The 144,179-nt window shown below is 48.9% G+C and overlaps 1 long non-coding RNA gene, 8 other non-coding genes and 1 pseudogene across 10 annotated transcripts; 7 read left to right on the top strand and 3 right to left on the bottom strand.

The window, feature by feature from the left end:
- Nucleotides 1-395: 395 nt before the first annotated feature.
- LOC139235505 (zinc finger protein 16-like) lies at nucleotides 396-62,144 on the bottom strand (annotated as a pseudogene).
- trnas-aga (transfer RNA serine (anticodon AGA)) lies at nucleotides 45,031-45,112 on the top strand. The gene has a single exon. It is a non-coding gene; the product is annotated as a tRNA-Ser (tRNA).
- trnas-aga (transfer RNA serine (anticodon AGA)) lies at nucleotides 46,980-47,061 on the top strand. Its single transcript has one exon. It is a non-coding gene; the product is annotated as a tRNA-Ser (tRNA).
- On the top strand, nucleotides 48,931-49,012 carry trnas-aga (transfer RNA serine (anticodon AGA)). Its single transcript has one exon. It is a non-coding gene; the product is annotated as a tRNA-Ser (tRNA).
- Nucleotides 50,607-50,678, top strand: trnad-guc (transfer RNA aspartic acid (anticodon GUC)). Its single transcript has one exon. It is a non-coding gene; the product is annotated as a tRNA-Asp (tRNA).
- Nucleotides 50,897-50,978, top strand: trnas-aga (transfer RNA serine (anticodon AGA)). Its single transcript has one exon. It is a non-coding gene; the product is annotated as a tRNA-Ser (tRNA).
- On the top strand, nucleotides 52,861-52,942 carry trnas-aga (transfer RNA serine (anticodon AGA)). The gene has a single exon. It is a non-coding gene; the product is annotated as a tRNA-Ser (tRNA).
- trnas-aga (transfer RNA serine (anticodon AGA)) lies at nucleotides 56,325-56,405 on the bottom strand. Its single transcript has one exon. It is a non-coding gene; the product is annotated as a tRNA-Ser (tRNA).
- trnas-aga (transfer RNA serine (anticodon AGA)) lies at nucleotides 56,637-56,717 on the top strand. The gene has a single exon. It is a non-coding gene; the product is annotated as a tRNA-Ser (tRNA).
- Nucleotides 62,145-112,966: 50,822 nt separating the features above from the next.
- LOC139235356 (uncharacterized) lies at nucleotides 112,967-140,752 on the bottom strand. Of its 2 annotated transcripts, none has more exons than XR_011588465.1 (3): nucleotides 140,515-140,752; nucleotides 137,506-138,288; nucleotides 112,967-113,240 (listed from the first exon to the last, which is right to left on the bottom strand). It is a non-coding gene; the product is annotated as an uncharacterized lncRNA (long non-coding RNA). The 2 variants fall into 2 exon arrangements; XR_011588466.1 differs by lacking the exon at nucleotides 112,967-113,240 and adding an exon at nucleotides 126,960-128,150.
- Between the last annotated feature and the right edge of the window lie 3,427 nt (nucleotides 140,753-144,179).

Raw genomic sequence — 144,179 nt, forward strand, 5'->3', positions numbered from 1 at the left:
AAAACTTTTAACCAACGTGGAAGAACTTACAAGAATTCTTTTCTTTTAAATTTTTTTTAAATTAAGGAATTGAATAGTGCACCCCAATCTAACTAGAAAATAGTTTGGTGTGTTTTATTAGCATCATTTTCAGTCATTTGAAACCGGGTTACACACGACGATACCTGGCGAGCAGGTGTGCCTCCGACCAGGTGTCCTGGACATCAACCTCCCGCCTCCTGCATCGCTCCAGAGGCGGGATTTCATCCCTTCATTTATTTATTTATTTGTCTATATCCCAAATATTAAACTCCAGTCCAGTTACAGGAGTTATCATCAGCAGAAACAAACCACAATTGTCAGAATGAACATGGTTGAGTCAGGATGTGATTAACAGCAGATTTCAACCCCTGTAGTCAGTTGTGAACTCGCTGGTGTCTCAGCAGGGTGGATGGCCGAGTGAATCCCTTCCCACACTCAGAGCAGTTGAATGGCCTCTCCCCAGTGTGAACTCGCTGGTGTCTCAGGAGGTGGGATGACCGAATGAATCCCTTCCCACACTCAGTGCAGGTGAACGGACTCTCCCCCATGTGAATTCGCTGGTGTCCCAGCAGGTCGGATGACCGAAAGAATCCCTTCCCACACTCAGAGCAGGTGAATGGTCTCTCCCCAGTGTGAACTCCCTGGTGTGTCAGCAGGTGAGATGGCTGAGTGAATCCCTTCCCACACTCAGAGCAGGTGAACGGAACCTTCCCCATGTGAACTCGCTGGTGTGCCAGCAGGTCGGATAACCGAAAGAATCCTTTGCCACACTCAGAGCAGTGAATGGCCTCTCCCCATTGTGAGCTTGCATGTGTGTCAGCAGGGTGGATGAGTGAGTGAATCCCTTCCCACAATCAGAGCAGGTGAATGGCCTCTCCCCAGTGTGAACTCGCTCGTGTGACTGCAGGAGGGATGACTGAGTGAATCCTTTCCCACACACGGAGCAGGTGAATACCCTCTCCCCAGTGTGAATGCGTCGATGAATTTCCAGTTCTGATGGCGACCTGAATCCCTTCCCACAGTCCCCACATATCCACGGTTTCTCCAATGTGCGGGTATCCTTGTGAATCACAAGGTTGGATGATCAGTTGAAGCCTCGCCCACACACACAACACGTTTACAGATTCTCCGCGCTGTGAATGGTGCGAGGTTTCTTCTAGCTGTGTAACTGATAAAAGCTCTTTCCACAGGCAGTGCCATGGAACACTCACTCGGGTGTGTGTGTCTCGGTGCCTTTCCAGTCACACTGATATTTACAATATTGTCCCACAGGCAGGACAGACAAACATTTCTCCTTCCACTTTCAAAGTCCGATGATATTCAGGTCTTGATGAATCGATTGACTCCGTCAGATCTTGACGCGGTTTGGTTTGTGCTTCCTGTCTGAAAATCTCCCCTTCTAATACGCTGTAAAAGGAGATAACAAAACTCATCACTGCCAGTACAAGACACAAATTCAGGATAGACACATCTAGGGGCCAAATTTCGACAGCAGTTGCTCCTATTGTTTTGGAGTATCCTATAAATCACAATTCTCCACGTTTAGTTTGTTCCACTTTCAGTCAGTTAGTTCAGTTTATTTTTCCACCCACCTAAACCATTTGGCCAGCTAAGCAAGTTTAGACAGCGAAACGTTACTCCAAACTAACTTAGGCCTGAGTCAGTGCCCACTTTTGTTCGCTCAGAAAAACCTTGCGGACACTTTAGAAATCAGGCGCCGGTAGCCAGAGATGGCGGGCGGGGGAGGGGTTGTGGAGGGAAGGGAAGTTAGAGGATTTTCCAAAGCATTAAACACTTCACTTTTAAAAATAAAGAACCATCACTAAGAAAGCAAAAAAGAAAGGAAAGATAGATTACGAAAGTAAACTTGCGCAAAACATAAAAACAGCTCGTAAAAGCTTTTACCGATATATAAAATGGAAGAGAGTGACTAAAGTAAATATTGGTCCCTTAGAAGATGAGAAGGGAGATTTAAGAATGGGAAATGTGGAAATGGCTGAGACCTTAAACAATTATTTTGCTTTGTGATTCACAGTGGAAGACACAAAAACCATGCCAAAAATTGCTGGTCACGGGAATGTGGAAAGGGAGGACCTTGAGACAATCACTATCACTAGGGGGGTAGTGCTGGACAGGCTAATGGGACTCAAGATAGACAAGTCCCCTGATCCTGATGAAATGCATCCCAGGGTATTAAAAGAGATGGCGGAAGTTATAGCAGATGCATTCGTTATAATCTACCAAAATTGTCTGGACTCTGGGGAGTACCAGCGGATTGGAAAGCAGCTAATGTAACGCCTGTTTAAAAAAGGGGTCAGACAAAAGGCAGGTAGCTATAGGCCGGTTAGTTTAACATCTGTAGTGGGGAAAATGGTTGAAACTATCATTAAGGAAGAAATAGCGGGACATCTAGATAGGAATAGTGCAATCAAGTAGACACAACATGGATACATGAAGGGGAAATCATGTTAAACTAATTTACTGGAATTCTTTGAGGATACAACGAGCATGGTGGATAGAGGTGTACCGATGGATGTGGTGCATTTAGATTTCCAAAAGGCATTTGATAAGGTGCCACACAAATGGTTACTGCAGAAGATAAAGGTACGCGGAGTCAGAGGAAATGTATTAGCATGGATGGAGAACTGGCTGGCTAACAGAAAGCAGAGAGTCGGGATAAATGGGTCCTTTTCGGGTTGGAAATCGGTGGTTAGTGGTGTGCCACAGGGATCGGTGCTGGGACCACAACTGTTTACAATATACATAGATGACCTAGAGAAGGGGACAGAGTGTAGTGCAACAAAATATGCAGATGACACAAAGATTAGTGGGAAAGCGGGTTGTGTCGAGGACACAGAGAGGCTGCAAAGAGATTTAGATAGGTTAAACGAATGGGCTAAGGTTTGGCAGATGGAATACAATGGCGGAAAGTGTGAGGTCATCCACTTTGGAAAAAAAAACAGTAAAAGGGAATATTATTTGAATGGGGAGAAATTACAACATGCTGCGGTGCAGAGGGACCTGGGGGTCCTTGTGCATGAAACTCTTTTTGGAGTTCACCTGCAAAAACATAAAACATTAAACGGTGCCACCCGACCTGGGTGACACTCCAGACATTTACAAGGCCCTTTTTTTTTTCCCCCTTTTTTTTTTGTGTTTTTCTTTTTTTGGTTTTTTTTTGGGCACTGAAATCACAATTTTTCCCAGTGCCCCCTATAAAAGGGAAGGGGGACACTAAAAGCACCGGCAATTAAAACAAATTAAACTTAAAAACGTAAAATCAAATTAAAATTTGGTTGCCGGGCGTGATGATGCACTCCAGTCCCTCCAGTGCCCACCTCTCGCGGAAGGCCACGAGCGTACCGGTGGACACCGCGTGTTCCATCTCCAAGGACACCCTGGACCGGATGTAAGAGCGGAAGAGAGGCAGGCAGTCAGGTTGAACGACCCCCTCGACCGCCCGCTGCCTGGACCGGCTGATGGCACCATTGTATACGAGGAGGACTTCGGACCGACCCGCTCCCCTCCGCACAGGGTGCCCAAAGATCAGGAGAGTGGGACTGAAGTGCAGCCAGAATTTCAGGAGCAGCCCCTTCAAATAATAAAACAGGGGCTGCACCCTTGTGCATTCCATAAGAACATGGAACACGGACTCTTCCAGACCGCAGAAATTGCAGGCGGCCTGGGAGTCCGTGAACCGGCTTAAAAATTTGTTGCATGGCACTGCTCCGTGCACCACCCTCCAGGCCAAGTCCCCGATGAATAGTGGGAGGACCCCTGCGTAGAGTGCCCTCCATCGGGGACCCCCGCCTCCTCCGGACGGCAAGATGGTATGCCATCGCGTGTCCGGACGGCCGGCGAGGATGGCAAAGTTGAGGGTGTGCAGGAGCAGCCCATACAGGAAACCCCTCCGCGCGGAACTGAAAGGCACGGAGGGGATTTCACCGAGGCGGCTCATCCTTGTGCATGAAACTCTTTTGAGTTTACCTGAAAATAAACATAAACATTAAACCGTGCCACCCGCCTGGGTGACACAGCAAACATTTTCAAGGCCCCTTTTTTTTTTTTCCTTTTTTTTTGGTTTTTTTTTTGGGGGCGCTAAAATCAAATTCTTTCCAGTGCCCCCTATAAAAGGGGAGGGGGACACTAAAAGCACCGGCAATTAAAACAAATTAAACTTTAAAACGTAAAATCAAATTAAAATTTGGTTGCTGGGCGTGATGATGCACTCCAGTCCCTCCGATGCCCACCTCTCGCGGAAGGCCGCGAGCGTACCGGTGGACACCGCGTGCTCCATCTCCTAGGACACCCTGGACCGGATGTAGGAGCGGAAGAGAGGCAGGCAGTCAGGTTGAACGACCCCCTCGACCGCCCACTGCCTGGACCGGCTGATGGCACCCTTGGCCGTGCCCAGGAGCAGTCCTACGAGGAGGCCTTCGGACCTACCCGCTCCGCTCCGCACAGGGTGCCCAAAGATCAGGAGAGTGGGACTGAAGTGCAGCCAGAATTTCAGGAGCAGCCCCTTCAAATAATAAAATAGGGGCTGCAACCTTGTGCATTCCATAAAAACATGGAACACGCACTCTTCCAGACCGCAGAAATTGCAGGCGGCCTGGGTGTCCGTGAACCGGCTTAAAAATTTGTTGCACGGCACTGCTCCGTGCACCACCCTCTAGGCCAAGTCCCCGATGAATAGTGGGAGGACCCCTGCGTAGAGTGCCCTCCATCGGGGAACCCCGCCTCCTCCGAACGGCAAGATGGTACGTCATGGCGTGTCCGGACGGCCGGCGAGGATGGCAAAGTTGAGGGTGTGCAGGAGCAGCCCGTACAGGAAACCCATCCGCGCAGAACTGAAAGGCACGGAGGGGATTTCCCCGAGGCGGCTCAAGTTGTGAGGCGCCGGACCCCGAGGGAGGTTCCGGGGTTTGGCGCCGATGAGAAATTCCGTCCGGACGGGGGTCAGTTCGGAAGGGATCTCCCCACGTGCTTGTGCCTCCTCGATGCACCTAACGGAGTCAGGGCCCAGAGCTGTTTTTAGCGACTCGATGGCATCGGCCGCGTGGCAGACGTTGGCAGAATTTAGGCGCCGCGGCAGCGTGTCTGGCGCCATCCAGCCCGCTCCTCCGCCATCGAGCACGTCCCTGACCCTGGTCACCTCACCAGCCACAGCCCTCTCTTCCGACCGCCACATAAAACCTCGGCCATGGAGGTACGGATTCCCGAGCAGCGGTTCCTGCAGGACGGCCGCCACTTCAGCCGGCGGAGAGCTGCGCTTGGTGGAGACTTTGTTCCAGACCCTGATGAGTTCCCTGTAAAAGACAGGCAGCTCCCGGAGGGCGGTCCTGGCACCCCCCAAGTTCACAAACAGGAGCTGCGTGTCATAATTGAGGTCGAGCTGCTGGCGGAAGAAATACCTCGCCATAGCACACCACCTAGGAGGGGGCTCGACGTAAAGGTATCTCTGCAGGGTCTGAAGATGGAAAGTCGCGAGCCGGGCGCTGACGCACACCAACGACTGACCGCCCTCATCAAGCAGGAGACTCAGGACCGCAGCAGAGACCCAGTGCTTCCTGTTGTTCCAGAAGAAGTCCACCAGCTTCTTCTGTATCTTGGCGACAAACGCAGGGGGAGGGGTCAAAGTGACCAGCCGGTACCACAGCATTGCGGCCACCAGCTGGTTTATGACTAGCGCTCGACCCCTGTAGGACAGCACTCGGAGCAGTCCTGTCCAGCGCCCTAGGCGAGCGGCGACCTTGGCCTCCAGCTCCTGCCAGTTCGCCGGCCAGGCTCCCTCGTCGGGGCTAAGGTAGACTCCCAGATAGAGGAGATGGGTCGTGCTCCAGGCAAAAGGCCTGAGCTCCTCCGGCAGGGAGTCCACCCGCCACTGACCCACCAGGAGTCCGGAACATTTCTCCCAGTTGATCCTGGCGGAGGACGCGGCCGAGTAAATCTCCTGGCACTCACGCATCCTCCGCAGGTCAGCGGGAACCTCTACCGCGAGGAGCACATCATCGGCATAAGCTGAGCGGACGACCTCCACGCCTGGCCCTTGCAGAGCCAGTCCCGTCAACCTCGTCCGCAAGAGGCGCAGGAAAGGCTCCACGCAAACGGCGTATAACTGGCCGGACATGGGGCATCCCTGGCGCACCCCTCTCCTAAAGCGAAGGGGCGCCGTCAAGGACCCGTTAACCTTAATCAGGCACTCCGCGGCGGCGTACAAAAGTCGGATCCGGGCGACGAAATGCGTCCCGAACCCGAAAGCGCGCAGAGTTCCGAGCAGATAGTCGTGATCCACCCTGTCGAACGCCTTCTCTTGGTCGAGGGATAGGAAGGCGACCGACAGACCAGCCTCCTGGGAACAATGGATGAGGTCCCGGACCAAATGGATGTTATCGTGGATTGTCCCGCCCGGGACCGTGTAGGACTGGTCGGGGTGGATCATGTGGTCCAGCATGGCACCAAGGCGAGCAGACATCGCCCTGGCGAAGATTTTGTAGTCCGTGCTGAGGAGGGAGACCGGGCGCCAGTTATTAAGGAGGCGGAGATCGCCCTTCTTAGGCAGCAGGACGATGACTGCCCTGCGCCAAGAGAGGGGCATCTCCCCGGTCGCCAGACTTTCCCCCAGGACCCGCGCTTAGTCGCTCCCCAGGACGTCCCAGAACGCCCTGTGGAACTCCACGGTCAGCCCGTCCAGCCCCGGGGATTTTCCCCTCGAGAGCTGGGCGAGGGCACCGGTCAGCTCCGCCAGGCTTAGCGGAGCTTCCAGATTTTCGGCGCCCTCCGGGCTGACCTTCGGCAGGTCCTCCCACAAAACTCTACGCGCTTCCTCGCTGGACGGATCCGGAGAGAACAGAGTCCCGTAATATTCACGGGCCCTGTTGTTGACGCCCTCCGGATGCGAGACGAGAGAGCCGTCGTCGGCCAGCAGCGTCAAGAGCTGCTTACGGACACTCTGCCTTTTTTCCAGCGAGTAGAAGAAGGGGGAGCCGCGGTCCAGATCCCGCAGGAACCGGATCCGCGACCTCACGAACGCGCCTCGGGACCCGACGAGCTGCAGGTCCTTCAGCTCGGCCTTCTTCGCTTCGTACCCCGTCCGCAGGGCCGGGTCCTGGACGACTTGACCGAGACGGGCTTCCAGGTCGAGCACCTCTTTTTCTAGGCGCCCGACCCTGGCCGGCCGCCTCTTGGTCGACCCCCTCGCGTACTCTTGACAGAAGACGCGGATGTGAGCCTTGCCCACGTCCCACCATAGCCTCAAGGAGGGGAAGCCCCCCTGCTTCCTTCTCCAGTCGGATCAGAATCGACGGAAAGAGTCCTGGAACCGCACGTCCTCCAGCAGCTGGTTGTTAAAGTGCCAGTACGCGGACCCCGTCCTCGCACGGAGCGAAGCGAGCTCAGCCCACACCAGGTGGTGGTCCGAACACGGCACCGGCCGCATGGAGGCCGCCGGGACGCAGGAAACGTACGCCCGAGACACGTAAAGGCGGTCGACTCTAGACCATCCAACTCCAGGCCTCACCCAAGTAAAGGCGCTGGAGTCGGGGTGGAGATTTCGCCAGACGTCCACCAAGTCGAAGGACCCGACCAGGTCCCTCAACTTCTCCATCGCCGTCATGCACTGCGGGGCACCGGAGTGGTCCCTCGCCTCGAGGGTGCAGTTAAAATCCCCCCCGAGGACAATGCAGTCGCCGACGTCGACGGAGCCAAGAAGAGCGGACACCTCTTCAAAGAAGCGCGTTTGCTGCGGGCCAGGCTGAGGGGCGTACACGTTCACGAGATGGAGCGGCACGTCCCCCAGGCGAACCGTTACGTGCAGCAAGCGGCCTGGCACGGGCTCCTCGACCCCCAAGATCTCCGGCTGAAAATGCGGGCCCAGCAAGATGGCCACCCCACTAGAAATGGCGGTGAGGTGGCTCATGCGGACCTCTCCTTGCCATTCCAGGAGCCACGTGGCTTCGTCTCCTGGAACGGTGTGGGTTTCTTGCAGGAAGCACACTGCATATTTCCCCTCCCGCAGGAGCGAAAAATTGTCAAATCTACGGCGTGCCCCTCTGCCGCCGTTGATGTTGATGCTGGCTATGGTTATCTTCATGGCAAAAGCATAGTGCAACCTCTACCTTAACCTATTGTGGGGGAGGGAGCTGAGTCTTTTGTTGAACTCCGCTCCCTCCGCAGCCCAGCGAGGAGTCCCTCGAGCTCGCGCAGCTCAAGGTGTTGCGCCTTTGTCAAGGGCCCGCCCGCGGCCAAGGTTCTAATGGCGGGGCGGACGGACCCCTTGATCACTCTGGCTCGGACCATTTTTCCAGGGCCAGTCGGGATTGGTTGCAGTGACCCCGGCTCTGGGCCAAAAAGTCCCGGAGTTCCTTTGCAGGAATGAGGATGGTCTCAGCGGCGGCCGCGAGCAGATCCACCGCCTCGCTGGCGGTGGTCTCTAGGTCTTCACCCGCGTCCCCCACCGAGTCCCCGTCCTCCTCCAGGAGGTGGCCGCCAGCAGCCGGCCCATCGACCGCACAAGGTACGGCAAATGAACCGGCCCTGGCTCTGCCCCGATCCCACCCCCAGGATCGTCGGCAGAGGAGTCCCCACTGGGCTCTTTTAAAAATGGTGCTGGGTCGGGAAATGACAGCGGAAGGGGTTCCCCCCCCGCCCCAGGAACCGGAGAACAAGGAGAGACCTGGCCATAGGAGATCCCCAGGCTCCCCAAGTGCACCAGCTCCAAAGTAAGGGGCGAGGGTGGGTGTTCCTCCCCCTCCCCGCTGCCACCCCCCGGCCCAGCATCTACAGTGTCATAATAAACATTTGTTTCGGTTTCTGCCGGGTCGAGCGACTCCCGGGGGAAGTTGGGTATTGTCTGGGCGGGCTCAGGTTCGGCCTTTTCGGCCCCGCCCGCCTCAGTCCCCGGGGCGCCCGGCCCGGCGGCCATGCATTCCTCCGCGGTCCCCACGCCCCCCACGACAGGCAGATCTTCCACACCATCTCCGGGAGGCAGAGGCTGGGCAGCCTCGACTGTCTCACCCTCCCCGGGGACAGACTCCTCCCGCCTACGGCGCTGCTTGGGGGCGCTGGTGGGGGACGCGGGACACGCGGCGGGCAGCGACTCCTCCGCGGAGGGGTGTTGTTCCCCCTCCGCCTCAACGGAGAGGCGCCTCCTTTTGTTGCTGGAGGTGCGCTGAGGCAGGGAGACCTCCATGTCTGCCGAGACCTCCCGCTCCGCCCCCCCTTTTTCTTTTCTTGCCCGCGCCCGGGCCCCTCTGCGGTGTTGTTCAAGGGCACGGGCTCAGGGCACCCCGCGCTCGCCGGTGGCTGGGTTGGGCCGAACGCGGTGGTCAATCTTTCTGGCGCACTGAGGGGACCCGCCTCTAGATGTTTCTCCTTGTTCCGCGCCTTCTTTCCGCTCGGACGCTCTCCCTCCCCCCCGCCGGAGGCCCCGAAAACAAAGGGCTCCGACGATGCCCGCGCACCTACGGCTCCCGGCACGCGGACGCAACTAGGGGGAGGGGTGGCGGCGGCGCCAGCCTTGGCCGCCTTCGGTGGTTTGGCGGCCTTGGAGGCGGGGCAGTTCTTGCGAACGTGCCCCACCTCCCTGCAGGCATGGCACCGCACGCCGTCCGACGTCCTAAAGACGCGGTAGGCAGTCCCCTCGTGCACCACATGAAAGTTCCCCTCCGTCGTCTCCTCCCACGTGAGCCGGACAAAGAGCTGGCGGCGGAAGGAGTACACATGGCGCAGGCTGCTCTCCCTGAGGCCGAGCGGTATGGGGTTGATCCCCGACCTTACCTCCCCCAGGTGGTGTAGGTGAGGGAGGAGGAGCTCAGAGGGAACAAAGGGCGATTTGTTTGAAACGATGACCCTCTGCGCGGTGGCCTCGAGAGGGTCCACCGGCCGAAACGTCCCGCCCACCGTGAGCCCCTTTTCGAGGGACAGGGACACCGCCCGCTCCGACCCCAGGAAGATAACAGCCTTCCCAGACATCTTGGAGGCCGCGACAATGGCCGAGGGGCCGACTACCCCAGCCATCGCCCGCACGCACTCCTCAATGCTCATTGTGGGGTGAGTGTCGCTCTTGACCCCGTGTTTTGTGGTAATTAATCTGAAAGGTGGCAGGGCAGTGGGTGGCGCAGGAGGTGCCGTGGAAGGGGTTGCCACCTGCGCATATGTCCTCGCTGGCCCTGCCACCGGCGTGGATGGGGTCGCCATCACGGGGTTCCTTTAAGGGCTACACCCACCCCAAAGTCACAGGCCTTAATGGTCTTTATTGGCCTCGTATATTAACTGAGCAGAGGAGCCCTTAACGAGGCACCTCTCCCCTAGTTGGCAATTGGGGAGGGGCCTTGCTCCCTCTGCTCAGTTGTCTCAATTGATTTTTTTAAAATTGATTTGGGAGGAATAGGGCTCTCAGAGAGAGAGGGGAGAAACAGAGCGTAACGGAGAAAGAGAGAGGGGAGTGGGGAGAGGGGGGGGAACTGCGAGGTCAGGTCTCCCCTCGCAGCTGTGCGTGGGTGCACTCCCCAGGTGGCAAAACACAAAAAACACAGTCTTTGGATTGGTCTTCAGGTGGGGGGAGAAGACGTCTTTACCTGGGGCAGCTAGAGCCACCAGGCACACACTCCTAACGATGTTAATTGGGTGATTAAGAAAAATCTTCAGCCTGGTAGCTCCACTATCCCAGGCTAGGCAAATGTGGGGGGTGGGGGGGGGGTGTTCCAATTGTGGGGGGGGCCTAGTTGTAAGCAAGGCCCCCACGCACACTTCCACACACACACACACCCCCCGCGATGTTCCGGCCCTCAGTGGTCTTCTTTCCTCCCCCCACCGATATAACAAATTCTTTTTGGGAAATGCACCCACACCCACCTGTCGAAATGTAGAGTCTCCCTCCTTCCACACTGGATATTTGTTGTTGGTTTTTCCCCCTCTCTCCAACTCTTTGCAGAATGGTAAAAAGTTGTTAAAAAGTTTTCTTTTCTCCTCCTCTCCCTCTGGGTGAAAGTTGGTGGTGAAGCCCCTTCCTTCCTTCTCTTCTTGGGCTGGTCTCAGGGCTCTCCAGGCAGGAGCACAGGTTGATAGCTGCTCCTCTCACTGCTCACAGCTCCAACTGAGCAGGACACGCCTCCACTGCTCCACGATTGGTCCTTGTGCATGAAACTCTTTTTTGGAGTTCACCTGCGAAAACAAAAAACATTAAACCGTGCCACCCGACCTGGGTGACACACCAGACATTTACAAGGCCCTTTTTTCCTTTTTTGTTTTTTTTTTTGTGTTTTTCATTTTTTTTTGGTTTTTTTTTTGGGCGCTAAAATCACATTTTTCCAGTGCCCCCTATAAAAGGGAAGGGGACACTAAAAGCACCGGCAATTAAAACAAATTAAACTTTAAAACGTAAAATCAAATTAAAATTTGGTTGCCGGGCGTGATGATGCACTCCAGTCCCTCCGGTGCCCACCTCTCACGGAAGGCCACGAGCGTACCGGTGGACACCGCGTGCTCCATCTCCAAGGACACCCTGGACCGGATGTAAGAGCGGAAGAGAGGCAGGCAGTCAGTTTGAACGACCTCCTCGACCGCCCGCTGCCTGGACCGGCTGATGGCACCCTTGGCCGTGCCCAGGAGCAGTCCTACGAGGAGGCCCTCGGACCTACCCGCTCCCCTCCGCACAGGGTGCCCAAAGATCAGGAGAGTGGGACTGAAGTGCAGCCAGAATTTCAGGAGCAGCCCCTTCAAATAATGGAACAGGGGCTGCAACCTTGTGCACTCAATAAAAACATGGAACATGGACTCCTCCAGACCGCAGAAATTGCAGGCGGCTTGGGAGTCCATGAACCGGCTTAAAAATTTGTTGCACGGCACTGCTCCGTGCACCACCCTCCAGGCCAAGTCCCCGATGAATAGTGGGAGGACCCCTGCGTAGAGTGCCGTCCATCCGGGACCCCCGCCTCCTCCGGACGGCAAGATGGTACGCCATGGCGTGTCCGGACGGCCGGCGAGGATGGCAATGTTGAGGGTGTGCAGGAGCAGCCCGTACAGGAAACCCCTCCGCGCGGAACTGAAAGGCACGGAGGGGATTTCCCCGAGGCGGCTCAAGTTGTGAGGCGCCGGCCCCCGAGGGAGGTTTGGCGCTGATGAGGAATTCCGTCCGGACGGGGGTCAGTTCGGACGGGATCTCCCTACGTGCTTGAGCCTCCTCGATGCACCTAACGGTGTCAGGGCCCAGAGCTGTTTTTAGCGACTCGATAGCATCGGCCGCGTGGCGGACTTGGCAGAGTTTAGGCGCCGCGCCAGCGTGTCTGGCGTCATCCAGACCGCTCCTGCGCCATCGAGCAGGTCCCTGACCCTGGTCACCTCACCAGCCACAGCCCTCTCTTCCGACCGCCACATGAAACCTCGGCTGTGGATGTACGGATTCCCGAGCAGCGGCTCCTGCAGGACGGCCGCCACTCCAGCCGGCGGAGAGCTGCGCTTGGTGGAGACTTTGTTCCAGACCCTGATGAGTTCCCTGTAAAAGACAGGCAGCTCCCGAGGGCGGTCCTGGCACCCCCCAAGTTCACAAACAGGAGCTGCGTGTCATAATTGAGGTCGCGCTGCTGGCGGAAGAAATACCTCGCCAGAGCGCACCACCTCGGAGGGGGCTCGACGTAAAGGTATCTCTGCAGGGTCTGAAGACGGAAAGTCGCGAGCTGGGCGCTGACGCACAACAACGACTGACCGCCCTCCTCAAGTGGGAGACTCAAGACCGCGGCAGAGACCCAGTGCTTCCTGTTGTTCCAGAAGAAGTCCACCAGTTTCTTCTGTATCTTGGCGACAAACGCAGGGGGAGGGGTCAAAGTGACCAGCTGGTACCACAACATTGCGGCCACCAGCTGGTTTATGACTAGCGCTCGACCCCTGTAGGACAGCACTCGGAGCAGTCCTGTCCAGCGCCCTAGGCGAGCGGCGACCTTGGCCTCCAGCTCCTGCCAGTTCGCCTGCCAAGCTCCCTCGTCGGGGCTAAGGTAGACTCCCAGATAGAGGAAATGGGTCGTGCTCCAGGCAAAAGGCCTGAGCTCCTCCGGCAGGGAGTCCACCCGCCACTGACCCACCAGGAGTCCGGAACATTTCTCCCAGTTGATCCTGGCGGAGGACGCGGCCGAGTAAATCTCCTGGCACTCACGCATCCTCCGCAGGTCAGCGGGATCCTCTACCGCGAGGAGCACGTCATCGGCGTAAGCCGAGAGGACGACCTCCACGCCCGGCCCTTGCAGCGCCAGTCCCGTCAACCTCGTCCGCAAGAGGCGCAGGAAAGGCTCCACGCAAACGGCGTATAACTGGCCGGACATGGGGCATCCCTGGCGCACCCCTCTCCTAAAGCGAAGGGGCGCCGTCAAGGACCCGTTAACCTTAATCAGACACTCCGCGGCGGCGTACAAAAGTCGGATCCGGGCGACGAAATGCGTCCCGAACCCGAAAGCGCGCAGAGTTCCGAGCAGATAGTCGTGATCCACCCTGTCGAACGCCTTCTCTTGGTCGAGGGATAGGAAGGCGACCGACAGACCAGCCTCCTGGGAACAATGGATGAGGTCCCGCCCAGATGGATGTTATCGTGGATTGTCCGGCCCGGGACCGTGTTGGACTGGTCGGGGTGGATCATGTGGTCCAGCACGGCACCAAGGCGAGCAGACATCGCCCTGGCGAAGATTTTGTAGTCCGTGCTGATGAGGGAGACCGGGCGCCAGTTCTTAAGGAGGCGGAGATCGCCCTTCTTAGGCAGAAGGACGATGACTGCCCTGCGCCAAGAGAGGGGCACCTCCCCGGTCGCCAGACTTTCCCCCAGGACCCGCGCGTAGTCGCTCCCCAGGACGTCCCAGAACGCCCTGTGGAACTCCACGGCCAGCCCGTCCAGCCCCGGGGATTTTCCCCTCGAGAGCCGGGCGAGGGCACCGGTCAGCTCCCCCAGGCTTAGCGGAGCTTCCAGATTTTCGGCGCCCTCCGGGCTGACCTTCGGCAGGTCCTCCCACAAAACTCTACGCGCTTCCTCGCTGGACGGATCCGGAGAGAACAGAGCCCCGTAATATTCACGGGCCCTGTTGTTGACGCCCTCCGGATCCGAGACGAGAGAGCCGTCGTCGGCCAGCAGCGTCAAGCGCTGCTTACGGACACTCTGCCTTTTTTCCAGCGAGTAGAAGAAGGGGAAGCCGCGGTCCAGATCCCGCAGGAACCGGATCCGCGACCTCACGAACGCGCCTCGGGACCCGACGAGCTGCAGATCCTTCAGCTCGGCCTTCTTCGCTTCGTACACCGTCCGAAGGGCCGGGTCCTGGACGACTTGACCGAGACGGGCTTCCAGGTCGAGCACCTCTTTTTCTCGGCGCCCGACTCTGGCCGCCCGCCTCTTGGTCGACCCCCTCGCGTACTCTTGACAGAAGACGCGGACGTGAGCCTTGCCCACGTCCCACCATAGCCTCAAGGAGGGGCAGCCCTCCTGCTTCCTTCTCCAGTCGGACCAGAATCGACGGAACGAGTCCTGGAACCGCACGTCCTCCAGCAGCCGGTTGTTAAAGTGCCAGTACGCGGACCCCGTCCTCGCGCGGAGCGAAGCGAGCTCCGCCCACACCAGGTGGTGGTCCGAACACGGTACCGGCCGGATGGAGGCCGCCGGGACGCAGGAAACGTATGCCCGAGACACGTAAAGGCGGTCGACTCTGGACCATCCTACTCCAGGCCTCACCCAAGTAAAGGCGCTGGAGTCGGGGTGGAGATTTCGCCAGACGTCCACCAATTCGAAGGACCCGACCAGGTCCCTCAACTTCTCCATCGCCGTCATGCACTGCGGGGCACCGGAGCGGTCCCTCGCCTCGAGGGTGCAGTTAAAATCCCCCCTGAGGACAATGCAGTCGCCGACGTCGACGGAGCCAAGAAGAGCGGACACCTCTTCAAAGAAGCGCGTTTGCTGCGGGCCGGGATGAGGGGCGTACACATTCACGAGATGGAGCGGCACGTCCCCCAGGCGAACCGTTACGTGCAGCAAGCGGCCTGGCACGGGCTCCTCGACCCCCAAGATCTCCGGCTGAAAATGCGGGCCCAGCAAGATGGCCACCCCACTAGAAATGGCGGTGAGGTGGCTCATGCGGACCTCTCCTTGCCATTCCAGGAGCCACGTGGCTTCGTCTCCCGGAACGGTGTGGGTTTCTTGCAGGAAGCACACCGCATATTTCCCCTCCCGCAGGAGCGAAAAATTGTCAAATCTACGGCGTGCCCCTCTGCCGCCGTTGATGTTGAGGCTGGCTATGGTTATCTTCATGGCAAAAGCATAGTGCAACCTCTACCTTAACCTATTGTGGGGGAGGGAGCGGAGTCTTTTGTTGAACTCCGCTCCTTCAGCAGCCCAGCAAGGAACTTTTTGAGCCGACGCAGCTCAAGGCCTTGAGCCTTTGATAAGGGCCCGCCCGCGGCCATGGTTTTAGCGGCGGCGCGGACGGACGCTACGAGCAGCCCCGGCTCGGACCATCTTTCCAGGGCCAGACGGGCTTGGTCACGGCGACACCGGCACTGGACCAAAAAGTCCCGGAGTTCCTGTGCGGGAATGATGAGGGTCTCAGTGGCGGCCGCGAGCAGATCCACCGCCTCACTGGCGATCGACTCGAGATCTTCACCCGCGTCCTCCCCCGAGTCCCCGTCCCCCTCCGGGAGCTCGCCGCTAGCAGCCGGCCCATCGACCGCACGAGGTACGGCAAACGGCCCGGCCGCTCCATCTGGTCCTGGCTCTGCCCCGATCCCACCCCCAGGATCGTCGGCAGAGGAGTCCCCACTGGGCTCTTTTAAAATTGGTGCTGGGTCGGGAAGCGACAGCGGAAGGGGTTCCTCCTCCGCCCCAGGAACCGGGGAACACGGAGAGACCTGGTTTAGGAAGTTCTCCAGGTCCACCAAGTCCCCCAGCTCCAAAGTAGGGGGCGAGGGTTGTTGTTCTTCCCCCTCCCCGCCGCCTCCCCCCAGCCCAGCGTGTACGGATTCATTAAAATTGTTCATATTTTCAGTTTCTACCGAGTCGAGCAAATCCCGGGGGAAGTTGGGTATTGGCTGGGCGGGCTCAGGTTCGGCCTTTTCGGACCCGCCCGCCTCGGTCCCCGGGACGCTCGACCCGGCGTCTACGCATTCCTCCGCGGTCCCCACGCCCCCCACGACAGGCAGATCTTCCACGCCATCCCCAGGAGGCAGCGGCTGGGCAGCCTCGACTGCCTCACCCTCCCCGGGGACCGGCTCCTCGCGCCTGCAGCGCAATTTGGGGGCGCTGGTGTGGGATGCGGGACATGCGGCGGGCACCGCCTCCTCCGCGGAAGGATGTTATTCCCCCTCCGCCTCATTGGGGCGGTGCCTCTTTTTGTTCCTGGGGGTGCGCGAAGACAGGGAGACCTCCATGTCTGCCGAGGCCTCCAGCTCCGCCCCCCCTTTTCCTTTTCTTGCCCGTGCCCGGGCCCCTCCGCGGTATTGGTCAAGGGCTCAGGCACGGGCTCAGGGCACCCCGCGCTCGCCGGTGAAGGGGTTGGGCTGAGCGCGGTGGTCAAATTTTCTGGCGCACCGAGGGGACCCGCCTCTTGAAGTTTTGCCTTCTTCCGCGCCTTCTTTCCGGTCGGACGCTCTCCCTCCCCCCCGCCGGAGGCCCTGAAAACAAAGGCCTCCGACGATGCCCGCGCACCTACGGCTCCCGACACGCGGACGCAACTGGGGGAGGGGTGGCGGCAGCGCCAGCCTTGGCCGCCTTCGGTGGTTTGGCGGCCTTGGAGGCGGGGCAGTTCTTACGAACATGCCCCACCTCCCTGCAGGCATGGCACCGCACGTCGTCCGACGTCCAGAAGACGCGGTAGGCAGTCCCCTCGTGCACCACATTAAAATACCCCTCTGTCGTCTCCTCCCGCGCCAGCCGGACAAAGAGCTGGCGGTGGAAGGAGAACACGTGGCGCAGGCTGTTCTCCCTTAGGCCGAGTGGTATGGGGTTGATCCCTGACCTTACCTCCCCCAGTTGGTGTAGGTGAGGGAGGAGGAGCTCAGCGGGAACAAAGGGCGGGACGTTCGATATGATGATGCTCTGCGCAGTGGCCTCGAGAGGATCCACCGGCAGGAACGTCCCGCCAACCGTGAGCCCCTTTTCGAGGGCCAGGGACACCGCCCGCTCCGACCCCAGGAAGAACACAGCCTTCCCAGACATCTTGGAGGCTGCAACAATGGCCGAGGGGCCGACTACCCCAGCCATCGCCCGCACGCACTCCTCAATGCTCATTGTGGGGTGAGTGTAGCTCTTGACCCCGTGTTTTTTGGTTATTAGTTTGAATGGTGGCAGGGCAGCAGGTGGCGCAGGAGGCACCGTGGATGTGGATGCCGCCTGCGCATATGTCCTTGCTGGCCCCGCCACCGGCGTGGATGGGGTCGCCATCACGGGGTCCCTTTAAGGGCCACACCAACCCCAAAGTCACAGGCCTTAATGATCTTAATTGGCCTCGTATATAGACTGAGCAGAGGAACTCTTAATGAGGAACACCTCTCCCCTAGTTGGCAATTGGGGAGGGGCCTTGCTCCCTCTGCTCAGTTGTCTCAATTGTTGTTTTTTTTTAAATTTGGAAGGAAGGGCTCTCAGAGAGAGAGGGGAGAAACAGAGAGTAACAGAGAAAGAGAGAGGGGGGTGGGCAGGGGGGGAGCTGAGAGGGCAGGTCTCCCCTCGCAGCTGTGGGTGGGTGCACTCCCCAGATGGCAAAACACAAAAAAAACACAGTCTTTGGATTGGTCTTCAGGTGGGGGGAGAAGACGTCTTCACCTGGGGCAGCTTGAGCCACCAGGCACTCACTCCTAACGATATTCAATTGGTGAATTAAAGAAACTTCAGCCTGGTAGCTCCAGCTATTCCAGGCTAGGCAAATGTGGGGGTGGTGGGGGGGGGTTCCAATTGTGGGGGCGGCCTAGTTGTAAGCAAGGCCCCCACGCACACTTCCACACACACACACACCCCCCGCGATGTTCCGGCCCTCAGTGGTCTTCTTTCCTCCCCCCACCGATACAACAAAGTCTGTTTGGGAAATGCACCCACACCCACCTGTAGAAATGTAGAGTCTCCCTCCTTCCACACTGGATGTTTGTTGTTGGTTTTTTCCCCCTCTCTCCAACTCCTTGCAGAAATGGTAAAAAGTTGAAATGTTTTCTGCTTCCTCCTCTCCCTCTGGGTGAAAGTTGGTGGTGAAGCCCCTTCCTTCCTTCTCTTCCTGGCTGGTCTCAGGGCTCTCCAGGCAGGAGCAAAAGTTGCTAGCTGCTCCTCTCACTGCTCACAGCTCCAACTGAGCAGGACACGCCTCCACTGCTCCACGATTGGTCCTTGTGCATGAATCCCAAAAAGTTAGTTTGCAGGTGCAGCAGGTAATCAGGAAGGTGAATGAAATGTTGGCCTTCATTGCGAGGGGGATGGAGTACAAAAGCAGGGAGGTCCTGCTGCAACTGTACAGGGTATTGGTGAGGCCGCACCTGGAGTACTGCGTGCAGTTTTGGTCACCTTACTTAAGGAAGGATATACCAGCCTTGGAGGGTTACAGAGACGGTTCACTAGGCTGATTCCGGAGATGCGGGGGTTATCTTATGATGATAGATTGAGTAGACTGGGTCTTTACCCGTTGGAGTTCAGAAGGATGAGGGGTGATCTTCTGGAAACATTTAAAATAATGAAAGGGATAGGCAAGATGGAGGCAGAGAGGTTGTTTCCACTGGTCGGGGAGACTAGAACTAGGGGGCACAGCGTCAAAATACGGGGGAGTCAATTTAAAACTGAGTTGAGAAGGAATTTCTTCTCCCAGAGGGTTGTGAATCTGTGGAATTCTCTGCCCAAGGAAGCAGTTCAGGCTAGCACATTGAATGTATTCAAATCACAGATCGATAGATTTTTAACCAATAAGGGAATTAAGGGTTATGGGGAGCGGGTGGGTAAGTGGAGCTGAGTCCACGGCCAGATCAGCCATAATCTTTTTGAATGGCGGAGCAGGCTCAAGGGGCTAGATGGCCTACTCCTGTTCCTAATTCTTTTGTTCTTATGTTATCAATAATAAATGATCAACAACTCAATCAATAAATAACATTTAAAAATAAATTAAAAATCAATCAATAAATAAAAAATTGCCACCTGACCTGCTGCGGCACGTATCCGTTCCGGAGCACTGCGAGCCCTCGAGCAGCACACAGCCCTGCCTGACTGATGACATTTTCAAGGTTGAAGAGTTCGGGCGGGGCCCGCCGCCGGGGAAGAGTTCGGGCGGGACTCGCCGCCAGGGAAGAGTTCGGGCGGGACCCGCCACCGGGGAAGAGTTCGGGCGGGATCAGCCGCCGGGGAAGAGTTCGGGCGGGACCCACCAAAGGGATGGTCGGGCGGCCCAATCGCGCAGCTGGTGTTTGGGCGGGCCGGCAAAGAGGCCTCGAGCTAACAGCAGTGGCAGCGAGGCGAGTCCCGAGGTCAGGCAGCGGCGAGGTGAGTGACGGTGAGGGGAGGCGAGGCCCGAGTTCGGGCAGCAGCGAGGTGAGGGACAGCGAGGCGAGGGACTGCGAGGCGCGGCGAGGGACTGCGAGGCAAGGCCCGAGTCCGGCAACAGTGAGGCGAGGGGCGGTGAGGCGAGGTCCGAGTTTAGGAAGTGGTGAGGCGAGGCCCGAGGACAGGCAGCGGCGAGGCGAGGCGAGGCCCGAGGACAGGCAGCGGCGAGGCGAGGCAGACAGCCACTCGGCCCGGGCTAGGGGCAGCGAACATCGCGTCGTTCCTTCGGCCAGGGATAGGGTCGCCCGGAGCCACGACACGCTGGGAGGGCCAGGAGCTACTGTATACACACGCAGACCCCACTGCACACACGGGCAGCTGCCGACATTCTTTTTGGTGCATGGCTGTAGCTCCGCCCCCCACTGCTTCTCTTGTGCTCAGCCCAAAGCAGGCCAGATCAGCGTGGAGAATCCCGAGGTAAGTACAAGGCCCACTTTTCCTTCTGGAAAGTCGGCGGACCTCTCGGAGGTGCACCGTTCTATGGGTCAGTCGAAAGTTGGCCCCCTAGTTTCCATGGAACATTCTTTCATCTCGTGTTCTTCCAAAGCTGTAAATCCCTGTCCCACACATTGTCCCTCCTGCTGTGCTGAAATCCAAATCAACGCACAATTCTAAACTGTTTCTCCTCCACTCCCAGTTTTCACCACCAATTCTGACTGGGTTCAGAAATACACTCACTGGTACACTTCCTTCTCCTATAGGAGTGGACTCTGGCTGGGTTCACTTGTGCACTCACTGGTTCCCCTCCCAAGAAGGTACTGACTCTGGCTGGAAGCAGTTCTATATTCACTGGTTCCACTATATCTCCTGCCCTGAAGGTACTGACTCTGGCTGGTTTCAGTTCCACACTCACTGGTTCCCCTCACTCTCCTTCCCTGAAGGTGCTGACTCTGGCTGGAAGCAGTTCTATACTCACTGGTTCCACTATCTCTCCTGCCCTGAAGGTACTGACTCTGGCTGGTTTCAGTTCTACACTCACTGGTTCCCCTCTCCTGAAGGTGCTGACTCTGGCTGGGTTCAGTTCCACACTCACTGGCTCCCCTCTCCTCCCCTGAAGATGCTGACTCGGTCTTGTTTCAGTTCTGCACTCACTGGTTAACATAAGATATAGGAGCAGCAGTCGGCCATGCGGCCCCTCGAACCTGCTCCACCATTTAATATGATCATGGCTGATCCGATCATGGACTCAGGTCCCTTCCCTGCCCGCTCCCCATAACCCCTTATCGTTTAAGAAAGTGTCTATTTCTGATTTAATTTATACAATGTCCCAGCTTCCACAGTTCTCTGAGGCAGTGAATTCCACACATCCACATCCCTCAGAAAATAAATTTCTCCTCATCTCAGTTTTAAATTGGGGCCCCTTATTCTAAGATTATGCCCTCTAGTTCTAGTCTCCCACGTCAGTGAAACATCCTCTCTGCAACCCCCTTGTCAAACCCCTCATCATCTTATATGTTTCGATAAGATCACTTTTCTATCTTCTGAATTCCAATGAATAGAGGCCCAGCATATTCAACCTTTCCTCATAAATCAACCCCCTCATCTCCGGAATCAACTTTTTGAACCTTCTCTGAATTGCCTCCAAAGCAAGTATATCCTTTCGTAAATATGGAAACCAAAACTGCACGCAGTATTTCAAGTGTGGCCTCACCAATACCCTGCACAACTGTAGCAAGACTACCCAGCTTTTATACTCCATCCTCTTTGTAATAAAGGCCAAGATTCCATTGGCCTTCCTGATCATTGCTGTACCTGCATACTGATCTTTTGTGTTTCATGCACAAGTACCCCCAGGTCCCGCTGTACAGTAGCACTTGGCAATTTTTCTTCATTTAAATAATAACTTGCTCTTTGATTTTTTTTTTCTGCCAAAGTGCATGACCTCACACTTTCCAACCTTATACTCCATCTGCCAAATTTATGCCAAATCACTTAGACTGTCAATGTTGTTTTGCAGATTTTGTGTGTACTCCTCACACATTGCTTTTCCTCCCATATTTGTATAGTCAACAAACTTGGCTACACTACACTTGGTCCCTTCTTCCAAGTCGTTAATATAGATTGTAAATAGTTGAGGTCCCAGCACTGATCCCTGCGGCAACGCGCTAGTTACTGATTGCCAAACTGTGAATGAACCATTTATCCCGACTGAATATTTCCTTATAAGTCAACCCTCTCATCACTGGAATCAACCTCATGAACCTTCTCTCAACTGCCTCTCCTTTCCTCCCCTGAAGATGCTGAATCTGTTTGGTTTCAGTTCTGCACTCACTGGTTTCTCTCTCTCATCGCCCCTGAAGGTGCTGTCTCGGGCTGGAATCAGTTCTACACTCACTGGTTCCCCTCTCATCCCTTGAAGATGCTGAAACTGGCCGGGTTCAGTTCGACACTCACGGGTTTCCCTCCATCTCTTCCCCTGAAGGGACTGACTCTGGCTGGGTTCAGTTCCACACTCACTGGTTCCCCTCCCCTGAAGGTGCTGACTCTGGCTGGGCTCAGTTCTACACTCAGTCGTTCCCCTCCACTGAAGTTACTGACTCTGGCTGGGTTCAGTTCTGCACTCACTGGTTCCCCTCCCTCACCTCACCTGAAGGTGCTGACTCTGGCTGGCTTCAGTTCTCCACTCACTGCTTCCCCTCCCCTGATGGTGCTGACTCTGGCTGGGTTCAGTTCTACACTTACTGGTTCCCCTCCCCTGAAGGTGCTGACTCTGGCTGGGTTCAGTTCTTCACTCACTGGTTCCCCTCCCTCTCCTCACCTGATGGTGCTGACTCTGCCTGGGTCCAGTTGTATACTCAGTGGTTCCCCTCCCTCCCATCTGCCCCTTCCCTTAAGGCGCTAACTCTGGCTGTGTTCAATTCCACACTCACTGTTTCTACTCCCTCCCCTCTCCAGCAGGCAGAGTTTAGGAAGTTAGAAGACAGATTAAAAAGCAGGACCTCAAAAGGTAGTAATCTCCGGATTCCTCCCGATGTCACGAGCTAGTGAGTACAGAAATAGAAGGACAGAGCAGATGAATGCCTGTCTGGAGAGATGGTGCAGGCGGGAGGGCGTTAGTTTCCTGAGGCACTGGGAATACTTCTGGGGGAGGTAGGACATGTACAAACAAGACGGGTTGCCCCTCACCAGAACTGGGACCAATATCCTCGCTGGGGGGGTTTGCTAGTGCTGTTGTGGAGAGTTTAAACTAGCTTGGCAGAGGGATGGGAACCTGAAAATAGAGTCAGTAGGGAGGGGAGGAAAGCTGGAATTAGAAAGCAAAAAGAAAGAAAGTGAGTTTGAAGCAGAGAGGAAACAAGCAGGAAAAAAGTGTAAAAAAACAAACTTAACGGCACTTTGTATAAATGCATGTAGCATTTGTAACAAAATAGATGAGTTGACGGCACGAATAGATACAAATGGGTATGATCCGATAGCCATTACAGAGACGTGGTTGCAAGGTGACCAGGACTGGGAATTAAATATTCAGCGGTACTGGACAATCTGGAAGGACAGACAGAAAGGAAAAGGAGGTGGAGCAGTTCTATTGATAATGGATGGAATCACTGTAATAGTAAGAAACGATATTGGCTCAAATGATAAGGATGTTGAAACAGTTTGGGTGGAGATAAGGAACAATAAGGGGAAAAAGTCACTGGTGGGTGCAGTCTATAGGCCCCGTAACAATAGCTACTCTGTTGGTCAGCGCATAAACCAGGAAATAGTGGGGGCTTGTAAAAAGGGAACAGCAATAATCATATTGGTCAGGGTAGCCTTGAGGAGTTGTTCATAGAGTGCATAAGGGACGGGTTCCTTCAGCAGTATGTAACGGAACCAACCAGAGGGCAGGCTATCTTAGATATGGTCCTGTGTAATGAGACAGGATTAATTAACAATCTCCAAGTCAAGGATCCCTTGGAATGAGTGGTCATAGCATGATCTGAATTTGAAATTCAGATGGTGGGTGAGAAAGTTGGATCTCTAACCAGCGTACTAATCTTAAATAAAGGAGATTATGTTGATATGAGGGCAGAGTTGGGTAAAGTGGACTTGGAAAATAGATTAAAGTGTAGGACGCTTGATGAACAGTGGTGTACATTTAAGGAGATATTGCACAACTCTCAAGAAAAATATATTCCAGTGATCAGGAAAGGGTGTAAAAGAAAAGATAGCCAGCCATGGCTAACTAAAGAAATAAAGGACGGTATCCAATTAAAAACAAGGGCATACAAAGTGGTCAAAACTAGTGGGAGGACAGAAGACTGGGAAGCTATTAAAAGCCAGCAGAGAATGACTAAAAAAATGATTAAGAAAGGGAAGATAGACTATGAAAGTAAACTAGCACAAAATATAAAAACAGATAGCAAGAGTTTCTATAGGTATATAAAAAGGAAAAGAGTGGCTAAAGTAAATGTTGGTCCCTTAGAGGACAAGATCAGGGAATTAGTAATGGGGAACATGGAGATGGCAGAAACACTGAAGAAATATTTTCTATCAATCTTTACGGTCGAGGACACTAACAATATCCCAACAGTGGACAGTCAAGGGGCTACAGGGGGGAGGAACTTAGCACAATCACTAAGAAGATGGTACTCAGTAAGATAATGGGACTAAAGGCGGATAAATCCCCTGGACCTGATGGCTTGCATCCTAGGGTCTTAAGAGAAGCAGCAGCAGGGACAGTGGATGCATGGGTTGTAATTTACCAAAACTCCCTGGATTCTGGGGAGATCCCAGCGATTGGAAAACTGCAAATTTAACACCCTTATTTAAAAAGGTAGGCAGAAAAAAAGCAGGAAGCTCGAGACCAGTTAGCCGAACATCTGTGGTTGGGAAAATGTTGGAGTCCATTATTAAAGAAGCAGTAGCAGGATATTTGGAAAAGCAAAATTCGGTCAGACAGAGTCAGCATGGGTTTATGAAGGGGAAGGCATGTTTGACAAATTTGCTGGAATTCTTTGAGGATGTAACAAACAGGGTGGATAAAGGGGAACCAGTCAGTGTGGTGTATTTCAACTTCCAGAAGGCATTTGACAAGGTGCCACGTAAAAGGTTACTGCACAAGATAAAAGTTCACGGGTTTGGGGGTAATACATCAGCAAGGATAGAGGATTGGCTAACTAACAGAAAACAGAGAGTTGGATAAATGGTTCATTCTCTGGTTGGCAACCAGTAACTAGTGGGTTGCTGAAGGGATCAGTGCTGGGACACCAACTATTTACATTCTATATTAAAGGACTTGGAAGAAGGGACTGAGTGTAACTTGCCAAGTTTGCTGACGATACAAAGATGGGAGGAAAAGCAATGTGTGAGGACACATAACATCTGCAAAAGAACATAGACAGGCTGAGTGAATGGGAAAAAATTTGGCAGATGGCGTATATACATGCACTTTGGCAGAAAAAAATCAAAGAGCAAGTTATTATTTAAATGGAGAAAGATTGCAAAGTGCTGCAGTACAGCGGGACCTGGGGGGTACTTGTGCATGAAACACAAAAAGGATAGTTTGCAGTGACAGCAAGTGATCAGGAAAGCGAATAGAATCTTGGCCTTCCTGATCCATGTTTATGAAAGGATAGACTTGCTTTGGAGGCAGTTCAGAGAAGGTTTCGGAGATGAGGGGGATGACTTATGAGGAAAGGTTGAGTAGTTTGCGCCTCTACTCATTGGAATTCAGAAGAATGAGAGGTGATCTTATCGAAACGCGTAAGATTATGAGGGGGCGGGACAAGGTGGATGCAGAGAGGATGTTTCCACTGATGGGGGAGACTCTAACTAGAGGGCATAATCTTAGAATAAGGGGCCACCCATTTAAAACTGAGATGAGGAGGAATGTCTTCTCTCAAAGGGTTGTAAATCTATGGAATTTGCTGCCTCAGAGAGCTGTGGAAGTTGGGTCATAGAAACATAGAAAATAGTTGCAGGAGTGGGCCATTCGGTGTTTTTGTGACTGGAAGGCTGTTTCCAGTGGGGTTCTGCAGGGCTCAGTGCTGGGTCCCTTGTTTTTTGTGGTATATATCAATGACTTGGGCGCCAATGTTGGGGGCATGATTAAGAAGTTTGAAGGTGACATTAAAATAGGCTGTGTGGTTGAGAATGAAGAAGAAAGCTGCGGACTGTAGGAAGCTATAAATGTACTGGTCAGGTGGGCAGTAAAGTGGCAAATGGAAATTATTCTGGATAAGTGTGAGGTAATGCATTTGGGGAGGTCGAACAAGGCAAGGGAATATACCTTAAACACTGAAAATTGTAGAGGAACAAAGGGGCCTTGGAGTGTAGGTCCACAGATCCCTGAAGGTGGCAGGCCAGGTAGATAAGGTGGTTAAGAAGGCATATGGAATACTGACCTTTATTAGTCGAGGCATGGAATACAAGAGTTGGGAGGTTATGCTTGAACTGGTTAGGCCGCAGTTGGAATACTGTGTGCAGTTCTGGTCACCACATTACAGGAAAGATGTGATTGTACTGGAAAGGGTACAGAGGAGATTTACAAGCATGTTCCCTGGACTGCAGAATTTTGGCTATGAGGAAAGATTGGAGATGCAGAGTCCATTTTCTTTGGAACAGAGGACAAAGGGGAGACCTGATGAAAGTGTATTAAATTATGAGAGGCCTGGATAGAGTGGATAGGAAGGACGTGTTTATTTGGCAGAGGGATCAACAACAAAGGGGCACAGATTTAAAGTAATTGGTTTAAAGGAGAAACAAAGGGAAATTTCTTCACCGAGAGGTTTGTGGCGATCTGGAACTCACTGCCTGAAAGGATGGTAGAGGCAGAAACCCTCACCACATTTAAAACATACTTGGATGTGCATTTAAAGTGCCATCACCTACAGGGCTACGGACCGAGAGCTGGAGAGTGGGATTAGGCTGGATAGCTGTTTGTCGGCCGGCACGGACACGGTGGGCTGAAATGGTCTCCTGCCATGCTGTAAATTTCGATGATTTTATGATTAATGACTTAATGAAGGGACCGAGTGTAATGTATCCAAATACAAAACTAGGTGGGGCAATAAGCTGTGAGAACCAAGAGTCTGCAAGATATATAGATAGACTATGTGAGTGGGCAGTAAGGTGGCAGATGGAGTCTAATGTAGGGAAATGTGAGGTTATTCACTTTGGAAGGAACAACAGAAAAACAGAATATCTTTTAAATTATGATAAACTTTTAAACGTCAGTGTTCAGAGAGATTTGGGGTGTCCTCGTGCAAGACACACAGAAAGTGAGCATGCAGCTACGCAAGCAATAAGGAAGGCAAATGGTTTGTCCTTTATTGCAAGGGTTTGGAGTACAAGAGTAAGGAGGTCTTGCTACTATTGTACAGGGCCTTGGTGAGACCACACCTTGAGGACTGGACACAGTTTTGTTCTCCTTATCTAAGGACGGAAACACTTGCCTTGGAGACGGTGCTACAAAGGTTCACAAGATTGATTCCTGGGATGAGAGGGCTGTCTGATGATGAGATAGTGTGTAGAATGGGCCTATATACTCTCGAGTTTAGAATAATGAGAGGTGATCTCATTGAAACATACAAGGGTCTGAAGGGGACTGACAGGTTAGATGCTGAGAGGTTGATTCCCCTGGCTGGACTGTCGAGAACTAGGGGGCACAGTCTCAGGATAAGGGGTAGGCCATTTAAGACCGAGATGAGGAGGAATTTCTTCACTCAGAGTGTTGTGAATCTTTGGCATTCTCTTCCCCAGAGGGCTGTGAATGCTCAGTCTATTCAAGGTTGAGACAGATAGATTTTTGGCTCGAGGTGAATCAAGGGATATGGCGATCAGGCAGGGAAGTGGAGTTGAGGGCGATGATCAGCCATGATCGCATTGAATGGCGGAGCAGGCTCGAGGGACCTTATGGCCTACTCCTGCTCCTATTTCTTATGTTGATATCCAGGGGGCTCGAGATTTATTAGTCCTACCCTTTTTCTTCAAGGTAACATACTTCCTCTGAACCCTCATTATCTTCTCCTTGAATGCCTCCCACTGCTCTGAGACTGATTTAACTTCAACATAAGAACATGAGATTTCAGAGCAGGAGTATGCCATTGGGCCCCTCGAGCCTGCTCTGCCATTCAATGAGATCATGGCTGATCTTCTACCTCAACTCCACTTTCCTGCACTATTCCATATCCCTTGATTCCCTTAATTTACAAAAATCTATCGATCTCTGTCTTAAATATACTCAAAGACAGAGCCTCCACAGCCCTCTAGGTTAGAGAATTACAAAGATTAATGAGTGAATACGTTTCTGCTCATCTCAGTCCTAAATGGCCAACCCCTTATTTTGAGACTGTGACCCCTGGTTCTAGACTCCTCAGCCAGAGGAAACATCCTCCCTGCATCTATCCTGTCAAGCCTTGTAAGAATTTTGCATGTTTCAATGAGATCATCTCTCATTCTTCTAAACTCTAGAGAATACATGCCTAGTCTACTCAATCTCTCCTCATAGGACAATCCTCCCATCTCAGTTTGGTGAACCTTCGTTGCCATCCTCAATCGCAAGTACATCCTTCCTTAGGTAAGCAGCCAAAACTGTACACAATACTCCAGGTGTAGTCTCACCAGGGCCCTATATAATTGCAGTAAGACGTCTTTGCTCTTGTACTCAAATCCTTTTGTAATAAAGGCCAACATACCATTTTCTTTCTTCATTGCTTGCTGTACCTGCATATTAACTTTCAGTGATTCGTGTACAAGGACACCAAGGTCCCTTTGAACACCAGCATTTTCCAATCTCTCACCATTTCCAGCAGCTGTTTCCAGTCCACTTTGGCTAAACCACATCTCAGCTTAGTAAAATTGACTTTTCCCCAATTGAGAACTTTTATTCCTGGTCTATCTTTGTCCTTTTCCATAACTACCCTAAATCTAACTGAATTATGATCACTAGCACCAAAATTCTGTCCCATCGATACCCCTTCCACCTGCCCAGCTTCAGTCCCTAATACGAAGTCCAGAACTTCCCCCTCTCTTGTTGGGTTTGCTACGTACTGGCTCAAATGTTCTGCTGGTTGCTGACCCCTCTGTGAAGGGAAATAGATCCTTCCTCTCCACTCTATCTCGGCCCCTCATAATTTAATACAGCTCATTAAGGTCTTCCCTCAGCCTCCTCTGTTCCAAAGAAAACAAACTATTAAGAGGATGGGTGGGCTGGAAGAGGTTACAGAGATAGGGAAGGGAGAGACACTGGAGAGATTTGAACAAGAGGATGCGTATTTTAAAGGCTGATGCCACCAGCCATCTCGCCCAGCACAGAATGTAACTCACTACCAACAGGAAGGATGTTTCTTTAACTACTACGAATGTATAATGTGAGGAAATCAATCTCTGTCCCTTTAACTAACAGCGAGATGGAAAAGGGGAAATTAATGACCTTTAAACACCTGGTGCACTTGGCACTGAAGTGTCTGAAACTCATGATAGGAACTCCAGGAAAACAAAATACTGACAAATGTTGAACTGTTTTGTCGACAAAAGAAATCTCAATTTAACTTTAAAAGGTGAATAGTTTAACAGGGGTTCACACAGATTCACCTGACAGGCCGACTCAGAATCCACCCCTCAAGCACCGTGATTGGTTGCAGAACACGCTGCTCCCTGGGCCCTCCGGCCTCTGACCTCTCTTCCTGTTGGTGCCCAGGGCAATCAATCACCACTCGCCAACATTACGCTGCCACATTAAGTTGAGGGGCTTGGAGGAAGAAATAAAATGAGGCTGTGAATCTGAGTTAAGGAATAAAATTAGAGAAGCATGATTCAATGAATGAGGAGAGGCCATATAAACTAAAGGGTACAATCCTAAAGCGAGTGCATGAACAGTGAGACCTACGGGTATATGTGCACAAAATGCTGAAGTTGGCAGGACAGGTTGAGAAAGCAGTTAAAAAAACTTACAGGATTCTGGGCATCACAGGGTACAAAAGCAAGGAAGTTATGATGAACCTTTGGAAATCACTGGTTCGGTCTCAACTGGAGCATTGTGTCCAATTCTGGGCACCGCACATTAGGATGTGAAGGCCTGAGAGTGGGTGCAGAAAAGATTGACAATAATGATTCACGACATGAGGGACTTTAGTTACGTGGATTGACTGGAGAAGCTGGGGTTGTTCTCCTTGGAGTAGAGAAGTGTTCAAAATCTTGAGGGATCTGGACAGAGTAGATAGATAGATAATGTTCCCACTGGCGGATGGGTCGAGAACCAGAGGAGACAGATTTAAGGTGATTGGCAAAAGAACGAAAGGTGACATCAGAAAAATCTATTTTATGCAGCGAGTGGTTAGAATCCGTAATGCATGGCTTGAAAGGGTGGTGGAGGCAGACACAATCACAGCTTTCAAAAAAAAAAGGAAGTTGGATAAGTATCTGAAAGAAAACATTTGCAGGGAGGTTGGAAAGGGCAGGGCAGTGGGACTAGCTGGGAGCCGGCAAGGATTCGACGGTCCGAATGGCCTTCCGTGCTATAACCATTCTCTGATTGTGTGAGCAGAACCACTCTGTTCCTTGACTCAATCTAAAGCCTTCCTGATTGTGAGCACCTCTGTTAAACCTGCCCTGCACCTTCACTGCTCCAAGGAGAACCACCCCAGATGCTGCAGCCATCATCTTATTAAATGGCGGCAGGCTCGAGGGGCCAAAGGGCCGACTCATCTCCTATTTCTGATGTGCTCATGTATTCATGTCACTGGTCCCCATCCTGCACCTGCTCCCTGCAGTAAGATGGACGCCGCACATGCTCCCTGCCCTGCAGCGGGATAATGGAAAGTATTGTGACGTCGAGGAAGCCCCGCCCCTGTTGCTCCCTGCTCCCCGAGGCGGGCGGACCCATGCTGCCCAAAGATGGCGGCCGAACTCCCGGCAACCCCCGACAGTAACCAAGGCCCGTCCACGCCCGAAGGTGCGAGTCAGTCCAACATGAGAAAAGGGCCTTCGACAGGCCCAAGCTGAGCCCCATTCACACAAAACTGAAAACTTACACTAAAGAGCTGATCCCAGTAATTGACAGCACAGTATTAAAAGTCTCTTATAATGGAACAGTACACGAACTACCACTCAGGATATTGTCAGGACATGTCCCCACACTGTTCGGCAGAAGCTGGCTGAGAAAAATACGCTGGAACTGGGATGACATCCGAGCGCTTTCATTTATCGATGACGCCTCATGTGCCCAGGTTCTGAACAAGTTTCCATCATTGTTTGAGCCAAAGATCGGAAGTTTCTTGAGGGTGAAGGTGCAGATCCACTTGATCCCCGGTACATGACCCATCCATCACAAGGCACGGCCAGTGACATATATGATGCGAGACAAAGTGGAGATCGACTTAGACAGGCTGCAACGAGAGGGCATCATCGCACTGGTGGAGTTCAACGAGTGGCCCAGTCAGATTGTTCTGGTTCTCAAGGGCGATGTCATGGTCAGAATTTGCGGGGACTATAAAGTAATGATTAACCATTTTTCGCTGCAGGACCAGTACCCGCAACCCAAGGCAGATGAACTATTTGCGACACTGGCAGGAGAAAAGACATTCACCAAGTTGGACCTGACCTCAGCCCACATGACGCAGGAGCTGGCGGAATCTTAAAAAGGCCTCACCTGCATCAACACGCACAAAGGTCTGTTCATCAACATTAGATGCCCGTTTGGAATTCGATCGACAGTGGCTATTTTTCAGAGGGACATGGAGAGTCTGCTAAAGTCGGTGCTGCACATCGTGGTTTTCCAGGATGATATGCTGGTCACAGGTCGGGACACCATCGAGCACTTGCAGAACGTGGAAGAAGTTCTAAGTCGGCTAGATCATGTGGGACTCAGGTTGAGACGCGCGAAGTGTGTTTTCCTGGCGCCAAAGGTCGAGTTCTTAGGGAGAAGAATCGTGGCAGATGGCATCAGACCCACTGACACCAAGACGGAGGCCATCAAGAATGCGCCGAGACCACAGAACGTGACGGAGCTGTGGTCCTTCCTGGGGCTCCTCAATTATTTTGGTAATCTCCTACCCGGGTTAAGCACCTTGCTAGAACCTCTACACATGTGGCTGCACAAGGGAGATTATTAGGCATGGGGGAGATCAAAAGGGACTGCTTTTGAGAAAGCCCGAAATCTGTTATGTTCCAACAAACTGCTTGTCCTGTATGATCCATGAAAATGTTTAGTGCTAGCTTGCGATGCATCTTTGTACAGGGTCGGGCGTATGTTACAATAAGCAAACGAATTGGGAACATTGCAACCGGTCGCCTATGCGTCCAGGAGTTCGTCCAAGGCCGAAAGGACCTACAGCATGATTGAAAAAGAAGCTCTGGCATACGTTTACGGGGTGAAAAAATGCACCAGTATCTGTTTGGGCTTTAGTTCGAGTTAGAAACTCACCATAAGCCGCTCATATCGCTATTCACAGAGAGCAAAGGTATTAATACCAAAGCTTCTGCTCGCATCCAAAGATGGGCGCTCACGCTGTATGCATATAAGTATGTAATTCATCACTGGCCAGGCACAGAGAACTGCGCTGATGCCCTCAGTCGGCTACTTTTCCAACCACCGGCGTGGAAATGGCACAGCCTGCAGACTTGCTCTTGGTGATGGATGCATTTGAAAACGAAAAGCCACCCGTTACGGCCGCCAGATGAGGACCTGGACCAGCCAGGGTCCTTTACTGTCCCTTGTAAAAACTGTGTCCTCCATGGGAGTTGGTCAAGCGTCCCAGCGGAGATGCATGAAGAGATCAAGCTGTTCCAGCAGCGTAAAGACAAAATGTCCAGATAGACTGACTGTCTTTTGTGGGGTAATCACGTGGTTTTGCCCAAGAAAGGCAGAGAAATGTTCAAACCTGACCTACACTGTGCCCACCCAGGCATAGTAATGATGAAAGCTATAGCCAGACCCCATGTGTGGAGGCCTGATATCGACTCAGATTTGGAGTCTTGCGTGCGCCAATACACCACTTGCTCGCAACTGAGCAATGCACCCAGGGCACCCAAGTTTGTGGTCATGGCCCTCCAAACATTGGTCTAGGATCCACGTTGACTTTGCTGGCCCATTTCTAGGCAAAATGTTCTTTGTTCTTGTGGATGTTTATTCTAACTGGATTGAGTGTGTAATAATGTATGTAAGCACGTCCACTGCCACCCTCGAAAACCTACGAGCCATGCACAGCCTGGCTGATGTCCTTGTCAGCGACAACGGGCCATGCTTCACCAGCGCTGAATTCAAGGAATTCATGACACGTAATGATATCAAGCACATCATATCTGCCCCGTTCAAGCCCGCATCCAATGGCCAGACAGAACGTGCAGTCCAAACCATCAAGCAAAGCTTGAAACACATGTCAAAAGGCTCCCTGCAGACCCACCTGTCTCGAGTCCTGCTCAGCCACTGCACAAGACAACATTCTCTCACCAGGGTTCCCCAGCTGAGCTGCTCCTGAAAAAGGTGCTCAAAACAAGGCTTTCTCTCGTTCACCCTGATCTCCATGATCAAGTCGAGGCCAGGCGGCATCAACAAAGCATTTACCGTGATCGCACAAATTTGTCACGCAATATTGAAGTCAATGACCCTATATTTGTACTCAACTATGGACATGGTCCTAAATAGCTTGCTGGCACTGTCATAACCAAAGAAGGGAGGAGGGTGTTTCAGGTCAAACTTGCAGAAAGCATTTGGACCAAACCAAACTGTGATTCACAGACAGCCAAAAGCAACCAACTTCGACCCTCCGACACACACACAAGTGGCAATCAACATCATGGTTGATCACGAAACTGAATTCATCATCCCCAGCAGCCCAGCAAGGTCAGCTGTGCAGCAGCCCAGCGAAGAACCAATCAACTCACCAGCACCTGCATTTGTACTGAGACGATCGACTTGGGAGCGAAAAGCTCCAGATCGTCTCAACTTGCAAATAAGTGTACCATTGAATTTGGGAGGGAGTGATGTTATGTGTGCAACCCTATGTAACCAGAATTCTACCACCACCACAGGGCATATCTGTTGGAGTCCCAAGGGATCCCAGCGTCCCTTTGGAGCACTATATATAAGCAGACCTTCCATGTTGTACGTGCACTCTGAAGTAGAATAAAGAGACAAGTCACATGTACTCACGTCTATAGTACTCAATCACATTACTTTTTCTGGACTTAACATGTTAAATATAGAATAAAGCTCCCTCTATACTGTTCCACCAAACATTTCCAGTGCAAGTACAGCACAGATTAGACACAGAATACATCTCCCTCTAACTTGTCCCAGCCTTTCCAGGGCAGACACAGCATCTGTTAGATGTAGAGAAAATCTCCCTCTTTACTGTTCCACCGGATATTCGCGGGGTAGATGCAGCACGGGTGAGATACAGAGTAAAGCTCCCTCTACACTGTCCCATCAAACACTCCCAGGACAGATACAGCATGGGTTAGAGACAGAGTAAAGTTTCCTCTACACTGTCTCATTAACCATTCCCTGGGCAGGTACAACCAAGCTCATAGTCTACAGGGCTGTAGGAACACCAGCCCTCCCGTATGGCTCAGAGGCATGGACAATGTACAGTAGACACTTTTTCTCGCTGGAGATATATCACCAACGATGTCTCCGCAAAATCCTACAAATCACCTGGCAGTACAGGCACACCAACATCAGCGTCCTCGTCCAGGCTAACGTCCCCAGCATTGAAGCACTGACCACACTCGATTAGCTCCGCTACGCAGACCACATAGTTCGCATGCCAACACGAGACTCCCAAAGCAAGTGCTCTATGCAGAGCTTCTTCACGGAAAATGAGCCAAAGGTGGGCAGCGGAAATGTTACAAGGACACCCTCAAAGCCTCCCTGATAAAGTGCGAGATCCCCACTGACATCTGGGAGTCCCAGGCCAAAGTCCTCTCAAAGTGGAGGAAGTGCATCCGGAAGTCTCATCGCCAAGGGCATGCAGAAAACAAGTGCAGGTAGTGGAAAGAGCGTGCTGCACCCAACTACCCCTTCCTTCAACGACTATCTGTTCCACCTGTGACAGAGTCTGTGGCTCTCGTATTAGAATGTTCAGCCGCCAAATAACACACTTCAGGTGTGGAAGCAAGTCTTCCTCGATTCCGAGGGACTACCTATGATGATGATGATGATGATAACAACACAGGTTAGATGCAGAGTAAAGCTCCCTCTACAATGTCTCACCAGACATTCCCAGGTAGATACAGCCTTGGATATTGAAGGTTAAATCACCCTCTAGCCTGTCCCAAACAGTCCCAGGGTAGGTACAGCATTGGTTAGATGCAGAGTTAATCTCCCTCTACACTGTCCCATCAAACACTCGCAGAATAGGCACAGCATGGGTTAGTCAGAGAGTAAAGCTCCCCATAGACTGATCCATCAAACACTCCCATCGCAGTTGCGGCATGGGTTAGATATAGAGTACAACTCCTGCGACATTGTCCCATCAAACACTCCCAGCGCAGCTACAGTAAAGGTTACATACGCTGTAAAGCTCCCCTGACACTGTCCATCAAACACTTCCAGTACAGGTAAAGCACGGGTTAGATACAGAGTAAATCTCCCTCTACACCATCCCATCAAACACACCCAGAGGAGGAACAACGCGGGTTAGATACTGAGTAAAGTTCACCCTATACTCTCCTATCATACACTCCGTGGAAAGAAGCAGCACGAATTAGATAAGAGAGAAAAGCTTGCTTTCCACTATCGCATCAAGAACTGCCAGGGCAGGCACTGCACAGGTTAGACAGAAAGGTTTAGGCTGGATTTTCAAGAACTTGGGGCCTGGACAACAGAAGGCACAGCCACCAATTATAATCAGGGATGCTCTTGAAGATAGATATCTCATGGATGGGCGGGGGGGGCGGTGGCGGTGTGGTGCTGGTTGGGGCTGGAGGAGTTTACAGAGCTAGGGAGGGGCGAGGCCATGGAGAGTTTTGAAAATAAGTATTAGAATTTTGAAATCAAGGCGTTGCTGAACCAGAAGCCAATGCAGTTCAGCGAGCACAGGGCTGATGGGTGAGCTGGACTTGGTGAGAGTTAGGGCACGGGCAACCGAATTTTGGATCAACTCGAGTTTATGCAGGTGAGAATGTGGCAGGAGTGTGTTGTAATAGTCAAATCCAGAAGTAACAAAGACAGGGATGAGGGGTCAGCAGCGGATGAGGTGAGGTAAGGGCGATGTTACAGAGGTGGAAATATGCATTCTTAATTATGCTGTAGATATGTGGTCAAAAACATACTTCAGGGTTAAATATGGCACCAAGGTTGCTAACAGTCCGGTTCAGGCACAGACAGAAGTTGGGGAGAGGGATTGAGATAATTGAGAGATTTATTAAGATAATCAGAAACAAACAAGTGCTGCCAGAATGAACATGGTTCAGTGCCCAAAGCAATCCCAGTAAATACTGTTCTATTTACAAATGCAGCCTTTCTCCTCAGACCATTTAAAAATGAGATGAGGAGGAATTTCTTCTTGCAAATCTGTGGAATTCTCTGCCAGAGAGCTGTGGAGGCTGGATCATTGAATATATTTAAGGCGGAGATAGACAGGGTTTTACAGAGGTGCTCACAATCGGGAAGGCTTTAGATTGAGTCAGGGAACAGAGTGGTTCTGCTCACACAATCAGAGAATGGTTACAGCACGGAAGGCCATTCGGCCCGTCGAGCCCTTGCCGGCTCCCAGCTAGTCCCACTGCCCCGCCTTTTGCCCCTGGCCCTGCAAATGTTTTCTTTCAGATACTTATCCAATTCCCTTTTGAAAGCTGTGATTGATTCTGCCTCCACCATCCTTTCAGGCCCTGCATTCCAGATCCTGACGATTCGTAGCATGAAATAGATTTTTCTTACATCGCCTTTGGTTCTTCTGCTCATCCACCTTAAATCCGTCTCCTCTGGTTCTTGACCCTTCCGCCAATGGGAATAATATCTCTCGCTGTACTCTGTCTGGACCCGTCATGATTTTGAACACCTCTATCAATTCTCCTCTCAACGTTCTCTGCTCCAAGGAGAACAACCCCAGCTTCTCCAGTAAATCCACGGAACTGAAGTCCCTCATCTCGTGAATCATTCTTGTCAATCTCTTCTGCATCCTCTCTAAGGGTATCCCATCCCAATGGGCGGAGCCCAGAATTGGACACAATGCTCCACTTGAGGCCGAACCAGTGTTTTACAAAGGTTCATCATAACCACCTTGCTTTTGTACCATGTGATGCCCAGGATCCTGCAAGCTTTTTTAACTGCTTTCCCAACCTGTCCTGTCACCTTCAGCGATTTGTCCACATATACCCGCAGATCTCACTGTTCATGCATCCCATTTAGGATTGTACCCTTTAGTTTATATTGTCTCTCCTCGTTCATTTAATCATGCTTTTCTAATTTTATTTCTTAACTCAGATTCACAGCCTCATTTTATTTCTTCTTCCGAGCCCCTCAACTTAATCTGGCAGTGGGATGTCGGCGAGTGGTGATTGATTGCGCTGGGAACCTACATGAAGAGAGGTCAGAGACCGGAGGGCCAAGGGAGCAGCGTGTTCTGCAACCAATCGCGGTTCTTGAGAGGTGGATCCTGAGTAGGCCTATCGGGTGAGTATGTGTCAACCCCTGTTAAACAATTTATCTTTTAAAAGTTAAATCTAGATTTCTTTTGTCAACAAAACAGTTTAACATCTGTCAGTATTTTATTTCCATTTATGAGTTCCTATTATGAGTTTCAGACACTTCAGTGCCAAGTGGACCAGATATTTAAAGGTCATTCATGTCCCTCTTTCCATGTCACTGTTAGTTAAAGGGACAGAGATTGATTTCCTCTCATTACGCATTTGTAGTCGTTAACGTGACATCCTTCCTGTTGGTAGTGAGTCACATTCTGTACTGGGTGTGATGGCTGGTGGCATCAGCCTTTAAAATACGCATTCTCTTGTTCAAATCTCTCCAGGATCTCACCCTTCCCTATCTCTGTAACCTTCTCCAGCCCATCAACCCTCTTAATGGTTTGTTTTCTTTGGAACAGAGGAGGCTGAGGGCAGACGTTAATGAGGTGTATAAAATTATGGGGAACCTAGACAGAGTGGAGAGGAAGGACCTATTTCCCTTCACAGAGGGGTCAGCAACCAGCTGAACCTTTTAGCTAGTACGTAGCAAGCCCAGCAAGAGAGGGGGAATTTCTGGACTTAGTATTAGGGACTGAAGCTGGGCAGGTGGAAGGGGTATCAGTGGGTGAGCATTGGTGCTAGTGATCGTAATTCAGTTAGATTTAGGGTAGTTATGGAAAAGGACAAAGATAGACCAGGAATAAAAGTTCTCAATTGGGGAAAAAACAATTTTACTAAGCTGAGATGTGGTTTAGCCAAAGTGGATTGGAACAGCTACTTGAAATGGTGAGAGATTGGGAAATGTTGGTGTTCAGAGGGATCTTGGTGTTCTTGTACACGAATCACTGAAAGTTAATATGCAGGTACTGCAAGCAATTAAGAAACCAAATGGTATGTTGTTTATTACAAGAGGATTTGAGGATAATAGTAAACATAAGAACATAAGAAATAGGAAGTGGAGTAGGCCAGATGGCCCATAGAGCCTGCTCCGCAATTCAATAAGATCATGGCTGATCTGATCATAGACTCAGCTCCACTTACCCGCCCGCTCCCCATAACCCCTTATCCCCTTATCATTGAAGAAACTATTTATGTCCTAAATTTATTTAATGTCCCAGCTTCCACAGCTCTCTGAGGCAGCAAGTTCCGCAGATTTACAACCCTCTGAGAGAAGAAATTCATCCTCATCTGTTTTAAATGGGCAGCCCCTTCTTCTAAGATCATGCCCTGTTGTTCGAGTCTCCCCCATCAGTGGAAACATCAGCTCTGCATCCACCTTGTCAAGCCCCCTCAAAATCTTAAACGTTTCGATAGATCACCTCTCATTCTTCTGAATTCCAATGAGTAGAGGCCCAAACTACTCAACCTTTCCTCATGAGTCAACCTGCTGATCCCTAATATCAACCTAGTGAACCTTCTCTGAACTGCCTCCAAAGCAATTATATCCTTTCGTAAATATGGAAACCAAAACTGCACGCAGTTTTCCAGGTGTGGCCTCACCAAAACCTTTTATAACTGTAGCAAAACTTCCCCACTTTTATACTCCATCCCCTTTGCAATAAAGGTCAAGATACCATTGACCTTCCTGATCACTTGCTGTACCTGCATACTGTCCTTTTGTGTTTCATGCACAAGTAACCCCAGGTCCTGCTGTACTGCGGCACTTTGCAATCTTTTTCCATTTAAATAATAACTTGCTCTTGGACGTTTTACTGCAATTTTATAGGACCCTGGTGAGACTACACCTGGAGTATTGTGTACAGTTTTGATTACTTACCTAAGGACGGATGTACTTGCCATTGAGGATGGCAACGAAGGTTCACCTGACTGATTCCTGGGATGGGGGGATTGTCCTGTGAGCAGAGATTGAGTAGACTAGGCCTATATTCTCTACAGTTTAGAAGAATGAGAGCTGATCTCATTTTAAAACAAACAAAATTCTTATTGGGCTTGGCAGGGTAGATCAGGGGTGTCAAACATATGGCCTGTGGGCCCCCCCATGCCCTAACCGGCCCGCCATGTGTTTTAATTTATACGAGCCCTCCCCCGGCGCTGCCCCGATCTTTTGCTTGCTGACTGGAACACAACCTGAATTTGTCGGCCGTCATGGAACAGGAGGAGGGCGGCGGAGGCACGGGGAAGGTCAGTCCGTGTCCAAGGGGAGCAATTCTGGGACAACGAACGCACTCACACGGACTGTCAATAGGAGCTAAGCTTTGAGTGAGGCAGTGAGTAGATAAATACCAAGAGAGAGGGGGAAGAGTGTCGCAGGAACTCCAGGTGATTTAACAGATGATGGGGGTTAGTGCAGGTTAGGTAGTGAGGGGGTTGCGTTCCTGCACTTCTCCCCCCTCCTCGGCCCCATCGAGGAGCTGCTTTTAAAATTCTCAGCCTCGTGTTAAAATCCGCCCCTCCTTATCTCTAACCTCCTCCAGCACCGACACCCCTCCCTATCTCTGTAACCTCCTCCAGCCCTACACCCCTCCCTATCTCTCTAACCTCCACGGGCCCCTACACCTCTCCCTATCTCTATAACCTTGTTAGGGTTAACTTAGGATTCTGTTAGCCTTAAACTAAATGCAGGTTTTATTAATACAAGCCGGCAGAGGAGCTATCATTGAAAGAATGCTCGAAGATACTGCCAGAGACAACTTACATTATACAGTTTCAAATTATAGCATTACATAATTACGCAAGTTACAATTAATACATGCTGATTGATTAATACATGAATGATTGGTACAGCGATTCCTCCAATCTGGCTTCTATATGCCTTAATTGGGAAATCCTAACACATGTTGTTGTGATTCATTTTATTTAACTCTTATCTTGCAATACAATTCAAATTCTATGTTATCTGTGTCCGTGCCCAGCTCCCTTTGGTCTATGAATTGGAACATCTGCTCATCTGTGGTAGTCTGAAAAACAGGCTGTGGGTTCCATTTTAAAAACCTGTTAACTCCATTTTAAAACATCGCAATTATTATTATTAATTGTAATTACAATTTGTAATCTGCCCTTTCAGTCCCTCCTGTTGGTCCCTGATTATTTCTAAATAATCAGCTGAGCACATATATGTTCTGAGCCATCTGCTGGAAATGGTGATATCAAGTCCATATCCCTGGGATCGCTCGTAGTTCCATCTTTTGTGGAGTCTTTACATACTACCCCTTGACCATTTCCCTGGGATATTGGCACGCCACTTATATTTCTTTTTGTACAGACAGTGCATAAGCTCGGGTGTCTTGGTTGTTTCCCTAATGCATTTCAAAATCATTCGCCTCCCTATCATGCCTACATTACATAATTAACAAGGCTGTTTGCTGTTCGGCTAGAACCACGTGGTTGTATATCTCTCTGATCTTACACATCAGATATAGTTGGATCATGATACATATCCCTTCCACTACCATTATTACCTCAATTGAATGCCACATCAATTTGAGGACTGCATTGGCTTCAGGTGACCAGCCCTTAAAAATATCGCACCAAGAACAACAATTTTCCTTTCCCTGCCTTATTCTGTCTTGATTCGTGTATCTCCCGCATCGGTTTCGTTGATCAGGCGATCAGATTGGGACACTCACGACTCAGATCAGGTATTCATGCCGTCATTTTGTTTGATTAACCTTCTTTGGATCTAGCAAATGCTTTCTGCATTCTTGGTTACGGGCCTTGGCCAACCTCTTCTTTCTGCGTCTCTTGTATCTGCCTCCACAGTCTCCCAGGAGAATCAACACCACTATCAGCTGCACTAGGACTAACACACGGGATATAATTCTAATCCCTATCTTGCAACTTTGCTCGGGTAAGCCTCGCCTACCTTTGCACTTGTTACATAACATCACCAACCAACTCAAGGCTATAACTATCTGTACTGCCACTAGGTTATGTGAAAGGATCGTTATTCAGGGATGTATAATCTCAAGTACTAAGGCGCGTTTTTCAGGTTATCCTTTATTTCACTGTCCAGTTCTTTTGCTTTATCCTTCAGCTCTTGATATCTTTTAATGTTATTTCTTGAGCTAGTTAAATCTTCAAATAACAGGGGAATTGATTGTGCTTGCTCTTACATGTAAACAGCAATATCTTGCTCAATCTCATCGCTTATATTTCATGTCATTGTCTTCCTGGCATGTCATGCGTGCTCTTTCCACTGCCACCGACAGTCTTGGAGTCACGTAAGTTCCCAGGCTAGTTACCGCACAATATTCTCCTCGCCCTTGATAGTTGTAATGTGTGGGTTCGTTCGGGCAGGGTTTATTCCAATGACACATCCTTCCGTAGTATTGTCATACCCGCAGCTATCCTTGCTCCTGTCTCCCACTGGGCGAGGACCTATAGTTAGGCTTCTTTCTCTCCGGCACATGGATAACGATATTCCCCTTATATTTCCATTCATTTTGATCTCGTACTGGTCCATTGCAGATGTACTCTTCCCCTCGTATTATGTTTGTTTCCCCCCACATCCTCCTGTAACCGCATACACCCTTGTCATTCCTTTCAAAAAGGACCACATTACAGCAAAAGTCTAAAGGGACAAATTTGTTAAAAAGACAAGCCTGAAGGCTCTGTGCCTCAATGCGAGGAGTATTCGTAATAAGGTGGAAGAATTAACTGCACAGGCAGCAATTAATGAAAATGATATAATTGGCACCACGTTGACATGGCTGTCCTAAGGCTGTGTCCCCTGGTTCTGGATTTCCCCAACATCGGGAACAAGCTACCCGCATCTAACCTGTCCTGCCCCGCCAGAATCTTTAGGTTTCTATGAAATCCCCTCTCATCCTTCTAAGCTCCAATGTATAAAAATCCAGTTGATCCATTCTCTCCTCACATGACAGTCCAGCCATCCCGGGAATCAGTCTGGTGAACCTTCGCTGCTATCCCTCAATAGCAAGAACGTCCTTCCTCACATTAGGAGATCAAAACAGAACACAATATTCCAGGTGAGGCCTCACCAAGACCCTGCACAACTGCAGTAAGAATCTGTTGAATCTGCATTTTACTGTAACTCTATGACATTCTGAACCGATAAAGAAATGGAATCGTGAAATGTATCTCTGTCTCTCAGTCTCTGCCTCACTCTCTACCTCTGTCTCTTTAGAGATCTATGCATGTGTTTGCGTGTTTGAGTCTTTGTCTCCCTCACACTGCCTCTCTCTGACTCACTCTGTCTCTCCCTGTTTCTCTGTTTGTCTCGGTCTCTCAATCGGCCCGTGTCTTTCTCACAGTGTCCAGTTCTGTTCCAATGGGATTCTCTCAGTCTCTCTGTCTGACTGTCTCTCTCTTTCCCATCGTCACTGTCTGTCTATGTCTCTGCCTGTCTGTCTCTCTTTGCCTGTCTGTGTTCGACCCTGTCTCTAACCTGTTGAGTATTTCCATAATTTTCTGTTTTTATCTCTGTCTCTCTCTCTCTATCTTCTCTTTCATTATCTCTCTCTCTCTTTGTCGCTCTCTTTGTCCATGTCTTTGCCTTTGTCTCTGGCTTTCCATTACTATGTACCTCCCTCTCTTTATGGAGCACACACACACACATCTCTGTGTATGTGTGTGTTTGAGCCTTTGTCTCACTCAGTCTGCCTATCCCTCTCAGTCTCACACTTGCTCTCTCTCTCTATTTCTCTAGCTCGCTGTCTGTTTCTCACTGTTTCTCTTTTTGTGTCTGTCTCTCAATCTGTCTGTCTCTTTCTCATGGTGTCCAGTTCTTTTCACAGCGCGATTCCTGCAGTCTCAAAATCGACACCCGCCAGCACCTCGTTAGTATAGTCGTGAGTATCCCCGCCTGTCATGCGGGAGGAAGCATTTTCGAAATGTAGAATTTTACTTCTGTGATTCGGTATATATTAATATTAAAAGTTCCAGAGCAACATAGAAGAGTAAAAATACAGCAAGAGGAGATTGGCTCTTCCAAATTTTTCGGAAACGGAGACTTTTTCAGGACTCTGTGGCGTTCTGATGCAGAGAGATAGATGATTGAGTTTTACCTGAGTAACATTTAGAGAGGCAGGGACCCAGTAGTCATGCCTGGTTGGTGAAGGCAATGAACTGAGAAACGTATTGGGGTTTTCCTGCGCAGGTTCGAACCTGCCGGCTAATGATTTCAGCATTTTTCATTCCATTTCACAATTTAACCAGATCCCTGCAAAACGGATTCTGAGTTAGGTAGAATAATGTCCCACACCTTTCAACACTGACATTTTTTTCTCATTTTTATTAATCTGCAATATTCATGATACATCCGTTTCAAAAATCGCAAACATCAGTCAAAGTTGCGACAGTGATTCAGCCTGTCTATCCCTCGAGATGTCCAAGGCATCTGTGCATGTCCGTTGGTGCGTGCAAATTTTTGGTTATGTGTGTGCGTGTCTCTGTGTCTGTCTATCTCTATATATATCTCTGTGTATGTGCAACTCTCTGTGGAAATCATCACCATGAATTTGGTATGTCCTGGAACTTATAAAAAAGACTTGCGGGAAATAATAAGGTTGTCAACTTTTGTATCGGCTTTGGTTCAGTGGCAGCATTCTCGACTGAATCGGGAGTTTGTGTGTTCAAGTCGCACTTCTGAGACTTGAGCATTAACATCTTGGCTAACACTCAAGTGCAGCACTTGGAGAATTTTGCAATGTTGAAGCTGTTGACTTTCGGATGAAATGTTAAATTGAAGCTCCGTCTGCACCCTCGGGTGGATATGGAAGGTCCCAGAGCATTACTCGAAAAAGAATAGGAGCGTTGCCCCCGTGTCAATATTACTAAAAATGTTCGTAAATGCTCACTGAAAGCCGATGTGTACGTGTTTGTATGTGGGGTTTGGGTTGAAGCCCAGATTCTCACAGGACCAGGAAAACCGAGTGTTTTTTTCCCGCCTTGGGTTCGTCCCCCACTCCTGGTATCTCTTTAATTTAACACGGATTTCCTCCCATTCTGATCAGTGATATCAGATTTTCATCGGTTCAATCAACAATTTTCTGTAACTATGTGACACTCTGAACCGATAATGAAATGAAATTGTGAAATGTATCTGTGTCGCTCGGTCTCAGCCTCTCTCTATCTCTCTTCACAGAGCTGTGTATGTGTTTGTATGTTTGAGTCTTTGTCTCTCTCAGTCTGACTCACTCTGTCTGTCACTGTTTCTCCGTTTGTCTCAGTCTCTCAATCTGTCTCTTTCTCACGGTGCCCACGTCTGTTCCAATGGGATTCTCTCAGATTCTTTTTCTGACTGGCTCTCTCTTTCCCATCATTTCGGTCTGTCCATGTCTTTGCCTGTCTCTGTTAGTCCATGCCTCTAACCTGAGAATTATTTCCATCATTTTCTGTTTTAGTCTCGATCACTCTCTCTCTCTATTTGTCTCTCTCCTTGTCACTGTCTTTATCATTGTCTTTCTCTCACTCTTTCCCTCTCTCTCTTAATAGATCACACACACACATCTCTGTCTCTGTATGTGTTGGAGTCTTTTTCTCATCCATTCTGCCTCTCCTTCACAGTCTCACACTTTCTGTCTCTCGTTGTCTCTATCTCGGTATCTGTCTCTCCCTGTTTGTCGGTTTGTCTCTGTCTCTCAATGTGTCTGTCGACTTCTCATGGTGTCCAGTTCTGTTCACAGCTCGATTCCTGCTCTGACAGAGTAATTGCCCGTCAGTTCCTCATTATTAAAGTGGTGAATATCCCTGCCTGTCACGCTGGAGACCGGGGTTCAATTCCCCGACGGGGAGGCAGTTGTTTCAAAATGTTGAATTTTACATCTGTTTCTTGGTAGAGATACACATTAAAAATTCCAGAGCGACATCGAACTGTGAAAATACAGGTGGAGGAGTTTGCCTCTTCCAGATTTTGAGCAAACGGAGACTTTTTCAGGATTCTTTGGCCGTCTGCTGCACAGAGATCGATGACTGACTTTTATCTGAGTAACGTTTAAAACGCCAGCGACACAGTAGTCGTGGCCGAGTGGTTAAGGCGATGGACTAGAAATCCATTGGGATTTTGCCGCGCAGGTTCGAATCCTGCAGACTACGATTCTCAGCATTTTTCATTCTATTTCACAATTTAACCAGTTCTCTGCCAAACTGATCATGAGATAAATGGAATAACGTCCCACACCTTTCAACACTGACATTTGTTTCTCATTTTTATTAATCTCCAATATTCACGATACATCCGTTTAAAAAATCGCAAAAATCAGTCAAAGTTGCGACAGTGATTCAGCCTGTCTATCCCGCGAGATGTCTGAGGCATCTGTGCATGCCCGTATTGCGTGTAAATTTTTGGTTAAGTGTGTGTGTGTCTCTGTGTCTGTCTATCTCTATTTTTGTCTCTGTATATGTGCAACTGTCTGTGGAAATCATCACCATGAATTTGGTATGTCCTGGAACTTATTAAAAAGACTTGGGGAAAATAATACAGTTGTGAACTTTTGTATCGGCTTTGGTTCAGTGGCAGCATTCTCGACTGAATCAGGAGTTTGTGTGTTCAAGTCGCACTCCTTGGACATGAGCATATCATCTTGGCTAACACTCAAGTGCAGCCCTTGGGGAATTTTGCAATGTTGAAGCTGTTGACTTTCGGATGAAATGTTAAATTGAAGCTCCGTCTGCACCCTCGGGTGGATATGAAAGGTCTCAGAGCATTACTCGAAACAGAGTAGGAGAGTTGCCCCCGTGTCATTATTCCTAAAAATGTTCGTAAATGCTCACCAAAAGACTATGTGCATGTGTTTGTATGTGGGGTTGGGGTTGAAGCCCAGTTTGTCACAGCGACACAAACCAAGCTCTCACGGACCAGGATAGCCGAGTGGTTAAGGCGTTGGCCTTAAACTTCAAAGGGTTTTTCCAGCGTGGGTTCTTCCCCACTCTAGGTATCTATTTAATTTAACACGGATTTCCTCCCATTCTGATCAGTGATATCCGATTTTCATCGGTTGAATCAGCAATTTTCTGTAACTATGTAACACTCTGAACCGATAATGAAATGAAATTGTGAAATGTATCTGTGTCGCTCGGTCTCTGCCTCTCTCTTCACAGAGGTTTGTATGTTTGAGTCTTTGTCTGTCTCTCTCAGTCAGACACACTGTGTCTGTCCCTGTTTCTCCGTTTGTCTCAATCTCTCAATCTGTCTTTTTCTCACGGTGCCCACGTCTGTTCCAATGGGATTCTCTCAGATTATTTTTCTGACTGGCTCTCTCTTTCCCATCATTTCGGTCTGTCCATGTCTTTGCCTGTTTCTGTTAGTCCCTGCACCTAACCTGAGAAGTATTTCCATCATTTTCTGTTTTAGTCTCTATCTCTCTCTCTCTATCTGTCTCTCTCCTTGTCACTGGGTTTATCATTGTCTTTCTCTCACTCTTTCCCTCTCTCTCTTAATAGATCACACACACACATCTCTGTCTCTGTATGTGTTTGAGTCTTTTTCTCATCCATTCTGCCTCTCCTTCTCAGTCTCACACTTTCTGTCTCTCGTTGTCTCTGTCTCAGTATCTGTCTCTCCCTGTTTGTCGGTTTGTCTCTGTATCTCAATGTGTCTGTCGACTTATCATGGTGTCCAGTTCTGTTCACAGCTCGATTACTGCTCCTACACATCAATTACCCGTCAGTTCCTCATTAGTGTTGTGGTGAGTATCCCCCCCTGTCACGCCGGAGACCAGGGTTCAATTCCTCGACGGAGAGGCACTTGTTTCAAATGTTGATTTTTACATCTGTTTCTTGGTAGAGATACATATTAAAAATTCCAGAGCGACATCGAACTGTGAAAATACAGGTGGAGGAGTTTGCCTCTTCCAGATTTTGAGCTAACGGAGACTTTTTCAGGATTCTTTGGCCGTCTGCTGCACAGAGATGAAAAATGACTGAGTTTTTTCTGAGTAACGTTTAAAAAGCCAGCGACACTGTAGTCGTGGCCGAGTGGTTAAGGCGATGGACTAGAAATCCATTGGGATTTTCCCGCGCAGGTTCGAATCCTGCCGACTACGATTCTCAGCATTGTTCATTCTATTTCACAATTTAACCAGTTCTCTGCCAAACTGATCATGAGATAAATGGAATTACGTCCCACACCTTTCAACACTGACATTTGTTTCTCATTTTTATTAATCTGCAATATTCACGATACATCCGTTTAAAAAATCGCAAAAATCAGTCAAAGGTGCGACAGTGATTCAGCCTGTCTATCCCGCGAGATGTCTGAGGCATCTGTGCATGCCCGTTTTGCGTGTAAATTTTTGGTTATGTGTGTGCGTGTGTCTCTGTGTCTGTCTATCTCTATTTTTGTCTCTGTATATGTGCAACTGTCTGTGGAAATCATCACCATGAATTTGGTATGTCCTGGAACTTATTAAAAAGACTTGGGGAAAATAATACAGTTGTGAACTTTTGTATCGGCTTTGGTTCAGTGGCAGCATTCTCGACTGAATCAGGAGTTTGTGTGTTCAAGTCGCACTCCTTGGACATGAGCATATCATCTTGGCTAACACTCAAGTGCAGCCCTTGGGGAATTTTGCAATGTTGAAGCTGTTGACTTTCGGATGAAATGTTAAATTGAAGCTCCGTCTGCACCCTCGGGTGGATATGAAAGGTCTCAGAGCATTACTCGAAACAGAGTAGGAGAGTTGCCCCCGTGTCATTATTCCTAAAAATGTTCGTAAATGCTCACCAAAAGACTATGTGCATGTGTTTGTATGTGGGGTTGGGGTTGAAGCCCAGTTTGTCACAGCGACACAAACCAAGCTCTCACGGACCAGGATAGCCGAGTGGTTAAGGCGTTGGCCTTAAACTTCAAAGGGTTTTTCCAGCGTGGGTTCTTCCCCACTCTAGGTATCTATTTAATTTAACACGGATTTCCTCCCATTCTGATCAGTGATATCCGATTTTCATCGGTTGAATCAGCAATTTTCTGTAACTATGTAACACTCTGAACCGATAATGAAATGAAATTGTGAAATGTATCTGTGTCGCTCGGTCTCTGCCTCTCTCTTCACAGAGGTTTGTATGTTTGAGTCTTTGTCTGTCTCTCTCAGTCAGACACACTGTGTCTGTCCCTGTTTCTCCGTTTGTCTCAATCTCTCAATCTGTCTTTTTCTCACGGTGCCCACGTCTGTTCCAATGGGATTCTCTCAGATTATTTTTCTGACTGGCTCTCTCTTTCCCATCATTTCGGTCTGTCCATGTCTTTGCCTGTTTCTGTTAGTCCCTGCACCTAACCTGAGAAGTATTTCCATCATTTTCTGTTTTAGTCTCTATCTCTCTCTCTCTATCTGTCTCTCTCCTTGTCACTGGGTTTATCATTGTCTTTCTCTCACTCTTTCCCTCTCTCTCTTAATAGATCACACACACACATCTCTGTCTCTGTATGTGTTTGAGTCTTTTTCTCATCCATTCTGCCTCTCCTTCTCAGTCTCACACTTTCTGTCTCTCGTTGTCTCTGTCTCAGTATCTGTCTCTCCCTGTTTGTCGGTTTGTCTCTGTATCTCAATGTGTCTGTCGACTTATCATGGTGTCCAGTTCTGTTCACAGCTCGATTACTGCTCCTACACATCAATTACCCGTCAGTTCCTCATTAGTGTTGTGGTGAGTATCCCCCCCTGTCACGCCGGAGACCAGGGTTCAATTCCTCGACGGAGAGGCACTTGTTTCAAATGTTGATTTTTACATCTGTTTCTTGGTAGAGATACATATTAAAAATTCCAGAGCGACATCGAACTGTGAAAATACAGGTGGAGGAGTTTGCCTCTTCCAGATTTTGAGCTAACGGAGACTTTTTCAGGATTCTTTGGCCGTCTGCTGCACAGAGATGAAAAATGACTGAGTTTTTTCTGAGTAACGTTTAAAAAGCCAGCGACACTGTAGTCGTGGCCGAGTGGTTAAGGCGATGGACTAGAAATCCATTGGGATTTTCCCGCGCAGGTTCGAATCCTGCCGACTACGATTCTCAGCATTGTTCATTCTATTTCACAATTTAACCAGTTCTCTGCCAAACTGATCATGAGATAAATGGAATTACGTCCCACACCTTTCAACACTGACATTTGTTTCTCATTTTTATTAATCTGCAATATTCACGATACATCCGTTTAAAAAATCGCAAAAATCAGTCAAAGGTGCGACAGTGATTCAGCCTGTCTATCCCGCGAGATGTCTGAGGCATCTGTGCATGCCCGTTTTGCGTGTAAATTTTTGGTTATGTGTGTGCGTGTGTCTCTGTGTCTGTCTATCTCTATTTTTGTCTCTGTATATGTGCAACTGTCTGTGGAAATCATCACCATGAATTTGGTATGTCCTGGAACTTATTAAAAAGACTTGGGGAAAATAATACAGTTGTGAACTTTTGTATCGGCTTTGGTTCAGTGGCAGCATTCTCGACTGAATCAGGACTTTGTGTGTTCAAGTCGCACTCCTTGGACTTGAGCATATCATCTTGGCTAACACTCAAGTGCAGCCCTTGGAGAATTTTGCAATGTTGAAGCTCTTGACTTTCGGATGAAATGTTAAATTGAAGCTCCGTCTGCAACCTCGGCTGGATATGAAAGGTCTCAGAGCATTACTCGAAACAGAGTAGGAGAGTTGCCCCCGTGTCATTATTCCTAAAAATGTTCGTAAATGCTCACTAAAAGACTATGTGCATGTGTTTGTATGTCTGGTTGGGGTTGAAGCCCAGTTTGTCACAGAGACACAAACCAAGCTCTCACAGGACCAGGATAGCCGAGTGGTTAAGGCGTTGGCCTTAAATTTCAAAGGGTTTTTCCAGCGTGGGTTCTTCCCCACTCATGATATCTATTTAATTTAACACGGATTTCCTACCATTCTGATCAGTGATATCCGATTTTCATCGGTTGAATCAACAATTTTCTGTAACTATGTGACACTCTGAACCGATAATGAAATGAAATTGTGAAATGTATCTGTGTCGCTCGGTCTCAGCCTCTCTCTCTCTCTTTTCACAGAGCTGTGTATGTGTTTGTATGTCTGAGTCTTTTTCTCTCTCAGTCTGACTCACTCTGTCTGTCCCTGTTTCTCCGTTTGTCTCAGTCTCTCAATCTGTCTCTTTCTCACGGTGCCCATGTCTGTTCCAATGGGATTCTCTCAGATTCTTTTTCTGACTGGCTCTCTCTTTCCCATCATTTCGGTCTGTCCATATCTTTGCCTGTCTCTGTTAGTCCATGCCTCTAACCTGAGAAGTATTTCCATCATTTTCTGTTTTAGTCTCTATCTCTCTCTCTCTTTATCTGTCTCTCTCCTTGTCACTGGGTTTATCATTCTCTTTCTCTCACTCTTTCCCTCTCTCTCTTAATGGATCACACACACACATCTCTGTCTCTGTATGTGTTGGAGTCTTTTTCTCATCCATTCTGCCTCTCCTTCTCAGTCTCACACTTTCTTTCTCTCGTTGTCTCTGTCTCGGTATCTGTCTCTCCCTGTTTGTCGGTTTGTCTCTGTCTCTCAATGTGTCTGTCGACTTCTCATGGTGTCCAGTTCTGTTCACAGCTCGATTCCTGCTCCGACAGATCAATTGCCCGTCAGTTCCTCGTTAGTATAGTGGTGAGTATACTCGCCTGTCACGCTGGAGACCGGGGTTCAATTCCCCGACGGGGAGGCAGTTGTTTCAAAATGTTGAATTTTACATCTGTTTCTTGGTCGAGATACATATTAAAAATTCCAGAGCGACATCGAAATGTGAAAATACAGGTGGAGGAGTTTGCCTCTTCCAGATTTTGAGCAAACGGAGACTTTTTCAGGATTCTTTGGCCGTCTGCTGCACAGAGATTGATGACTGAGTTTTTTCTGAGTAACGTTTAAAAAGCCAGCGACACAGTAGTCGTGGCCGAGTGGTTAAGGCGATGGACTAGAAATCCATTGGGATTTTCCCGCGCAGGTTCGAATCCTGCCGACTACGATTCTCAGCATTTTTCATTCTATTTCACAATTTAACCAGTTCTCTGCCAAACTGATCATGAGATAAATGGAATAACGTCCCACACCTTTCAACACTGACATTTGTTTCTCATTTTTATTAATCTGCAATATTCACGATACATCCGTTTAAAAAATCGCAAACATCAGTCAAAGTTGCGACAGTGATTCAGCCTGTCTATCCCACGAGATGTCTGAGGCATCTGTGCATGCCCGTTATGCGTGTAAATTTTTGGTTATGTGTGTGTGTGTCTCTGTGTCTGTCTATCTCTATTTTTATCTCTGTATATGTGCAACTGTCTGTGGAAATCATCACCATGAATTTGGTATGTCCTGGAACTTATTAAAAAGACTTGGGGAAAATAATACAGTTGTGAACTTTTGTATCGGCTTTGGTTCAGTGGCCGCATTCTCGACTGAATCGGGAGTTTGTCTGTTCAAGTCGCACTCCTGAGACTTGAGCATATCATCTTGGCTAACACTCAAGTGCAGCCCTTGGAGAATTTTGCAATGTTGAAGCTGTTAACTTTCGGATGAAATGTTAAATTGAAGCTCCGTCTGCACCCTCGGGTGGATATGAAAGGTCTCAGAGCATTACTCGAAACAGAGTAGGAGAGTTGCCCCCGTGTCATTATTCCTAAAAATGTTCGTAAATGCTCACTAAAAGACTATGTGCATGTGTTTGTATGTGTGGTTGGGGTTGAAGCCCAGTTTTTCACAGAGACACAAACCAAGCTCTCACAGGACCAGGATAGCCGAGTGGTTAAGGCGTTGGCCTTAAACTTCAAAGGGTTTTTCCAGCGTGGGTTCTTCCCCACTCATGATATCTATTTAATTTAACACGGATTTCTTACCATTCTGATCAGTGATATCCGATTTTCATCGGTTGAATCAGCAATTTTCTGTAACTATGTGACACTCTGAACCGATAATGAAATGAAATTGTGAAATGTATCTGTGTCGCTCGGTCTCAGCCTCTCTCTCTCTCTTTTCACAGAGCTGTGTATGTGTTTGTATGTTTGAGTCTTTGTCTCTCTCAGTCTGACTCACTCTGTCTGTCCCTGTTTCTCCGTTTGTCTCAGTCTCTCAATCTGTCTCTTTCTCACGGTGCCCACGTCTGTTCCAATGGGATTCTCTCAGATTCTTTTTCTGACCGGATCTCTCTTTCCCATCATTTCGGTCTGTCCATGTCTTTGCCTGTCTCTGTTAATCCATGCCTCTAACCTGAGAAGTATTTCCATCATTTTCTGTTTTAGTCTCTATCTCTCTCTCTCTTTATCTGTCTCTCTCCTTGTCACTGGGTTTATCATTCTCTTTCTCTCACTCTTTCCCTCTCTCTCTTAATGGATCACACACACACATCTCTGTCTCTGTATGTGTTGTAGTCTTTTTCTCATCCATTCTGCCTCTCCTTCTCAGTCTCACACTTTCTGTCTCTCGTTGTCTCTGTCTCGGTATCTGTCTCTCCCTGTTTGTCGGTTTGTCTCTGTCTCTCAATGTGTCTGTCGACTTCTCATGGTGTCCAGTTCTGTTCACAGCTCGATTCCTGCTCCGACAGGTTAGTTGCCCGTCAGTTCCTCGTTAGTATAGTGGTGACTATCTCCGCCTGTCACGCTGGAGACCGGGGTTCAATTCCCCGACGGGGAGGCAGTTGTTTCAAAATGTTGAATTTTACATCTGTTTCTTGGTAGAGATACATATTAAAAATTCCAGAGCGACATCGAAATGTGAAAATACAGGTGGAGGAGTTTCCCTCTTCCAGATTTTGAGCAAACGGAGACTTTTTCAGGATTCTTTGGCCGTCTGCTGCACAGAGATCGATGACTGAGTTTTTTCTGAGTAACGTTTAAAAAGCCAGCGACACAGTAGTCGTGGCCGAGTGGTTAAGGCGATGGACGAGAAATCCATTGGGATTTTCCCGCGCAGGTTCGAATCCTGCCGACTACGATTCTCAGCATTTTTCATTCTATTTCACAATTTAACCAGTTCTCTGCCAAACTGATCATGAGATAAATGGAATAACGTCCCACACCTTTCAACACTGACATTTGTTTCTCATTTTTATTAATCTGCAATATTCACGATACATCCGTTTCAAAAATCGCAAACATCAGTCAAAGTTGCGACAGTGATTCAGCCTGTCTATCCCTCGAGATGTCTGAGGCATCTGTGCATGCCCGTTGGTGCGTGGAAATTTTTGGTTATGTGTGTGTGGGTCTCTGTGTCTGTCGATCTCTTTATATGTCTCTGTGCATGTGCAACTGTCTGTGGAAATCATCACCATCAATTTGGTATGTCCTGGAACTTAAAAAAACGACTTGTGGAAAAGAATACGGTTGTGAACTTTTGTATCGGCAATGGTTCAGTGGCCGCATTCTCGACTGAATCGGGAGTTTGTCTGTTCAAGTCGCGCTCCTGAGACTTGAGCATATCATCTTGGCTAACACTCAAGTGCAGCACTTGGGGAATTTTGCCATGTTGAAGCTGTTGACTTTCGGATGAAATGTTAAATTGAAGCTCCGTCTGCACCCTCGGGTGGATATGAAAGTTCCCAGTGCATTACTCGAAAAAGAATAGGAGAGTTGCCCCCGTGTCAATATTTCTAAAAATGTTCGTAAATGCTCACTGAAAGCCGATGTGCATGTGTTTATATGTGGGGTTGGGATGGAAGCCCAGATTCTCACAGAGACAGAATCCAGGTTCTCACAGGACCAGAATAGCCGAGTGGTTGATGCGTTGGCCTTAAAACTCAATGGGTTTGTCCCGCGTGGGTTCGTCCATCACTCCTGGTATCTCTTTAATTTAACACGGATTTCCTCCCATTCTGATCAGTGAGACCGGATTTTCATCGGTTGAATCAGCAATTTTCTGTAACAATGTGACACTCTGAACCGATAATGAAATGAAATTGTGAAATGTATCTGTGTCGCTCGGTTTGTGCCTCTCTCTCTCTCTTCAGAGAGTTTTGTATGTTTGAGTCTTTGTCTCTCTCAGTCAGACTCACTCTGTCTGTCCCTGTTTCTCTGTTTGTCTCTGTCTCTCAAACTGTCTCTTTCTCACGGTGCCACGTCTGTTCCAATGGGATTCTCTCAGACTCTTTGTCTGACTGGCTCTCTCTTTCCCATCATTTCGGTCTGTCCATGTCTTTGCCTGTCTCTGTTAGTCCCTGCCTGAAAACTGAGAAGTATTTCCATCATTTAATGTTTTAGTCTCTATCGCTCTCTCTCTATCTGTCTCTCTCCTTGTCACTGTCTTTATCATTGTCTTTCTATCACTCTTTCCCTCTCTCTCTTAATAGATCACACACACACATCTCTGTATATGTACATATTTGAGTCTTTTTCTCACTCAGTCTGCCTCTCCTTCTCAGTCTCACATTTTCTGTCTCTCGTTGTCTCTATCTCGCTGTCTGTCTCTCCCTGTTTGTTGGTTTGTCTCTGTCTCTCAATGTGTCTGTCGACTTCTCATGGTGTCCAGTTTTGTTCACGGTGATTTGATTCCTGCTCTGACAGAACTGGCACCCGTCAGTTCCTCGTTAGTATAGTGGTGAGTGTCCCCGCCTGTCACGTGGGTGACCGGCGTTCAATTCCCCGACGGGGAGGCAGTTGTTTCAAATTGTAAACTTTTACTTCTGTTTCTTGGAAGAGATTCATATCAAAAAGTTCCAGAACAATATGGAACTGTAAAAATACAGGTAGAGGAGATTGCCTCGTATAGATTTTTAGCAAACGGAGAATTTTTCAGGAGTCTTTGGCCGTCTGCTGCACAGAGATGGATGACTGAGTTTTTTCTGAGTGTGTGCATGTGTCTCTGTGTCTGTCTATCTCTGTATATGTCTCTGTGTATGTGCAACTGTCTGTGGAAATCATCACCATGAATTTGGTAAGTCCTGGAACTTCGAAAACAGACTTGGGGAAAATAATAAGGTTGTGAACTTTTGTATCGGCTTTGGTTCAGTGGCAGCATTCTCGACTGAATCGGGAGTTTGTGTGTTCAAGTCGCACTTCTGAGACTGGAGCATTATTATCTTGGCTAACACTCATTTGCAGCACTTGGGGAATTTTGCAATGTTGAAGCTGTTGACTTTCGGATGAAATGTTGAATTGAAACTCCGTCTGCACCCTCGGGTGGATATGAAAGTTCCCAATACATTACTGGAAAAAGAATAGGAGAGTTCCCCCCGTCTCAATATGACTAAAAATGTTCGTAAATGCTCACTGAAAGCCGATGTGTATGTGTTTGTATGTGGGGTTGGGGTTGAAGCCCAGATTCTCACAGAGACAGAATCCAGGTTCTCACAGGACCAGAATAGCCGAGTGGTTGAGGCGTTGGCCTTAAAACTCAATGGGTTTGTCCCGCGTGGGTTCGTACCCCACTCCTGGTATCTCTTTAATTTAACACGGATTTCCTCCCATTCTGATCAGTGAAACCGGATTTTCATCGGTTGAATCAGCAATTTTCTGTGACAATGTGACACTCTGAACCGATAATGAAATGAAATTGTGAAATGTATCTGCGTCGCTCGGTCTCCACCTCTCTCTCTCTCTTCAGAGAGTTGTGTATGTGTTTGTATGCTTGAGGCTTTGTCTCTCTCAGTCTGACTCACTCTGTCTGTCCCTGTTTCTCTGTTTGTCTCTGTCTCTCAATCTGTCTCTTTCTCACGGTGCCACGTCTGTTCCAATGGGATTCTCTCGGACTCTTTTTCTGACTGGCTCTCTCTTTCCCATCATTTCGGTCTGTCCCTGTCTTTGCCTTTCTCTGTTAGTCCCTGCCTGTAAGCTGAGAAGTATTTCCATCATTTTCTGTTTTAGTCTCTATCGCTCTCTCTCCATCTGTCTCCTTGTCACTGTCTTTATCATTGTCTTTCTATCACTCTTTCCCTCTCTCTCTTAATAGATCACACACACACATCTCTGTATATGTACATATTTGAGTCTTTTTCTCACTCAGTCTGCCTCTCCTTCTCAGTCTCACATTTTCTGGCTCTCGTTGTCTCTATTTCGCTGTCTGTCTCTCCCTGTTTGTCGGTTTGTCTCTGTCTCTCAATGTGTCTGTCGACTTCTCATGGTGTCCAGTTCTGTTCACGGTGATTTGATTCCTGCTCTGACAGAACTGGCACCCGTCAGTTCCTCGTTAGTATAGTGGTGAGTATCCCCGCCTGTCACACGGGAGACCAGGGTTCAATTCCCCGACGGGGAGGCAGTTGTTTCAATAAAAATGAGAAAAAAATATCAAAGTTGAAAGGAGTGGGACGTTATTCCATCCATCTCAGGATCAGTTTGGCAGAGAACCGGTTAAATTGTGAAATGGAATGAAAAATGCTGAGAATCGTAGTCGGCAGGATTCGAACCTGCGCGGGATAACCCAATGGATTTCTAGTCCATCGCCTTAACCACTCGGCCACGACTACTGTGTCGCTGCCTTTTTAAACGTTACTCAGAAAATTTTACTTCTGTTTCTTGGAAGAGATTCATATTAAAAAGTTCCAGAGCAATCTCGAACTGTAAAAATACAGATGGATGAGATTGCCTCGTCCAGATTTTTAGCAAATGGAGAATTTTTCAGGAGTCTTTGGCCCTCTGCTGCACAGAGATGGATGACTGAGTTTTTTCTGAGTAACATTTAAAAAGGCAGCGACACAGTAGTCGTGGCCGAGTGGTTAAGGCGATGGACTAGAAATCCATTGGGTTATCCCGCGCAGGTTCGAATCCTGCCGACTACGATTCTCAGCATTTTTCATTCCATTTCACAATTTAACCGGTTCTCTGCCAAACTGATCCTGAGATAGATGGAATAACGTCCCACTCCTTTCAACTGTGATATTTTTTTCTCATTTTTATTAATCTGAAATATTCACGATACATACGTTTCACAAATCGCAAACATCAGTCAAAGTTGCGACAGTGATTCAGCCTGTCTATCCCTCGAGATGTCTGAGGCATCTGTGCATGCCCGTTGGTGCGTGCAAATTTTTAGTTATGTGTGTGTGGGTCTCTGTGTCAGTCTATCTCTTTATATGTCTCTGTGTATGTGTAACTGTCTGTGGAAATCATCACCATCAATTTCGTATGTCCTGGAACTTAGAAAAACGACCTGGGGAAAATAATACGGTTGTGAACTTTTGTATCGGCAATGGTTCAGTGGCCGCATTCTCGACTGAATCGGGAGTTTGTCTGTTCAAGTCGCACTCCTGAGACTTGAGCATATCATCTTGGCTAACACTCAAGTGCAGCACTTGGGGAATTTTGCATTGTTGAAGCTGTTGTCTTTCGGATGAAATGTTAAATTGAAGCTCCGTCTGCACCCTCGGGTGGATATGAAAGTTCCCAGTACATTACTCGAAAAAGAATAGGAGAGTTGCCCCCGTGTCAATATTACTAAAAATGTTCGTAAATGCTCACTGAAAGCCGATGTGCATGTGTTTGCATGTGGAGTTGGGGTTGAAGCCCAGATTCTCACAGAGACAGAATCCAGGTTCTCACAGGACCAGAATAGCCGAGTGGTTGAGGCGTTGGCCTTAAAACTCAATGGGTTTGTCCCGCGTGGGTTCGTCCCCCACTCCTGGTCTCTCTTTAATTTAACACGGATTTCCTCCCATTCTGATCAGTGAGACCGGATTTTCATCGGTTGAATCAGCAATTTTCTGTAACAATGTGACACTCTGAACCGATAATGAAATGAAATTGTGAAATGTATCTGTGTCGCTCGGTTCCTGCCTCTCTCTCTTTCTTCAGAGAGTTTTGTATGTTGGAGTCTTTGTCTCTCTCAGTCTGACTCACTCTGTCTGTCCCTGTTTCTCTGTTTGTCTTTGTCTCTCAATCTGTCTCTTTCTCACGGTGCCACGTCTGTTCCAATGGGATTCTCTCAGACTCTTTGTCTGACTGGCTCTCTCTTTCCCATCATTTCGGTCTGTCCATGTCTTTGCCTGTCTCTGTTAGTCCCTGCCTGTAAGCTGTGAAGTATTTCCATCATTTTCTGTTTTAGTCCCTATCACTCTCTCTCTATCTGTCTCTCTCCTTATCACTGTGTTTATCATTGTCTTTCTCTCACTCTTTCCCTCTCTCTCTTAATAGATCACACACACACATCTCTGTATATGTATATATTTGAGTCTTTTTCTCACTCAGTCTGCCTCTCCTTCTCAGTCTCACACTTTCTGTCTCTCGTTGTCTCTATCTCGCTGTCTGTCTCTCCCTGTTTGTCGGTTTTTCTCTGTCTCTCAATGTGTCTGTCGACTTCTCCTGGTGTCCAGTTCTGTTCACAGTGACTCGATTCCTGCTCTGACAGAACTGGTACCCGTCAGTTCCTCGTTAGTATAGTGGTGAGTATCCCCGCCTGTCACGCGGGAGACCGGGGTACAATTACTTGTTGTTTCAAGATGTCGAATTTTACTTCTGTTTCTTGGAAGAGATGCATATTAAAAAGTTCCAGAGCCCTATAGAACTGTAAAAATACAGGTAGATGAGATTGCCTCGTCCAGATTTTTAGCAAACGGAGACTTTTTCAGGAGTCTTTGGCCGTCTGCTGCACAGAGATGGATGACTGAGTTTTTTCTGAGTAACGTTTAAAAAGGCAGCAACACAGTAGTCGTGGCCGAGTGGTTAAGGCGATGGACGAGAAATCCATTGGGTTATCCCGCGCATGTTCGAATCCTGCCGACTACGATTCTCAGCATTTTTCATTCCATTTCACAATTTAACCGGTTCTCTGCCAAACCGATCATGAGATAGATGGAATAACGTCCCACACCTTTCAACTTTGACATTTTTTTCTCATTTTTATTAATCTGCAATATTCACGATACATCCGTTTCAAAAATCGCAAACATCAGTCAAAGTTGCGACAGTGATTCAGCCTGTCTATCCCTCGAGATGTCTGAGGCATCTGTGCATGCCCGTTGGTGCGTGCAAATTTTTGGTTATGTATATGTGGGTCTCTGTGTCTGTCTATCTCTTTATATCTCTCTGTGTATGTGCAACTGTCTGTGGAAATCATCACCATGAATTTGGTATGTCCTGGAACTTAAAAAAACGACCTGGGGAAAATAATACGGTTGTGAACTTTTGTATCGGCTTTGGTTCAGTGGCCGCATTCTCGACTGAATCGGGAGTTTGTCTGTTCAAGTCGCATTCCTGAGACTTGAGCATATCATCTTGGATAACACTCAAGTGCAGCACTTGGGGAATTTTGCAATGTTGAAGCTGTTGACTTTCGGATGAAATGTTAAATTGAAGCTCCGTCTGCACCCTCGGGTGGATATGAAAGTTCCCAGTGCATTACTCGAAAAAGAATAGGAGAGTTGCCCCCGTGTCAATATTAATAAAAATGTTCGTAAATGCTCACTGAAAGCCGATGTGCATGTGTTTGTATGTGGGGTTGGGGTTGAAGCCCAGATTCTCACAGAGACAGAATCCAGGTTCTCACAGGACCAGAATAGCCGAGTGGTTGAGGCGTTGGCCTTAAAACTCAATGGGTTTGTCCCGCGTGGGTTCGTCCCCCACTCCTGGTGTCTCTTTAATATAACACGGATTTCCTCCCATTCTGATCAGTGAGACCGGATTTTCATCGGTTGAATCAGCAATTTTCTGTAACAATGTGACACTCTGAACCAATAATGAAATGAAATTGCGAAATGTATCTGTGTCGCTCGGTTTCTGCCTCTCTCTCTCTTCAGAGAGTTTTGTATGTTTGAGTCTTTGTCTCTCTCAGTCTGACTCACTCTGTCTGTCCCTGTTTCTCTGTTTGTCTTTGTCTCTCAATCTGTCTCTTTCTCACGGTGCCACGTCTGGTCCAATGGGATTCTCTCAAACTCTTTGTCTGACTGGCTCTCTCTTTCCCATCATCATTTCGGTCTGTCCATGTCTTTGCCTGTCTCTGTTAGTCCCTGATTGTAAGCTGAGAAGTATTTCCATCATTTTCTGTTTTAGTCTCCATCGCTCTCTCTCTATCTCTCTCTCTCCGCGTCACTGTCTTTATTCATTGTCTTTCTCTCCCTCTTTCCCTTTCTCTCTTAATAGATCACACACACACATCTCTGTATATGTATATATTTGATTCTTTTTCGCACTCAGTCTGCCTCTCCTTCTCAGTCTCACACAAACTGTCTCTCGTTGTCTCTATCTCGCTGTCTGTCTCTCCCTGTTTGTCGGTTTTTCTCTGTCTCTCAATGTGTCTGTCGACTTCTCCTGGTGTCCAGTTCTGTTCACAGTGACTCGATTCCTGCTCTGACAGGATTGGTACCCGTCAGTTCCTCGTTAGTATCGTGGTGAGTATCCGCGCCTGTCACGCGTGGAGACTGGGGTTCAATTCCCCGATGGGGAGGCAGTTGTTTCAAGATGCCGAATTTTACTTCCGTTTCTTGGAAGAGATGCATATTAAAAAGTTCCAGAGCAATATCTTGTGTTGCGGGACTTTACGAACCGAGCTACCATTACCAGTCGCTCCCTTCTGTACTGTGCAATGATTGTAAAGCTAATTCTTTGACTTGAGCCATTCTAAAATGTCTCACTGTTTTTGATGATGCATTTCACTTGCTTGTCTAATTTGGAAAGAGTTCAGAATTGTGCATTGTGACGAAGTTTTCCTTTACAGGTGGAGCCAAACTTGTTTCAAAATATTCTGTTCCCACCCTTCCCCAACCCCCCCCCCACCGCACCCCCAACCCCCAATTTTTAGAACACTGCAGTACTGACTGGGACGGTCACAAGTTCGATCCTTGATCTGAGCTGTTAGTTGAGCTCAGCCAAGGCAGCAGTTCACAGGTTATAATTGTCCTCTGTACAACTGGGAAGTGTGTGGATGTCATTTGAGGACAGGAGTTGAGGCTGTGATGCCTACCACAGTGGAAATCCTGCTGGCACTCACTGAATCGACTGACCGTGAGGCACTAGAGGTTAACTAATGTCTGTAGAATTGCACCGAGCCAGATTCAGCACTTTCTGGAGATAATAAAGCTCAGGCGATGAAATGAATGTTGATTTTAGACAGTAAATGTCTAGAATAAGGAATTTAGGAGGGACAGGAGGAGACAGAATGTTCCATAGAATCTAGAATTGTCTATTCTTAATTTATATCCTGTACTTAAAGTAACAACGTTTGTAACCACCATTTATTTGCAGGGCATTAGAAGGGGAGGATCTGCAACTGGGAAACGCAATCCAGACATCGTGTCAAGATTTGACAGATTCCCCAGATTGATCAGGATCATCTTATCATCATCCTTTGTAAAAACACCAATCACAGCGGGGAGAAACAGGACACCTGTTCTGTGTGTGGATGCTCCTCCAACCAATCATTCAGCCTGTGAGACTCGTGCACCCACCTGACTCAACACTGTAAATGTGGGGACAGCGGGAATGGATGCTGTTGTGCGTGGAAAGAGATTCAGTCGCTCATCTCACCAACTGACATTCGAGCAGATAGATAACAAACTTTCCACTGTGAATATAGAGCTGGGTTATTAGTCCGTGATGTGTTCACTTATTCATCTTGGTGACTCTAAACCTTTGCCAATTATTTCATGTGATTAGTTTACATGTACATATTTTTAAAAATGCATTTGCTGAGTGGATTCAAATTTAAATTGAACCCAGGTTTGCAGGCGGGGTGCTCCATTCACACATCGAAGGTGAGAGAGATGCTGTGGGGCACACGCTAAGTCCAGTATCTGAAAGTGATTACCAGACTGGGAACTTGTCCCGGAGAGTAACTGATGGTATGAGAACTGTAATAATCCAGAATTAGAAAGGAGAAAAGGCCCAAATTGGTGCAGTCAGTAACAGGACATCAGTTAGTCCCCTCTGGTCTTGGAGATATCAAATGTCGACACACTGTGTTATTTGAAACATGAAAATATTAAGCTCTAGCCCAGTTATAGGTTATTCACATCAACAGAAACAAACCCCAAGTGATACAACAAACATTATTCAATCAGGATGCGATTAACAGCAGCAAAAACAATAGAATCCAACTCCTGCAGTCACTTGTGAACTCGCTGGTGTCTCAGCAGTTGGGATGACTGAGTGAATCCCTTCCCACACTCAGAACAGGAGAACGGCCTCTCCCCAGTGTGAATTCGCTGGTGTGTCAGCAGGTGGGATGACTGAGTGAATCCATTCCCACACTCAGAGCAGCTGAACGGGCTCTCCCCAGTGTGACTGTGACTATGCATTTTCAGCTTACAAGGTTGGGTTCAGTTCTGCAACCACTGTGCGCAGAGTGAGAATAAAATCAATGAGCTGCCGATTTTCTCCGCTGGACAATGGGTCTTTTGTGCTGGCCCAATAGGGTGAGACGGGCTGGCCGAATAGGGTGAGCCCAGGCTGGCCCAATAGGTGAGTCCAGGCTGGTCCAATAGTGAGGGCCGGGCGGGCCCAATAGTGTAAGCCGGGCTGGCCTAGTAGGGCGTGGCCAGGCTGGCCCAATAGGTGAGCCCGGGCTGGCCCAATGAGGTGAGCCTGGGATGGCCTGGGGCAGGTGAGCCTGGGCTAGCCCAATAGGGTGATCACAGGCTGGCCCAATAGGGTGAGCCAGTTTGGCCCAGAGTCACCAGACAACAATCACCAGAACAACAAGGTTCCCTTTCAGGGGCCACTGATCTGGGCACAAACATGATGTCCAATAAAACTGACAGACACCCTGAAGCCCCGCCCACCCAATGTCCCTGCCGTGTCGAAACTCCGAATGGAGCACTTGCTTTAGGAGGCTTGTATTGGGAATATGGACAGCAGAAATTGTAGAGTACACTCCATAACGCCTCATTGTTGACCTTGTCAAAGGCCTTCGTCATGTCAAAGAATGTTGAACCAAAGCCTCAGTCACTGACACCAAGTTCCTCCCATGTGATATAAACCAACCCTTGTCACTGACAACAAGTGGACTGGGAAAATATGTTAGAGGATAAGACTGTAGAAATGCAATGGCAAACATTTAAGGAGATATTTCATAACTCTCAGCAAAGGTTTATTCTAGTGAGAAATAAAGATGCTAAGAGAAGGATGAACCATCCCTGCCTAACTAAGGAAGTAAAGGATGGTATCAAATTGAAAAAAGGCATATAATGTTGCGAACGACAGTGGAAGGCCTGAGGATTGGGAAATTTTTAGAAACCAGCAAAGGACGACGAAAAAATGATAAAGACAGTGAAGATAGCAGATGAGAGCAAATTAGCAAGGAATATGGAAACAGAAAATAAGAGCTTCTACAGGGATATAAAACGGAAACGAGCAGCTGAGGTCCCTTAGAAGGTGAAACGGGAGAATTAATAATGGGAAACACAGAAATGGCAGAGACTTTAAAAAATAATTTTGAATCGGTCTTCATGGTAGAGGGCACCTAAAAACTTCCCAATAGTTGATAACCAAGGAGCTATTGCGGGGGGCGGGGGAGCGGGGGAGCAATCACTATCAGTAGAGATCAAGTACTAATCAAACTAATGGGACTAAAGACGGACAAGTCCCCTGGACTTGATTACATGCATTCTAGGTTCTGAAAAAAGTGGCTGCAGAGATAGAGGGTGCATCGGTTGTAATCTAACAAAATTCCCTAAATTCTGGCGTGGTCCCAGTGGACAGGAATACCGCAAATGTAACACCCCTAATTAAAAAAGGAGTGAGACAGAGAGCAGGAACCTATAGACCAGTTAGCCTACCATCTGTCAGTGGGAAAATACTGGAGTCCATCATTAAGGAAAAGTAGCAAGACATTTAGAAAATCATATTGCAGTCAAGCAGAGTCAGCATGATTTTATGAAAGAGAAATCATGTTGACAAATTTCCTGGAGTTGTTCGAGGATGTAACGAGCGAAGTGGATACAGGAGATCCAGTTGATGCTGTATATTTGGATTTCCATAAAGCATTCCATATGGTGCTACACAAAAGGCTAATGCACAAGCTAAGAGCTCATGGGGTTGGGGTTATTGTATCACCGTGGATGGAGGATTGGCAAACTAACAGAAAAAAGAGAGTCGGGATAAATGGATCATTTTCAGGTTGGCAAACTGTAACTAGTGGAGTGCCACAGGGATCAGTGCTGGGGCCTCAACTATTTACAATTTATATTAATGACTTGGATGAAGGGACCGAGTGTAACATAATCAAATTTGCTGATGATACAAAGATAGTTGGGAAAACAAGCTGTGAGGAGGACGCAAATAATCTACGAAAGGATATAGCAGGCTCAGTGAGTGGGCAAAATCTGGCAGATGGACTGTAATGTGTTAAAATGTCAGCTTATCCCCTTTGGTAGTGCAAATAAAAAAACATTCTTTAAATGGGGACGATTACAAAATGCTGCAGCACGGAGGGATCTGGCGGTTCTTGTACATGAAATGCAAATATTTAGCATGCAGGTATAGCAATAATCAGGAAAGCAAATGGTATGCTGGCCTTTATTGCAAGGGAGATGGAGTTTAAAAGTAGGGAAGTCCTGCTATAAATGAACATGGCTTTGGTAAGACCACACCTGGAGCACTGCACACAGTTTTGGTTTGGACTTGACTCCATTGCCGTGCCAGGGGTTTTGCTACACCAGATGGGGGACACCATTTGGGGATACTGATTCCCCACCAATTCCCATTCCCCTTCTTTCTGGTGGATAATGGAGGGGCCGCTGTGTGTAATGTGCAAGTCAGTAAGAATTGTCAGCAAGCTCTATCTAATTGGAGATTATATTCAGTACAAACGTTTACATTATTGTAGATTGTGTACCAAAGATCAAGGTAGGATTAAAGTAAAAGTTCATAATTTTATTTTTGAGAGTTGCTGAATTAAGGGGAAAGATAACACACAGAGTTTTTAAATGGACACTGCAGCCCCGAGAACACAATCAGCAATATATCCAGAATATTAAGGTCCAGCCCAGTTTCAGGGTTATTATCAGCAGAAACAAACCCCAACTGTGAGAATGAACATGGTTCAGTCGGGATGTGATTAACAGCAGCAATAACCGCAGATTCTAACCCCTTGTGTTACTTGTGAACTCGCTGGTGTGGCAGCAAGTCGGATGACTGAGTGAATCCCTTCCCACACTCAGAGCAGATGAACAACCTCTCCCCAGTGTGAACTCACTGGTGTGTCATCAGGTGGGATGACCGAGTGAATCGCTTCCCACACTCAGAGCAGGTGAACTTGTTCTCTCATGTGTGAACTCGCTGGTATTTCAGCTGGTGGGATGATGCAGTGAATCCCTTTCCACACAGAGAGCAAGTGAATGGCCTCTCCCCAATGTGACTACGTCGATGAATTTCCAGTTCTGACGGCGATCTGAGTCCATTCCCACAGTAACCACATTTCCACGGTTTCTCCGTGGTGTGGGTGTCCTTGTGAATCTCCACGGTTGGTCGATCAGTTGAAGCCTAACCCATGTGCACAAAACGTTTACAGTTTCTCGGTGCTTTGTATGCTGCGATCTTTTCTTCAGGCTGTGTAGCTGGTTAAAGCTCTTTCCACAGTCCGTGCACTGGAACACTCACTCGGGAGTGTGTGTCTCGGTGCCTTTCCAGTCAAACTGATGTTTGAAATCTTTTCCTACAGGCAAGACAGACAAACATTTCTCCTTTCACTTTCAAAGGCCGATGATATTCAGGTCCTGATGCATCGAGTGACTCTGTCAGATCTTGACATGATGTTTGGTTTGTGTTTCCTGTCTGACAATCTCCCCTTCTAATACGCTGTAAAATGGGATAACAAAACTCATCGCTGTCAGTACAGGACAGATATTCAGGATGTACTCATCTAGTTTCCATGGAACATGCTTATCTCCCTTGTCCTTCCAAAGCTATAAATCCCTCTCCCACACGTTGGCCCACCTGCTGTGCCTAAATCCAAATCAACACAAATTTCGAGACAGTTTCTCCTCCGCTCCCAGTTTTCACTACCAATTTTGGTTGGGTTCAGGTTTACACTCACTGGTTCCCCTCCCCTGAATGTGTTTAATGTGGCTGGGTTCAGTTCTACAATCACTGGTTCCCCTTCCCTGAAGTTGCTGACTCGAGCTGGGTTCAGTTCCAGACACTGATATCATTCACTTTGTACCTGCACCAAGATGGCCGCACATTGCACTGTGTGACTAACTGAATCAAGATGGCGGAGCGCTGAAGCTGCCCTCCTGCATCAAGATGCCCGCTGTTAGCCTGGGCCTGTGATTGGGAAAAAGACCCGAAGCTGCAATCGCCGATATTCTGGTTACTATTCCGGGCTTGCGGCTGGTACCGGTTGTTAATGAAGCCTCCCTTACTCCCTGGTGGTCCATTATTCCCCTTCGTCCCACTGAAAAGGATACTTCTGTGGAGCCTGCCCGAAATGTGTCTCCTCCACTGTTACACGCACCGCGCATACTCCAAACACAGCCATGACCAGCACCGGCGCACTGAGCTCCTGGACTCTGCGTGCGACACATTCTCCCCTACGGGGCATGCTGGGTACATAAGACCATGAGAAATAAGAGCAGGAGGGGGCCACCCGGCCTCCGGAGCCTGCTCCCTATTCAATAACATTGGACGGGACAGTCTAGGGGGGGCTTTACTCCATATCTAACCTGTGCTGTACTTGCTGTGGGAGTATTTGACGCGACAGTATCGAGGGAGCTTTACTCTGTATCTAACCCGTGCTGTACCTGCCCTGGGAGTGTTTGATGGGACAGTGTAGAAGAAGCTCTAATCTGTATCTAACCAATGCAGTATCTGCTCTGGAATGCTTGGGGCAGGGTTGAGGAAGATATACTCTGTATCTAACCTGCTTTGTACCTGCCCTTGCAATGTCTGGTGGGAGAGTGTTGAGGGAGCTTTACTCTGTTTCTAAGCAAGGCAAATATATCCTTCCTTAGATAAGGCGACCAAAACTGTGCACAATTCTAGAGAGATTGGAGAGAGAATTATAATGTATCTACATTGTGCTGTAGCTGTCCTTGGAGTGTTTATTTCGACAGTGTAGAGGGAGCTTTACTTAGTGTATAAGCAATGCAGTACCTGCTCTGGGAGTGTTTGATCGAACAGTGTAGAGGGAGATTTACTTTATATGTAAGAAATGCTGTATCTGCAATGGAATGGCTGGGTCAGGGTAGAAGGAGATATACTCCGTGTAACCTGTGCTGTACCTGTCCTGGGAGTGTTTGATGGGGCAGTGTAGAGCGAGTTCTACTCCGTATCTGACGCTGCTGTACCTGCCCTGCGAGTGTTTGATGGGACAGTGTAGAGGGAGCTTTACTCTGTATCTAAACACGTGCTGTACCTGCCCTGGGAGTATTTGATGGGACAGTGCAGAGGGAGCTTTACTCTGTATCTAACCCGTGCTGTACCTGCCCTGAGAATGTTTTGTGGCAGGGTTGAGGAAGATATACTCCATGTCTAACCTGTACTGCACCTGCCCTGGGACTGGTTAATGGCAAAGTGTAGAGGGAGCTTTACGCTGTATCTAAACCATGTTGTACGTGCCTTGGGAGTATTTGGGATATTGTAGTCTGAGATTTACTCTGTATCAACCCTGATAGTGTTTGGGACAGGATGGAGTGAGATTTACTCTGTATCTAACCAGTGCAATACTGGTAGTTCTGATATCAGTAGTAGTGAAAATGCTAAAATCTATTATTAAGCACGTAGTAAGTAATAACACGATTGGGCAGAATGAACACGGATTTATGAGAGGGAAATTGTACTTGACAAATCTGTTAGCATTTCTTGAGTTTGACACTCGCAGGATAGACAAGGGTGAACCACTTGATGTGGTTTATTTAGATTTACAAAAGGCATTCAATGAGGTGCCACAAAAGGGATTATTAAACAAAATTATCACTCGTGAGATTAGGGGTAATATATGAACAAGGATTGGTTAACGGTCAGAAAACAGAGAGTAGGAACAAACGGGTGATTTTCGGGTTGGCAGGCTGTAACTGGTGGGGTGCTGCAAGGATCGGTGCTTGGGCCCCAGCTATTCACAATCTATATCAATAATTTGGATGAGGGGATCAAATGTAATATATCGAAGTTTGCTGAGGCTACAAAGCTAGTTGGGAATGTAAGTGTGAGGAGGATGAAAAGAGGTTTCAAAGGGATAGAAACAGGCTCAGTGAGTGGGTAAGAACATGGTAAATGGAATATAATGTGAAGAAATGTTAAGTTAGATACTGACAGTAAAAATAGAAAGGCAGAGTATTTATTTTAAATGGTGAGTTATTGGGAAATGTTGGTGTTCAGAGGGACCTGGGTGTTCTTGTATACAAATCGCTAAAAGATTATATGCAAGCAATTAAGAAAGCAAATGGTATATTGGCCTTTATTACAAAAAGATTTGAGTATAAGAGTAAAGACATCTTACTGCAATTATAAGGGGCTCTGGTGAGACCACACCTGGAGTATTGTGTGCAGTTTTGGTCTCCTGACGTAAGGAAAGATAAACTTGCTATAGAGGGAGTGCAATGTATGTTCGCCAGACTGATTTCTGGGATGGCGGGATTGTCCTATGAGAGATTGAGTAGACTAGGCCTATATTCGCTCTCGTACAGAAGAATGAAAGATGAGAGGCGAGGCCCACATCCCATGAACGAATTTTTAAAAAGAGATGTGAGGTGTTTAAATTTGATCAAGGATACCAGCCAAATTATTAGAGACACTCCCTGTCCTTCAGGACCTGTGTCCAGGGGTGAAGCTGATGGGTTTATCTGATCATCTTTGGATTAAATATTGTGATCTTTTAGCTGAGCACCTCGTGCTAGCATCAAACACTCTCCAGTCGGGCACAGCGCGGGTTAGATACAGATTGAACCCATCGGTCGCTCCCCGACACAGATACTGAGGGACAGGGAGTGTCTGGGACAATGACATTTCGCACTCAATAAGGTATAAATTGATCCTGTACCTCTCCCCATTAATCCTGAGCTTCACACGGGTAAAATACTGCTCCTGCTTCACTTCCTGTAACAACACTGAGCTCAACACAGACCAAAATGATCAGGGCTCAGGGAGGTTGGTTGTTAGGCACTTTAGTGATGTCATAAAGCAGGGCCATCAGCCCAGCTAGTCCTCTCCATGTCCCTTTAAAGGAGGAGAACTGGGACATCCTGTCTCAACACACATCCCTCTGTTCATACTGAGAATCCCAGGGAAAGGCCCAAGGCCCATAATTTGGAACACAACCAAGGGGGAAAGAGGAGGAGAGCTGGGATATCCTGTCTCAACAAACATCCCCCTGTTCATACTGAGAATCCCCGGGGAAGGCCCAAAGCCCAGAGTGTGGAACACAACCAAGGGGGAAAGAGGAGGAGAGAAGGGGACGTAAATCAAGGAGTGGGGACTGAGGGCCACCAAGCTTCAGTTTTAGAGCCTGTAGACTTCAGGAGGGATCAGTGAGTTCTGTAGTTTCAGGATCCAGGGAGAGAACAAGGAGCAGATGGGGAGACTGGTGTGGATTCCAGCACAGTGAGGATGCAGGGCGAGAGAGATTGTGTCGGGCCGTGTATTAGGGGTGTGGGAGGGAAAAGAGAGGAAAGGTTAGAGGAGCAATTACTGCAGCGGTGTCCATCAATAGTGAGAGAGAGAAGGTGGGGGTCGGAGTGGGCCCTGGGCAGGCCGGTAAACTGTTTGTTTCCTGTGACCAGCTTTCCTTCTGTCACAAATAGCCTCCTGTAGCCCACTAAACAGCCCATTAAACGCCCAATGTCCTTTGGTCTGGTGAGGTCTCACTTTTGTGAAACATGGGTTGTTGTTAAAGCTTCTCATTCTGACTCACTAGTGAGACAGTATCCGCTGTCCCTTTTATTCCATGGGCTTCATCTTTGCCGGTATTGGTAACACGCCCGGGATCACTAAACTCAAAACCCAGTCTGTTAATCACTTTCAGCTACTTGACTTATTGTGTGCTCCACAGCATCTCTCTCACCTTCAATGAGTGAATAGAGCATCACGCCCGCAAAGCTGGTTTAAGTTTATTTCCACGCAGCAAATCTATTTAAGAAAAGCCTGTCGGCCGATGAGACACTGTTCAGGTGCCAGTGTGCTGCTGGTTTGTCCGGCATTTTGCCTGTAATGGAAAATAACTGAACATTTCTCCCAGTGTAACCATTGCTGTAATGAAATGTGTCTTTAAATCAGCCTCACGTCCTTGCTCATGTCTGCTGCAATTGTGCAGAAAGGGGATATGTGAACAGATGATCTTTGTATTGTGATGTGAAACAAGGAAACGGTATCTGTATGTGGCAGTGACACAGCCTTGTGGTCAGAGGCAGAACCATGCGCCGATATCCTTGTGCTTATGGTTTGAGCAGGGTTAGTTCATGAATGCTCAAGCTAAGAGGTGCCAGGCATTGGGAGCAGCGGCAGTAAATAAAATCTAAATGCAAATTCCGATGTAGTTTATCTTCATTTATTCCTATTTTAATGGCTTTTGCTGAATGTGTCCCATGCCAAGTGCCAGGATATTGGATCAGGCCCACCCGAGAAAATGAGTTTGACACCCTGAGGTAGACAATGTCAACCGGATTCCCCCATCCACATCCTGACAACTTCTTTACAAACTCAAGCTAGTTTGTAAGACGTGACCATGTTTACCGGAATCCATGTTCAGTATCTCTAATGGCCCCTTCACTTTCCCCATGATGGAAAACAGCATCTCTCAGGATCCCTTCAAGCACCTTCCCAATGATGGAGTTCACGTTGATGGGCCTTCAGTTCCCGAGCTCTGACTTGTGCACAATTGAAAAATGGGATCTACATCGGCTACCTTCCAATCTCAGGGAACAACCCATGAATCTACTGAGCTGATGGCGATATGGGCAAGTGGCTGGCAGAGCACCCATCCCATCTCTTTTAGCACCCTTGCGTGGATATCATCCACACCTTACACTGTCAAGATTAACCCGCACGGGTTGCTGTCAGTGAAGAGAGATGAGAAAGACCAAAGTGCCATTTGCCCCTCTCACTATGACCCTGAAGGGCTGCGTCCATTCTAAAGTTCTTCCCCCATATGATCCTCCCCCCAACTTGTCCTCTCTGAGCTCCAGCCAGGTGATGCTAAACACTCGGGTAGGAAAGAGAAAAATCTACAGCAATGTGTTGAAAGCAACACGAATGTATTTGTCTCCATCCCAAATATTAAACTCCAGTCCAGTTACAGGAGTTTTCATCAGCGGAAACAAACCCCAACTGTCAGAATGAACATGGGTCAGTCGGGTTGTGATTAACAGCAGCAATAACAGCATAATCCAACCCCGACAATCATTTGTGAACTCGCTGGTGCCTCAACAGATGGGATGACCGAGTGAATCCCTTCCCGCAATCAGAGCAGGTGAACGGCCTCTCCCCAGTGTGAATTCGCTGGTGTGTCAGCAGGGTGGATGACTGAGTGAATCGCTTCACACACACGGAACAGGTGAACGGCCTCTCCCCAGTGTGATTTCGCTGATGTATCAGCGGGTTGGATGACTGAGTGAATCCCTCCTGACACTCAGAGCAGGTGAATGGCCTCTCCCCAGTATGAACTCGCTGGTGTGTTTCCAGCTGGGACGGGTAGTTGAAACGTTTCCCACAGTGCCCACATTTACACAGTTTCTCCCCAGTGTGACTGCGCTTGTGTCTCTCCAGGTTGGATGATCGGCTGAAGCCTTGTCCACACACAGAGCACGTGTACACTTTCTCCCCGCTATGAACAATGCTTTTTGTATCCACAGTTGCTGGATGATAATCCATTCCCGATGAATCGAGTGACTTCGTCAGATGTCAATGTGATATTTGGTTTGAGACTCCGGTCGATAAATCCTCCCATTTTAATACCCTGAAATGTGAATTTCAGTCAAGAAAAAGGGTGGATGAGAGAGAATCCACAAAAACACAAAGGCACTTTGAGAAATTCAGCTTAATGAACTTGGTAATTTTGGGGCCAGCACTCGAAATAGTAACCATGAAAACTGCCAGTTTTTGATAAAACCCAACTGGTTTATCAATGTCCTACAGGAAATGGAACCCACCTCCATTGACAGCCCCACATGGGGAATTGTTGGTCCCACTGGGCCCAGAAATACTGGGGGTGAAACCCAGCAGCTTCTCCTCCATCTCCACTCCAGCTCAAACAGATGCAACAAACAGACCCACACTGGAGGCCAGGTATCCAAAGCGTATTTCTAACATTTGCAGCATAGTTGAGAGGCGATTTATTCTAATTTGTCCGAGATTTGTAGACTTCAGATTCTAGATTTTACATAATAACATAAGAACATAAGAATTAGGAACAGGAGTAGGACATCTAGCACCTTGAGCCTGCTCCTCCATTCAATAAGATCATGGCTGATCCGGCCGTGGACTCATCTCCACTTACCCACCCTCTCACCGTAACCCTTAATTCCTTAATGGTTAAAAATCTATCTATCTGTGACTTGAATACATTCAATGAGCTAGCCTCAATTGCTTCCTTGGGCAGAGAATTCCATAGATTCACAACCCTCTGGGAGAAGAAATTCCTTCTCAACTCGGTTTTAAATTGGCTCCCCCGTATCTTGAGGCCTTGCCCCCGAGTTCTAGTCTCCCCTACCAGTGGAAACAACCTCTCTGCCTCTATCTTGTCTATCCCTTCCTTGATTTTAAATGTTTCTATAAGATCACCACTCATCATTCTGAACTCCAACGAGTAAAGACCCAGTCTACTCAATCTATCATCACAAGTTAACCTCCTCATCTCCGGAATCAGCCGAGTGAATCGTCTCTGTACCCCCTTCAAAGCCAGTATATCCTTCCTTAAGTAAGGTGACCAAAACTGCACGCAGTACTCCAGGTGCAGCCTTACCAATACCCTATACAGTTGCAGCAGGACCTCCCTGCTTTTGTACTCCATCCCTCTCGCAATGAAGGCCAACATTCCATTCGCCTTCCTGATTACCTGCTGCACCTGCAAACTAACTTTTTGGGATTCATGCACAAGGACCCCCAGGACCCTCTGCACCTCAGCATGTTGTAATTTCTCTCCATTCAAATAATATTCCCCTTTGCTGTTTTTTTTCCCAAGGTGGATGACCTCACACTTTCCGACATTGTATTCCATCTGCCAAACCTTAGCCCATTCGCTTAACCTATCCAAATCTCTTTGCAGCCTCTCTGTGTCCTCTACACAACCCGCTTTCCCACTAATCTTAGTGTCATCTGCAAATTTTGTTGCACTACACTCTGTCCCCTCTTCCAGGTCATCTATGTATATTGTAAACAGTTGTGGTCCCAGCACCGATCCCTGTGGCACACCACTAACCACCGATTTACAACCCGAAGAGGACCCATTTATCCCGACTCTCTGCGTTCTGTTCGCCAGACAATTCTCTATTCATGCTAATACATTTCCTTTGACGCCACGTACCTCTATCTTGTGCAGTAACCTTTTGTGTGGCACCTTATCGAATGCCATTTGGAAATCTAAATACACCACATCCATCGGTACACCTCTATCCACCATGCTCGATATATCCTCAAAGAATTCCAGTAAATTAGTTAAACATGATTTCCCCTTCATGAATCCATGCTGCGTCTGCTTGATTGCACTATTCCTGTCGAGATATCCCGCTTATTTCTTCCTCAATGATTTTGCTTTGTACTGGAATCCAGGTCAGCGATTGGAGCATGGGCACGACCATCGGAATGGCCCAGGTACAGCAGGCGATGCGGCAAGCATCAGAGGAGTGGTGAAGTCGGGGTGGAGTAGCGCTGGGAGATCGGGCCTGAGAGATTGCGGCCCACAAGAGGCGAGAGTTCGGGGCTGAGAGTTTGGGGCCAAGGAGAGGCAAGAGTTCGGAATGGAGAGATTGGGGCCAAGGAGAGGCGAGAATTTGGGGAGGAGAGATTGGAGCCAAGGAGAGGCGACAGTTCGGGGAGGAGAGATTGGCGCCAAGGAGAGCCGACAGTTCGGGGAGGAGAGATTGGGGCCAAGGAGAGGCTAGAGTTCAGGGCATAGAGATTGGGGCCCACAAGCGGCGAGAGTTCTGGGTGGCGACATTGGACCCCATGAGAGGCGAGACTTCGGGCGGAGAGATTGGGGCCCACGAAAGGCGAGAGTTCGGGGCGGAGAGATTGGGCCCCACGAGAGATGAGAGTTTGGGGTGGAGAGATTGGGGCCACAAGAGGTGTGAGTTCGGGGCCCGGAATCGGGAAGGGTCCAGGGACAGCATGGGCCAGACCGCACTGCGATCTATGGGCATTGCAAATATGTGCACCAGGTCAGTGCAGCAGAGCTTGGTCTCCAGTCGTCTTGGTTAACCTTTGCCACTGGACCAAGACCTCACTCTGTTCAGCCCGTGTGGTGGCTGGTGTGCAACGGTTACCCACGTTAAAAGAATCTGCACACAAGCTTCTTCCACACTTTAATATGTAGTTCGGGACCTGGAATATCAGGTCTCATCGTGAAACATCTGTGAACTCATCCGTTTTGGTGTGGAAGTGGGTCATCATCGATTCAAGGGACTGCCCAATTCTATACTGTACAGGAGGCCAGGGAGTGACTTCCGCATTCAGTGCCCACCCTGATACGGAGCAGCTGGGAATTGCTGGATATGCTGTATAAACGCAAGTATTTGTTTTCGTGGTGTGGGGGAGGCACTGCCCTCGGGGTTTGCTGGTGCCAGGCCAGGAGGCTTTGACACGCAGGCTGAGAGCCGCATTCGGTGTTGCCCGGGACCTGAGAGCCACACTCGGTGTTGCCCGGGGCCTGAGAGCCACACTCGGTGTTGCCCGGGGCCTGAGAGCCACTCTCGGTGTTGACCGGGGCCTGAGAGCCGCACTCAGTGACACATGGGGCCTGGTGCATGGGGCCTGGGAGCCACACTCGGTGCTGCCCGGGACTGAGAGTCACACTCGTTGTTGCCTGGCGCCTGAGAGTCACACTTGGTGATGCTAATGCCGTGCTCGCTCCAATCAGTTCCTGGGAGCCTCTCCACACAGGGGCGTGCTCTCCAGGGACCAGCTCTACCCAAGTTGCCCCCCTGCTGATGGAGATAGGGCGTATTCCGACGGGCGGAGCACTCTGGGTAAGATCATCCGCCATTGTCCCCGAGAGGACGGCACAGGAGGCCATGCAGCCCATCCTGTTGTACCGGCTCTTTGGTGGGCTGTTCAATGAGTCTCACTCCTCTGCTCTTTACCCATTGCTAGATATATTTTTCCCAGCAAGTATTTATACAATTCCCTTTTAAAAGTTACAATTCAATCTGCTTCCACCACCAATTCAGACAGCGCAATCTGGATCATAACAATTCGCTGAGTAACAAATGATCCCACATCTCACCTCTCGTTATTTTGCCAATCATCGGAAGTCTGACTCCTTTGGTTACCTACACTAATGCCACTGGAAACACCTTCTCCATATTTACTCTATCTAAATCGTTCATAATTTTGTACATCTCCATCAAATCTCCTTTTACCATTTCCTGCTCTCTGGAGAAAACGTCACCAGGCTCTCCACATCACGGAAGTCTCATCTCCCTGGCACCATTCCTTCTGCACCTTCTCTAAAAGCTTGCCATCATTACGAATGTTTGGAGCCCAAACTTGAACACAATTCTCCAGCTGAGGCTTAACCAGTGTTTTATAAAGGTTTAGCAAATTAAACATCAAATGCTGATATTTCTCTGATGGGTTTAAAGGGCGAGGTCCATCTCGTCACTTGGATGTGTCAATGAGACTGTGAACCTAAAGAAGTGCATTTAGAGTGGAGAGCCAGGACATGCTGTGTAACCGGGCGCAAACACTCCTGCACAGCCCACACATCACTTGTTTCCCATTTGGCATGAAAGTAATGTGTTAATTGCAACAATTCATTTGATTTGATTTCAAATAGTTTAGGATAGAAATTGAATCATGTTTCTATGATTTTTCCCCAACTCAGATTCAAGGCCTCAATCTCAAAACCTGAGACTGCACATTGGGATTCCAATCCTGGGACTGTACATGGGGATTCTAACCCTGGGAGAGTACTTGGGCATTTTAACACTGGGCGAGTACATGGGGATTCTAACCCCGGGACCATACATGGGGGTTCTAAACTAGGCACTGTAAATGGGGATTCTAACCCTGGGACTGTACATGGGGATTTTATCCCTGGGTGAGTATGTGGGCATTCTAACCCTGGGAGAGTACATGGGGAATCTAACCCTGGGACTGTACATGGGGATTCTAACGCTGGCATTGTACATGCGGATTCTGACACTGCGAATATACAGAGGGATTCTAACCCTGGGATTGTACATGGGGATTCTGACCCTGGGAATGTACATGGCGTCCAGGCATTCGGGCCCCCTTCAGAGATGACTGAGCCTCTTCTTCCCCGCAGTGCTCCAGGTGTGGTCTAGCCAGGGCATTGTGCAGCTGCAGTGGGATGGCAGCACCCATGGAACAGTACGAAGGCAGGTAGGTTACTACTGACTTTCATTTTAAACTTTTAATCAAATTGGGAAAACTTTTAAAACTTCAAGAGAAACTTTTAAACAACTTGGGGAAACTTTTAAAAACTCTGGAGAAAATTTTAAACAATTTGGGAAACCTTATTTAAAACTCCTGGAGAAACTTTTAAAACTTCTGAAGAAACTTTTAAACAACGTGGAGGAAGCTTTAAGAATAATTTTCTTTTAAAAATGTTTTATTAAGCAATTGAATACTGTACCCCAATCTAAATAGAAAATAGTTTGGTGTGTTTTATTAGCATCATTTTCAGCCGTTTGAAAGCAGGTTACTCACGACGACGCCCAGCAAGCAGGTGTGCCTCCGACCCGGCGACCGCGACATCACCCGGCCCCTCCTGCGGCGGGCCTACATCCCTCGAGCGGCAGGTTTTCGTCCCTCCAGCAGCGGGCCTATATGTCTCTCCTCGTCGATGGCTGGACCTCCCCTTCCCCACTGGTGGCCTGGCTATGATTCTTTCACCCTCCTACTCCTTGCTGACCTCCCACTTGGAACTCCAGCAGATAACTGACTTCCTAATGCCTGCCCCCAACTAAGCCTCGGAACACTTACCAACAAGGGTGCTACTCAGCGCCGAGCTTGCAGCCAACATTTCGCCTTAGGCAATTCGGCTCATACAGAAGTGCCTGGTCTCCAGTCGTCTTGAATCCCTTGCCACTGGACCAAGACCTTGCTCAGCTATGCCGCCCCACTTTAAAAGAACTCACACACAGGCATCTTCCACTCCGTTAACATGAAGTTCGGGACCTAAAACGACAGGACTCCCATTGGACAGGCCAGAATGCCGCACCACCATAGTTGCCCAGGAACTTAGAAGCTTTGACATCGACATCGCCACCCTAAGTGAGATCCGGCAGGCAGGGGAAGGCTAGCTCAAGGAACAAGATGGAGGTTACACCTTTTTCTGGAAAAGAAAACCAGAGGAAGAACGCCACCTTCATAAAGTCGGCTTCACCATCAAAATGAGCTGGTCGACAGCCGCAAAGACACCCCTGTGTGGTTAACTAACGCCTCTTGATGCTTCAACTCACCCTATCCCGGAACCAATGCGCCACAGTCATCGGTGCGTATGCCCCAACACTGGATGCAATGGATGAGACCAAAGAGGGTTTTTATTCCAACCTCGAAACATCCCTGTCCTGTGTCCCCGCAGGTGACAAACTGATCCTCCTCGGTGACTTCAATGCCAGGGTCGGCAAAGATACAGCCCTCTGGGGATGCGTGATTGGCAGTGAGGGGGTAGGGAAAGCCAACTCCAGCAGTATCCTACTCCTGACAAAATATCTAGAACATGAACATCTCATCACCAACACTTTGTTCCGTCAGAAGGAAAAATACAAGGCATCGTGGCAACACCCTTGCTCCAAATGCTGGCACCTCCTCGACTATGTCATCGTCCGAGCCAGGGATCGCAAGGGTGTGCGCATCACCCACGTAATGACAGGAGCTGACGATTGTTGGCCGGACGACCGCCTGACTCATCATCGACATTAACCCCAAAGTGGAGGGGACAGCAGAAGCAGTGCCGCAAGAAAGTCAATGCCGGGGCACTTAAAGACCCAGCTAAGACAGCCCTATACAGCCAACGCTTCACAGCTAACCTGACGTGCCTTGATGACGCTGAGATGCTGAATGCCCACAGTTCTTGGTCTGCCCTCCAGGCCTCATAACCAGTGCCTGTGAAGAGACACTTGGTCATTCAACCAGAACACACGAGGACTGGTTTGATGAGAATGATCAGAGATCCAAGAATTTTTATTTCTGAGGCTCAAGCAAAATCCCAACTCAGGAGCAGCAAAGCAACACTACAGGCGGCTCAAAGCTGAGGTCCAACAAAAAACCTGGCACCTAAAGAACAGGTAGTGGATGGAGAAAGCACAGGAGATACAATAACTGGCCAACAGCCATGATGTGCGAGGATTCTTCATATCAGTCAAGGTCACCTACGGTCCAAACGCCCAAGGCCCCACCCGTCTGCTGGCCAAGAATGGAGAAGCACTCATCAAGGACACCGAGGTTGTCAAGGCCCGCTGGAAGGAGCACTTCGAAGATCTCCTCAATCGACATTCTGACTTTGACTTGAGTGTTCTCGACTCCATCCCACAGCATGCGTCCCGCCCCCATTTCAGTGAAACAACAACGTTGCATGAGGTAGGAAAAGCCATAAGACAGCTCAAGAACAACAAGGCTACGGGAGCGGATGGAATCCCTACTGAGGCGCTAAAGCATGGCGGAGATGTGCTGTTGGCATGGATACATGACCTCATCGCTCTCATCTGGAGGGAGGAGAGCATGACGGGAGATCACAGAGACGCAGTGATCGTGACCATCTTTTAAAAAAGGGGGGCAATTCCAACTGCAGCAACTACAGAGGGATCTCACTGCTAATCAGGCACTGGGAAAGTTTTTGCTCGATCCCTCTTCAACCGTCTTCTCCCTGTGGCCGAGGAGCTCCTCCTGGAATCACAGTGCCCCACGGGGCACTTCGGACATGATCGTTGCAGCGCGACAGCTGCATGAAAAATGCAGGGACCAGCGCCAGCCATAATACATGGGCTTTTTCAACCGTACAAAGGGATTTGACACTGTGAACCATGAGGCTCTATGGAGCGTCCTCCTCCATTTTGGATGCCCTCAAAAATGTGTCAACATCCTTCACCTGCTCCATGATGACATGCAGGTGATAATCCTTACCAACGGATCCATTACAGATCCAATCCACGTCCGGACCAGTGTCAAACAGGGCTGCGTCATTGCTCCCACCCTCTTCTCAATCTTCCTCGTTACCATGCTCTACCTCACAGTCAAAAAATTCCCTGCTGGAGTGGAACCAAACTACAGAACCAGCAGGAAGCTGTTTAATCTTCGCTGCCTCCGGGACAAAGTCCAAGATAACTCCAACCTCTGTCGTTGAGCTACAGTACGTGGACAACGCCTGTGTCTGTACACATTCTGAGGCTGAACTCCAGGATATAGTCGACGTATTTACTGAGGAACACGAAAGCATGGCCCTTACGCTAAATATCCGTAATACAAAGATCCTCCACCAGCCAGTACTCAACGTACAACACTGCCACCCAGTCATCAAGATCTACGGCGCAGCCCTTGACAACATGGACCATTTCCCATACCGCGGGAGCGTCTTATCAACAAAAGCAGACATTGATGAGGAGATTCAACACCACCTCCAGTGCAGCAGTGCAGCCTTCAGCCGGCGGAGGAAAAGAGTGCTCAAAGACCAGGTACTCAAAGCTACCATCAAGCTCATGGTCTACAGGGCTGTAGTAATACCCACCATCCTGAATGGCTCAGAGGCACGGACCATGTACAGCAGACACCTCAAGTCGTTGGAGATATATTACCAATGATGTCTCCACAAGATCCTACAAATCCCCTGAAATGACAGGCGCACCAACATCAGTGTGCTCGTCTATGCTAACATCTCCAGCATTGAAGCACTGACCACACTCGATCAGCTCCGCTGGGCAGGCCACACAGTTTGCATGCCAGACATGAGACTCCCGAAGCAAATGCTCTTTGTGGAGGTCCTTCATGGCAAACAAGCCAAACGTGGGCAGCAGAAAGGTTACAAGGACACCCTCAAAGCCTTCCTGATAAAGTGCGACATCCCCACTGACACCTGGGAGTCCCTGGCCAAAGACCGCACTAAGCGGAGGAAGTGCATCCGGGAGGGCGCTTGAGTCTCAATGCAGAGAGCATTCAGAAATCAAGCGCAGGCAGTGGAAAGAGTGTGCGGCAAACCAGTCCCACCCACCCCTTCCCTCAACGACTATCTGTCCCACCTGTGACAGAATCTGTGGCTCTCGTATTCGACTGTACAGCCGCCAATAAACTCAGTTCAGGAATGGAAGTAAGTCTTCCTCGATTCCGAGGGACTGCCTATGATAATGATGAGATGGGGATTCTAACCCTGGGACTGAACATGGGGATTCTAACCCAAGGAGTGAATATTTCTGGGCCTTCTCTGTTACAATTATGTAGGACTTAAACCATATGGTCGGTACTAAGCATCGCCTTTAGGGGAGATGGTGAGAAATTGGAGGTGTGGAGAGTGAGAATAAAATATCTGAATATCCTTTTCCCACTTGGAACCCGGTTGGAAACAGACACTGACACTTTGTTCCTGAACCAAGATGGTCGCGCATGCGCGGTGCGACTCACCGAATCAACATGGCCGAGCACTGAACCCGCCTTCCTGTACGAAGATGGCCGCCGTTAGCCTGGGCCTGTGACGGGGAGAAAGACCCGAAGCTGCAACCGCCGATATTCCGGTTTTTATTCCGGGCTGGCGGCGGGCACCGCTGGTTTATGAAGGCTCCCCCGCCATCCGCTGGTCCATTGCTCCCCTCCACCCGCTCAAATTGAGCGTTTCTTCGGAGAGCATGTTACCCATTTCACCTTCGCCACTACATTCGCCGCGCATGCTCCAAACCCAGCCAGGACACGCGCCTTCGCACTGAACTCCTGTCGTCTGGGATCGGCATTTTCTTGACCGTGGTGCATATTGGGTAAATACGCCGCCATTGCAATACTGCGTTGGTGAATTGAACAGGATTTACTGGGATTGATTTGGGCATTGAACCATATTCATTCTGGCAGTTATTGTTTGTTTCTGCTGGTCTTAATAACCCCTATATCTGCGCTGGAGATTAATGTTCTATATTAATGTCCTGTGATAGTTTGAACTGGTGCTCTCCTCTCTCAATCCTGTGACAGTTGGAGCTGGTGCTCTCCACTCTCTCTCCTGCGACATTTGGAGCTGGTGCTCTCCACTCTCCCGTTGGTGTAGGAGGGAGGGCTTTAGTTTCCTGAACAATTGGGACCGCTTCTGGGGAAGGTGGGACCTGTGAAAGTCGGGACAGGATACACCTCAACAGCGACGGGACCAATGTTCTCGCGCGTGGTTTTGAAAGTACAGTTGGGAGGGCTTTAAATTAGCTTGGCAGGGGGATGGGTACCCAGGAGAGGTCTCTGAGCTAGCTGGAGTGGGTGAGAGCTCAGATGAACAGAACCCCAAGAAAGAATGCAAAAGCCAGGAGGCAACAAAGCAGAGTAGCACTGGTGGAAGTGGAAACCACAAGGTGATAAGAAGGTACAATATGTATGAATATAAAGGGGCTGCAGGAGGGGTCAAAACTAAACATCATGGTTTAAAAATTAGTATTAAAATACTCTACCAAAACGCACGCAGCATTCGAAATAATTTAAATGAGTTGACGGCACAAATCATTACAAATGGGTATGATTTGGTGGCCATTACAGAAACGAGGTTGCAGGGTGGCCAAGACTGGGAATTAAACATACAGGTGTATCTGCCAATTCGGAAAGATAGACAAGGGAAAGGATGGGGTGTTAGCTCTGTTAATAAAGGATGATATCAGGGCAGTTGTGAGAGACGATATTGGCTCTAATGAACAAAATGTTGAATCATTGTGAGTGGAGATTAGAGATAGTAAGGGGAAAAAGTCACTGATGGGCATAGTTTATAGGCCCCCAAATAATAACTTCACGGTGGAGCGGACAATAATCAAGGGAATAATGGAGGCATGTGAAAAAGGAACAGCAGTAATCATGGGGGATTTTAACCTACATATCGATTGGTCAAATCAAATCACACGGGGTAGAAACATAGAAACATAGAAAATAGGTGCAGGAGTAGGCCATTCAGCCCTTCTAGCCTGCACCACCATTCAATGAGTTCATGGCTGAACATGAAACTTCAGTACCCCCTTCCTGCTTTCTCGCCATACCCCTTGATCCCCCGAGTAGTAAGGGCTTCATCTAACTCCCTTTTGAATATATTTAGTGAATTGGCTTCAACTACTTTCTATGGTAGAGAATTCCACAGGTTCACCACTCTCTGGGTGAAGAAGTTTCTCCTCATCTCGGTCCTAAATGGCTTAACCCTTATCCTTAGAGTGTGACCCCTGGTTCTGGACTTCCCCAACATTGGGAACATTCGTCCTGCATCGAAACTGTCTAAACCCGTCAGAATGTTAAACGTTTCTATGAGGTCCCCTCTCATTCTTCTGAACTCCAGTGAATACAAGCCCAGTTGATCCAGTCTTTCTTGATAGGTCAGTCCCACCATCCCGGGAATCAGTCTGGTGAATCTTCGCTGCACTCCCTCAATAGCAAGGATGTCCTTCCTCAAGTTAGGAGACCAAAACTGCACACAATACTCCAGGTGAGGCATCACCAAGGCCCTGTACAACTGTAGCAACGCCTCACTGCCCCTGTACTCAATTCCCCTCGCTATGAAGGACCACATGCCATTTGCTTTCTTAACCGCCTGCTGTACCTGCATGCCAACCTTCAATGACTGATGTACCATGACACCCAGGTCTCGTTGCACCTCCCCTTTTCCTAATCTGTCACCATTCAGATAATAGTCTGTCTCTCTGTTTTTACTACCAAAGTGGATAACCTCACATTTATCCACATTATATTTCATCTGCCATGCATTTGCCCACTCACATAACCTATCCAAGTCATTCTGCAGCCTCATAGCATCCTCCTCGCAGCTCACACTGCCACCCAATTTAGTGTCATCCGCAAATTTGGAGATACTACATTTTATCCCCTCGTCTAAATCATTAATGTACAATGTAAACAGCTGGGGCCCCAGCACAGAACCTTGCAGTACTCCACTAGTCACTGCCTGCCATTCTGAAAAGTACCCATTTACTCCTACTCTTTGCTTCCTGTCTGCCAACCAGTTCTCAATCCACGTCAGCACACTACCCCCAATCTCATGTGCTTTAACTTTGCACATTAAGCTATTGTGTGAGACCTTGTCGAAAGCCTTCTGAAAGTCCAAATATACCACATCAACTGGTTCTCCTTTGTCCACTTTACTGGAAACATCCTCAAAAAATTCCAGCAGATTTGTCAAGCATGATTTCCCTTTCACAAATCCATGCTGACTTGGACCTGTCATGTCACCATTTTCCAAATGCGCTGCTATGACATCCTTAATAATTGATTCCATCATTTTACCCACTACTGAGTTCAGGTTGACCGGTCTATAATTCCCTATTTTATCTCTCCCTCCTTTTTTTAAAAGTGGGGTTACATTGGCTACCCTCCACTCCATAGGAACTGATCCAGAGTCAATGGAATGTTGGAAAATGGCTGTCAATGCATCCGCTATTTTCAAGGCCACCTCCTTAAGTACTCTGGGATGCAGTCCATCAGGCCCTGGGGATTTATCGGCCTTCAATCCCATCAATTTCCCCAACACAATTTTCCGACTAATAAAGATTTCCCTCAGTTCCTCCTCCTTAATAGACCCTCTGGCCCCTTTTACATCCGGAAGGTTGTTTGTGTCCTCCTTAGTGAATACCGAACCAAAGTACTTGTTCAATTGGTCTGCCATTTCTTTGTTCCCCGTTATGACTTCCCCTGATTCTGACTGCAGGGGACCTACATTTGTCTTTACTAACCTTTTTCTCTTTACATACATATAAATACTTTTGCAATCCGCCTTAATGTTCCCTGCAAGCTACTTCTCGTACTCCATTTTCCCTGCCCTAATCAAACCCTTTGTCCTCCTCTGCTGAGTTCTAAATTTCTCCCAGTCCCCGGGTTCGCTGCAATTTCTGGCCAATTTGTTTGCCACTTCCTTGGCTTTAATACTATCCCTGATTTCCCTAGATAGCCACGGTTGAGCCACCTTCCCTTTTTTATTTTTACGCCAGACAGGAATGTACAATTTTTGTAGTTCATCCATGCGGTCTCTAAATGTCTGCCAGTGCCCATCCACAGTCAACCCCTTAAGTATCATTCGCCAATCTATCCTCGCCAGTTCACGCCTCATACCTTCAAAATTACCCTTCTTTAAGTTCTGGACCATGGTCTCTGAATTAACTGTTTCATTCTCCATCCTAATGCAGAATTCCACCATATTATGGTCACTCTTCCCCAAGGGGCCTCGCACAATGAGATTGCTAATTAATCCTCTCTCATTACACAACACCCAGTCTAAGATGGCCTCCCCCCTAGTTGGTTCCTCGACATATTGGTTTAGAAAACCATCCCTTATGCACTCCAGGAAATCCTCCTCCACCGTATTGCTACCAGTTTGGCTAGCCCAATCTATGTGCATATTAAAGTCACCCATTATAACTGCTGCACCGTTATTGCATGCAGCCCTAATTTCCTGTTTGATGCCCTCCCCAACATCACTACTACTGTTTGGAGGTCTGTACACAACTCCCACTAACGTTTTTTGCCCTTTAGTGTTCTGCAGCTCTACCATATAGATTCCACATCATCTAAGCTAATGTCTTTCCTATTGCATTAATCTCCTCTTTAACCAGCAATGCTACCCCACCTCCTTTTCCTTTTATTCTATCGTTCCTGAATGTTGAATACCCCTGGATGTTGAGTTCCCAGCCCTGATCATCCTGGAGCCACGTCTCCGTAATCCCAATCACATCATATTTGTTAACATCTATTTGCACAGTTAATTCATCCACCTTACTGCGGATACTCCTTGCATTGAGACACAAAGCCTTCAGGCTTTTTTTTTAACACCCTTTGTCCTTTTAGAATTTGGCTGTACAGTGGCCCTTTTTGTTCTTTGCCTTGAGGAGGAATTCATAGAATGCGTACGGGATAGTTTCTTAGAACAGTATGTTACAGAACCTACAAGGGAGCAAGCTATCTTAGATCTGGTCCTGTGTAATGAGACAGGAATAATAAACGTTCTCCTAGTAAAAGATCCTCTCGGAATGATTGATCACAGTATGGTTGAATTTGTAATACAGATTGAGGGTGAGGAAGTAGTGTCTCAAACGAGCGTACTATGCTTAAAAAAGGGGACTACAGTGGGATGAGGGCAGAGTTAGCTAAAGTAGACTGGGAACACAGACTAAACGGTGGCACAATTGAGTTACAGTGGAGGACTTTTAAGGAGCTCTTTCATAGTGCTCAACAAAAATATATTCCAGTGAAAAAGAAGGGTGGTAAGAGAAGGGATAACCAGCCGTGGATAACCAAGGAAATAAAGGAGAGTATCAAATTAAAAACCAATGCGTATAAAGTGGCCAAGGTTAGTGGGAAACTAGAAGATTGGGAAAATTTTAAACGACATCAAAGAATGACTAAGAAAGCAATAAAGAAGGGGAAGATAGATTATGAATGTAAACTTGCACAAAACATAAAAACAGATAGTAAAAGCTTTTACAGATATATAAAATGGAAAAGAGTGACTAAAGTAAATGTTGGTCCATTAGAAGATGAGAAAGGGGATTTAATAATGGGAAATGTGGAAATGGCTGAGACCTTAAGCAATTATTTTGCTTCGGTCTTCACAGTGGAAGACACAAAAACCATGCCAAAAATTGCTGGTCACGGGAATGTGGGAAGGGAGGACCTTGAGATAATCACTTTCACTAGGGGGGTAGTGCTGGACAGGCTAATGGGATTCAAGGTAGACAAGTCCCCTGGTCCTGATGAAATGCATCCCACGGTATTAAAAGAGATGGCGGAAGTTATAGCAAATGCTTTCGTTATAATCTACCAAACTTCTCTGGACTCCGGGCATTTGCCGTCGGATTGGAAAGCAGCTAATGTAACGCCTCTGTTTAAAAAAGGAGGCAGACAAAAAGCAGGTAATTATAGGCCGGTTAGTTTAACATCTGTAGTGGGGAAAATGCTTGAAGCTATCATGAAGGAAGAAATAGCGGAACATTTAGATAGGAATACTGCAATCAAGCAGACGCAAGATGGATTCATGAAGGGGAAATGATGTGTAACTAATTTATTGGAATTCTTTGAGGATATAAAGAGCATGATGGATAGAGGTGTACCGATGGATGTGGTGTATTTAGATTTCCAAAAGGCATTCGATAAGGTGCCACACAAAAGGTTACTGCAGAAGATAAATGTACGTGGAGTCAGAGGAAATGTATTAGCATGGATCGAGAATTGGCTGGCTAACAGAAAGCAGAGAGTCGGGATAAATGGGTCCTTTTCGGGTTGGAAATCGGTGGTTAGTGGTGTGCCACAGGGATCGGTGCTGGGACCACAACTGTTTACAATATACATAGATGACCTGGAAGAAGGGACTGAGTGTAGTGTAACAAAATTTGCAGATGACACAAAGATTAGTGGGAAAGCGGGTTGTGTGAGGACACAGAGAGGCTGCAAAGAGATTTAGATAGGTTAAGCGAATGGGCTAAGGTTTGGCAGATGGAATACAATGTCGGAAAATGTGAGTTCATCCACCTTGGGACAAAAAACAGTAAAAGGGAATATTATTTGAAAGGGGAGAAATTACAACATGCTGCAGTGCAGAGGGACCTGGGGGTCCTCGTCCATGAATCCCAAAAAGTTAGTTTGGAGGTGCAGCAGGTAATCAGGAAGGCGAATGGAATGTTGGCCTTCACTGTGAGAGGGATGGAGTAAGAAGCAGGGAGGTCCTGCTGCAACTGTACAGGGTATTGTTGAGGCCGCACCTGGAGTACTGCGTGCTGTTTTGGTCACCTTTCTTAAGGAAGCATATATTAGCTTTGGAAGGGGTACAGAGACGATTCACGAGGCTGATTCCGGAGAAGAGGGGTTTACGTTATGATGATAGATTGAGTAGACTGGGTCTTTACTCGTTGGGAGTTCAGAAGGATGAGGGGTGATCTTATAGAAACATTTAAAATAATGAAGGGGATAGACAGGATAGAGGCAGAGAGGTTGTTCCACTGGTCGGGGAGACTAGAACTAGGGGGCACAGCCTCAAAATACGGGGGAGCCAATTTAAAACCGAGTTGAGAAGGAATTTGTTCTCCCAGACGGTTGTGAATCTGTGAAATTCTCTGCCCAAGGAAGCAGTTGAGGCTAGCTCATTGAATATATTCAAATCACAGATAGATAGATTTTTAACCAGTCAGGGAATTAATGGTTATGGGGAGCGGGCGCATAAGTGGAGCTGAGTCCACGGCTCGATCAGCCGTGATCTTGTTGGGTGGCGGAGCAGGCTCGAGGGGCTAGATGGCTAACTCCTGTTCCTAATTCTTATGTTCTTCTGTTCTTATGTTCTTATTAATGTTGAGGAAGGCCAGAACCAGGGGTCACAGTCTTAGGATAAGGGGTAAGCCATTTAGGACCGAGATGAGGAGAAACTTCTTCACCCAGAGAGTGGTGAACCTGTGGAATTCTCTACCACAGAAAGTTGTTGAGGCCAATTCACTAAATATATTCAAAGAGGAATTAGATGTAGTCCTTACTACTCGGGGGATCAAGGGGTATGGTGAGAAAGCAGGAATGGGGTACTGAAGTTGCATGTTCAGCCATGTACTCATTGAATGGCGGTGCAGGCTCGATGGTCCGAATGGCCGACTCCTGCACCTATTTTCTATGTTTCTATAAATATGGAATAAATCAGCTTGGTTCAAACACAGTGTGTCGAATGTTTGATTTCTCCATAATAATAACTAATTAATGTTCTGTTACCGACTGTTCCATTTTGGGCCTTTTCTTACTGTCGATTATTTCACTTCTACCCCAGTTGATCTTTTATGATATCAAATACCGAGGTTGTTCTCTTTGAATATACGACTTGTGGGTGTCATAAACTGAACCGGAATGTTTCACATTACACTCATATGACATTCCTTTCAAGCAACCATTGAAAGTACTATGTTGCTTAAGACTGGAAATCTATTATTTTGTACATTGTTTAACGCTTTTTGAATGTGGTTACTATATGTAATCGTCTTTGAAATGTGTGATCTTTTTAACTGTCTTTCCTGATGTAATAGTTTTGTTGATATAATTTCTTGTTACTAACATAGCTTCAGAATTTCTTGTATCAAGATAATTGTTTAAATACTTCCATTATCGGGTCTTTAGCTCCTCCACTGATCCCTGTGAACAACCTTTGATTCGGGACTGGGTTTGGGCGCGGGTTTAGGGTTTAGTGGTTGTGGTTATTTGTTAGGATTGGGGTTAGTGGTTGGGATAGTCAGTCGGATATTAGGCACCTTGGAATCCCGGGCCAAAGTCCACCATAAGCGAAGGAAGAGCTTCCAGGAGGGAACTGAACACCTCGAGTCTCATCGCCGAAAGCATGCAGAAAACAAGCGAAGGTAGCGGAAGGAGCATCTGACAAAGCAGACTCCTCACCCAGATTTTCCATCAACGACTGTCTGTCCCACCAGTGACAGTGACTATAATTCCCATATTGCACTGTACAATCACCTGAGAACTCACTTTTAGAGTGGAAGCATTTCTTCCTCAATTTCGAGGGATTGTCTATGATGATGATGATGAGGCTTAGGAGATAGTAATTATCTGAACACCTCGAGTCTCAACGCCGAGAGCATGCAGATATCAAGTACAGGCAGCAGAAAGAGCGTGCACAAACCAGTCCCACCTACCCGTTCCCTCAACGACCATCTGCCCCATCTGTGACAAGTCAGTGGCTCTCGTATTGGACAGTTCAGCCACCAAAGAACTTACTACAGGAGTGGAAGCAAGTCTTCCTTAATTCCGAGGAACAGCCTATGATGATGAGTAATTAACACAGAAACCATTATTGACAATATAAGTGTCACTGGACGTGTCCTTTTCCATTTCATGCCTTTAACCTCATGCAGACGAGTCACAAACCTGCCTCACAAACTGTTCATTCAAAGAACCTTCTTTCCTGCAAGCCTCATTTCCTCCCTTCTCTACAAATCTCACCGAACATTTAATTAGGGACATTAGATTTTGGTATTTTGGAACAAGAACAGACAGATACGTTTGCTGTGCTGGTTACATCAAATTATCAGCCTGTCTGAAAAGTGCTTTTGACAATAACCAATTACAAAATTGAAAAGAATTGAAAAGCAAATTATAATTTAAATGGAAAAAAATTGCAAAGTGCTGCAATACAGAGGGAGTTGGGGGTCCTTGTGTATGAAACACAAAGCGTTAGTATGCAGGTAAAGCAAGTAATCAGGAAGGCAAATGGAATGTTGGACTTTATTGCAAGGGGGATGGATTAGAAAAGCTGAGAATTCCTGCTGCAACTGCACAAGTTATTGGTGAATCCAAACCAAGAGTACTGCATACAGTTTTCATCTCCGTATTTAAGGAGGAATATAATTGCATTGGAGGTGGTTCAGAGAAAGTTCACTGGGTTGATTGCAGTGATGAGGTGATTGACTTATGAAGATAGGTTGAGTAGGTTGGGCCTATGCTCATTGGAGTTCAGAAGAATGAGAGGTGATCTTATTGAAAAATATAGGATCATGAGGAAGCTCGACAATATGCTTGCAGAGAGGATATTTCCACGCACAGGGGAAACTAAAACTAGGGGGCAAAGTCTCAGAATAAGGGACCGCCCATTTAAAACTGAGATGAGGAGGAATTTCTTCTCTCAGATGGTTGTAAATCTGTGGAATTCTCTGCCCCAGAGAGCTGTGGAGGCTAGGTCATTGAATAAATTTAAGGCGGAGATACATAGATTTTTCAGCAATAAGGGAATAAAGGGTTATGGGGAACGGGCAGGAAAGTGGAGCTGAGTCCATGATCACATCGGCCATGAGGGGCCAGGTGACCGACTCCTGTTTCTACTTCTTATGTTCCTGTACCAGGTCCCACCAGTCACCATGTGATTCCACCGTCATATCTTCATCCATTACTCAGCTTTTGCCCTCACTAGAGCTGGTTTCAGCATCATGACCATTGCCCACACTAACACTCTCTAATTCCCGAATGGTGCACAAACGCCAGCATGGACTGATTATTCCGAATGGCCCATTTGTGTGTCGTAAATCCTATGTAATTTTGTCGTCTCAGTGTAAGTGGTCCCTGGAATTGGTGCCTCAGTGTAACTGGTCCAAGGATCTCGTGTCGCAGTGTAAGTGGTCCCTGGATTTGGTGTCTCAGTGTAAGTGGTCCCTGGATTTGGTGTCACAATGCGAGTAGTTTTTGGATTTGTTGTCGAAAGCACCTCGTCACTGGGACTGAGTGCAAACCCGCTGCCCATCATTGCATTCAGCACAGAATGATCCCACTCAGTCTATTCCCAATTAACACGGTCCACATTACTTCAACAGAACAACCCAGTGCCCACAAGTAACTGCTGCCCCGCATTTAACTTCAGTGAATTATAAACATTTTAAAATAAAAGTGAACCGCATCATAGCACAACAGAGGTGATTAATTTCAGTAAATCCCTTTCACTCATACACCTCCTTCACCCCGACTCTTCAACTCCCTCTCTAAATACAACTCCTCACCCCAGCTCCTCTTTCCCACTGGAGGTAAATCTCAGGAGCTTCTGTGTGACGGTGCGATGATCACTGGACAATAAAGCGCAGAGACGGCGGGGAGGGGGGGTGGGGGCTGCTCATTATCCTCGATTTGATTTAATCCGCTTTCCCACTGATTACTGCAGACAGACATGGTCACCTTGTAACAGAATGGTCAATGTGACGTCACTTTTTGAACAAGTGCACACAAGACAATGTGTTATCAATAAATGGTAAAGTTATTAAACACCCCGCAATCGCATTGTAAACAGAATGGAAATAAATTGTTGGAAAATAATTGGTGAAGATTATTATTTATCTCTGTGGAATTGACTAGCAAACATTAAGAGTGTCGTGTTTTGTTTACAAACACACATAAATATTTATATATATAGCAAAGACTCTGTGTTTGCCCTTTTCAGTTGTTCTGCTCAACCCGACCATTTTTACTTTGTGGAATTTAGGACCCTGCGGCAGCCCAACCGGCGGTGCTTGCCGGGTCAGGATATAAAGAGACCGTGCGCTGTTCCTCCTCCCACTGCCTGGGGGAATGGGGCAGGTATTTAAAGGGACAGGGACTCCCCTTTCTCTGCTTCTTTATAGTTAAAGGGACAGTCCAGTTTATCTTGGGGTGTCGGAGGACTTCACTAACAGAGCTCCCATTGACAGTCGCTCCCTTCTGTACTGTGCAGTGATTGTAAAGCTGTCCATTTCACTTACTTGAACATTTCTAAAATGTCTCACTGATTTTGATGATCCAATTGTGTAATTTGGAAAGAGTCCAGAATTGTGCAGTGTGAGGAAGATTTCATTAAAAGGTGGAGTAAAATTTGTTTCAAAATATTCTGTTCTAATCCTTCCCCAACCCCCCAAATTTTAGAACACTACAATACTGACTGGGAAGGTCCCAAGTTCAATCCTTGATCTGGGCTGTTGGTTGACCTCAGCCAAGGCAGCAGTTCAGGGGTTATAATTGTCCTCAGTACCATTGGGCTAAATAAGGGTAAAAATCAGACACTGCCCCTGCTCTTCAGACCGATCAAGTGACGTCAACTGGGAAGTGCGTGGATGTCATTTGAGGACAGGATTTGAGGCTGTGATGCCTACCACAGTGGGAATCCTGCTGGCACTCACTGTGTCGACTGACGGTGAGGCACGAGAGGTTTTCTAATGTCTGTGGAATTGTACCTAGCCAGATTCAGCATTTTCTGGAGATAATACATCTCAGGCGATGAAAGGAATGTTGATTTTAGAGAGTGAGGATGGAGGGTAGAGTCTTGAATAAGGAATTTACAGCTTAGGGGGGACAGGAGAGGACAGGATGTTCTGTAGAATCTGGAATAGTGTGTTCTGAATTCCAATCCTTTACTTAAAGTAACAACGTTTGTAACCACCATTTGCAGGGTATTAGAAGAGGAGGATCTGCAGCTGGGAAACTCAAACCGGACATCACGTCAAGATTTGAGAGATTCCCTGGATTGATCAGGATCACCTTATCAGCCTTTGTAAAAACACCAATCACAGCGGGGAGAAACAGGACACATGTTCTGTGTGTGAATGTACCTTCAACCAATCGTTCAACCTGTGAGACTCGTGCGCCCACCTGACTCAACACTGTAAATGTAGGGACAGTGGGAATGGATGCTGTTGCAGGTGTAAAGTGATTCAGTCGCTCATCTCACCAATTGACATTCGTGGCGTTAGATAACAGACTTTCTCCTGTGAATATAGAGCTAGGTTATTCGGCTGTGATTTGTTTACTTATTCATTTAGTTGATTCTAAACCTTTGCCAATTATTTGATGTGATTGGTTTAGAGAGAGATGCTGTGGGGTGTTGTGGAAAAATATTTCCGAGATTGTATAATATATAAAAAGAGGTTTGTTAAATCGGAGACAAAGCTTTGGGAGAAGTGTAAGATACCCCTGTCTCTGAACCAGCTTCTCAATTTGATATCTCCAGTGAGCTTCTTTTATCTTACAAATTACGTCACTTTACATCACGTGCTTTAGCACTAGTCCTTAAGTCGCATTATAAAGTTTACAAAGCTTTTCATACAATTACTGTCCAAGGCTGAGCTCTTGATATAAACCAGCCTCGCATTGTGACAGGAATTATATACATCCAAGAGGACTTGTTCCCCTTTTATCAACAAAAAAACAAGTGGCAGGCTTTTTGGCACTGGTATAGACAAACATACCACCACTTATCTCTCCAGTCGTTCATTATCTCACTTTCCTATCTCCATAACTCAAGGTCAGCATACCTATAAGTCTAACTGTGTTTTTTTGTATAAAGCATATTCCATCAGTATTGTCCCTTACAAAATTCATTCAAGGGGAAAATAAAAACAAATGTTTGGTCCCGTATACTAGTCAAGTATATGTCCAAAAATCCGCTCCAACAATATTCCCCCTTTTGGTCCTGGAGGATGTTCACGAAATCTAGATGACCACAATGATAGTAGCATGGTGTCATATATTCGTCCTTTGGGATATGTTACTTCCCTGATGTTCCGTATGTCCACCTTGCCTGTAGCTCTAGGCTACCCTTCAAAGATAGTGGTCGGTGTCAACGTCGTCTGTTTCTTCATCCTTGGTGTCTTCAGGTATTTCCATCAGGTGTGCTGCTGCTTCTTCGGCGATTACACTGGCTACTGGATCAGTCGGGCCATCATAACTTTACAGCAGGTATTAAAACACCCGATAATCAGACAGCAAGTAGTTATTATTACAACCAGAATAATTACTCCATGCATAAGTTAGGACCCCCAGGATTCCCCTAACAGCCAGTCAAACCAGCCAGATCCTCCTGCTGTCGTGGATAACGTCTTTACGTTCCTTCTTATGTGATTAGCGAGGTTGGTTATGTTTTCTGAATTATCGGGAATGTAAGTCTCCAATTAAAGCACATGTGCCCCCACTTTGTGCTAGTATCTAGGGCCATTCGTTTCTGGAGTACCATTGTGCGCATGGCTACCATTTCAGCCGTTATGCCCTCCATTGCTTCAGCAGTGTCGTTAACTATCTGTTCCAATACCCTCCCTAGGTTGCGTAATTCATCCATGGTGCGTCCTATCCCGAATGGGAGCATCATGACCCCAAATAGCCTCTCTACCGGGGTAAGAGTTCGTCTTATTCGACCTGGTGTCTGTACTTCTGCTAAAGTATGTACCCGTCTGACAAAGGTGACCACATATCCCAAATAACAGGACCCCCTCCAGTCCTGTGGCAACCAGGGTTAGGCCTTGTGCCCGCACACAAAATAAGTGCCATTGTATGCTTTTAGATTCGATCCCAATCTCTCTCTCTCAGCCCCCGTCGCCACCTAATCTCAGTGTCCCAGTCCTGGCTACTTGTCTGATTCTTCAAACCCTCCATTTCAAGGAACCCCTGGTTTATTGTTTCGCTGTCTGTTATGTTCCACCTGGTGAGGTTAAAGTATTGCGTACAATTGCTATATCCTGCTCAAAATCTGTTTCCTCACCAGTCAGGTTTCTAGTGAAACAAATGTCAGCGGTGAGCCTTCCAACTCCTGAGGTGTTGGTCAAAACCATGAATGGGGGTCGTACCGACCTATTGTATTCCGGCTGGTACCATCCGTCAATGCATCCAAAAGGTAACCCCCCCATCTCCACGTTTCTTTATTACCCACTCCACTACTTCCGAAATGTTGAGGGAGATTGACCTCAAAGGGATGCCTCCTTTGCTATGTATCGGGATGTGCGAACATACCCAGCAACCAGAAAAGTTCCCATTTTGCGCGTAAACATAAGACATGTATAAAAAGGTATTCACAGGTAACTCTCGTTTCGGTCTAGCTAGCAGGCCGGACCAAACACGAACTATGATAATTGCACCGATAACAATATATAGTTTCATCTTATTACTGTACATTAACAAATAGTCAAAGGCAAAATGGCCATATGGCTTGCTTGAAGAATCTCTCGCTGTCAATCTGTAAATAGACAAACAACAACAACTAATACGTGTGCTAAACGGCTGGTTCAAAAACCTTAAGCTGGGTCCAATGCTTCCATTGGCCGTTCCCTTTAACATCGATGCAGGCACAAGTGTCCCCGCTGATTATAACCTCATATGGTCCTATCCATTTTGGGGCAAACCCCAGTTTTCCCGGGAGGACCCTTACCAGAACGCGACTTCCCGCCAACGGGACTTCAGGGAGCTTTGTAAGCTCTGCTTCCGCGTATCTTTCTTGCTGATTGTTCCTACCTAATTTACACATCCCTTTTAATTGAGTACTTAGTTCCAAGACATACCGTTTTATTGTGTCTTTTAATGGGCCTACATCGGACCCCCCTGTTATGATGTTCTCTGGTAATTGCATCGCCCTTCCTGTTATTAGTTCATAAGGGGTTAATCCGGTTGTCCAGTTTGTCGTTGCTCTTGACTTCATCAATATAATGGGTACTACTTCCGTCCACGTTTTTCCTGACGTTTGCATGGCCTTTGCCAGGGCGTTCTTAAGGGTATGGTTCATGCGCTCTACCATCAAAGAACACTGCGGGTGGTAGAGGATGTGGAATTTTTGTTTTATGCCCATCAGCTGGCATATTGTTTTTACAATCTTCCTGGTGAAGTGGGTGCCTTGGTCAGAATATCCTTACCACTGTTGAGGCAGTGCAATCACGTGTGGGGAAAACTTCTACCCACCGGGTAAGTTGATCTATAATCATTAGGCAATATCTTGTTTCCATGGGATGGGGACAAAGGACCTGTGAAATCAATTTGTACATGGTCCCATGGCCCCCGTTGACGGGGCTGGTGTCCCATTTTAATTTTAATGGGCCGGCCTGGATCATATTGTGCGCACGTAATGCATCGATGGCAATGTTTGGTGATATCTCTCCCCATCCCTTTCCACCACCAATCTCTCCCAAGACTCCCGGTCATGGCCTCTCATACTGAATGAGACAGGCCATGATGCAACTCCAATAAGGTATTCTGTATGCATTCAGGCGCAACTACCTTGTCGTTTCGTCTCCAAACGTTATCCTTCCCTTGCGTTGCGCCCTGCTTTGTCCACATACCTATTTCCTCCTCAGAAGTGTCCTGGTGTAGTTTCTCAATACTTATCTGTTCGTCTCGGGCCCCAGCAGCACTGACTTAATTTTAATAATTTAAAATCATTATCAATGGAGAGTGTTTTTTACCTCTTCAAATTTTTTTTCCCCAATTAAACCAATATCTTTTTCACAGCTGATATCAACTGGTATTTAGTAAGTTATGTCTTTATCCATCGCAAACACCCCTTTATTTTTTCCAGCACCTAATTAGTGCATTACGTCTTTTTTTTTTAGATCACCTTTCTTCAAATTGATTTTCAATACAAAACCTATCAGACAATCGAAGACAGTTTTTCTTTCCAATCGATCAATTTGTTCATTTTCAAAGTTGCGTCTTGATCTTTTTCTTTTCTAAACTGCCAAAGCTTACTGTTTTATCCTTTTTCAAAAGTCCCTTTTACACCTTCACAGATAGCTCACCACTAGCCCAGGAGTTTGACCTGATCCCTGAAGGTATTTCTCAATTTAAATCTTTTTTTTTACTGAGCTAGAAGCTTTTGTGTCAAGGTTTTACACAAAGGAAAATGGGAGCGTTTTAAAAGGCATTCTTTATCTCATTCCTCGACTAAATTTATGTCTTTCAACCCAATTGCATGTTTTCTTTCGACAAGTAAGTGAGCGTGTCAAATAAATTCTTTTTTTTTTACTACCGGGACCATGCATTTTTTATCTTTTATTCAATAAACCTATCCTTTGTGCATTTCCTAGTTCTGTAACTTATCATCCGAATATATCCACACCAGCGTTTGTAACTTAAAATGTAATACCATAAGGTTCACACTTTCTTAAACTTCCCATATACAGGACAACACTGCGAAGGGTTAAAAAAACTTTCACCCTGTTTGGAAAAGGTGTGTGGAGCTAAAACAGTCAGCCACTCCATACCTTCCCAAACAGGCTTTTCATTCATTCCGCAGTCAAAATCACTCAAGTATTCTAATTCAAAATAGACATTCACAAAAGTCTCTCTTCATTCAACAAAGCTTAAGTCTGGCCAGTTCTATTTTTGGATCCATATGTCACTTAAGATAGTCACTATCAGCTTTCTTATGGCATTATGTCATTACGCAAGTTACAATTAATGATAGGAATTAATTAATGACCCGGGCAGCCCGCGTTTTACATTCCCTTCCTTACCTTCCATGTTCGCCAGTCTTGCGCGTTTCCCTTTGTTTCTGTAATACTCACGGCCATGACTACTCTGTGGAGACCCTTTGTCTTCGCAACAAAGCTAGCGTGTTTCCTTACCACCGGAGTTTCGGCTCTAGGTTGGAGTGATCAGCTCCCTTCTGCACCGACCTTATTTACGAAAGGGACAACTCAAACTGGTTAGTCAGCCTCCTCCTGCTATCTACTTACTAGTATCTTATACTATATCCCGTCGTGCTCATACACCTCTCTCTCAGTCTCTAACACCAGATTCCAAATACTGTCTTAAGTGATCACGTCAGATCGGACAGTATCCTGTTTGTGACGCCATTTTGTTGTGGAAAAATATTTCCGAGACTGTATAATATTAGAGAGAGGTTTATTAAATCGAAGACAAAGCTTTGGGAGAAGTGTTAGAGACACCTGTCTCTGAACCAGCTTCTCAATTTGATATCTCCAGTGAAGTTTTTTATCTTACAAATTATGTCACTTTACATCACGTGCTTTAGCACTAGTCCTTAAGTCCAATCATCGCATTACAAGGTTTACAAAGCTTTTCATACAATTACTGTCCAAGGCTGAGCTCTTGATATAAACCAGCCTCGCATTGTGACAGGAATTATATACATCCAAGAGGATTGTTCCCCTTTTATCAACAAAAAAACAAGTGGCAGGCTTTTTGGCACCGGTATAGACAAACATACCCCCACTTGTCTCTCCAGTTGTTCATTATCTCACTTTCCTATCTCCATAACTCAATGCCAGCATACCTTGAAGTCTAACTGCGCTTTTTTTTTATATAAAGCATAATGCATCAGTATTGTCCCTTACAAAATTTATCAAGGGGAAAATAAAAACAAATGTTTGGTCCCGTATACTAATCAAGTATATGTCCAAAAATCCGCTCCAACAGGGGCACACACTCAGTCCAGTATCTGAAAGTGATTAAGAGACTGGGTTTTGTGTTTAGTGATCCCGGGCGTGTTTCTGACACCTTTGCTCGATACCAAGGCAAGGAGAGGTACTCTGGAAGGTAAGAAGAACTGGGACTTGTCCCTGAGTGTAACCAAAGATATGAGACTGAAATAATGTAGAATTAGAAAGTAGAAAATGCACAAAATGGTGCAGTCGGTAACAGGAAATAACTTAGTCCCCTCTTATCTTGGAGACATCAAATATCGACACACTCTGTTATTTAAAATATCAAATTGTTAAACTCCAGCCCAGTTATAGGGGTTATTCACATCAGCAGAAACAAATTCCAACCAACACAAGAAACAAGATTCAGTCAGGAAGCCATTAACACCAGCAATAACAGCAGAATCTAACCCCTGCAGTCACTTGTGAACTCGCTGGTGTGTCAGCAGGTTGGATGACTGAGTGAATCACTTCCCACAATCAGAGCAGGTGAACGTCCTCTCCCCAATGTGACTGTGATGATGCATTTCCAGTTTACAAGGTTGGGTTCAGTTCTGCACCCGCTGTGCGCAGAGTGAGAATAAAATCAATGAGCTGCTGATTCTCTCTGCTGGACACTGCGTCTTTTGTGCTGGTCCAATAGGGTGAGCCCATGCTGCCCCAATAAGGTGAGCCCGGGTTGGCCAGTAGGCTGAGCCTGGGCTGGCCCAAAAGAGAGCAATTGAGTGGCCCAATAGGGTGAGGCCGTGCTAGCCCAATAGGGTCAGCCCGTGCTTGCCCAATTGGATGAGCCCATGCTGGCCCAATAGTAAGATCCTGGGCTGGACCAATAGGGTGAGCCCAGGCTGGCCCAATGGGGTGAGCCCAGACTGGCCCAATAAGGTGAGTCGGGCTGGCCCAGAGTCACCAGGCAACAATCAGCACAAGAAGACTCCCTTTCAGGGGCCACTGACCTGGTCACAAACATCTGGTCCAATCAAACTGACAGACAACCTGAAGCCCCGCCCACCCATTGTCCCTGCTGAAAAAGCCACGCATGCGCCGCGAGACCCGCCCAGACCAAGATGGCGGCCGCTCAGCACGATCTCCAACGCCCCACCCTGACCAAGATGGCGGCCGCTCAGCCCGCACCCTCCACCCTGACCAGTATGGCGGCCGCTGAGCCTGCTCGCCCCGCCCTGACCAAGATGGCGGCCGCTGAGCCCACTCCCCCGGACGCTCATTGACCGTGTCTGTAACCGGTGGGTAAACACGGGGTCTGCAGGCTGTGATTCGGGGCCTGGGGACGAGCCCGGGTGTGGGTGAAGCGGATGGTGCGGAGTGTTGTCTCTCGGGCTGGGCCCACACTCGGGCTGTGTGACCCCTCTCACTCCCCGGGTTTATTAATCCAGGAAACTATTGGTGCTGCACTTTGTGATTGACAAGTGGCAAGCCCCGCCCCCTCCTGGCCCGAATCATTCCATGCAGGTGGTGCAGAGAAATAGGACTTGGGGAAGGCACTTCGGCTGGGGGAGACATGTACTGGGACTGGGGTAAGGCACTTCGGCTGGGGGAGACATGTACTGGGACTGGGGTAAGGCACATCGGCTGGGGGAGACATGTACTAGGACTGGGGTAAGGCACATTTGCTGGGGGAGACATGCACTAGGACTGGGGTAAGGCACATCGGCTGGGGGAGACATGCACTAGGACTGGGGTAAGGCACATCGGCTGGGGGAGACATGCACTGGGACTGTGGTAAGACAAATCGGCTGGGGGAGACATGCACTGGGACTGTGGTAAGGCACATCGGCTGGGGGAGACATGCACTAGGACTGGGGTAAGGCACATCGGCTGGGGGAGACATGCACTGGGACTGGGGTAAGGCACTTCAACTGGGGGAGGGATACATTGGGACTGGGAAAAGGCACATCGGTGGGGGAGGGATACATTGGGACTGGGGTAAGGCATTTCAACTGGGGGAGGGATACATTGGGACTGGGGTAAGGCACATCGGTGGGGGAGGGATACATTGGGACTGGGGTTAGGCACTTCAACTGTGGGAGGGATACATTGGGACTGGGGTAAGGCACTTCAGCTGGGGAGGGATGCATTGGGACTGAGGTAAGGCACATCGGTGGGGGAGGGATACATTGGGACTGGGGTAAGACACATCGGCTGGGGGAGGGATACATTGGGACTGGGGTAAGGCACTTCAACTAGGGTAGGCATGCATTGGGACTGGGCTAAGGCACTTCAACTAGGGCAGGCATGCACTGGGACTGTGTTAAGGCACTTCAACTAGGATAGGCATGCACTGGGACTGTGTTAAGGCACTTCAACTAGGGTAGGCATGCACTGGGACTGGGTTAAGGCACTTCAACTAGGGCAGGCATGCACTGGGACTGAGTTAAGGCACTTCAACTAGGGGAGGCATGCACTGGGACTGGGGTAAGGCACTTCGGCTGAGGAGCGATACACTGGGACTGGGGTAAGGCACTTCAAATGTGGGAGGTATACATTGGGACAGGAACAACGTACTTCAACTGGGGGAGGGATACACATGGACTGGGGTAAGGTACTTCGGCTGGGGAGGGATACACTGGGACTGGGGTAAGGCACTTCAAATGTGGGAGGGATACATTGGGACAGGAACAAGGTACTTCAACTGGGGGAGGGATACACATGGACTGGGGTAAGGTACTTCGGCTGGGGAGGGATACACTGGGACTGTGGTAAGGCACTTCAAATGTGGGAGGGATACATTGGGACAGGAACAAGGTACTTCAACTGCGGGATGCATACACTGGGACTGGGGTAAGGCACTTCAACAGAGGGAGGCATGTGCTGGGACTGAGGTAAGGCACTACAGCTGGGTGAGACATATACTGGGACTGGGGTAAGGCACTTCAACTGTGGGAGGGATAAACTGGCACTGGGGTAAGGCACTTCAACAGGGGGAGGGATAAACTGGCACTGGGGTAAGGCACTTCAACTGGAGGAGGCATACACTGGGACTGGAGTAAGAAACTTTGGCTGGGGAGCGATACAATGTGACTGGAGGAAAGGCACTTCAACTGTGGGAGGGATACACTGGGTCTGGAATAAGACACTTCAACTGCGGGAGGCTTACACCAGGACTGGGCAAAGGCACTTCAGCTGGGAGGGATACCCTGGGACTGGGGTAAGGCACTTCAACTGGGGGATGCTAACACTGGGACTGGAGTAAGACACTTCAACTGGTGGAGGGATACACTGGGACTGGAGGAAAGGCACTTCAACTGTGGGAGGGCTACACTGGGTCTGGAATAAGACACTTCAAATGGGGGAGGCATAAACTGAGACTGGGTTAAGGGAACTTCAACTGGGGGAGGGATAGACTGGGATTGGGGTAAGGCACTACGGTTAGGGGAGGCATGCACTGGGAAAGGGTAAGGCACTTCGGCTGGTGGAGAATATACTGGGACTGGGGTAGGGTACTTCGGCTAGGGGAGGCATGCACTGCGACAGGGGTATAATACTTTGGCTGGGGGTGGCATGCACTCATACTGTGGCAAGGAATTTCGGCTGGGGGAGGCATGCACTGGGATGGGGTAAGGGACTTCGGTTGTGGGGGAGGTGTGCACTGGGTCGCGGGTAAGGCACTTTGGCTGGGATAGGCATAAACTGCGACTGGTTTAAGGCACTTTGGTTGGTGGAGGCATATACTGGGACTGGGACAAGGCATTTTGGCTGGGAGAGGCATGCACTGGCACGGGTGTAAGGGACTTCGGCTGGCAGAGGTGTGCACTCGGACTGGAGTAAGGCACTTCAACTGGGAGAGGCATGCACTGGGACTGGGGTAAGGCACTGCATCTGGGTAGGGATACAGTGGGACTGGGGTAAGGTACTTCGGCTGGGGAGGGATACACTGGGACTTTAACAATGTACTTCAACTCGGGGAGGCATGCACTGGGACTCGGGGTAGGCTCTTCAACTGGGGGAGGTATATACTTGGACTGGGGTAATGCACTTCGGCTGGGGAGGGATACACTGGGACTGGGGTAAGGCACTTCAAATGTGGGAGGGATTCATTGGGACAGGAACAAGGTACTTCAACTGTGGGAGGCATACACTGGGACTGGGGTAAGGCACTTCAGCTGGGGAGGGATACCCTGGGACTGGGGTAAGGCACAATGGCTGCGGGAGGTACTTCAACTGGGGGAGGGATAAACTGGCACTGGGGTAAGGCACTTCAACTGGGGAGGCATACACTGGGACTGGAGTAAGAAATTTCGGCTCGGGAGCGATACACTGTGACTGGAGGAAAGGCACTTCAACTGTGGGAGGGATACACTGGGTCTGGAATAAGGCACTTCAACTGCGGGAGGCTTACACCGGGACAGGTCTAAGGCACTTCAGCTGGGGAGGTATACCCTGGGACTAGGGTAAGGCACTACGGCTGGGGGACGCATATACTGGGACTGGGGTAAGGCACTTCAACTGGGGCAGGGATACACTGGACCAGGGTAAGGCACTTCAACTGAGGGAGGGATACACTGGCACTGGGGTAAGGCACTTCAACTGGGTGTTGCTAACACTGGGACTGGAATAAGACACTTCAACTGGTGGAGGGATACACTGGGACTGGGGTAAGGCACTTCAACTGGGGGATGGATTCCCTGGGACTGGAGGAAAGGCACTTCAACTGTGGGAGGGCTACACTGGGTCTGGAATAAGACATTTCAAATGGGGGAGGCATAAATTGGGACTGGGCTAAGGCACTTCAACTGGGGGAGTGATACACTGGGTTTGGGGTAAGGTACTTTGGTTGGTGGAGGCATGCACTCGGATTAGGGTAAGGCCCTTTGGCTGGGATAGGCATAAACTGCGACTGGTTTTCGGCACTTTGGTTAGTGGAGGCATATACTGGGACTGGGACAACGCATTTTGGCTGGGAGAGGCATGTAATGTATTTCGGCTGGCAGAGGTGTGCACTCGGAATGGAGTAAGGCACTTCATCTGGGGAGGGATACAGTGGGACTGGGGTAACGTACTTCAGCTGGCGGAGTAATACACTGGGATTAGGGTAACGCACTTCAACAGGGGGAGGGAAACCTGGGACTTGTGAAAGGTACTTCAACTGGTGGAGGGATACACTGTGACTGGGGTAAGGCATTTTGGCTTGGCGAGGCATTCACTGGGTCTGATTTAAGGCACTTTGACTGGGTGAGGCATATACTGGGACTGGGGTAAGGTACTTTGGCTGACGGAGGCATGCATTTGCACTGAGAAACGCTACTTCGGCTGGGGGAGGCATATATTGTGTCTTGATAAGGCACTTCGGCTGGGGGAAGCATGCACTGGGACGAGGGTAATGCACTTCAACGGGTGGAGGGATACACTGGGACTGTGGTAAGGTACTTCAACTGGGGGACGCTAACACTGGGACTGGGATAAGGCACTTCGGCTGGGGGAGGCATGCAATGGGACTGGGGTAAGGCACTTCAACTGGGGGATGCTAACACTGGGACTGGAGTAAGACACTTCAACTGGTAGAGGGATACACTGGGACTGGAGGAAAGGCACTTCAACTGTGGGAGGGCTACACTGGGTCTGGAATAAGACACTTCAAATGGGGGAGGCATAAACTGAGACTGGGTTAAGGGAACTTCAACTGGGGGAGGGATAGACTGGGATTGGGGTAAGGCACTACGGTTAGGGGAGGCATGCACTGGGACTAGGGTAAGGCACTTCGGCTGGTGGAGAATATACTGGAACTGGGGTATAATACTTTGGCTGGGGGTGGCATGCACTCATACTGTGGCAAGGAACTTCGGCTGGGGGAGGCATGCACTGGGATGGGGTAAGGGACTTCGGTTGTGGGGGAGGTGTGCACTGGGTCGCGGGTAAGGCACTTTGGCTGGGATAGGCATAAACTGCGACTGGTTTAAGGCACTTTGGTTGGTGGAGGCATATACTGGGAGTGGGACAAGGCATTTTGGCTGGGAGAGGCATGCACTGGCACGGGTGTAAGGGACTTCGGCTGGCAGAGGTGTGCACTCGGACTGGAGTAAGGCACTTCAACTGGGAGAGGCATGCACTGGGAGTGGGGTAAGGCACTGCATCTGGGTAGGGATACAGTGGGACTGGGGTAAGGTACTTCGGCTGGGGAGGGATACACTGGGACTGTAACAATGTACTTCAACTCGGGGAGGCATGCACTGGGACTCGGTGTAGGCTCTTCAACTGGGGGAGGTATATACTTGGACTGGGGTAATGCACTTCGGCTGGGGAGGGATACACTGGGACTGGGGTAAGGCACTTCAAATGTGGGAGGGATTCATTGGGACAGGAACAAGGTACTTCAACTGCGGGAGGCATACACTGGGACTGGGGTAAGGCACTTCAGCTGGGGAGGGATACCCTGGGACTGGGGTAATGCACAATGGCTGGGGGAGGTACTTCAACTGGGGGAGGGATAAACTGGCACTGGGGTAAGGCACTTCAACTGGGGAGGCATACACTGGGACTGGAGTAAGAAATTTCGGCTCGGGAGCGATACACTGTGACTGGAGGAAAGGCACTTCAACTGTGGGAGGGATACACTGGGTCTGGAATAAGGCACTTCAACTGCGGGAGGCTTACACCGGGACCGGTCTAAGGCACTTCAGCTGGGGAGGGATACCCTGGTACTAGGGTAAGGCACTACGGCTGGGGGACGCATATACTGGGACTGGGGTAAGGCACTTCAACTGGGGCAGGGATACACTGGACCAGGGTAAGGCACTTCAACTGAGGGAGGGATACACTGGCACTGGGGTAAGGCACTTCAACTGGGTGTTGCTAACACTGGGACTGGAATATGACACTTCAACTGGTGGAGGGATACACTGGGACTGGGGTAAGGCACTTCAACTGGGGGATGGATTCCCTGGGACTGGAGGAAAGGCACTTCAACTGTGGGAGGGCTACACTGGGTCTGGAATAAGACATTTCAAATGGGGGAGGCATAAATTGGGACTGGGCTAAGGCACTTCAACTGGGGGAGTGATACACTGGGTTTGGGGTAAGGTACTTTGGTTGGTGGAGGCATGCACTCGGATTAGGGTAAGGCCCTTTGGCTGGGATAGGCATAAACTGCGACTGGTTTTCGGCACTTTGGTTAGTGGAGGCATATACTGGGACTGGGACAACGCATTTTGGCTGGGAGAGGCATGTAATGTATTTCGGCTGGCAGAGGTGTGCACTCGGAATGGAGTAAGGCACTTCATCTGGGGAGGGATACAGTGGGACTTGGGTAACGTACTTCAGCTGGCGGAGTAATACACTGGGATTAGGGTAACGCACTTCAACAGGGGGAGGGAAACCTGGGACTTGTGAAAGGTACTTCAACTGGTGGAGGGATACACTGGGACTGGGGTAAGGCACTTTGGCTTGGCGAGGCATTCACTGGGTCTGATTTAAGGCACTTTGGCTGGGTGAGGCATATACTGGGACTGGGGTAAGGTACTTTGGCTGACGGAGGCATGCATTTGCACTGAGAAACGCTACTTCTGCTGGGGGAGGCATGTATTGTGTCTTGATAAGGCACTTCGGCTGGGGGAAGCATGCACTGGGACGAGGGTAATGCACTTCAACGGGTGGAGGGATACACTGGGACTGTGGTAAGGTACTTCAACTGGGGGACGCTAACACTGGGACTGGGATAAAGCACTTCGGCTGGGGGAGGCATGCAATGGGACTGGGGTAAGGCACTTCAACTGGGGGATGCTAACACTGGGACTGGAGTAAGACACTTCAACTGGTGGAGGGATACACTGGGACTGGAGGAAAGGCACTTCAACTGTGGGAGGGCTACACTGGGTCTGGAATAAGACACTTCAAATGGGGGAGGCATAAACTGAGACTGGGTTAAGGGAACTTCAACTGGGGGAGGGATAGACTGGGATTGGGGTAAGGCACTACGGTTAGGGGAGGCATGCACTGGGACTAGGGTAAGGCACTTCGGCTGGTGGAGAATATACTGGGACTGGGGTAGGGTACTTCGGCTGGGGGAGGCATGCACTGCGACTGGGGTATAATACTTTGGCTGGGGGTGGCATGCACTCATACTGTGGCAAGGAACTTCGGCTGGGGGAGGCATGCACTGGGATGGGGTAAGGGACTTCGGTTGTGGGGGAGGTGTGCACTGGGTCGCGGGTAAGGCACTTTGGCTGGGATAGGCATAAACTGCGACTGGTTTAAGGCACTTTGGTTGGTGGAGGCATATACTGGGACTGGGACAAGGCATTTTGGCTGGGAGAGGCATGCACTGGCACGGGTGTAAGGGACTTCGGCTGGCAGAGGTGTGCACTCGGACTGGAGTAAGGCACTTCAACTGGGAGAGGCATGCACTGGGACTGGGGTAAGGCACTGCATCTGGGTAGGGATACAGTGGGACTGGGGTAAGGTACTTCGGCTGGGGAGGGATACACTGGGACTGTAACAATGTACTTCCACACGGGGAGGCATGCACTGGGACTCGGTGTAGGCTCTTCAACTGGGCGAGGTATATACTTGGACTGGGGTAATGCACTTCGGCTGGGGAGGGATACACTGGGACTGGGGTAAGGCACTTCAAATGTGGGAGGGATTCATTGGGACAGGAACAAGGCACTTCAACTGGGGAGGCATACACTGGGACTGGAGTAAGAAATTTCGGCTCGGGAGCGATACACTGTGACTGGAGGAAAGGCACTTCAACTGTGGGAGGGATACACTGGGTCTGGAATAAGGCACTTCAACTGCGGGAGGCTTACACCGGGACCGGTCTAAGGCACTTCAGCTGGGGAGGGATACCCTGGGACTAGGGTAAGGCACTACGGCTGGGGGACGCATATACTGGGACTGGGGTAAGGCACTTCAACTGGGGCAGGGATACACTGGACCAGGGAAAGGCACTTCAACTGAGGGAGGGATACACTGGCACTGGGGTAAGGCACTTCAACTGGGTGTTGCTAACACTGGGACTGGAATAAGACACTTCAACTGGTGGAGGGATACACTGGGACTGGGGTAAGGCACTTCAACTGGGGGATGGATTCCCTGGGACTGGAGGAAAGGCACTTCAACTGTGGGAGGGCTACACTGGGTCTGGAATAAGACATTTCAAATGGGGGAGGCATAAATTGGGACTGGGCTAAGGCACTTCAACTGGGGGAGTGATACACTGGGTTTGGGGTAAGGTACTTTGGTTGGTGGAGGCATGCACTCGGATTAGGGTAAGGCCCTTTGGCTGGGATAGGCATAAACTGCGACTGGTTTTCGGCACTTTGGTTAGTGGAGGCATATACTGGGACTGGGACAACGCATTTTGGCTGGGAGAGGCATGTAATGTATTTCGGCTGGCAGAGGTGTGCACTCGGAATGGAGTAAGGCACTTCATCTGGGGAGGGATACAGTGGGACTGGGGTAATGTACTTCAGCTGGCGGAGTAATACACTGGGATTAGGGTAACGCACTTCAACAGGGGGAGGGAAACCTGGGACTTGTGAAAGGTACTTCAACTGGTGGAGGGATACACTGGGACTGGGGTAAGGCACTTTGGCTTGGCGAGGCATTCACTGGGTCTGAGTTAAGGCACTTTGGCTGGGTGAGGCATATACTGGGACTGGGGTAAGGTACTTTGGCTGACGGAGGCATGCATTTGCACTGAGAAACGCTACTTCGGCTGGGGGAGGCATATATTGTGTCTTGATAAGGCACTTCGGCTGGGGGAAGCATGCACTGGGACGAGGGTAATGCACTTCAACGGGTGGAGGGATACACTGGGACTGTGGTAAGGTACTTCAACTGGGGGACGCTAACACTGGGACTGGGATAAGGCACTTCGGCTGGGGGAGGCATGCAATGGGACTGGGATAAGGCACTTCGGCTGGGGGAGGCACATACTGTGACTGGGGTGAGGCACCATAGCTGGGGGAGGCATGCACTTGAACTTTGGTAAGGCACTTCGGCTGGGCGAGGCCTATACTGGACTGGGGTAAGACGCTTCAACTGAGGGAGGGATACACTGGCACTGGGGTAAGCCACTTCAACTGAGGGAGGCATAAACTGGGACTGGGATAAGGCACTTCAGCTGGGGGAGGCATGCACTGGGACTAGGGCAAGGCACTTCGGCTGGGCAAGGCATACACTGCAACTGGGGTAAGGCACTTCGGCTGGGGGAGGCATGCACTTTGATTGGAGTAAGGCACTTCGGCTGGGATAGGCATGCACTTGAACTTTGGTAAGGCACTTCGGCTGGGGGACGCATATACTGGGACTGGGGTAAGGCACTTTGGCTGTTGGAGGCATATACTTGGACGGTGGTAAGACACTTCGGTGGGAGGAGAAATGCAATGGGACTAGTGTCGGGCACTACTGCTGCGTGAGGCATGCACTGGGACTGGGGTAAGGCACTTCGTCTGGGGGAGGCATATCTTGGGACTGGGGTAAAGCCCTTCGGCTGGGGGAGGCATGTATTGGGACTGGGGTAAAGCCCTTTGGCTGGGGGAGGCATGTTTTGGGACTGGGGTAAAGCACTTCTGCTGGGGGGGGGCATGTATTGGGACTGGGGTAAAGCCCTTCTGCTGGGGGAGGCATGTACTGGGACAGGGGTAATGCACTTCGGCTGGGGGAGGCAGATCTTGGGACTGGGGTAATGTACTTCGGCTGGGGGAGGCATGCACTGGGATGGGGTAAGGTACTTTGGCTGGCCCTTGCTATCTTATGGGGAGCTCTGTCCTCTGTCACTTCAGGAATTCAAAGTGGATTGAGTTACAATTTGCAAAGTCAGTGAGACCTTGGGATGGGCGGTTCCAGTTACACATTCCAGTGAAATCTCAGGGTGTGGCTTATCCTCCAAGGGACCAATCATAGACAAATGGTGCGGCGTGGCGGCCATTTTGGCAGTACAAATAAGCGCGTTCTTTATTAACCCGCTCCCTCCCTCCGCCCATCTCTCACCTGCTGACTCACCCACTGTGCATGCTCAGCTCACACTGCCCAACTGATTGACGGCAGCTCCCGACCAATAGGGAGAATGGGGGCGGGGCTGGAGGACCAGGCAGGCGGTTGGTCCTCCAGCCAATCAGAGTGTGTGAGACGTGAGGCTTGCAGCCCCGCAGTGGGCGGGGCTGGGTCTGGATCTCGCTCATTGGCTGAAACTCTGCCCCATTGTTAAAGCTGATGTCCCTCAAACTCCAGGAGGAAATGGGACATTTCTGTCGTGGCTTTAAACAGATGGAACTCTGTGGGGTGGAGGAAACATTGCAGCATTTGGTAGTGACATGGATTCATTCAGGCCAGACAGCGGGGATTATTTCTGGAAATAACACAGTGTAGTTGTTTCTGTTGAAACAGATGAAACCCTGTTGTTGTGGAGCAACCACACTTCTCGTGTCCTGGTCAATCACGTGTGCAACAAGTGTCGTCATGGAAGTAAAGGATGGTATCAAATTGGAAAAAATGGCAGATAATGTTGTGAAGGACAGTGGAAGGCCAGAGGATTGAGAATTATTAGAAACCTGCAAAGGATGACGAAAAATGAAAAAGATAGAGAAGATAGCAGGTGAGAGCAAACTAGCAAGAAATATAAAAACAAACAGTAAGAGCTTCTGCTGGGATATAAAAAGGAAACGAGTATCTAAAGTAAACATTGCTCGCTTAGAGGATGACATTGGAGAATTACTAATGGGAAACACGGAAATGGCAGAGATTTTGAACGAATATTTTGTATTGGGCTTCACGGTAGAGGACACTAAAAACATACCAACAGTTGATAACCAAGGAGCTATTGCGGAGGGGGAGTGTGGGGGATGACTTAAAACAATCGCTATCACTACAGATAAAGTGCTAATCAAACTAATGTGACTAAAGGTGGACAAGTCCTCTGGACCTGACGGCATGCATCCTCCGGTCTTAAAATAATTAGTTGCAGAAATAATGCATGCATTGGTTGTAATCCACCAAAATTCTCTGAATTCTGGAGAGGTCCCAGTAGACTGGAAAACTGCAAATGTAACATGCCTATTCAAGTAAGGAGGGAGACAGGGAGCAGGAAACTATACATCAGTTAGCTTACCATCTGTCAGTGGGAAAATAATCGAGTTCATCATTAAGGAAGTACTAGCAGGACATTTAGAAAATCATACTGCAGTTAGGCAGAGATAGCATGGTTTTATGAAAGGGAAATCATGTTTGACAATTTGCTGTAGTTGTTTGAGGATGTAACTAGCAGAGTGGATAAGGGAGAACCACTTGATGTTGTATATTTTAATTTCCAGAAAGAATTCAATAAGGTGCCACACAAAATATTACTGCACATGCTAAGAGCTCACGGCGTTGGGTGTAATATATCAGCATGGATAGAGGATTGTCGAACTAACAGAAAATAGAGAGTCCGGATAAATGGGTCATTTTCAGGTTGGCAAACATTAACTAGTGGGGTGCCGCAGTGATAAGTACTGGGGCCTCAACTAATTACAATTTATATGAATGACTTGAATGAAGGGACCGAGTGTAACGCAGCCAAATTTGCCGATGGTACAAAGATAGGTGGGAAAGCAAGTTGTGAGGAGGACGCAAAGAATCTACAAAGGGATATAGATAGGTTCAATGAGTGGGCAAAAATCTGGCAGATGGACTATAATGTGGTAAAATATCAGGTGATTTCCTTTGGTAGGAAAAAAAAAGCAAATTATTATTTAGATGTGGACGATTATAAAATGCTGTTATACAGAGAGATCTGGGGATTCTTGTACATGAAACTCAAAATGTTTGCATGCAGGTACAGCTGGCCTTTATTGCAAAGGGGATGGAGTCTAAAAGTAGGGAAGTCCTGCTACAACTGCAAGACCACACCTGGGCTACTGCGCACAGTTTTGGTCTGGACTTGTCTCCATTCTCGTGCCGAGAGGATTGATACACCCAGATGGGAAGGACAACATTTGGGTTCACTGATTCCCCACCAATTCCCATTCCCCTTCTTTCTGGTGGATATGGAGGGGCCACTGTGTGTAATGAGCAAGTCATTAAGAATTGTCAGCAAGCTCTTTCCAATTGGAGATTTTATTCAGTGGAAACTTTCACACACTATTGTAGATTTTGTACCAAAGATCAATTTAGGATTAAAGTAAAAGTTCATAATTTTATTGCAAACTAAATTTCTTTTGAGAATTGCTGAATTAAGGGGAAAGATAACCCACAGTGTTTCTTAAATGAACACTGCAGACCCAAGAACACAATCAGCAATATATCCAGAATATTAAAGACCAGCCCAGTTACAGGGTTATTAACATCAACAGAGAGAAACCCCAACTGTCAGAATGAACATGGTTCAGTCAGGATGTGATTAACAGCCTCAATAACAGCAGAATCCAACTCCTGTCGTCACTTATGAACTCGCTGGTGTTTCAGCAGGGTGGATGACTAAGTGAATCCCTTCCCGCACTCCGAGCAGGTGAACGGCCTCTCCCCAGTGTGAACTCGCTGGTGTTTCAGCAGGTTGGATGATGCAGTGAATCCCTTCCCACACTCCGAGCAGGTGAACGGCCTCTCCCCAGTGTGACTGTGTTGATGAATTTCCAGGAGAGATGGTGATCTGAATCCCTTCCCACAGTCCCCACATTTCCACGGTTTCTCCATGGTGCGGGTATCCTTGTGACTCTCCAGGTTGGACGATCAGTTGAAGCCTCGCCCACACACACAACACGTTTACAGTTTCTCCCCGCTGTGAATGGTGCGATGTTTCTTCAGGCTGTGTAACTGGTTAAAGCTCTTTCCACAGATATTTGAAATCTTTTTGCACAGACAGAACAGACAAACATTTCTCCTTCCACTTTCAAAGGCCGATGATATTCGGGTCCTGATGAATCGATTGACTCCGTCAGATCTTGACACGATGTTTGGCTTGTGTCTCCTGTCTGAAAATCTCCCCTTCTAATACGCTGTAAAAGGAGATAACAAAACTCATCACTGTCAGTACAAGACACAAATTCAGGATAGACACATCTAGTTTCCATGGAACATTCTTTTCTCTCTTGTTCTTCCAAAGCTGTAAATCCCTATCCCACACATTGTCTCTCCTGCAGCGCTGACATCCAAATCAACACACATTTCTAGCCTGTTTCTCCTCTACTCCCAGTTTTCACCACCAATTCTGGTTGGGTTCAGTTCTACACTCACTGGTTCCCGTCCCTCTCCTCCCCTGAATGTTCTGACGGTGGCTGGGTTCAGGTCGACACTCACTGGTTCCCCACCTCCCCTGAAGATGCTGAGTCTGGTTGTGTTCAGTTCCGCACTCACTGGTTCCCTACCTCTGCTCCCCTGATGGTGCGGTCTCTGGCTGGGGTCATTTCTGCAATCACTGGGTCCCCTCCGTCCCTCCCCTCTTTCCCCACAACTGAAGATGCTGACTCTGGCTGGGTTTACTTCTACTGTCACTGGTTCCTCTCCCTTGAAGGTGCTGACTCTGGCTGGGTTCAGTTCTACACTCACTGGTTCCCCTCCCCTGAAGGTACTGACTCTGGCTGGGTTCAATTCTACACTCACTGGTTCCCCTCCCCTGAAGGTACTGACTATGGCTGGGTTAAGTTCTACACTCATTGGTTCCCCTCCCCTGAAGGTGCTGACTCTGGCTGGGTTCAATTCTACACTCACTGGTTCCCCTCCCCTTAAGGTGCTGACTCTGGCTGGGTTCAGTTCTACACTCACTGGTTCCCCTCCCCTGAAGGTACTGACTCTGGCTGGGTTCAGTTCTCCACTCACTGGTTCCCCTCCCCTGAAGGTACTGGCTCTGGTTGGGTTCAGTTCTACACTCACTGGTTCCCCTCCCCTGAAGGTACTGACTCTGGCTGGGTTCAGTTCTACAGTCACTGGTTCCCCTCCCCTGAAGGTACTGACTATGGCTGGGTTCAGTTCTACACTCATTGGTTCCCCTCCCCTGAAGGTGCTGACTCTGGCTGGGTTCAATTCTACACTCACTAGTTCCCCTCCCCTGAAGGTGCTGACTCTGGCTGGGTTCAGTTCTCCACTCACTGGTTCCCCTCCCCTGAAGGTACTGACTCTGGTTGGGTTCAGTTCTACACTCACTGGTTCCCCTCCCCTGAAGGTACTGACTCTGGTTGGGTTCAGTTCTACACTCACTGGTTCCCCTCCGCTGAAGGTACTGACTCTGGCTGGGTTCAGTTCCAGACACTGACATCATTCACTTTGTTCCTGCACCAAGATGGCCATGCCTGCGCTGTCCTGCTCAGTGAATCAAATTGGCGGCGTGAACATGCCTTCCTGCACCAAGATGGCCGCCGTTGGCCTGGGCCTGTGACCGGGAGAAAGCCCCAAAGCTGCAACCGCCGATATTCCGGTTATTATTCCGCGCTTGCAGTGAGCACCGATTGTTTATGAAGCCTCCCCAGCTCCCCGCTGGTCCATTAGTTTCTATAGGTATGTAAAGAGAAAAAGGTTAGTAAAGACAAACGTAGGTCCCTGCAGTCAGAATCAGGGGAAGTCATAACTGGGAACAAAGAAATGGCAGAACAATTGAACAAGTACTTTGGTTCGGTATTCACTGAGGAGGACACAAACAACCTTCCGGATATAAATGGGGTCAGAGCATCTAGTAAGGAGGAGGAACTGAGGGAAATCCTTATTAGTCGGGAAACTGTGTTGGGGAAATTGATGGGATTGAAGGCCGATAAATCCCCAGGGCCTGATGGACTGCATCCCAGAGTACTTAAGGAGTTGGCCTTGGAAATAGCGGATGCATTGAGTCATTTTCCAACATTCCATTGACTCTGGATCAGTTCCTATGGAGTGGAGGGCAGCCAATGTAACCCCACTTTTTAAAAAAGGGAGAGAGAAAACAGTGAATTATAGACCGGTCAGCCTGACCTCAGTTGTGGGTAAAATGATGGAATCAATTATTAAGGATGTCATAGCAGTGCATTTGGAAAATGGTGACATGATAGGTCCAAGTCAGCATGGATTTGTGAAAGGGAAATCATGCTTGACAAACGTTCTGGAATTTTTTGAGGATGTTTCCAGTAAAGTGAACAAGGGAGAACCAGTTGATGTGGTATATTTGGACTTTTAGAAGGCTTTGGACAAGGTCCCACACAAGAGATTAATGTGCAAAGTTAAAGCACATGGGATTGGGGGTAGTATGCTGACGTGGATTGAGAACTGGTTGGCAGACAGGAAGCAAAGAGTAGGAGTAAATGGGTACTTTTCAGAATGGCAGGCAGTGACTAGTGGGGTACCGCAAAGTTCTGTGCTGGGGCCCCAGCTGTTTACATTGTACATTAATGATTTAGACGAGGGGATTAAATGTAGTATCTCCAAATTTGCAGATGGCACTAAGTTGGGTGGCAGTGTGAGCTGCGAGGAGGATGCTATGAGGCTGCAGAGTGACTTGGATAGGTTAGGTGAGTGGGCAAATGCATGGCAAATGAAGTATAATGTGGATAAATGTGAGGTTATCCACTTTGGTGGTAAAAACAGAGAGACAGACTATTATCTGAATGGTGACAGATTAGGAAAAGGGGAGGGGCAATGAGACCTGGGTGTCATGGTACATCAGTCATTGAAGGTTGGCATGCAGGTACAGCAGGCGGTTAAGAAAGCAAATGGCATGTTGGCCTTCATAGCGAGGGGATTTGAGTACAGGGGCAGGGAGGTGTTGCTACAGTTGTACAGGGCCTTGGTGAGGCCACACCTGGAGTTTTCTGTACAGTTTTGGTCTCCTAACTTGAGGAAGGACATTCTTGCTATTGAGGGAATGCAGCGAAGATTCACCAGACTGATTCCCGGGATGGTGAGACTGACCTATCAAGAAAGACTGGATCAACTGGGCTTGTATTCACTGGAGTTCAGAAGAATGAGAGGGGACCTCATAGAAACGTTTAAAGTTCTGACGGGTTTAGACAGGTTCGATGCAGGAAAAATGTTCCCAATGTTGGGGAAGTCCAGAACCAGGGGACACAGTTTAAGGATAAGGGGTAAGCCATTTAGGACCGAGATGAGGAGAAACTTCTTCACCCAGAGAGTGGTGAACTTGTGGAATTCTCCACCACAGAAAGTAGTTGGTGCCAATTTACTAAATATATTCAAAAGGGAGTTAGATGAAGTCCTTACTACTCGGGGGATCAAGGGGTATGGCGAGAAAGCAGGAATGGGGTACTGAAGTGCATGTTCAGCCACGAACTCATTGGATGGCGGTGCAGGCTGGAAGGGCTGAATGTCCTACTCCTGCACCTATTTTCTATGTTTCTATGTTTCTATTACTCTGCTCCGTCCCACTGAAAAGGACACTTCTTAGGAGCCTGTAAAAAACGTGTCTCCTCCGCCATTACATGCACCGTGCATGCTCCAAACACAGCCAGGACCCGCGCCTGCGCACTGAGCTCCTGTCGTCTGGGTGCGGCTCATTCTCCCCTGCGGGGCATGCTGGGTACGTATGACCATGAGAAATAGGAGCAGGAGTGGGCCACCCAGACCCCCGGGCCTGCTCCCCATTCAATAAGGTCTGGCTGGTCTGATCATAGGCTCAGCTCCATTCCCTGCCCACTCCCCAGAACCCTTTACTCCCTTATCGCTCAAAAATCTGGCTATCTCCGCCTTAAATATATACAATGACCCAGCCGCCACTGCTCTCTGGTGCAGAGAATTCCACAGATTTACAACCCTCAGAGAAGAAATTCCTCTTCATCTCAGTTTTAAATAGGTTGAGGAGAAAGTTTGCATTTGTAACTAGAACACGATTTACTGTGATTGCATTGGGCACTGAACCATGTTCATTCTGGCAGCTCTTGTTTGTTTCTGGTTATCTTAATAACCTCTATACCTGAACATAAACCATAAGAAATAGCAACAGGAGTAGGCCCTATGGCCCCTCGAGCCTGCTCCGCCATTCAATAAGATCATGGCTGATCTGATCATGGACTCAGTTCCACTTCCCCGCCTGCTCCCCATGCCCCCATATTTCCATATCTTTTAAGAAACTGTCTATTTCTGTCTTAAATTTATTCAATGGCCCAACTTCCACAGTTCTCTGAGGCAGTGAATTCCATAGATTTACAACCCTCGGAGAGAAGAAATTGCTCCTCATCTCTCTTTTAAATGGGCGGCCCCTTATTCTAAGATCATGCAATCTAATTCTAGACTCCCCATTATCAGTGGAAACATCCTCTCTGCATCCACCTTATCAAGCCCCCTCATAATCTTATACGTTTTGATAAGATCACCTTTCATTCTTCTGAATTTCAGTCAGTAGAGGCCCAACCTACTTAATTGTTCCTCATAAGTCAAACGACTCATGCCCAGAATCAACCTCGTGAACCTTCTCTGAGCTGCCTCCAAAGCAAGTATATCCTTTCATAGATATGGAAACCAAAACTGCACGCAGTATTCCAGGTGTGGCCTCACATATAGCTGTAGCAAGATTTTCCTGCTTTTGTACCCTATCCCTTTTGCAATAAAGGCCTAGATACCATTGACCTTCCTGATCACTTGCTGTACCTACATACTATCCTGTTGCATTTCATGCACAAGTATCCCCAGGTCCTGCTGTACTGCGGTACTTTGCAATCTTTCGCCATTTAAACAATATGTTGCTCTTTGATTTTTTCTGCCAAAGTGCATGACCTCACACTTTCCAACATTATAGTCCATCTGCCAAATTTTTGCTCACTCACTTAGCCTGTCTATGTCCTTTTGCAGATTTGGTGTGTACTCCTCACACATTGCCTTTCCTTCGATCTTTGTATCATCAGCAAACTTGGCTATGTTACACTCAGTCCCTTTTTCCAAGTCGTTAATATAGATTGTAAAGCTGGAGATTAATACCCTCTATAAATGTTGAATAAATTATCTTCGTTTCAAACACAATTTGTTGAATATTTGATTCCTTCATGATCAAAGGAGATTAATTTGATGTTCTGTTACGGACTGTTCCCTTTTCGGGCTTTTTCTTAATCTAACTTATATCACTTCTCACCTAGTTCGCTTTCTAGCATATCAAACTCCAAACTTGTTCCATTTGCATACATGAGTTGTGGTTGTAGTAGACTTAACTGCAGTATCTCACTTTAAACTCAGCTGAAATCTTTTGAACCACCCCTTTATTGAACTGTCTTGCATAAGATTTGAAATCCGTTACTTTCTCGATCAGTTAACCTGTTTTTGAAACCAATTGAATATTAAAAACGCATCCACATATTTTGCATGTGATAGCCTGTGAAATATTCTGATATTTGTAATCATCATTACCACAAGCTCCGTTCCCTAGTGACCGACTCCATCCCTCTCCCCAACTTCTGTCTGAGCCTGAACCAGACTGTTCACAACCTTGGTGACATACTTAACCCTGAAATAAGTTTTTGACCACGTATCCACAAAATAACTAAGAATGCCTATTTCCACCTCTGTAACATCGCCCATCTCCGCTCATGCCTCAGCTCATCCACTGCTGAAGCCCTCATCCATGCCTTTTTTTACTTCTGGATTTGACTATTCCAATGCACTCCTCCCACATTCTGACCTACATAAACTAGTGTTGATCCAAAACTCGGCTGCCCATGTCCTAACTCGCACCAAGTCTAGCTCACCCATCACCTCTATGCTCGCTGACCTACAGTGAAGCAATGCCTTGATTTCAAAATTTCAGCTCACACTGCCCCCACAACACCCCCACGCCCGCCGCTCCCGCCCATGAGATATCAGTCTTTCTGAGTATCCCTGATTATAATTGTTCAACCATTGGTGGCTTTTGTGGCTGTGCCTTCTGTTGCCCAGGCCTCAATTCTGGAACATCCAGCCTAAACATTTCTGTCTAACCCCTGCTGTACCCGCACTGGCAGTTTTTGATGGGATAATGTAGAGCACGTTTTTCTCTGTATCTACTCTGTGCTGTATCTTCGCTCAGATTGTTTGACGGGACAGTGTAGAGTGATTTTTACTCAATATGTAACCCGTGTTGTTCCTGCCCTGGGTGTGTTTGAAGAGACAGTGTAGAGGGAGATTTACTCTGTATCTAACCCGTGCTTTACCTATCCTGGGAATGGTTAATGGGACAATGTACAGGGATATTTACTTTGCATTATAACCCTTTCTGTACCTGCCGTGGAGTGGCTGATAGGACAGTGTAGAGGGAATTTACTCTGTATCGATCATTTGTGTACTTGCCCTGGGAATGTTTGCTGGGACAGTGTAGAGGGAACATTAGTCTGTTTGTACCCAGTGCTGTACGTGCCCTAGGAGTGTTTGATGGACAGTGTAGAGGGAGTTTTACTCTGTATCTAACCCGTGCTGTACCTGTGATGGAAGTGTTTGATAGATCAGTGTAGAGGGTACTTTCCTCTATATCTAACCCGTGTTGTACCTGCCCTGGGAATGTCTGGTTGAACATTATAGAGGGAGTTCTCCTCAATATCTAATAAATGCTGTATCTGCCCTGGAATGCCTGGGACATTAGAGGGAGATGTACTCTGTGTCTAACCTGTACTGTACTTGCCCTGGGAACTGTATAGCGGAAGCTTTGGTCTGTATTTAATCCATGTTGTACCTGCCCTGGGAGAGTGTGATGGGACAGTGCATTGGGATCCTTACTGTGTACCTACTCATATCCGTTATACCCCTTGGAGGACGAAATGCGCACTGTGACTCCGGGAGGAGCTCCTCAGCCGGAGTGACTGGAGTGCATCATCACCCCCAGCAACCAAATTTTAATTTGATTTAAGTTTACTGTCCAAAGTTTAATTGGTTTATTTTGTTGGTTATAGTGCCCCCCCCAACCCCAGCTTTAATCAGGGGGCACTTGATTTACAGATCAACAACGAAATAGTTGTGCTATATCTGCCCTGGGATTTTTTTATTGGAACAGTGTAGAGGGAGAAATTACTCTGTAATTATTCCGTGCTGTTCCTGCCCTGGAGTGTTTGTAGGAAATATACTCCATATGTGCTGTACCAGCCCTCGTCTGTTTGTTGCGACAATGTTGAGGGAGCTTTATTCTGGATATAACCCATGCTGTACCTGCCCTGGGACTGTTTAACGGGACCGTGTAGAGAGAGATTTACTCTCTGTTTAAACCGTGCTGTACTTCACCTGAGAGTATTTAATGTGGCAGAGTAGACTAGCGGGAGCTCTACACTGTATCTAACCCATGTATCACATCATGGGCCACCCCAACCTGCGAGAGAACATCTCCACAGGTTTGGGCTGGAGTGAGCCACTGCAGCTTCAGTGTGAGCTGACACAAATGTGTGACGGCTTCGAGGTAGACGACTGGGTGACATCATCAGGGCCCAGATTGCCATTTGGAGCATGGGCAGGAGCATCGGCAGGGCCCTGGTACAGCAGAGGAACATGGAAGGTTGTGCTGGACTTGTGACGAGTGATCAGGACAGAGGAGTGATGAGGGAGCATGCCTGAGATTTGGTGGGTGATCGTGATGGAGGTTCAGTGAATGTTTGTTGCAGAGATGGGGCAGGAGATTGTGGCGGAGGTGCGGCGAGTGTTTTCTTGGAGGGGGAGCGGAGAGGGATCGTGGCGGAGGTGAAGCGAATGTTTGTGGTGGAGGAGTGGCGAGAGATCGTGGCGGAGGTGCGGCGAATGAGGGTACCAGGTGCAAAAGAGGCGAGAGCCCAGGGGCAGCACGGACCAGCCCACACTGTTATATTTGTGCACACGAGCTCCGTACAGCAAAACAGGTCTCCAGTAATCCTGATTAACCCTTGCCACTGGACCAATCCTAGCTCTGTCATGCCCGTGTGGTGGCTGCTGTGCAACGGTCACCACACGTTAAAAACAGGTGCCCGCTGCAAGCCCGGAATAATAACCGGAATATCGGTGGTTGCAGCTTCGAGGCTTTCTCCCGGTCACAGGCCCAGGCTAACGGCGGCCATTTTCGTGCAGGAAGGCAGGTTCAGATCACCGCTATTTTGATTCAGTGAGTAGCAGAGCGCATGCGTGGTCATCTTGGTGCAGGAACAAAGTGAATGATGTCAATGTCTGGAACTGAACCCAGCCAGAGTCAGTACCTTCAGGGGAGGGGAAGCAGTGAGTGTAGAACTGAACCCAGCCAGAGACAATACCTTCAGGGGAGGGGAACCAGTGAGTGTAGAACTGAACCCAGCCAGAGTCAGCACCTTCAGGGGCAGGGGGTTGGTGGGGGGCAAACCAGTGAGTGTAGACCTGAACCCAGCCAGAATCAGTACCTTCAGGGGAGGGGAAGCAGTGAGTGTAGAACTGAACCCAGCCAGAGTCAGTACCTTCAGGGGAGGGGAACCAGTGAGTGTCAAACCGAACCCAGCCAGAGTCAGCACCTTCAGGGGAGGGGAACCAGTGAGTGTAGAACTGAACCCAGCCAGAGTCAGTACCTTCAGGGGAGGGGAACCAGTGAGTGTAGAACTGAACCCAGCCAGAGTCAGTACCTTCAGGGGAGGGGAACCAGTGAGTGTCAAACCGAACCCAGCCAGAGTCAGCACCTTCAGGGGAGGGGAACCAGTGAGTGTAGAACTGAACCCAGCCAGAGTCAGTACCTTCAGGGGAGGGGAACTATGAGTGTAGAACTGAACCCAGCCAGAGTCAGTACCTTCAGGGGGTGGGGGGGACAGGGAGGGGATAACATTTCACGGGGTTGGGGGTAATATATTAGCATGGATGGAGGATTGGCTGACTGACAGAAAACAGAGAGTCAGGATAAATGGTTGCTTCTTGGGTTGACAATCAGTAACTAGTGGGGTGTTGCAGGGATCAGTGCTGAGACTCCAACTATTTACAATCCATATTAATGACTTGGAAGAAGAGACAGAGTGTAACGAAGCCAAGTTTGCTGATGATACGATGGGAAGAAAAGCAAGGTGTGAGTTAGGGACACAAATTCTGCAAAAGGACACAGGCAGGCTGAGTGAGTGAGCATAAATTTGGCAGATGGAGTATAATGTTGGAAAGTGTGAGGTCATGCACTTTGGCAGAAAAAAATTAAACAGCAAGTTATTATTTAAATGTTGAAAGGTTGCAAAGTGCTGCAGTACAGCGAGACCTGGAGGTACTTGTGCATGAAACATAAAAGGATAGTATGCAGGTACAGCAAGTGATCAGGAAGGCCAATGGAATCGTGCCTTTATTGCAAAGGGGATGGAGTATAAAAGCAGGGAAGTCTTGCTACAGTTGTACAAGGTATTGATGAGGCCACTCCTGGTATATTGCGTGCAGTTTTGGTTTCCATATTTCCGAAAGGATATACTTGCTTTGGAGGCAGTTCAGAGAATTTTCAAAAGGTTGATTCCAGGGATGAAGGGGTTGACTTATGAGAAAAGGTTGAGGTTGGGCCTCTACTCATTGGAATTCAGAAGAATGAGCGGTAGTCTTAACGAAATGTGTAAGATTATGAGGGGGCTTTGACAAGGTGGATGAAGAGAGGAATTTCCACTGATAATGGGAAGACTAGAACTACGGGACATAATCTTCGAATAAGGGGCCGTCCACTTAAAAGAAGAAATTTCTTCTCGTAGAGGGTTGTGGATCTGTGGAATTCACTGCCTCAGAGAGCTGTGCAAGCCGGGACATTGAATAAATTTAAGACAGAAACAGAGATTCATAAACGCTAAGGGAATAAGTGGTTATGGGGAGCGGACAGGGGAGTGGTCTCGAGTCCATGATCGGATCAGCCATGATCGTATTAAATAGAGGAGCAGGCTCGAGGAGCCGTATGGGCTATGCCTGCTCCTATTTCTTATTTTCTTATGTTAACTAGTGAGTGCAGAACTGAAACCAGACAGATTCAGCATCTGCATTGGATGAGAGGGGAGCCAGTGAGTTTGGAACAGATTCCAGCCAAAGTCAGCACCTTCAGGGGAGGGGACCAGTGATTGTAGAACTTGTTCCAGCCAGAGCCAACACCTTTAGGGGAGGAGAGGGAGGGGAACCAGTGAGTGTAGAACTGAATCCAGACAGAGTCAGTACCTTCAGGGGAGGGTAACCAGTGAGTGTAGAACTGAACCCAGACAGAGTCAGTACCTACAGGGGAGGAGAGGGGAACCAGTGAGTGTAGAACTGAACCCAGCCAGAGTCAACACCTTCAGGAGTGGAACCAGTGAATGCAGAACTGAACCCAGCCAGAGTCAGCACCTTCAGGGGAGGGGAACCAGTGAGTGTAGAACTGAACCCAGCCAGAGTCAGCACCTTCAGGGGAGGGGAACCAGTGAGTTTAGAACTGAACCCAGCCAGAGTCAGTACCTTCAGGAGAGGGGAACCAGTGAGTGTAGAACTCAACCCAGCCAGAGTCAGCACATTCAGAGGAGGAATGCGAAGGGAACCGAATGTCGAACTGAACCCAGCCAGAGTCTACACCTATAGGAGATGAGAGAGAGGGGAACCAGTGAATGGAGACCTGACCCCAGCCAGAGTCAGGACATTCAGGGGATGGGAAACCAGTGATTGCCGAACAGAACCCAGCCAGTGTAAGCACCTTCAGGGGAGGAGAGGGATGGGAACAAGTGAGTTTAGAACTGAAACCAGACAGTCAGCATCTTCACTGGAGGAGAGGAGGCAGTTCAGAGAGGGTTCACAAGGTTGATTCCGTAAATGAGGGGGTTGACTTATGAGGAAATATTGAGGAGGTTGGGGGCAATATATTAGCAGGTACAAAGGATTGGCTAACTAACAGAAAACAGAGTATTGGGAGAAATGGTTCATTCTCAGGTTGGCAACCAGTAACTAGTGGGGTGCTGCAGGGATCAGTGCTGGGACCCCAACTATTTACAATCTATATCAACAACTTGGAAGAAGGGGCCGAATGTAACGCAGCCAAGTTTGCTGATGAAACAAAGATCGGAGGAAAAGCAATGTGTGAGGAGGACACAAAAAATCTGCAAAAGGGCACAGACAGGCTAAGTGAGTGGGCAAAAATTTGACAGATAGTATATGATGTTGGAAAGTGTGAGGTCATGCACTTTGGCAGAAAATAATGAAAGAGCAAGTTATTATTTATTGGAAAAAAATTGCAAACTGCTGCAGTACACGAGACCTGGGAGAACTTGTGCCTGACACGCTAAATGTTAGTACGCAGGTATAGAAAGTGATCAGGAAGGCCAATGGACTCTTGGCCTTTATTACAAAGGGGATGGAGTATAAAAGCAGGGAAGTCTTGCTACAGTTATACAGGGTATTGGTGAGGCCACACCTGGAATACTGCATGCAGTTTTGGGTTCCATATTTACGAAAGGATAGACTTGCTTTGGAGGCAGTTGAGAGAAGATTCAGTAGGTTGATCCGGAGATGAGGGGGTTGGCTTATGAGGAAAGGTTGAGGACGTTGGAGTTCAGAAGAATGAGAGGTGATCACATCGAAACGTATAAGATTATGAGGGGACTTCACAAGGTGGATGCAGAGAGAACGTTTCCACTGATGGGGGAGACTAGAACCAGAGGGCATAATCTTCGAATAAAGGGCCGCCCATTTAAAACTGAGATGAGGAAGAATTTCTTCTCAGAGTTGTAAATCTGTGGAATTCACTGCCTCAGAGAGCTGTGGAAGCTGGGTCATTGAATAAATTTAAGACAGAAACAGACAGTTTATCAACCGATAAGGGAATAAGGGGTTATGGAGAGCGGGCAAGAAAGTGGACCTGAGTCCATGGTCAGATCAGCCATGATCGTATTTAATGGCGCAGTAGGCTCGAGGGACCGTATGGCCTACTCCTACTCCTATTTATGTTCTTCTGAGTTTGGAACTGAACCCAGCCAGAGTCAGCACCTTCAGGGGAGGGGAACCAGTGAGTGTAGAACTGAACCCAGCCAGAGTCAGTACCTTCAGGGGAGGGGAACCAGTGAGTGTAGAACTGAACCCAGCCAGAGTCAGTACCTTCAGGGGAGGGGAACCAGTGAGTGTAGAACTGAACCCAGCCAGAGTCAGTACCTTCAGGGGAGGGGAACCAGTGAGTGTAGAACTGAACACAGCCAGAGTCAGTACCTTCAGGGGAGGGGAACCAGTGAGTGTAGAACTGAACCCAGCCAGAGTCAGCACCTTCAGGGGAGGGGAACCAGTGAGTGTAGAACTGAACCCAGACAGAGTCAGTACCTTCAGGGGAGGGGAACCAGTGAGCGTAGAACTGAACCCAGCCAGAGTCAGTACCTTCAGGGGATGGGAACCAGTGAATGTAGAACTGAACCCAGCCAGAGTCAGTACCTTCAGGGGATGGGAACCAGTGAATGTAGAACTGAACCCAGCCAGAGTCAGTACCTTCAGGGGAGGGGACAGAGGGCAACCAGTGATTGTCGATGAAATGGGATTTTAGAATCTCACTGTCGAAAGACCCTGGCAATAGTCAAAGTCGGACAGCAGCAAACCCGGTTGCCTGAGCAACAGGAGGATGGAGCTGTAATAATAAAGTACATCACAGACAATGTTCCAAGAAATCGCATGGGACAGGATGTTCGGCTGCGAGAATGTAAACCAGTCAGCTGAGACCGCGAGGTGTGCACGTCTCTATAAATGTCACAAACATTGTGGTTGAGATGTACAAACCACACAATTCGAGCAAAGTTGTATTAATACACTGTCAACACCATGTTTTAGAAGCAATGTTAAATGTCATGAAACCTTGCGTTGGGCCGAGCAGGTGTCTCTGACCAAAATAGGTCAATGTCGCTGTAAAACTGAACCCAGCCAGAGTCAGCACCTTCAGGGGAGGGGAGAGATGGGAGGGAGGGGGAGAGATGGGAGAGAGGGGGAGAGATGGGAGGGAGGGGGGGGGGAGAGATGGGAGGGAGGGAGAGAGATGGGAGGGAGGGAGGGAGAGAGATGGGAGGGAGGGGGGGGGAGAGATGGGAGGGAGGGGGGGGAGAGATGGGAGGGAGGGAGAGAGATGGGAGGGAGGGAGAGAGATGGGAGGGAGGGAGAGAGATGGGAGGGAGGGAGAGAGATGGGAGGGAGGGAGAGAGATGGGAGGGAGGGAGAGAGATGGGAGGGAGGGAGAGAGATGGGAGGGAGGGAGAGAGATGGGAGGGAGGGAGAGAGATGGGAGGGAGGGAGAGAGATGGGAGGGAGGGAGAGAGATGGGAGGGAGGGAGAGAGATGGGAGGGAGGGAGAGAGATGGGAGGGAGGGAGAGAGATGGGAGGGAGGGAGAGAGATGGGAGGGAGGGAGAGAGATGGGAGGGAGGGAGAGAGATGGGAGGGAGGGAGAGAGATGGGAGGGAGGGAGAGAGATGGGAGGGAGGGAGAGAGATGGGAGGGAGGGAGAGAGATGGGAGGGAGGGAGAGAGATGGGAGGGAGGGAGAGAGATGGGAGGGAGGGAGAGAGATGGGAGGGAGGGAGAGAGATGGGAGGGAGGGAGAGAGATGGGAGGGAGGGAGAGAGATGGGAGGGAGGGAGAGAGATGGGAGGGAGGGAGAGAGATGGGAGGGAGGGAGAGAGATGGGAGGGAGGGAGAGAGATGGGAGGGAGGGAGAGAGATGGGAGGGAGGGAGAGAGATGGGAGGGAGGGAGAGAGATGGGAGGGAGGGAGAGAGATGGGAGGGAGGGAGAGAGATGGGAGGGAGGGAGAGAGATGGGAGGGAGGGAGAGAGATGGGAGGGAGGGAGAGAGATGGGAGGGAGGGAGAGAGATGGGAGGGAGGGAGAGAGATGGGAGGGAGGGAGAGAGATGGGAGGGAGGGAGAGAGATGGGAGGGAGGGAGAGAGATGGGAGGGAGGGAGAGAGATGGGAGGGAGGGAGAGAGATGGGAGGGAGGGAGAGAGATGGGAGGGAGGGAGAGAGATGGGAGGGAGGGAGAGAGATGGGAGGGAGGGAGAGAGATGGGAGGGAGGGAGAGAGATGGGAGGGAGGGAGAGAGATGGGAGGGAGGGAGAGAGATGGGAGGGAGGGAGAGAGATGGGAGGGAGGGAGAGAGATGGGAGGGAGGGAGAGAGATGGGAGGGAGGGAGAGAGATGGGAGGGAGGGAGAGAGATGGGAGGGAGGGAGAGAGATGGGAGGGAGGGAGAGAGATGGGAGGGAGGGAGAGAGATGGGAGGGAGGGAGAGAGATGGGAGGGAGGGAGAGAGATGGGAGGGAGGGAGAGAGATGGGAGGGAGGGAGAGAGATGGGAGGGAGGGGAGAGAGATGGGAGGGAGGGAGAGAGATGGGAGGGAGGGAGAGAGATGGGAGGGAGGGAGAGAGATGGGAGGGAGGGAGAGAGATGGGAGGGAGGGAGAGAGATGGGAGGGAGGGGGACAGATGGGAGGGAGGGGGACAGATGGGAGGGAGGGGGAGAGATGGAGGAGGGGAGAGTGGGGGGAGGGGGAGAGATGGAGGGAGGGAGAGAGATGTGAGGGAGGGGAAGCATGGAGTATGGAACTGAACCCAGCCACAGAAGGTACCTTCAGGTTCACTCCCTGGTTGCCCTCCCGTCTGGTGTAGCAATCCCCTCAGCACGGGAATGGAGACAAGTCCAGACCAAAACTGTACGCAGTACTCCAGGTGTGGTCTTACCAACGCCCTGTCCAGTTGTAGCAGGACTTTGCGACTTTTATACTCCGTCCCCCTTGCAATAAAGGCCAGCATTCCATTTGCCTTCCTGATTACTTGCTGAACCTACATACTAACTTTTTGAGTTCCATGTACAAGAAACCCCAGATCCCTCTGTATAACAGTATTTTGTAATCGTCCATTTAAATAATAATTTGCTTTTTTATTTTTCCTACCAAAGGAGATAACCTGACATTTACCACATTATAGTCCATCTGCCAGATTTTTCCCCACTCACTGAGCCGGTCTATATCCCTTTGTAGATTTGTTGCGTCCTCCTCACAACTTGCTTTCCCACCTATCTTTGTATCAGCAGCAAATGTGACTGCGTAACACTGGGTCCCTTCATCCAAGTCATTGATATAAATTAGAAATAGTTGAGGTCCCAGTGGCACCCCACTAGTTACAGTTTGCCAACCTGAAAATGACCCATTTATCCCGACTCTGTGTTTTGTGTGTTACCCAATCCTCGATCCATGCTGAAATAGTATCGACAACCCCGTGAGCTCTTAGAATGTGCAGTAACCTTTTGTGTGGCACCTTATCGAATACTTTCTGGAAATCCAAATATACAACATCAACAGGTTGTCCTTTATCCACTCTGCTCGTTACATCTTCAAACAACTCCAGCAAATTTGTCAAACATAATTTCCCTTTCATCAAACCATGCTGACTCTGCTTGACTGCAATATGATTTTCTAAATGTCCTGCTACTACTTCCTGAATGATGGACTCCAGTATTTTCCCATTGTCAGATGGCAGGCTAACTGGTCTATAGTTTACTGGTTTATGTCTCCCTCTTTTCTTCAACAAGGATGTTACATTTGCAGTTTCCAGTCCACTGGGACCACTCCAGAATTCAGGGAATTTTGTTAGATTACAACCAATGCATCCACTATCTCTGCAGCCACTTCTCTTAAGACCCTGGGATGCATGCCATCAGATCCAGGGGACTTGTCCACCTTTAATCCCATTAGTTTGCTGAGTACTTTATCTCCAGTGATAGTGATTCTTTTAATGTCCCCGCCCCCAGCAATAACTCTTATCAACTATTGGGATGTTTTTAGTGTCCTCTATTGTGAAGACCGATAGAAAATATTTGTTCAAAGTCTCTGCCATTTCTGTGGTTCCCATTATTAATTCTCCAGTCCCATCCTCTAAGGGACCAACGTTTACTTCAGCTACTCTCTGCAGAAGCTCTTACTGCCTGTTTTTATATTTCTTGCTAGTTTGATCTCGTATGCCATCATCTCGTCTTTATCATTATTTTTAGTCGTCCTTTGCTGGTTTCAAAACATTTCCCAATCCTCTGGCTTTCCACTGTCCTTGGCAACATTGTATGTGTTTTTTTTTCAATTTGATACCATCCTTTACATCCTTAGTTAGCCAGGGATGGTTCATCCTTCTCTTAGTATCTTTAATTCTCTGCTGAGATTGTGAAATATCTCCTTAAATGTTTCGCACTGCATTTCTACAGTCTTACCCTTTTACATATTTTCCCAGTCCACTTGGTGTCAGTGACAAGGATTGGTTTGTATCACATGGGAGGAGATTGGTGTCAGTGACTGTGGGGTTAATTAAACCTTATTTGACTGTCAACCGTGAGGGATTATGGAATGTACTTTTCAAATTCGGCTGTCCTCAAAATGTGTCACCATCCTCCACTTGCTTGGTGATAACATGCAAGCTGTGATCCTGAGCAATGGATCCACCAGAGACCCAATTCATGTACGGACCGGGGTGAAGCAAGGCTGTGTCACTGCACCCACGCTCTTCTCCATCTTCCTTGCTGCATTGCTGCATCACACCGTCAGTAAACTTCCCGCTGGAGTGGAGATAATCTACAGAATAAACGGGAAACTGTTCAACTTCCATCACCTTCAGACCAGATCCAAGGTCGTGCCATCCTCTGTCATCGAATTACAATATACAGATGATGCTTGTGTCTGCGCTCACTCAGAGGACGAGCTCTAAACCATCGTCAACACGTTCACCGTAGTGTCTGAGAGCCCTACACTAAACATCTCCGGAAAAGAAAGGTGCTCCATCAACCTATCCCCACCACACAGCACTGCCCTTCACCCCCACCCCACCCCGGTGATCAAAATCCACGATGAGCCCTTTGGCAAAATGGTCCATTTTTCATACCTCGAGAGCCTCCTGTCAACAAGGGCACATATCAATGACTAGGTCCAACACCACCTTCTGTGTGTCAGCACAGCCTTTGGTCACCTAAGTCATAAGTCAAGGACACCATCAAGGCCTCCTTGAAGAAGTTCAATATCCCCGCCGACACCTGGGAATCCCTGGCACAAGATCGCTCAGAGTGGAAGAGAATAATCCGTGAGGGCGTCGAACACTTCGAGTCTCTCCACCTGGAGCAAGCGGAGACCAAGTGCTGACAGCGGGAGGAGCACACGACAACCCAAGCACTTCAACAAACCGGCACTTCAACCAACGTACTTTCAACCACCGTCTGTCCAACCTGCGACAGAGACTGTAGCTCCCGCATTGGACCCAACAGACATCTGAGACCTCATTTGTAATGTGGAAGCAAGTCATCCTCGACTCCAAGGGACTGCCTATGATGATGGTTGGTTTATATCAGACAGGAGGGGATTGGTGTCAGTGACTGTGGGGTGGGTTTATATCAGACAGGAGGGGATTGGTGTCAGTGACGGTGGGGTTGGTTTATATCAGACAGGAGGGGATTGGTGTCAGTGACTGTGGGGTGGGTTTATATCTGACAAGAGGGGATTGGTGTCAGTGACTGTGGGGTGGGTTTATATCAGACAGGAGGGGATTGGTGTCAGTGACGGTGGGGTTGGTTTATATCAGACAGGAGGAGATTGGTGTCAGTGACTGTGGGGTGGGTTTATATCAGACAGGAGGAGATTGGTATCAGTGACTGTGGGGTGGATTTATATCTGACAGGAGGAGATTGGTATCAGTGACTGTGGGGTGGGTTTATATCTGACAGGAGGAGATTGGTGTCAGTGACTGTGGGGTGGATTTATATCAGACAGGAGGGGATTGGTGTCAGTGACTGTGGGGTGGGTTTATATCAGACAGGAGGGGATTGGTATCAGTGACTGTGGAGTGGGTTTATATCAGACAGGAGGAGATTGGTATCAGTGACTGTGGGGTGGATTTATATCTGACAGGAGGAGATTGGTGTCAGTGACTGTGGGATGGATTTATATCAGACAGGAGGGGATTGGTGTCAGTGACTGTGGTGTGGGTTTATATCAGACTGGAGGGGATTGGTATCAGTGACTGTGGGGTGGGTTTATATCAGACAGGAGGGGATTGGTGTCAGTGACTGTGGGGTGGGTTTATATCAGACAGGAGGGGATTGGTATCAGTGACTGTGGAGTGGGTTTATATCAGACAGGAGGAGATTGGTATCAGTGACTGTGGGGTGGATTTATATCTGACAGGAGGAGATTGGTGTCAGTGACTGTGGGGTGGGTTTATATCAGACAGGAGGGGATTGGTGACATGGAATCATAGCAGTTTACAACACAGAAGGAAGCCATTTAACCTGCCCCTGTAGTTCCAGTTCTAGTGCACACCTCTATTATTATAACTGTAGATTGTGTCTCTGTTGTATTCTATAGAGTATGTTTCTGGTATTGTTAAAGTGTTAAAGGCTTCTGTTAGAGGGGATAGTGTCACACTTTGTTATTATTGCAAAAACGCTGTTTCAATTATTAAATACTTGTTTACAGTGTAAAACTAGGCCTTGTCTCTGTTTGTTACATGCCAGATCCTGTCTCTTACATGCCAGATCCTGTCTCTGTTTGTATTACGCCGGACCCTGCCTCCGTTTGTATTACGCCGGACCCTGCCTCCGTTTGTATTACGCCGGACCCTGCCTCCGTTTGAATTACGCCGGACCCTGCCTCCGTTTGAATTACGCCGGACCCTGCCTCCGTTTGAATTACGCCGGACCCTGCCTCCGTTTGAATTACGCCGGACCCTGCCTCCGTTTGAATTACGCCGGACCCTGCCTCCGTTTGAATTACGCCGGACCCTGCCTCCGTTTGAATTACGCCGGACCCTGCCTCCGTTTGAATTACGCCGGACCCTGCCTCCGTTTGAATTATGCCGGACCCTGCCTCTGTTTGTATTACGCCGGACCCTGTCTCCGTTTGTATTACGCCGGACCCTGCCTCCGTTTGTATTACGCCGGAACCTGTCTCCGTTTATATTACGCCGGACCCTGGGTCTTTTGTGCTGCCCAATAGCGTGAGCCCAGGCTGGCCCAATAGCGTGAGCCCAGGCTGGAAACAGGGGTGCAAACACTGGGCCTGCGGGCCTGGGACCGAGCCCGGGTGTGTGTGTAACGGACCGAGCACGTGTGTGTGTGTAACGGATGGTGCGGAGTGTTGTCTCTCGAGCCTGGGCCCGCGCTCGGGCTGCGTGACCTCCCGAGATTTATTAACGCAGGGAACTATTTGTTCTGCACTTTTCTGATGGACAGGCGACAAGCCCCGCCCCGTGTCCTGGCCCGCCCCCTCTAAGCGCAAATCATTCCATGCAGGTGGTGCCGAGAAACAGGACTGGGGTAAGGCATATACTGGGACTGGGGCAAGGCACTTCAGCTGGGGGAGGCATATACTGGCACTGCGGTAAGGCACTTCAGCTGGGGGAGTCATGCACTGGAAGTAGGGTAAGGCACTTCAGCTGGGGGAGGCATGCTTGAGCATGGGGTTTGTGAGCTTGAGCAGCAGCGAGTGTCACTGCATCCGCGAGGCTGAGAGCTACGTGGATAGCACCTTTCAGGGGGTCGTCACCTCGCAGCATAAGAGTGTGCAGGCAGAGAGGGAATGGGTGACTGCCCAGACAGACATTGAGGACCAGGCAGGTAGTGCAGGACACCTCTCAGTGCATCTCACTCTCTGTACTGGTGGTTCCTCAGGGAGTACAGCCACAGCCAAGTCCAAGTCTTCATGGGTGGCTCATCTGTAATGGGGGGGGGGGGCAGTGGGAAGAGGAAGGTCAGAGATACAGAGGGGTGTCGGGCTGGAGGAGGTTAGAGAGATAGAGAGGTGTGTAGGTGCTGGAGGAGGTTAGAGGGATAGGGAGGATGTAAAAGCTGGAGGAGGTTACAGAGGGGGAGGGGTCGAGTGCTGGAGGAGGTTACAGAGGGGGAGGATTGTAATGCTGGAGGGGGTTACAGAGATAGGGAGAGGTGTCGGACCTGCAGGAGGTTAGAGATAGGGCGGGGTTTAGGGCTGGAGGAGATTACAGTGAGGGAGGGATGTAGGGGATGGAGGTTACAGAGATAGGGAGGGGTTTAGGGCTGGAGGAGGTTTTCGAGAACAGGATGAGTGTAAGGGCTGGAGGAGGTTAGAGAGAGAGAGAGAGATGTTTGTAGGGTCTGGAGGAGATTACAGAGATAGGGAGGGTTGTAGGGCTGCAGCTGGTTACAGAGATAGGGAGGTGTGCAGTACTGGATGAGGTTAGAGAGATAGGGAGGTGTGCAGTACTGGATGAGGTTACAGAGATAGGAAGGGGCTGGAGGAGATTGCAGAGATAGGGAAGATTCTGGTATTGGAGGTGGTTATGGAGATAGAGAGGGGTGGAGGGCTGGAGGAGATTACAGAGATAGGGAAGGGTGTAGGGGCTGTAGGTTACAGAGATAAGGAAGGGTGTAGGGGCTGTAGGTTACAGAGAGAGGAAGGGGTGTAGGGGCTGGAGTAGGTTGCAGAGATTGGGAGGGTTGTAGGGGCTCAAGGAGGTAGCAGATAGGAAGGGGTATAGGGCTGGAGGAGGTTACACAGATAGGGAGTGGTATAGGGCTGGAGGAGGTTACAGATATAGGGAGAGGTGTAGGGCTCGAGGAGGTTACAGAGAAAGGGAGGGTTGTCGGGCTGGAGGTGGTTACGGAGATAGGGAGGGGTGAAGGGGCTGGAGGAGGTTCGAGATAAGGAGGGGTGTAGGGGTAGGAGGAAGTTAGAGATAGGGAATGGTTCAGGGCTGGAGGAGGTTACACGGATAGGAAGAGGTGTAGTGCTGAAGGAGGTTACAGAGATATGGAGGAGTGTAGGGCGGGAGGAGATTAGAGGGATATGAGGTTAGAGGGATATGGAGGAGTGTAGGGCTGGAGGAGCTTACAGAGATAGGGAGGGTTGTAGGGGCTGGAGGTTGTTACAAGGGAAAGGGAGGGTTGTCGGGGCTGGAGGTGGTTGCAGAGATTGGAACGTTGTAGGGGCTCGAGGAGGTTAGAGATAGGGAGTGGTATAGGGGCTGGAGGAGGTTACACGGATAGGAAGAGGTGTAGTGCTGAAGCAGGTTACAGAGATAGGGAGGGTTGCCGGGGCTAGGGGAGGTTACAGAGATAGGGAAGGGTGTAGGGCTGGAGGATGTTGCAGAGATAGGGAGGGGTGTACGTCTGGAGGATGTTGCAGAGATAGGAAGGGGTGTACGGCTGGAGGAGGTTACAGAGATAGGTAGAGGTGAAAGGCTGGAGGTGGTGAGAGATAGGGAGGGGTGCAGGGGCTGGAGGAGGTTTGAGAGATAGGGAGGGGTGCACGGGCTGGAGGAGGTTGGTGAGATAGGGAGGTATGTAGGGGCTGGAGGAAGTTAGAGAGATAGCGAGGGGTGTCGGTCTGAAGGAAGTTAGAGATAGGGAGGGGTTTAGGGCTGGAGGAGGTTACAGAGATAGAGAGGGGTGTAGGGGCTGGAGGAGGTTACAGAGCTAGCGATGGGTGTAGTGGCTGGAGGTTACAGAGATAGGGAGGGGTTTAGGGCTGGAGGAGGTTACAGAGAGAGGGAGGGGTGTAGGCGCTGGAGGGGATTACAGAGAAAGAGAGGGGTGCAAGGGTTGGAGGGGATTACAGACAAAGGGAGAGGTGTAGGGTCTGGTGGAGGTTGGAGATAGTGAGTGGTGTAGGGACTGGAGGTTGCAGAGATATGGAGGGCTGTAGGGGCTGGAGGACATTACAGGGAGAGGGAGGGGTGTATGGCAGGAGGAGGTTATAGAGATAGCGAAGGGTGTAGCGCCTGGAGGAGGTTAAAGAGATAGGGAGGGGTGTATGGGCTGGAGGAGGATATAGAGGGGGAGGCTTGTAGTGCTGGAGGACGTTACAGATAAAGGGAGGGTTGTCGGGGTTGGGGGAGGTTACAGAGATAGGAAGGGTTGTCGGGGCTGGAGGAGGTTACAGATAGGGGAGGGTGTAGGGGTTGGAGGAGACTACAGAGATAGGGAGGGATGTAGGGGCTGAAGGAGGTTCCATAGATACGGAGGGCTGTAGGGATGGAGGAGGTTACAGAGATAGCGATGGTGTTGGGGCTGGAGGTTACAAAGATAGGGAGGGTTGTAGGAACTGGAGGTGGTTACGGAGATAGGGAGGGGTGTTGGGCCTGGATGAAATTAGAGGTAGGGAGGGAATTAGGGCTGGAGTTGCTTACAGAGATAGGGAGGGGTCTCGTGCTGGAGGAGGTTAGAGATCGGGAGCTGTGTAGGTGCTGAAGGTTACAGCGATAGGGACGGGTGTAGGGGCTGGAGGAGGTTAGAGAGATGTGGAGGTGTGTTGCACTGGAGATGGTTACAGATGGGGAGGGATGTAGGGCTGGAGGAGATTGCAGAGATAGCGAGGGGTGGAGGGTCTGGAGGAAGTTACAGAGATAGGGAGGGGTGTAGGGTCCGGAGGAGGTTACAGAGATAGGGAGGGGTGTAGGGGCTGGAGGAGGTTAGAGATAGGGAGAGATGTCGGGGATGGAGGAGATTAGAGATAGGGAGGGGTGTATGGGCTGGAGAGCTGACAGAAATAGGGAGAGGTGTCGGTCTGAAGGAGATTGCAGAGATAAGGAAGGGTCTAGAGGCTCGAGGAGGTTACAGAGATCGGGAGGGGTGCAGCGATTGGAGGAGAGTACAAACATAGGGAGGGGTCTACGGGCTGGAGGAGGTTAGAGAGATAGGGAGATATGTAGGTGCTGAAGGAGGTTAGAGATAGGGAGGTATGTAGGTGCTGGAGTAGGTTGGAGAGATACCAAGGTGTGTAATGCTGGAGGAGGTTACAGAGGGGGAGGGTTGTCGTGCTGGAGGAGGTTGCAGACGTAGGGAGGGATGTAGGGACAGGGGGAGGTTAGAGAGATAGCAAGGGGTGTAGGGCTGGAGGAGGTTACAGAGTTACGGAGGTGGATAGTGGCTGGATGGGGTTAGAGATATGGAGGGGTGTAGGGGCTGGAGGAGGGTCAGAGAGATAGGGAGGGGTGTAGGGGCTGGAGGAGGTTTAGAGAGATAGGGAGGGGTGTAGGGGCTGGAGGAGGTTTAGAGATAGGGAGGGATGTAGGGCAGGAGGAGGTTCGAGAGATTGGAAGGGATGTCGGGCTGGGGCTTTGGGGCTGGAGGAGGTTTAGAGAGATATGAGAGGTGTCGGTGCTGGAGGAGGTTGAGAGAGATAGGGAGGGGTGCAGGGCTGGAGGAGCTTACACAGATAGGGAGGGTTGTAGGGCTGAGGAGGTTACAGAGATAGGGAGGTGTGTAGGGGCTGGAGGAGGTTCAGAGAGATAGGGAGGGATGTAGGGCTGGGGCTTTGGCGCTGGAGGAGGTTTAGAGAGATATGAGAGGTGTCGTTGCTGGAGGAGGTTAGAGAGATCGGGAGGGTTGTAGGGCTAAGGAGGTTTAGAGAGATAGGGAGGGGTGCAGGGCTGGAGGAGGTTACAGAGATGGGGAGGGGCTGGAGGAGGTTACAGAGATGGGGAGGGGAGGGGAGGGGAGGGGAGGGGAGGGGAGGGGAGGGGAGGGGAGGGGAGGGGAGGGGAGGGGAGGGGAGGGGAGGGGAGGGATTTGAACACGAGGTTGAGAATTTTAAATCAGCGCCTCACTGGGGCCGAGGAGGGGGGAGAAGTGCAGGAACACAACCCCCTCACTACCTACCCTGCACTAACCCCCATCATCTGTTAAATCACCGGGAGTTCCAGCGACACTCCTACCCCTCTCTCTCGGTATTTATCCACTCACTGCCTCACTCAAAGCTTATCTCCCATTGACAGTCCGTGTGAGGACCCTTGTTGTCCCAGAATTGCTCCCCGTGGACACCGACTGACCTTCCCCGTGCCTCCACCACCCTCCTCCTGTTCCGTGACGGCCGACAAATTCAGGTTGTGTTCCAGTCAGCAAGCGAAAGATCGGCGGTGGGGTGTATAAATTAAAACACTTGGCAGCCGGAGGAAGGGGCTTGGGGGGCCATGTCCTGCCCACGGGCCGTATGTTTGACACCCCTGAGCTACACTGTCAAGCCCTGTAAGAATTTTCTATGTTTCAATGAGATCACCTCTCATTCTTCTAAACTGTAGAGAATATCGGCCTGGTCTACTCAATCTCTGCTCACAGGACAATCCCCCCATCCCAGGAATCAGTCTGGCGAACCTTCGTTACCATCCTCAATGGTATGTACATCCTTCCTTAGTTAAGTAGCCAAACTGTACACAATACTCCAGGTGTAGTCTCACCAGGGCCCGATATAATTGCAATAGGATATCTAGGAGCAAGTTATTTTTTAAATGGAGAAAGATTACAAAATGCTGCAGTACAGTGGGACCTGGGGTCACTTGTGTATGAAGCACAAAAGGATAGTATGCAGGTACAGCAAGTGATCAGAAAGGCCAATGGTATCTTGGCCTTTATTGCAAAGGGGATGGAGTATAAAAGCAGGGAAGTCTTGCTACAGCTATATAAGGTATTAGTGAGGCCACACCTGGAATACTGCATGCAGTTTTGGTTTCCATATTTACGGAAGGATTTACTTGCTTCGGAGCCCGTTCAGAGAAGGTTCACTCGGTTGATTCTGGGGATGAGGGGGTTGACTCATGAGGAAACGTTGAGTAATTTGGGCCTCGACTCATTGAAATTCAGAAGAATGAGAGGTGATCTTATCGAAATGTATAAGATTATGAGGGGGCTTGACAAGGTGGATGGAGAGAGGATGTTTCCACTGATGGGGGAGACTCGAACTAGAGGGCATGATCTTAGAATAAGGGCCACCCATTTAAAGCAATGAGGAGGAGGAATTTCTTCTGAGGGTTGTAAATCTGTGGAACTCGCTGCCTCAGAGAGCTGTGGAAGCTGGGACATGAAATAAATTTAAGACAGAAATAGACAGTTTCTTAAACGATAAGGGAATAAGGGGTTATGGGGAGTGGGCAGGTAAGTGGAGCTGAATACATGATCAGATCAGCCATGATCTTATTGAATGGCGGAGCAGGCTCGAGGGGCCATACGGCCTACTCCTGTTCCTATTTCTTATGTTCTGATGTTTACTCTTATCCTCAAATCCTCTTGTAATAAAGGCTGACATACCATTTGGTTTCTTCATTGCTTGCTGTACCTGCATATTAACTTTCAGTGATTCGTGTACAAGGACACCAAGGTCCCTCTAAACACCAACATTTCCCAATCTCTCACCATTTCAAGTAGCTGTTTCCAGTCCACTTTGGCTAAATCACATATCAGCTTAGTAAAATTGGCTTTTCCCCAATTGAGAACTTTTATTCCTGGTCTATCTTTGTCCTTTTCCATAACTACCCTAAATCTAACTGAATTACGATCACTCGCACCAAAATGCTGTCCCATCGATACCCCTTCCACCTGCCCAGCTTCAGTCCCTAATACTAAGTCCAGAACTTCCTCCTCTCTTGTTGGGCTTGCTACGTACTGGTTAAAAAGTTCTGCTGGTTGCTGACCCCTCTGCGAAGGGAAATAGGTCCTTCCTATCCACTCTATCTAGACTGATCATAATTTTATACACCTCATTAAGGTCTCCCCTCAGTCTCCTCCGTTCCAAAGAAAACAAACTATTAAGAGGGTTGGTGGGCTGGAGGAGGTTACCGAGATAGGAGAGATTTGAACAAGAGGATGAGTATTTTAAAGACTGATGCCACCAGTCATCTCGCCGAGCACAGAATGTAACTCACTACCAACAGGAAGGATGTTACTTTAACTACTAAATATGCATAATGCGGGGAAATCAATCTCTGTCCCTTTAACGAACAGCGACATGGAAAGAGGGAAATGAATGACCTTTAAACACCAGGTCCACTTGGCACTGAAGTATCTGAAACTCATAATAGGAACTCATAAATAGAAATAAAATACTGACAAATGTTAAACTGTATTGTTGACAAAAGAAATCTCGATTTAACTTTAAAAGATGAATTGTTTAACAGAGATTCACACAGACTCACCTGACAGGCTGACTCAGGATCCACCCCTCAAGCACTGTGATTGGTTGCAGAACACGCTGCTCCCTGGGCCCTCCGGCCTCTGACCTCTCTTCCTGTTGGTTCCCAGGGCAATCAATCACCACTCGCTAACATTGCGCTGCCACATTAAGTTGAGGGGCTCGGAGGAAGAAATAAAATGAGGCCGTGAATGAGTTAAAAAATAAAATTAGAAAAGCATGATTAAATAAACAAGGAGAGGCAATGTAAATGAAAGGGTACAATCCGAAAGGGGGTGCATGAACAGTGAGATCTGCGGGTATATGTGGACAAATCACTGAAGGTGACAGGACAGGTTGGGAAAGCAGTTAAAAAAACTGACAGGATCCTGGGCATCACAGAGTACAAAAGCAAGGAGGTTATGATGAACCTTTGTAAAACACTGGTTCGGTCTCAACTGGAGCATTGTGTCCAATTCTGGGCACCGCACATTAGGATGTGAAGGCCTGAGAGAGGAAGCAGAAAAGATTGACAAGAATGATTCACGAGATGAGGGACTTCAGTTCCGTGGTTGACTGGAGAAACTGGGGTTGTTCTCCTTGGAGCAGAGAAGGTTGAGAGGAGAATTGATAGAAGTGTTCAAAATCATGAGGGGGCCGGACAGAGTAGATAGAGAGATACTGTTCCCATTGGTGGAGGGGTCGAGAACCAGAGGAGACGGACTTAAGGTGAATGGCAAAATAACCGAAGGTGACATCAAAAAAATCTATTTTATGCAGCGAGTGGTTAGGATCCGGAAAGCACGGCCTGAAAGGGTGGTGGAGGAAGACACAATCACAGCATTCAAAAAAAAAGGAACTTGGATAAGTATCTGAAAAAAAACATTTTGCAGGGCCGGGGGAAAAGGGAGGGGAGTAGGCAAGGGTTCGATGGGCCGAATGGCCTTCCGTGCTGTAACCATTCTCTGATTGTGTGAGCAGAACCACTCTGTTCCCTGACTCAATCTAAAGCCTTCCTGATTGTGAGCACCTCTGTTAAACCTGCCCTGCACCTTCACTGCTCCAAGGATAACCACCCCAGATGCTGCAGCCATCATCTTAATGAATGGCGGCAGGCTCGAGGGGCCAAAGGGCCGACTCATCTCCTATTTCTGATGTTCTCATGTGTTCATGTCACTGGTCCCCATCCTGCACCTGCTCCCTGCAGTAAGATGGCCGCCGTGCATGCTCCTTGCCCTGCAGTGGGACAATGGAAAGTATTGTGACGTCAAGGAAGCCCCGCCCCTGTTGCTCCCTGCTCCCCGAGGCGGGCGGACCCCTGCTGCCCAAAGCTGGCGGCCGAACTCCCGGCAATCCCCGACAGTAACCAAGGCCCATCCCTGCCCGAAGGTGCCCCGCAGCCGCCACCCAAATCTCACCGCCCGCGCGTGTCCGTGAGTCTGAGTCCTCAGGAAGGCTGGGCGCACTGCCCGGGCTGATCATCCATCCTCCACGGCTGGGGGGGGGGGCAAAACGTCGCCCGTCGGCAGCTAATCTCCCACAATAGGCTGGCCCCGCGCCTGCGCACAACTCCGCCCCGCCTCACCTGGGCCCCGAGCTCAAAGGCTGCGAGCGGAGCCCCCCCAACAAACCCCCCAACCGCCCGCAACACTCAGCCCGCAGCCAATGGCGAGGCGCACTAGCCCACCCAGCGCCCTGCTCCGCGCCAATCAGTGGCGGGGAGGCGGGGCACCAGTCAATCACTGGTCCCTGAAGGTGCTGACTCTGGCTGGGTTCAGTTCTACACTCACTGGTTCCCCTCCCCTGAAGGTACTGACTCTGGCTGGGTTCAGTTCTACACTCACTGGTTCCCCTCCCCTGAAGGTATTGACTCTGGCTGGGTTCAGTTCTACACTCACTGGTTCCCCTCCCCTGAAGGTGCTGACTCTGGCTGGGTTCAGTTCTACACTCACTGGTTCCCCTCCCCTGAAGGTACTGACTCTGGCTGGGTTCAGTTCTACACTCACTGGTTCCCCTCCCCTGAAGGTACTGACTCTGGCTGGGTTCAGTTCTACACTCACTGGTTCCCCTCCCCTGAAGGTACTGACTCTGGCTGGGTTCAGTTCTACACTCACTGGTTCCCCTCCCCTGAAGGTGCTGACTCTGGCTGGGTTCAGTTCTACACTCACTGGTTCCCCTCCCCTGAAGGTGCTGACTCTGGCTGGGTTCAGTTCTACACTCACTGGTTCCCCTCCCCTGAAGGTACTGACTCTGGCTGGGTTCAGTTCTACACTCTCTGGTTCCCCTCCCCTGAAGGTACTGACTCTGGCTGGGTTCAGTTCTACACTCACTGGTTCCCCTCCCCTGAAGGTACTGACTCTGGCTGGGTTCAGTTCTACACTCACTGGTTCCCCTCCCCTGAAGGTGCTGACTCTGGCTGGGTTCAGTTCTACACTCACTGGTTCCCCTCCCCTGAAGGTACTGACTCTGGCTGGGTTCAGTTCTACACTCACTGGTTCCCCTCCCCTGAAGGTACTGACTCTGGCTGGGTTCAGTTCTACACTCACTGGTTCCCCTCCCCTGAAGGTACTGACTCTGGCTGGGTTCAGTTCTACACTCACTGGTTCCCCTCCCCTGAAGGTGCTGACTCTGGCTGGGTTCAGTTCTACACTCACTGGTTCCCCTCCCCTGAAGGTGCTGACTCTGGCTGGGTTCAGTTCTACACTCACTGGTTCCCCTCCCCTGAAGGTACTGACTCTGGCTGGGTTCAGTTCTACACTCTCTGGTTCCCCTCCCCTGAAGGTACTGACTCTGGCTGGGTTCAGTTCTACACTCACTGGTTCCCCTCCCCTGAAGGTACTGACTCTGGCTGGGTTCAGTTCTCCACTCACTGGTTGCCCTCCCCTGAAGGTGCTGACTCTGGCTGGGTTCAGTTCTACACTCACTGGTTCCCCTCCCCTGAAGGTACTGACTCTGGCTGGGTTCAGTTCCAGACACTGACATCATTCACTTTGTACCTGCACCAAGATGGCCGCGCATGCGCTGTGCTACTTACTGAATCAAGATGGCGGAGCGCTGAACCTCTAGGAAGATGGCCGCCGTTAGCTTGGGCCTGTGACCGGGAGAAAGCCCCGAAGCTGCATCCGCCGATAATCCGGTTATTATTGCGGGCTTGCGGCGGGAACGGGTTGTTTATGAAGCCTCCCCAGCTCCCCGCTGGTCCCTTACCCCGCTCCGTCCCGCTGATAAAGAGAATCCTGAGGAGCCTGTCCAAAACACGTCTTCTCCGCCATTACACGCACGGCGCATGCTCCAAACACAGCCACGGCCCGCGCCTGCGCACTGAGCTCCTGCAGTCTGGATGCAGCACATTTTCCCCCATAGGGCATGCTGGGTAGATAAGACCATGACAAACATGAGCAGGAGTGCGTTAGATACTGCACGGGTTATATCCAGAGTGAAGCTCCCTCTGTACTGTCCTAAACAATCCCAGGGCAGGTACAGCACGGGTTAGTTACAATTTAAAGCTTGCTGTACGCTGACTTTCATCAAACACTCCCAGGGCAGGTACAGCACATGTTAAATACACAGTAAGGGTCCCTGCACACTGTCCCACCAGGTATTCCCAGGGCATGTACAGCACGGGTTAGATAAAGAATAAAGCTCCCTCTGCACAGTCCCAAGAAACAATCCCAGGGCAGGTACAACGCAACTATTTTGTTGTTAATCTGTAAATCAAATGCCCCTGATTAAAGGGAGGAGGGCACTATAACCAACAAAATAAACTAATTAAACTTTAGATGGTAAACTTAAATCAAATTAAAATTTGGTTGCTCGAGGTGACGATGCACTCCAGTCCCTCCAATGCCGACCTCTTACAGAAGGCCGCAAGCGTACCGGTAGCAGGTACAGCAGGGGTTAGAGACAGAGTGAAGCTCCCTCTACACTGTCCCATCAAACACTCCCAGGGCAAGTACGGCATAATTTAAATGCTTGGGTAAACGTCTTTCAAAACAGCCATTCCAAAAATTCACAGGACAAGCACAACACAGGTTAGGTACAGATTATCATCATCATAGGCAGTCCCTCGAAATCAAGGAAGACTTGCTTACACTCTAAAGGTGAGTTCTTAGGTGACTAAACATTCCAATACGGGAATTACAGTCTCTGTCCCAGGTGAGACTGCCGGTCATTGAAGGAAATGGTGGGTGGGACTGGTTTGCCGTATGCTCCTACGCTTGGTTTCTGCATGCTCTCAGTGATGAGACTCGAGGTGCTCAGCACCCTCCCGGATGCACTTCCTCCTTTTTTAGGCGGAATTTAGCCAAGGGCTCCTAGGTATCAGTGGGGATGCTGCATTTTTATCAAGGAGGCTTTGAAGGTGTCCGTGAAAAGTTTCATCTGATCACCTTGGGCTCGCTTGCCATGTAGGAGTTCTGAGCAGAATGCTTGCTTTGGGAGTCTTTTGTCAGCCATGTGAACAATGTAGCAAGCCAGGGTATCTCTGGAGATGGAGCACGCCGTGTCCACAAGAGATGGACACTGCAGAGACTGGAGTGCATCATTTCAAGAGAGAACAGAATTTTTATTTTTATTAATTTAATTTGATTTGACAAAGGTTCCCTTTATGTTGAATTATTAAGTTGTGTTTTTGGGGCCCTCAAAAAAAAAACAAAGGGGCATTTTAATGAAAGTTTGTGGAGTGTGACCACCCTCCCCCCCTTTAATCAGGAGGCACTTGATTATTGTTCTACTTAAAATAGTTGTGAACAATGAGGCCCACCCAACGCAGCTGGTCGAGTGTGGTCAGTGCTTCGATGCTGAGGATGTTGGCCTGATCGAGGAAACACCAGGAATGGTTTGATGAGAATGACCAGGAGATCCAGGAGCTAATAAATCGCAAGCACAGGGCATTTCTGAACCTAAAACAACAACCCAACTCGGGACCAGCAAAGCAGCATTACAGGTGGCTTCAGGCCGAGATCCAAGAAAAAACCTGTGACCTAAAGCATAGATGGTTCGTGGAGAAATCACAGGAGGTTCAGCAGCTGGCTGACAGCCATGATGTGTGAGGATTCTTCACATCAGTCAACGCCACCTACAGCACAACAACGCAAGGCTCCACCCCACTGTTGGCCAAGAATGGGGAAACACTCATCAAGGACATCGAGGCAGCCATGACCCGCTGGAAGGAACACTTCGAAGATCTCCTTAGCCGACACTCTGCCTTTGACTCGAGTGTCCTCGACTCCAACCCACAGCATGCTACCCACCACCATCTCAGCAAAACCCCAGCCTTGTACGAGGTGGAAAAGGCCATCCGCCAGCTCAAAACCAACAAGGCAATGGGAGTGGACGAAATCCCCACTGAGGCAATAAAGTATGGCGGAGAGGCACTATTGGCACAAATGCATGACCTCATCTCTCTCATCTGGAAGAAGGAGGGCATGCCTGGAGATCTCAGAGATGCAGTAATCGTGACCATCTTTAACAAAGGGGACAAGTCTGACTGCGGCGATTACAGATGAATCACCCTGGGAAAGCCATCACTTGAATCGTCCTCAACCATCTTCTCCCTGTGGCTGAGGAGCTCCTCCCGGAGTCACAGTGTGGTTTTCATCCTCTGCGGAGTATAACGGACCTGAGTAGTTACACAGTAAGGATCTCAATACACTCTCCCACCAGACACTTGCAGGGAAGGTACAGCATGGGTTAGATACAGAGTAAAGCTCCCTCTACACTGTCCCATCAGACGTTCCCAGGGCAAGTACAGCAGAGGTTAGACACAGACTACATCTCCCTCTGACGTGTCCAGCCATTCCAGGGCAGATACAGCATCAGTTCGATATAGAGAAAATTTCCCTCTATACTGTTCTGCTGGACATTCCCAGGGCAGGTACAGCACGGGGTAGATACAGATTAAAGCTCCCCTTACACTGTCCCATCAACCATTCCCAGGGCAGGTACCACCAAGCTCATGGTCTACAGGGCTGAAGTAATACTCGCCCTCCTGTATGGCTCAGAGGAATGGACCATGTACAGTAGCCACCTCAAGTCGCTGGAGATATATCACCAATGATGTCTCCGCTAGATCCTACAAATCCCCTGGGAGGACTGGCACAGCAACATCAGCGTCCTTGTCCAGGCTAATGTTCCCAGCATTGAAGCACTGACCACATTTGATCAGCTCCGCTGGGCAGGCCACATAGCTCGTATGCCAGACACGAGACTCCCAAAGCAAGTGCTCTAGGTGGAGCGCCTTCACAGCAAATGAGCCAAAGGCGGGCAGCGGAAACATTACAAGGACACCCTCAAAGCCTCCCTGAAAAAGTGCGACATCCCCACTGACACCTGGGAGTCCCTGACAAAGACTGCCCTAAGTAGAGACAGTGAATCCGGGAGGGCGCTGAGCACTTCGAGTCTCAGTGCCGAGCGCATGCAGAAATCAAGCGCAGGCAGTGGAAGGAGCATACGGCAAAGCAGTCCCACCCATCCCTTCTCTCAATGACTATCTGTCCCACCTGTGACAGAGTCTGTGGCTCTCATAGTGAACTGGTCAGCCACCAAATAACTCACTTCAGGAGTGGAAGCAAGTCTTCTTTCTATTTTTCCTCGATTCCGAGGGACTGCCTGTTATAATGATGATGATGATGACAACACAGGTTAGATGCAGAGTAAAGCTCCCTCTACAATGTCTCACCAGACATTCCCAGGTCGGTA

The sequence above is a fragment of the Pristiophorus japonicus genome, chromosome 23 (genome assembly GCF_044704955.1).
Source record: "Pristiophorus japonicus isolate sPriJap1 chromosome 23, sPriJap1.hap1, whole genome shotgun sequence".
Classification (NCBI taxonomy): Eukaryota; Metazoa; Chordata; class Chondrichthyes; family Pristiophoridae; genus Pristiophorus; species Pristiophorus japonicus.